The sequence below is a fragment of the Salvia miltiorrhiza genome, chromosome 2 (assembly GCF_028751815.1).
Source record: "Salvia miltiorrhiza cultivar Shanhuang (shh) chromosome 2, IMPLAD_Smil_shh, whole genome shotgun sequence".
NCBI lineage: Eukaryota > Viridiplantae > Streptophyta > Magnoliopsida > Lamiales > Lamiaceae > Salvia > Salvia miltiorrhiza.
Window position 1 is genome coordinate 51,237,330 of NC_080388.1, and position 144,179 is coordinate 51,381,508.

The following is a 144,179-nucleotide window of genomic DNA, read 5'->3' on the forward strand; positions in this document are numbered from 1 at the left end:
AATACCGATCGGTCGGCGGTCGAGAGCAGCGCCACGGCTTGTTGGTTGATGGGCCCCGCCGTGTTCGAGAACCTCATGTCGCGCCCTATGAATCCCTCTCCTTGGACAGCTACTCACAAACATTATTTATTAATTTGTGTTAGACTTGCACGATATTCCAATATGAATACAATTTGTAATTAAAATAAAATATCAGAATCGAATTGAATTGTCCGAGATGCTCGAACTGAATTACCTAAATGTTTGAATCAGAGTTCAAATGAGGCCGCAATTTTGAAAAATCGAAATCGGATTGTTTTCCTACTTACTATTTATAATTTTATTTTATCTAAAAGATGTAATTTTTCATTTCGTTTTTCAACAGCCTGAAATGATAAATATTCAATGTGTTAGGAGTAGAATTAGAATTAAATTACTTACATAAAATTAATACTAGTTTAAATAAAAAAATTATATATCATGAGAATCGTGATTGAATTCTTGCATTGAACATATAAAATAATCGGACCAAATTTTGTTCAATTTTGAAAATATCAAATCGAAGCGATCGAATAGAAACAAATCCAAACCCAATCTAGTTCATTATTTCGTTTCGATTATTGATTTTTGGATATTTTGCTCACCATCCCCTAATCAGAATCAGGAAGTTTGGCTTATCTATTGATCCATAAATATGGATCGAGTTTGTACTAGTTTTATGGTGCAATTTTATTTAAAAAAATCACGTTCAAAACAAGCATGCAAAAAGAATGAGAAACAAGTTACCAAAGGTGGCGCTTTCCCAAGTGGACTGTCCGCCACCATTGCTCAAATTGCTGTAGACGATGGTCTTATCCATCCCATCCCCAATCATCATCACATTCCACTTATCAGCTCCAACCTTGACATTTTCATGATACATTCCGCTCTTCACATAAATCACAAACCTCTTCTTACTCCATCTCGGCGCTGCCTGGATGGCGTCCCAGATTCTGCTGTACTTCCCCGATCCATCTTTCGCCACCACCGCATCGGCGCTGCTCTTCGCACCCCGCAGGAGCAGTTCCCTGTCGCTGTCGGAAAGCCAGCGTGGATATCCGTCGGCGGAATCTTGCCCTAAGAGATTATCAGTTTCACTGTTTATTACTGCCATGACTTTGTTCACCTCTGCGTTACGATAAATGGCCTCCTTGAGCTTCTGGAAGACGAGATCTCTGAGCCCGCCGTTGAATTCGTCCACGCAGGTGTGGAGAGTGACGCCGGTAGCGCATAGCCGGGATTTGACGCTGCCCCGGCCCTCGACTGTGTCCACGGGAGTCGAGAGCGACTTGTTGAGGTTGTCCATTGCGAGGGAGAGAAGCTCCCTGCAACTTCTCAATGCGGACAAGGCCAATGCATTATTATTGTTACTACTGTTGTTGATGAGCTTCTCTATTACTCCGTTTTCGGCGAAATCTGAGGCTACTTTTGAAATTTGTTGCATTGTTAATATGGTCGAGTTGTTGAGGGTTTCTTGAGGGTGAATAACAGTTGAATTATTTGAAGCGATTTCATCATCTGCATGAGCTATGCTGATCATAGCTATGCAGATTATGAGACCTATGCGGCTGTATAGCGACGCCATGGACATGGATACAAGAATATATTTTTGTTTCTTCAAAAGGAGACAAACATCTTCTGCTTAAATACATGCTTCTTGGCTAGTGAATTTTCGAGGGATTAATTGCATCTGTTTTCGCATTGCTTATTACGTCAACTTACCTGATTTTGCTGATAATTAGATGAATAATTCTGTGCAGATTGAAGGAGATGTAGAATAAAGCAGGATCTCGTGTGACGTCGAATTAGTTACGAATTCAGATTACCAGCTCATAGATTTCTTTAACAGGATATATGAGATTAATGAATGAATCGTGATTTGCTTCATTATTCATACAATGTGATTTGTTAGATTATTAATTTAATTTACACCACTTTCTTTAGATTAGATTATTATAGTTATCGGTGTAATAACATTTTTCCCATCTAAAATGTAGGGAAAATGTGGATAAACTTTTTTCCATGCCCCAGAGGCCAGAGAACTCTTCAACCTTTTTGTTTTGCTTAGATTCTTAGATTGTAAAGTGACAATTAGCATAATAGCTTACATTCATTATCAACATAGAATTAATACATAAATTAATTCAATTTCATCAAATATAGAAAAATATATATATATGATTTTTGCTTTCTGGGGAGGAAATTTTGAAATATACGAAAGTTTATGTTTACACACAAATTTTATAGATTCACAAATCACAATACTAGAGGGCGGATTACAACTAAACTAATGATAGAAAAAAATGGTCGTTAAAAATAGACGGTGTTAACGACCGTTTTGCGAATGCAACTCGGGCGTTGAACTTGTTTTTATTTTTCTTCAAGTTTTGAATTAACGACCGAAAAATCGGTTATTTAATTTTGTTTTTAAACTCATTTTTACAATCTAATCTATGGCCGTTATTTTTTTTAATACACGATTGTATAATATCGGTCGTTAAATTTATTTTATTTTTAATTATTATTTATTAGTGACCATATATATATTTGTTAGGGTTGAAATCCAATGAGAATACTTTAAATAAATAAAAATTGTATATATATATATATATATATAGGGTGTGGTTTATATATAAACCACACCCTATATATATATATATACAATTTTTATTTATTTAAATTATTCATTTACTTTTGTTGTCATCCTCTTCAAAGAAATCTTCAATTCCACATAGATTCTTCATTTATCAAATGAAAATTTATTGAAGGTTATATTCTCCAAGTCTCAACCACAAATTAATTCTCTTTCAACTGACAGGGTGATTGAGAGTAGTATTGTTTAATGTAATTTGACCAAATAAATAATTTTGATTAAATAAATTATTTTTTCAGTTTATACACTACAAGAAAAAGGAGCTTTAGTGACAAAAAAATTAGTTATGAGATTTTTACCCTCACTAATTGTGTAATTTAACATATTATTAGTGAGAGTAATAATAGTTCTCTAATTAAAGGTCAGAATTACTTCTAAGGAACAATTCCACCGTCATTAAAACTGGAAACTAATATTTCTTTTTATTTTTGGGGGAGAAAAATCATATTTCTAATTAATAGATATGAATTGATTAATTAATAACAAAAATTCTCTCAAAACTCACTCATGCGTCACTCACTCACTCACTCACTCTCTCTCTCTCTCTAGCTAGTGAATTCTCCAATTTTCGATAATTCTTCATCCCCAATTCAATTCTCCACATACTCAAGCAATTGAATTTCAATCCAACAAGGAGATTAGCTCCATTTTCAATTTCACCTATTTCATACAAGGATTTGGCTTGAGGTTCAATTTCATTTGAGCATAAGGCGACCTAATGGTAAAAATAGGACCGTAACTTTCAGGATTTTTAGAAAAATGACTATAAGTTACGGATTTTGAAAATAAGGACTATAATTTTTTTTTAACATTTACACTCCTGTTTCGGGCCCAAAATTAATTGTTCGGGCTTTTGATGCCACCTAGAGCCCGTTGCTGACGTGGACTGCCATGTCAACTTTTTTGCAAAAAAAAATTTGTTTCTTTTTTGTATTCTCGTTTTAACAATTAACAATTATATTTGTTTTATCTTAATTAATTTAATATCCTAAAAGAAAGCTACATACGTTCATTATAATGTTAAAAGACATGTATTATTTTTTTTTACATTTAATTAGAAGAATAAATTATAAAAAAATATGCCATCAATTTTTGACTCAATAAGAATATAAAGTACATCAAATTCACTATTAGGCTTCGCATGAAAGTAAAATGGATTATAGTGTGCTATTCAAATAAGGCTTACAGTAGCATGACACAAAAAATGGCCAAAAGTGTCATTCAAATAAGGCTTCGCAGAATCATGACAGCAAAATGGCTTATAGTGCCATTCCAAAAAATGCCAAAATATTTCAGGTTTTCTTCACAAAAAAAATGTCTTTAAATATCTTTAGATATCTTCACAAAAAAGAAACAAATTTTTTTTTTTTTGCAAAAAAGTTGACATGGCAGTCCATGTCAGTATGGGGCTCTACGTGGCATCAAAAGTCCGAATAATTAATTTTGGGCCCGAAACAGGAGTGTAAATGTTAAAAAAAAATTATAGTCCTTATTTTCAAAATCCGTAACTTATAATCTTTTTTCTAAAAATCCTGAAAGTTACGGTCCTATTTTTACCATTAGGTCGCATAAGGCCACTCAGGTACTCCTTTCTAGACGAGATCTGCTTATCCGTCCATCTGTGTCTGCCGTTTTACTCATCCCGTTTCGTTTCATCGGAAATCTTAGGGTTTCGGCTCACATCCGATAACTACTTTCATTTCATTTCATATGTGGGTGATACACATCTTAGATTCTTAATTGAAGAGCTTATATGTTGTTTTGCGCCATATCTGAACTCTTATGCGGGCGAACTTTTTGTTTTTTCACTAGTTTCCGATAAGCTGATATTTGCACTGCTGCTTTTAATTGATGACCTGCTTTGTTTACTTCCGGTTTATTGATTTAGATTTAATTAATTACGTTTTAAAGATATATATTCTGTGTTAGGTATTTTGATTTTGCAATTTTTTCTTCCAAATTGGGTCTGGTGCGTATTAGGATATGTCAATTAGGTATATGGCTCCCCCAATTTGATTGCCTAGATCAGGTTTATGTGAATTTTCTTCTGACTGATTGATTAGACTTAGATGTCAGGTCTCTGCTCAAAGATAAAAGATATTTCGTACTATAGGCTGTGTGATGTTGTGATGAGGTTTTAATTTCAGCGTGCGTATGTATGTTTGATAACAAATACAGAGTGGCCAACAACACGAAGCTGCCTGCAGCATACCACTCTAGTAATTAATTTACCAGATGCTGCTGCTGCTAATTATATTCTTGTTTTAATTTCTGTTTTATTATATAAAAAAATGATGAGTTGGGAAGAAAACAGAGTGGCATAATCTCATAATTGGATAGTTTAGTAGTTCACAAGATTTTGTAATATTTTTATCTAGATTTTGCGTACATACCAGCACGATGGATTGCTACTAAAACTCTTAGTATATTTGCATAAATAAATGCACAATTGCTCTGTACGTATATGGAACCTCCACCTACTCTGTTGCTATTTTCCTTAAAACTCTGTTTTTTTTTTCTCCTTTATATTTGTAGCTTAAGGATTCAAAGATACCAAAGGTAGAAGCATTTAAAGTTTCGGGAAAAAGCTGCAATAATTTCCTCTTGAGACAGGTATGCTTCTCCATCATTGCTCGTACTTTATGTGAATATATATTTGCTCGTACTTTATGTGATTGGTAATCTTCCATTTGGTTGGTGATGTTGGTAGTTCTATCTCTATTATTAGGATGCATAGAAATTGACATCTAGCAAGAAATTCTAATCGATTGCCTTATTTTAATAATCATTTAGATGGAACCTAGCAAGAAATTGATGAATTTTGTGAATGATCGATTGAATGAAAAATATAAAGCTGGCGTGGTTGAATTTTTGGACTATGCTTCTTAATATATTCTTGTGAAAGTCAATAGTTCTCTCAGTTCATTGCTTTTGTCTAGTTAATTATTAACTTAAATTCTCTTTTCGCAGAATAAATTTCTTCATTTGCCATCCAAGTGTAACAGAGTAACTCTTAGACAGGTTTCTTTCTTTCTTTCTATTGCATTTTCTCTTTAATTAGATCATATTTGTTTTCAATTTTGGTTAACTTCTTTTTATATGATATTAGAAAACCGAGAAGCAATTGTCCTCTAACTAGAGAGGCAGTAACGAGAGGCAGTAACGAGAGGCCATGACGGGCAAATGACGGGATGATATCCCTTCATTATTGACCTCTAACTAGAGAGGCAGTGACGGGATGATATCCCTTCATTATTGACCTCTAATTAGAGAGGCAGTAACGAGAGGCCATGACGGGCAAATTCCCGTCACTAATAGTTATTAGTGAGAGTATTTGCACTTTTAACAACGGTTTTTACCGTCACTAAAACTACTTTTTCTTGTAGTGTTAAATTTGATCAAATTAATAGTTTCTTAATATATTTTTAATAGAATATATGTGATTGAATGAATCGTGATTTGGTCCATGCCGTGTGAATTGTTAGTTTTTTTTAGGGGTGTGATTTGTTAGTATATTAATTTACACTACTTTCTTTGGATTAGATCAGCATATTAAGCGATACGAACTTTTATTTGTGAACAGTAAGGTCTAAGATTTAAATTCCACCGCTCCTCCTTACCCAAGTTACCAAAAAACAAAAATGATAAAATACACATCGATTGTCTGTATACAATTTTCATTGAAAGAATATATATGAAGAATTATTTACAAGGATACGACCTAATGGAAATGACATATTTTTCTTCCTTTTTTTTTCTTCCTTTTTTTTTTCAGTTTTACACAAGGTAAAGGAGGAGTTATTCCGACCTTTTGTTTTGCTTAGATGAGATTGTAAAGTAACAATTGAATAGCATAATGGTTAGGAATGTCAATTGAGCCTTAAACTTGTGAATTAAATAGATAGATAATCTAATAGAATTATGATTGAAATCAGTTCGAATAGTTTGAATAATTCGACAATTTAATAGGATTGGTTCGAAAGTAGTCTTGAGTCCTATAAAGTTGATCTAAAATAATGTATTTGCCTAATTACGTAAAAACTTTCGTGTTATTTAATTTTTCAATTTCATTACTTTACTTCTAAAAGTTAATATAATAAAAAAAAAAATTCTAAATATATAATTCATTAAATAGTATATTTTAATTTAATATTCAAAAGTTATACTCATCATTTCACTTATCTTTATTTTTAATCTAATACTTAACATAAATATTTAGATGTAAAAATTAGAAAATGGTAATCATTTTATAATTTAATACTTAACATAAATATTTAGATGTAAAAATTAGAAAATGATAATGATTTAAGAAAAATGTATGCATCTCCATTCCTCTAAGATGGGCATTTTTTTAAAATAAATTAACAGTTGAATAAAAAAATTTAAAAATCGCGCCACAGTAAACTTGAACCCAAGACCTTGGATATTAATCACTCTACTGCTTGGCCAACACATGCACACTAAAAATTGCATATTACACCCTCCGTCCACGAAAAAGATGTCATAATTTTCTATTTTGGTCCGTCCACAAAAAGATGTCCTAATTTATTTTTAGTAATAAATTGTGGGCCCTTTCTCCACCCACTAACTTAATTAATTTTTTTCACTTTTCTTAATATGTGCCCCTTTCTATACTCACTAAATAAACAATACTTCATCCGCCCCACTTCAAATGTCTCAATTTCTATTTTGGTTGTCCCATTTCAAATGACCCAACCCAAAAATAAAAATAAATTAAGCCCTAATTAAACAGCCACATCGGCCCATTAACAGTAAAATAAAACAAACCCTCATTTAGGGTTTGTTTTGCAGCCGCCTCATATTCCATCTCGAACTTTCTCTCTCTTGACCGATTCTCTCTGCAACTCTTCACCCCCCCACCTCCAACCCTCATACGCGTCGTCATGATGAAATCAGAGCCCTTTTTCGAGGCGATGAATAATCCCTCCTTCTATTTGAGATTTGTGATGCACATCTCCAATGAAAGCAGAGAATCCAGACAACCTTTCTCAAGCAAAGTTTGAGATCATCGATAAAACCATCGTCGAGGCTAAAATTGTCTGCGCACATATGCATGAATGCATAAAACGCATGAAAACAGCGCTGGAGACACCGAAAATCCATGAAAGCGGCTCCACTTTGTCTGACGACGGTGGTGAGACGGATCTAACGAAATCCATGCATGAGATGTGTTGGGAACTTAATGGAATATCCTAATCATTGTTTTGATGATACCAAAATCCATAGGCTTTAATTGTAATAGACTAGAACTGTTCGAACTCAAGTGTTAGAGTTCTTTTCTAGTTTAGTTGATGTTCTGAAGGCTGAAGAACGGAGAACTGAAGACTGAAGACTGAAGTTGCCAACTGAAGTATCAGTTGAAGAATCAGTCTTGAACTGATTACTTAATGCATGCCACGTGGAATCAGCGGACTGATACTAAAGTCAAGTATCAGTTAGACATTCTTCCTCAGACTGAATCTCCAACGTTCAAAGGAAGCCACGTACTCCAAAAGTACAGCCGCATTAAATGCAGAGATCTCACGATCATCCTTTCTCTGCAGAGGTCATTCCTATTTGGTGACTACTTTACCAGAGACGTCGCATCTCCTGCTCTTCAACATAGCCGTTCTCACCAAATAAGGAACCTCGAAGATTGAAGCCTCAGCCCAAATTCAAAATGCTCTCCAACGGAAGAAATCTTGAAGACATTCTCCGCCAACGGATCTATTCAAGACCTCTCCAATAAATAGCGCTCGAGGATCACTTCAAATCTTCACCGATTCAACAACACAAGCTGAAGCTCTGCCAAAATTGCGTCTCAGCCCAAAGCTCAAATTTCCAAAGCTTGAATCGAAGAAGAGAATTCCAAAGCCAAAAATCAGTCACTGCTGATTACATATATTCTCTTAGACCTTAGGCAAACCTCTGTTTAACCAGAGCCTAGGTCAAAACTAGCTCCAAAGAACTTGTTCTTTGAAGTTTAGTTGGCAAGATTTCAAACCTCCCTTCGACCGATAGAATCGAGTGTTTGAGTTGAAAAGGAGTTCAGGAAGGTACTCTGACTCCGTGAGATCCTAGTGCCAGTTCATGCTAGGAGTGAGAAATCCAACAAGGTGTGTTGGTACTGAAGATTGTATCTTCAGTTGATTCGGTTGTGTGCACCCGGCAAGCACAGGATTCGGTTTGCTGTGCACCCGTAAGCACAAGCATCGGTTTGCAGTGCACCCGTAAGCACTTGCAGAGTGAAGTTGTTGGTCTGATCAACCGACCGTGCATGTAGGAAGTGTTTTCCGAACCACATAAAAATCTCTGTATTATTTACAGCTTTCAATTTTACTTTCCTACTTGTGTTCTTACTTTGATAAACTGAATACTGATTAATTGCAAAGAGAAACTTAAGACTAACAACGTGCTCAACAAAGGCTATTGCGAAACAAAAGTATTTACGCTGCGTATGTTATCAGTCTGACTGATCTATCCTCTGATAGTCAGGGAGATTTATAACATCTCTGTTTATATCAAACCCGACTGAAGCCTTACGTGCATCAGTTAAGTTCTTGTGACTTAACTGATAACTCCTTACTGAAGAGTCTTTCAGTATCAGTCGTCAACCCTGTTTTGATCAAATCTCTTTTCAATAAACAGGTGTGTGTTTTGAGTTTAAAGTTTCGTTTTGATCTCTATCTTGAGATCCATCTGATTTCGAAAAATAGCCTATAGGTGTATTCTCCCCCCCATACACCTAATCGAGACCCTCCGGACCTAACAAGATGGCGGATCTTACGGAATCCATGTCTGAGATGGCGGACGAGACAGGAGGGATGAGTGAGATGGCAGAGGAGACCGAAGAGGAAAGACCACCGTGGGAAAATTCACCGGCGTTGGAGAGCATGCTCTGAATCCTACTTACTTAGTACTTCACCCTGGTTAGATCTTTCCCTTTGGGCTTCATTTTGATTCTTGATTTTTGGCACCAAAAATTTCGGCAAAAATAAAGTTGGCTCCCCTTGATTGTTCTTTCTCTTTCCTACTTGCTTTTATTAATAAGGATTACTAAATCCATTAAATAAGTGGGTACCACCACTTCACGCATTTTTTAATCTCCGTGCCCTTTTTTTGAGACATTTGAAGCGAAATGGAGGGAGTACACGTTTTCTTAAAACCCGTGCCACTTCTTTTGGAAATCTTTTCGTGGACGAATGAAGTAGTTATTATATAAATTGATGTTGAAATATCAATTATGTATGTGTGCATGATTTTTTATAAAATTTTTCGAATTCGATGAATTAGCTCGAAACCCAAGCGAAAAAAAAATTCAATTCGAATAACCTGCAATTTAACAGGACTAGTCTGAAATTTGATGGATTTGCCTAGCCCCATTGACATCACTAATAATAGCTTGCGTTCATTCTTGACTTAAAATTAATACATGCTCCATATATCTCGAACATACTAATTTCAAATTGGGGATGTCGACATGAAGATTTATTTTAGGAGTTATTGTTCAAATTTTACATATGAATATAGGAAAGAAGATAATGTAATTTAATCAAATATAAACAAATTTTAGAAATGATTTTTGTTTTTGTGTTATTTTTTATTGTAAAATTATCATGAAAAAAGGAGGGATAACAAAAAGTTTATATATTTAAATTTCTTTTTTCTTTTTCTTTATTTTCTATATAAAAAAAGAAATTCGCCTCTTATCATTCTTTATTTTGACAATAATATTATTGTACTAAAAATGATGGAAAAAAATGAACGAGAAGAAGTTAAAATTTCTTTTATAGAAAATGATGAAATAAAAAGGAAGGATTTAAAAGTAAAAAGTTTTGTTACCCTTTCTTTTTTATTGATAAATTTATAATAAAAAAATAACATAACCAATTTAAAATACACGAAATCTAAGTATATATTTTTACTCACAAATAATTCACAAATTTTAATTTTACTGTTATCATATAGATCGCGAATTTACAACCAATTAATTCTAAAAGTAAGAGTAAATGTTTTCCTTGACACATTATAAAATTAAAAAATGATCGATTATACAATTGAGATAAAAGAGTTCATTTCTCGGAATGCCCCTAAAATCAAACCTATTGTTTGATTGAAAACAAGTGGTAATTTTATTCTCTCTCTATGGGTTAGGTGAGAGTTGACGAAGTGAGGAAACGTGAGGGAATTGTGCGCCTCTTCAGCCACTGTCGATCGGTGGCAGGAACTGCGGCGCGCCTCCCAGCCCCGTCTCCTTCGATCGACAGCAGCAGTGCGCGACTTCCCCGTCGCCCCGCCTATGTCAGGCAACCTCCGCAGAAGCAGCAGCTTTCTTCCCCGTTTACTGTAGCAATTGCTGCAGCAGATCTCCGACGCAGCAGGTGTCTCAGCCGCGGGCCGCGCCGCTCTCCAGCCTTCACGGCAGTCGCCGCTGCCCAGGCGCATCACAGTTGCGGCCCAGCCCAGGCGCGAGTCGTCACAGCCGCTGCCCAGGCGCCTCTTTGGTGGATCTTTTTTTCAGATCTAGATCTACCCACCTCTTCCAGTCGCTCCCACGTCAATCGCCGCCGGCTGTCATTCAAGTCCGCCGGTGATGGACTTGAGTTCGCCGACTTTCTATCGTGAAAAGGGGGGCCTCAACCTTCCCCTGGTATCATCTAACTTTGACGGGTTTCGATCGAAATCCCCTGTTCTGTATCGGCAACTGTCCGACGCAGTGGCTGCTGGGCAGCAGTCGACGCCGCATGCTCATACAGAAAAGCCTTCTGGAGGATTAAACGACTCGGAACAGGTAATCCCGTCGTCCAGCGAACCTATCTCTTATGCCGCGAAAGTTCGGCCTACCATGATCAAGAAGCCGGATTTTCCTGCTTATGGTCTTCGTACTCTTCATTCGAAACGTGAGGGGGAGGTCGTTACTTTATCGATCCCGAAATCAGAGTATCAACAGCGTCTTGATGAATTCCAGTTTGCTTTGATCGGGAGGATGATCCTTCGCAAAGGCGACAAGCCGCGTACGTTCGTGGATATTACACTAGAGTTGCAGCGTATCTGGCAGTGTTCGGATTGCCAATTCATTCCTATGGCTAAGGGTTTCTTTACTATCAAATTCAAGACGCTGGAAGCAAAAAAGAAGGCAAAAGGAAATGCGGTCCTCCAGCTTTCAACAGGTCACATACGTCTTCGAGAATGGTGCCGATACTTTGATCCTTATAAAGAAACCTCATCTCTTGCGCAAGTGTGGGTAAGGGTGTATTATCTCCCGGTGGAATTATGGACTCCAGTTATCATTGCTAATATTGGTCGAGCCCTAGGACATCCATTGCGTATTGACAACGTCTCTGCTAATGGCCAAGTGGGGCACTTCGCTAGGGTCCTTGTGGAAATCAATATGGCGTTGCCCCTTCTCAATTCAATGTACATTGATGATGGTAATAATTCTTTCTACATTGAATTTGGTTTCGAATCTTTGCCGTTGTTCTGTTCTCGTTGTAAAATCACTGGTCATTCCACGGACAAATGTTGGAGAGCTGCGAAAGAAAAAGGCAAGCAGAATAATGAGGAAGCGGCAGATCAAGTTGAGGAGAATCATAAAGGAGATGCTAAGGTGGATCCCAAGTCTGCTTGGCAGCCTAAGGAACAGGTTTATTACCCTAATGTCAAGGATAGTGATCTTCCGCCGATTGGATTGGAAAACCGTTACGGCGTGTTTCATAAAGATGATGAGAAGGTGGCCGAAACAGATAGTGACAGGGTGGACGAAAACTTTGTTGTTGAGTCTCCCGATTTGTCTCTAAATGAAATTGGGGAGGTTAGTGCGGAGCGTCTGAATGCGGATGGGGCTGATGATTTTCAGGAGAATCATTGCATCACTAAGCGACATGATTTGTCGGCTGGTAAGGGAGCTACGCCTTTCATAGGAGATGAAGACTCCGGGAGCAGCAAAGGTCAGCATGGGGAAGAGGTTGTTACTTCTCCAAATATGCAGTCGGAGGATATTGATGAGGTTCAGAAAGCAGCTGCCATGAATACACAACGGGAGAAGGACCCTACTCCTGATTTGAAGGATAGGGCGGAGTCTCAGGGGATCATTCCGGATCAAGAGGATATTGCTAATCGTATTAGCAGGCTCGAGGCGCAGGTTAGTCAAGGGATGGAATTGCTCGTTGAGCAAGTTCCACCTAAGCGTGGACCGGGTCGTCCTAAAAAGGGTATGGAACGTTCGCGCGTGCCACTGAATCCGAATCCGGTAGATTACATAAAAGGTCGTCTTAGAAATGCGGAGGAACAGGGATATAAGCCGACGGACTTTGTGGTTGATCATAGCAAAAATAGTGCTATGCGTGCTATGAACAATATCGCGCACGGCCGTTGGTCGGATGAAATGGAGTTGGACGACTTTCATTCCAACAAGGATTTTCCTTATTGATTTTGTTCCAAGTGTTGTCTTTTGACTTAAGATGTCCTTTGCGTTGATGTTTTTGTTTTACGAGCTCTTCTCGAGTCTCGGGCCCTAAGTTTGCTTTCTTGTGCCTTCAAGGGTTTTTTCTTTTTCCTTTTTATATAAAACTCTATTAAATAAATAAATACAATTGAGATAAAAAAAATATATATATGGAAATAAAGTTTTGACAAATGTAACATACTAACATTAATGTCTCACCCCAGCAGACAGATAATGGTCTACTGGAAAACAGGGCAAATATATTCAATTAAAAAATAAAACAGAGCAAAGATGACGGTGTGAATTCACTTCTACACTATTGCTTGCTCTTTGCGACGATACTCATAGGCCGCGCCGCTGCCGCCGCCGTGCTCCTCCGTCTAATTCAACCCATCCGCCACCTCTCGCTTTTATCGAGTAAGAGATGGAAGAGTGAATCAGGTGAGATCGACTTGTCTTGTTCTATTCATTTTGCCTTTTTTTGTTTGTGTTATCTCGATATTGGGCAGCTCAGATACATGTTTTTCTGCATTTCTATTTATAACATTTCCTGGTTTCTAGTTTCTATTTGCTTATCTATGTTATAGTTGTGGAGAAAAAGAGTAATTGTCGCTGAAACTTAGCTTTGTTTGAAAAATCTGTGCCCTAAGCTCAACATAATCAAATAAAGCAAAAACTCGTGTGCACCTCAATTAGGGTTCACCAATCCCGAATTAGGGTTTAGTAATTCCTAGATTTATTAATCTTCAATTACGATTTTGTTGAAGATTTAGGGTTTAAGATTTAATTGAAGATTGAGTAAATTGAAAGATGCAATTTTTGTTTTTCCAGTTGAATAAATTTATTTGTGATAGATTATTATGCAAAAAGTTAATACCTGTTTTTCTTTGATCAGGGAGTTGAAGAATCAATTAGTAAAAGAACTGAACAATATTATCAATTGATATCCCAAGATGGAGCGAGATTTCTTTAGATATCTGCCACAAGAAATCATAATCGACATCCTCTCAAGACTCCCCATCATAACCATTTTGAGCTGCAAATGTGTTTGTAAGTCGTGGAACGATCTTGTCAAGTCTTCTGAGTTTGCCGAGTCACATCTTTCTAGATCAGTCCCCGGCCTCGCCCTCTTTCTAGGCAGGGGTTGCCGAAAGCCACACAAGATTCTTGAATTTGTAGACATGCCTGGTTTGGTAAACTCTGAACATCATCGTAACAGAGTCTTCAACGTCAACTTCAAGTTCAACTTCCCTTCCTATGCATACATATATAGCTCAGTTAACGGTTTGCTCTTTATGTGTACACAAGACATGAGTAATCCGCGTGATCTTTTCATCTGCAACCCTGTGACCCATGACTACATCAGCCTTCCTCATCCTCCAGATTGTCTGTTTCTCCATCACAGTTTTGGGTTTGGGATGAGCAAAACGACGGGCCAGTATAAGCTGGTTCGGATCTTTCATGTTTGCAGAGAATTTGTTCCTCCTGAATGCGAGGTTTACACTCTTGGGACGGGATTGTGGAGAAGCATTAAAGCTGGTGGCCCTGGCCCACTTATGTACGAAGCACGTACAGGTGCATTTATGAACGGAAATCTTCACTGGTTGGTAGCCGATTCCAAGGGCTGTCAACGGATTTCTTGCTTTGATCTAGAAACCGAGCTTTTTAGCAGCTTTGCTTCTCCTCCTGATCGTCCAAAGGAAAATAATTTCTTTCGCTGTTGCCTCTCTGTTCTGGGGGATCGCCTGTGTTTGTGCGATAATTTTAATGGTGTGATTGTTATCTGGATGATGAAGGAATATGGAGACGAGAAATCTTGGACAAAGGAATTTGTCATTAGAAAACAACCTCATAGAAGTTTTTGGGGCAAATTTTGTGGATTCCATTTCCCTATCAAAGTGTTCAAAGATGGCGACATCTTGGTCGCAGAGCAAGACGGCCCTGATCTATTTTGCTACTCGAGCGAGGGTGGAACTATTCAAGAAATTGATCCTTTTAAGGTATGTTGCTATAGTCTTACCAATACAGTCATTTATACCCCAAGCTTTCTTTCGGTCAAAATGTTTGGGACGGAGAAGGTATGCTCGTTCTGATGTTCAATCGTTTTAGTCTCACGATATGTTGTTCGGTTGGGTGTACTCGGTATGGTACTTAGTTTCGGGACAATGCTATGTAGGATTTGTCTTACCTTATACAAAATTAAAACACTCCCTTTAAGAGTATTTTTATGCAATCAAATCTGTTAGTGTTATTAATCGTTTTAGGGTACAGATTTGAATTTCACTCAGCTTCTTTCTTTCTTTTTTCTTTTCGTTTTGTCTTTTATTACTGAGCTTGACTGTGAGTTTGGAGAAAACGAGTAGTATGTTGTGTGCTGTAATGTATTGTACCGTTTGGCATCACAGAATAAATAATTTTTCGTAACTCGTTTTCTTATTTCACTAAGCTTTTTCCCCTTGGATGAAGAAAAATTGCATCCCATATGATAATTCTTGTAATAGTTTATTAGTATTCCACAAGAACTAGTAAGATAGATCGACTCTTTGACTAATTCAACGAAACGAACTAATATCAAACAAGGAATCTAAAAATAAGAATGTTATTGTGAAAATATATACTATAGTTTTAAGTTTTAGGGTTAATTAATTTCTTATAAAGTACTGAATTTTCATTAAATTTTGATCTTTTGTATATAAATTTTAAAAGTAGTGTGGTAATTATTGAACTTTAAAAGGTAGCCTAGTATTATTGAGTTTTCATTAAATTTTAATTTCGCATACAAATTTTAAAATATAGGTTATAATTATCGAACTATTGATTTAATCTGACTTTGTTACCAATTAGAATTTCGGTCAAATTTACTACTCGTATAGCTAATTGAATCATTGACGTGACATGATTAGAGGGGAAATTAAACGACATATGTGATAGCACGTCACAACCACTGTTGAAAAGTATACAAAATTAGATTATTCGACTAGTCATATTAATAGTAAATTTGGTTGAAATTTTAATCGGTAGAAAAATTAGATTACATTAATAGTTAAGTACTTATGCTACTTTTTAAAGTTTGTATGTAAAATCCGAACTAATGAATATTTTGTTATTATCATGCTACCTTTTAAAAATTGTATGCGAAATCAGAATTTAATGAAAATTGAGTAATTTACAATGTTGTTTTTAAAATTTGTTTCCAAAATCAGAATTTAATAAAAGTTCAATAATTTACAGATAATAAATCCTAAATTTTATTGGATTATGATAACTCTATCTCAACAAGGAAACAGTACGTTTAGATCTTCACAAAATCTCCTGTACACCCGGGTTGTATCTGATCTGGATTCTGATCGGACCTGACCCAACTGGACTATTCTACCCGAATGTCAAGTGTGAGTGTTGACACGCACCCGTCGTGCGGTACGATCAAAATACTTGTGTATGCCCTAGACGGACAGTACACGCTCCTATTGCTCGCAACCAAAGAATAGTCTTAGCAGCAAGTATAGGGTCGATCCCACGGAGAGTGAGGAACTACTTTACTCTTCGGGTGCACAAATTGAGTTGTCACGGTCTCAACCTGTTTATCTGCACAAGTAAACTTAAACAAAGATCAAATATAACAAGGGGTAAGGTTTACGGTTAGGTCATAACTGTTGTCAATATTTATTTCGGTCATAGGCATACTGATGATCCGTCCATGATCCGTATAGACTCAAGGCGTGGCCCAAAGACATTGGGGCGTTTCAAGAGGCTATACTTCACATTTAGGATGGTTGAGTCCATTGCGATCACTTGGTCCGAAGGTCACACATTCCCCGGTCACAAGGCAGTGCTTCACTCCTCCTTAGATAGTAGTCATACCCGTTACTCACCAAGTATGACCCTCACCAACCTTCTCTCCCGAGGTCCCCAACTCTGCGCTTTTAGTGACACATGCCTCCTGGACTCAACTATTTCCGGCTTTGTCAGCCGACCAGTCATAGACATGCTACGGCGCCGAGATTGCTTTCCTCGTTTGATAACCATGGCTTTATACCTCGTCACAGTTGATGGATAGTCTCTAGAGAAGCCCAAGACTGAGGAAGGACAGTGTATCCCATCAATCCTTTCCCTACCTTCCGGATCTACAACGCCTTTTGTTGACGCTGCTCAGCTACTCGGCCGTGGGTTTACCGGTTGTCACGCCCTAGTATACCTTGGCCTTTGATTGACACGAACAGCGTTTTACCGAACGGAGATCACCCGTTAGGCCCCTACTGTCCATGGTTTGGCATAGATCCGTCTGGAACCACGAGACTCAACCGAAAGAACAAATGCCTCACGAATGTTTACATATTGACAACAATTATTTCCACCCCTTAAACCTCACCAAGGGAACTACTCACACATAATGGAAAACATAAATGCAAAATAAAATGAACACATGAATGAAAGAAAATTTGAAATACTTGATATAAAAATACCTAAGGCAACAACCTTGGCTTTGTTCGTCACAATGAAATTGAAATACGAAAAACAAATAAAGTGTTTGGTGCGAAAAATGTAAAATGACAAAGTAAATTATTTTCTTGGTGAACTAACAAAAGTCTAAGTCTAGAAGAGCACTAAAAACTGATGTGTAAGTGTAAAAATTCGTTCATCCCCCTAAAACTGCCCTACAACTCGCAAGACTGCCCTCAAACTGCCCTCTGCCAGCCACACATGCTGAAGTTTATATAGCAATTCGGTAAACCCTAGCCGGCAGACCAAATCTGGCAGATTATTTCCTTCCATATTTAGCTTGATCTTTGATTTGATTTGATAGATAATGGATCTCCAGCGGATTTGGGGTTGATTCCACATTATTCCAGATCCTTCCATTGCTAGAATTCGCCAGAATCTTCCATGCAATCTCCTCCACACGTCTTTCCATATATAGCTCCAGCTGCTGACTGCTGTTGACGGGAATGGTCATACTAGCTTCTTTCTTCGGTTGGCCTTATACCAGGTGGTACACTTCGAACGTTCCCGCGCCTCGAATGGTTCTGAGGGGTACTTCGTCGAGCTCTCTTCCTGGTTTATGTATAGCTCATCTGTGCTGACTGCGACTGCAGTTATGGCCTTACCAACTACTTCCTTCGGTTAGCCTTTCACCAGGTGGTACACTTCGGAGATTCCCGCGCCTCGAATGGTTCTGAGGGGTACTTCGCCGAGCTCTCTTCCTGGTTCATATATAGCTCATCTGTGTTGACTGCGACTGCTGTTATGGCCTTACCAACTGCTTCCTTCGGTTAGCCTCACACCAGGTGGTACACTTCGGAGATTCCCGCGCCTCGAATGGTTCTGAGGGGTACTTCGCCGAGCTCTCTTCCTGGTAAGTTTCACTTCTGGAAGTTTGGATAGTTTTGTTCCGGTAATGCCCATTCTGACCACATTTCGTGCATATGCCCTTGACTGAGCCTTCTTCCTCCTGAATACCTGTTTTCTCCCCTAGACGACTCAAACAAAACAAAAGAAAGAGAAAAATAGGGCCAAATGGCCCAAAAGTCGAAGACGCATCACACCTACACACTTAAACCATACTTGCCCTCAAGTATGCAAATGGATTCACAAAAGACACCGACGAAAAGAGAAGAAAGAAAAGAAATAAAGACTCAAGACACGAAACTGCACAGTTATCAGTTCAGATCAAACATGCATGCATCATCCGTAATGTCATACCGCAAACCATTGAGCAGAAAAATCACATGTAGAGATAGCAGTTTCTCTCACACACTCAAGTGTATGGCTAAGTGTATACTCTCATACTATGCTGCATTAGCTCACCTATAGGCTTGATCACGGATTCATAGCAAGTGTTCAAATTGGTATAACTCATCAAAGGGTCTTTTACAGGTTGTAGTGGGGCATACAGAGTGGAGGTAAGGAATTCTGGATAAGTAGCTTAAAACTTGGTTCCAGTCATACCAACCTAACTTCTTCAGTAATGGCACACCCACTTCATTTTCTCCCTTTATTTTCAGTAGGGATTAATTTAACTTCTTCAATTCAAGCAAATTTATTGTTTCATTTTTGGGCCCAGACCTTCCTTTCTCAAGTTATGCTTTTTCACTTAGAGTAATAAACTTCCCTTTATCTTTTGCATGGTGTGGAAGGCACACCTTTTAATCCATTTCAATTCAAGGGCTTACAAAAGAATTTCATTCGGCTCAAAGTGGTTTAGCACAGGTTTATCATTTAAAGCTCAAGGAAATAATTCTGGGGCTCTAATTTGAAGAAAATTGCCCTAATCATGTAAATTATACCAACTAGCTAAAATCCATAAACAAGTTCTAGGGTTACCAAGCAGCATAGTCACACAAAAAATAAATGCAATTTTGGCTCAGATCTCACAGGTGAGAATATTCAGTATGCTCTCTACTGCTATCATGTGATCATGCTCATCATACCAACAAACCAGTCAAACCAAATAGCATGCATGAATCACCAATACCAACAACATGTGCAGACAGACTCTAACTCAAGACTCAAAAGAAAAAACAAAGACTACTAGGGAGAGAAAACTTATTCATGGAGTGTGAGGACTCGGTGGAATGCATCCCGAATGTCCAACAAAATTTCCTTGACATCAGTATGGAGAAGAGATCATGTGTAGCAGCTATGGAGTGGTGGAGAGTGGGCGAATGAATTTCCCAATCCTTCAAAATGCAAAGGTCTTGCTAGTCGGGCAGACCCTGACCAATCATAGTGCTGATGCGGTAATCCCTTGACCACCTACTGTATCTCCACCGGCCCCACCTACACACTTTGCTTCGCAAAGTGGGTTTTGATCTTCAATGCATAGGGTCCATCTCAACTCTTCTGCATGGTTAGTCCTCCAAGAAATACAAAACACAAAGAAAACAAAAGAAACATGAAACTAAAGCAGTAATGGTCATACCAACGACCTTATTCTGGGTTGCCTCCCAGTCAGCGCTCTTGTTTATTGTCTTGAGCTCGACGTTGCCCATCCCTACATGAGTTGGATCAGGTTGGGCTTCAAGTTCAGGTCAGTCGGGTATGCCAGCTGACGTATGGTCTGCGGGGCGGTAGGTGCCATCCCGCGTCTCGCCGTACCGCGTCACACAGTAAGCGGAAGATGAAAAGTGAAGAGTAAAATTGTTGCGCGTCACTCCCCGGCAACGGCGCCAATTTTGACACGCACCCGTCGTGCGGTACGATCAAAATACTTGTGTATGCCCTAGACGGACAGTACACGCTCCTATTGCTCGCAACCAAAGAATAGTCTTAGCAGCAAGTATAGGGTCGATCCCACGGAGAGTGAGGAACTACTTTACTCTTCGGGTGCACAAATTGAGTTGTCACGGTCTCAACCTGTTTATCTGCACAAGTAAACTTCAACAAAGATCAAATATAACAAGGGGTAAGGTTTACGGTTAGGTCATAACTGTTGTCAATATTTATTTCGGTCATAGGCATACTGATGATCCGTCCATGATCCGTATAGACTCAAGGCGTGGCCCAAAGACATTGGGGCGTTTCAAGAGGCTATACTTCACATTTAGGATGGTTGAGTCCATTGCGATCACTTGGTCCGAAGGTCACACATTCCCCGGTCACAAGGCAGTGCTTCACTCCTCCTTAGATAGTAGTCATACCCGTTACTCACCAAGTATGACCCTCACCAACCTTCTCTCCCGAGGTCCCCAACTCTGCGCTTTTAGTGACACATGCCTCCTGGACTCAACTATTTCCGGCTTTGTCAGCCGACCAGTCATAGACATGCTACGGCGCCGAGATTGCTTTCCTCGTTTGATAACCATGGCTTTATACCTCGTCACAGTTGATGGATAGTCTCTAGAGAAGCCCAAGACTGAGGAAGGACAGTGTATCCCATCAATCCTTTCCCCACCTTCCGGATCTACAACGCCTTTTGTTGACGCTGCTCAGCTACTCGGCCGTGGGTTTACCGGTTGTCACGCCCTGGTATACCCTGGCCTTTGCTTGACACGAACAGCGTTTTACCGAACGGAGATCACCCGTTAGGCCCCTACTGTCCATGGTTTGGCACAGATCCGTCTGGAACCACGAGACTCAACCGAAAGAACAAATGCCTCACGAATGTTTACATATTGACAACAATTATTTCCACCCCTTAAACCTCACCAAGGGAACTACTCACACATAATGGAAAACATAAATGCAAAATAAAATGAACACATGAATGAAAGAAAATTTGAAATACTTGATATAAAAATACCTAAGGCAACAACCTTGGCTTTGTTCGTCACAACGAAATTGAAATACGAAAAATAAATAAAGTGTTTGGTGCGAAAAATGTAAAATGACAAAGTAAATTATTTTCTTGGTGAACTAACAAAAGTCTAAGTCTAGAAGAGCACTAAAAACTGATGTGTAAGTGTAAAAATTCGTTCATCCCCCTAAAACTGCCCTACAACTCGCAAGACTGCCCTCAAACTGCCCTCTGCCAGCCACACATGCTGAAGTTTATATAGCAATTCGGTAAACCCTAGCCGGCAGACCAAATCTGGCAGATTATTTCCTTCCATATTTAGCTTGATCTTTGATTTGATTTGATAGATAATGGATCTCCAGCGGATTTGGGGTTGATTCCACATTATTCCAGATCCTTCCATTGCTAGAATTCGCCAGAATCTTCCATGCAATCTCCTCCACACGTCTTTCCATATATAGCTCCAGCTGCTGACTGCTGTTGACGGGAATGGTCATACTAGCTTCTTTCTTCGGTTGGCCTTATACCAGGTGGTACACTTCGAACGTTCCCGCGCCTCGAATGGTTCTGAGGGGTACTTCGTCGAGCTCTCTTCCTGGTTTATGTATAGCTCATCTGTGCTGACTGCGACTGCAGTTATGGCCTTACCAACTACTTCCTTCGGTTAGCCTTTCACCAGGTGGTACACTTCGGAGATTCCCGCGCCTCGAATGGTTCTGAGGGGTACTTCGCCGAGCTCTCTTCCTGGTTCATATATAGCTCATCTGTGTTGACTGCGACTGCTGTTATGGCCTTACCAACTGCTTCCTTCGGTTAGCCTCACACCAGGTGGTACACTTCGGAGATTCCCGCGCCTCGAATGGTTCTGAGGGGTACTTCGCCGAGCTCTCTTCCTGGTAAGTTTCACTTCTGGAAGTTTGGATAGTTTTGTTCCGGTAATGCCCATTCTGACCACATTTCGTGCATATGCCCTTGACTGAGCCTTCTTCCTCCTGAATACCTGTTTTCTCCCCTAGACGACTCAAACAAAACAAAAGAAAGAGAAAAATAGGGCCAAATAGCCCAAAAGTCGAAGACGCATCAAGTGTCATTTCGATATAATGTTAGTGTCATTTTACACGTAGTGTTAGTGTCATTTCAATATAGTGTTATTGTCATTTATAAAATAAAATAGTGTTAGTGTTATTTTCGAAATAGTGTCATTTGTAAAACAAAATAGTGTTAGTGTCATTCGAAGATCGTGTTAGTGTTAGTGTCATTTCAAGAAAAAATGGGTCAAAATAGTCCAATTGGATCATGATCCGAGTCGAATACAACTCGGGCGTACGGTACACCCGATTATACAGTAGACCACCTCTTAGATCTTTTGTATCTATCTAAAAGAAGTTTAATTAATTCGTACATGGAAATAACTGAATATAATAATTGGAAGATTGAGTCTAGAGATATTTATTTAACCAATATAAATATATATATCAAGATTAATATCGTCTCCTAGTTATAATAGGATTAATCAATTATACATTTGTGGTAGAACTAGGAAATTTTTGTTAACACCAATTCGTACAAGGAAACCTAACAAATTATCTTGATTAATATTGTCCACTAGTTCTAGGATTAATCAATTATATATAGTTGTAGAACTAGGCAATTGTTATCACAAAATTTCATCACAAAGCATCTTCTTCTCTTCACCCTCATCTCGTTCTTCTCTTCTCTCCCCAAACTCTCCTCAATTATTCCCTCAAATTATTTCTTGCAAATTCTCCAAAATATGCGGACCAATCAGGATCTCAATTATTCCCTCAAATTATGTCTTGCAAATTCTCCAAAATATACAGACCAATCAGGATCGAGATCGCTTCAATAATCTGCCCCAAGAAATGATCATCAACATCATCTCAAAACTCCCCATCCGATTGTGAGGTGCAAACCAAGTGTGTTTGCATGTCATGGCGCGATCTGGCCGAGAGCTCTGAGTTTGTGAGGTTGCATCTTTCTCAACCGAGGCCCGCCATTCAAGGCTTCAAGTTCACAAAGCCCTACTCCCGCTTACGATGATTAAGTGATACAAAGCTCACCTAGTGGTTTGCCTTCTTTCCCACAATTGGCCAAAGCTTATAAACTTGTTGGGTATAGATCCTCGACGTCGTTGGCATATGATCTCCACTTGAGGCAGCAACGCAGCACCAATGGCGGAACAACAACAACGCAGCAACACGCCAATAATTCATTAACTTGCGCACCTACAGTTGCAGCGGTACCTTAAAAAGCCCCAAAGAAAAGCTGTAAAAGGAAGGTTGCAGAGAAGGAAAGAAGTGCAACGGCACAAAACGAGTACAGAGGGAAGAATGGGGGCTTCCAAAATACAAGGTAGGGGTTGGGCCTATTGAGCTACTGGGCCAACAAACAACATCTTCACATTTGGCCCAATCGTGGTGTTGTGTGCATCAAAGAGGAAACTGAACAAATAATCATCATCGTCGATGCCCCTTGTAAGATCACAAAGATAAAATAGGGAAACATAAGACCACAAAGATCAAATGGTAAACTAACCATGTTAACTCTTGCAAAACACACACAAGAGAAAAACAACACCAAGCACGAAGCAAACTAACACAAGGATAGTCGAACACAAAAGACCACGAAAAATAACCACAAATAGAGCTAGCACAAATCACAAAGCACACAGGATCACGAAGATAACAAGCGATACAAAGATCATTGATGGGTGTGTTTTAGTTATCTATTTTCGTGTCGTTTTGCCGTTGATTTTTCCTTGATATTATCCAAGTTGTTGACATTTGGCGCAGGAATTAGATGGATTGAAGATGGATCTCGTGGATGCAAAGAGATGGTGAAAGTCGAGATTTTTGAGAAAGAATTGCATGAATTTTGGAGGAGATTAGAGATTGGGCTTGAAATTAATTGTTTAGAATTTATTTAACCCAAAACTCTTGTTTTTAGTTAATATTTTGCCTTAATATTATTTAAGGGGCCGAAGCCCATGAACTAAGAGTCGGCCACTTAGGGATTTTAATTCCTTAGTTTGTTTTGATTAGGAGAGCCGCTAGTTTAGTATTATATATGTTAAGTTTTATTATTCTTAGACACACGTTTCCATACTAATGGTTTTAGTGTTAGATTTTTAATCTCTCTCTTGTTTTAGTTTGGAGTTTTGCAATTTAAATTCTTTTTTTTGCTTTTTACATTGGAGAAGATTGGCGGTTAGTTTGATAGATTAGTTTGTTTAGTTCTGCACATTTACTTTAATTTTTGCTTAGATTAGGAATTGGAGTTTGACTTTTGTTTTGAAGATTTGGCAGAAGACGTCACTCTCGACTTCAGTTTGAAGATTGGTTGCTTTTAAATTTAGTTTATTTCGTTGGTTTCGTATTTGCTTAGTTTCATGTTTACTTTAATTTATTTGCTTGTTCTTAGTTTAATTATGAGTAGCTAATTTCTTTAATTCGGCGAGAATAATGAAACACTAATTTATTGATCTGTGAGACCTAATTGAGCATAAAATTGGTTCCTATTGATTTCGATTGATTCCTAGGGTTTAAAGATAATTCTGATTTTATTTAAGCCTGATCAACTTAGATTAAATTGGATTACAGTCAATTAGCACCTCCAATCCGTAATTGTTGGAATAGGGCTGATTAGTGATAAAGCTACCATGTTCGTAGTAGGAATAAATTGGTGGATTAATTATTACTAGCGTATCTAGGATAATTGGTCTAAATTGGGTTCCTTCCTCTTAATGCTATTAGAATATTAAATCTAGGTCTGGCGTCTCCAGCTAGGTTATATTTTAATAAGGGAAATAAGCAGGTCTGGCGTCTCCAGCTGTTTATCGACACAGTAAGTAGGAATTGGGGTACGTCCGTTGCGTTTCACGGTATCTTATAACTGGTTGGTTGATACGGATTAATTAATCTTTGCGTCGATGATCAGAGTTTGAATTAGAGTGGATTTATTTGAGCCGAATTACCTTTTTATTGATTTATTTCAAGAGTTATTTATTTGATTTAATTTGCTTTATCAGTTAATTAATATTTTCTCCAAAATTAAGGCGTGGTGGCATCACCAATTTTATAGATTTTAGGGAATTGAATGATTTTTATCTGCTCTCTGTGGGATCGACCCTACTTACCATTATACTAATTTATTTTGGTAATTCCGTAGGAATTATTTGGTGGTATACGACGTCCACCAAATTGGCGCCGTTGCCGGGGAGCGGTGTTAATTTAATTCTTTTCCCTTTTGATCTATTTTTCTTTTTATTTTCTTTTTGTTTATGAGCAGATCTTCTAAGCCGAACCTCCTCTACGATTTTGAGATCGAGAAAACCGCGAAGAGATTGAGGAAGGAGGCCACGGCGAGGAAGCTGCAAGAGGATCCATTTTCCCAAACAGACCCCGATTCAGAGGCAGACACAAACTGTGAAGAGGAAACCGACTCGATTTCTGTCGCAAGTACTGAGAGCGACATGGCGGCTGACGATCCCAGACTTTGTGACCTCTCCAGCCACGAGGCCGATGACCCACCCACCCCAATCCGGATGCCGGCAGCTGCTTCCGGAATTGAGATTAAGCTTGGTCTGCTTCATGTTCTCCCGAAGTACTATGACAAGAAGGGAGAAGATCCGTACAATTTCTTGAGCGAATTCATCAAAATTTGCAAGGTCCAGAAACGCCCAACTGGAGTTACAGAGGAGCACTTTAGATTGGCGGCTTTCCCCTTCACTATGACAGCAGAGGCGAACTCTTGGTTCGCGAGTCTTCCACCCAATTCTATCACTTCATGGGCAGAGATGAAAAAGCTATTCCTTGAACATTTTTTCCCTCCCACCAAGACGAATGCACTGAAAAAGGAAATTAGTGGAGTGAAACAGGAGTACGATGAGTCACTAAGCACATACTGGACTCGATTCAGGAGGTTGGTGGATAGCTGTCCAAACCATAAGTTTTCGGAGGGGGATTTGCTGCAGTATTTCTATCAAGGGATGACGGTAGATACCAAAAATTTGGTGAATTCATCAAGTGGAGGAGCATTTTCTCAAAATACTGTGAGCGAAGCTAAGAAGTTGATTCAACACTTGGTGGAAGCAACGAGAGAGTATGAGGAGCCACGCATTCAATTGCTCAAGAAAGTTGCACAGGCAAGTTCCTCTAACTTTGAGGACAAGTTCGAAGAAAGAATGGGGAGGATGGAAAGAATGTTAAGTACTGTGGTGGAGAAGGTGGCAAATGCTGGACAACTGACAGAAAAATCATGTGGAGCGTGTGGTAACTTTGGCCATACAAGTTTGCAATGCACCGGGGGCGACGAAGATCTTCAAGCCCAAGTGAATTCTCCTCACAACTTTTACAGTTGTTCTGATCCACTGCCCCGTTTGCCCAAACAGGACCCCTACTCGAGCAACTACAATGCGCCGTGGATAGATCATCCTAATTTTCGTTGGAGAGACCAAAGCAATCAAGTGCAGCAGCAGCAGAGCTATAGACCGCCTCATCAAAGAGGATTCCAACAAGCACCACCACCTTCACAAGAAAATCAAGGAAAAGCTCTTGAAGAGATGATGAGAGAGTTGATTGGCTCACAACAATTGTTGCAAAATAATTTGCAAACAACCAATGAAGCGGTGCTAAAACTCCAACAGTCTCAAGCAGAGCAAAGGGTTCAGATCGAAGGGTTGGCTCGTCAAGTGTCTCAGCTTGCAACGTCCGTGAATCAACTCAAGGGCCATCAAGGTAAGTTACCATCTCAAGTCCAATTGAATCCGAGGGAGAACGTTAGTATGATCACTTTGAGGAGTAGCAAGGAGTTGAGTGAGCCCACAAGCCAGAATTCAAGTGGATGTTCGAGCAAGGCCTCTGGAGTTGAATCTCAATTGCAAAAATTTAAAAATTCTGGAGGCAAGGTGGATTCTGCAATCCAGAATGCAGATCAGTCCGGTTTGGCCAAACAGAACGGTGACCTGGCAGCTATGCAGAAAGGAAAAGAGGGAGAACACAAATTGGTTGAGGGTGAGCAGTCTAAGGTTCATAAACCTTTGAGTCTACATGATCCCGAGATCGAGATACCTGTTCCCTTTCCTAGGAGGTTAGCAAAGAAGAAGCCGAAGGAAGAGCTAATGGATTTCATGAAGATATTTGGAAAGTTGGAGATTAATCTTCCTTTCCTCCAAGCACTCAAACTCCCTCATCTGAGCAAGTTTTTGAAGGACTTCATCGATGGAAAGTCTAAGAAATCTGGAAAGATTGTGATGGGCGAGAACGTGTCAGCAGTGATACGAAAAGAGTTGCCGCCCAAATGCAAGGATCCAGGTATGTTTTCTCTGCCATGTTACATCGGTGATGCTAAGATTGAGCATGCTATGTGTGATCTAGGAGCTTCTATTAATGTCATGCCTTTAGCTGTTTATAATAGTTTAAATGGTGTGAAGTTGGTAGATACTAAAGTTGTGATTCAGTTAGCCGATGGATCATGTGTGCACCCTAAAGGTTTGCTTGAAAATGTCCTTGTGAAAAGTGAATAATTTTATTTATCCTGCTGATTTCTATGTGGTGAAAATGAGTGGTATGCAGTCGAAGGAGTCAGCTGGTGTTCTGTTAGGTCGTCCTTTCTTAAGGACCACTAGGGCAGTCATTGATGTTTACAGTGGTACTATTTGTTTGGATTATCATGGAGAAAAGTTTACTTTCAACATTGATGATACCATGAAAAGTCCCCATGCTGTTAATACTGTTTGTGCCACTAATGTTACTGACCCTTTTGTCCAAGAACATCTTGAGACTAAATCTGTGCAGGACAAATTTCTTCATGTTGACCCGAAACTCGTAGGTTCTGGACATACGGACTGTTTGCCCAAACGGAAGCCACGCGACAGAAGTCTGCATTTTGATGTGGAACAACCCGACTTAAAAGATAAGTGTGTGGAGGAGCTTCGTCTTGAAGCTTATGACGCCGCGATGTGGTATAAGGATCGCACCAAGATGTGGCACGACAAGAACTTGCAAGGAAAGACATTTACAGTCGGCCAAAAGGTACTTTTGTTCCAGTCAAAGCTGCGGTTGATGACCAGAAAATTAAAGACGAAGTGGATTGGCCCCTTCGTGATACAGTCTGTTTGCCCAGACGGGGCGTTTGAGATTCGCAGTTTAGACACGGCTAAGATATTCACCGTGAATGGACAACGTTTGAAGCCGTACTACGATGCCTCTTCTTTAGTTCCAGCGGATTCTGTTTCGCTGTTTGTTCTGGACATCTTTTGAGCACTTGAGCAGTCGAGCCAACGACGTTAAATAATGGCGCTTCTCGGGAGGCAACCCGACTTTCTTTCCTTTTAATTTTTCGTTTTGTTCTTCTTTTATTTAATTCTCGTTTTTCGTTTAATTTTTTTTAAGTTTCTTAGTTTTCCTTCCTTAGTTTTAATTTTTGTTATGTTTCAGTTAAAAAAAAAAAAAAAGATCGACGGGAACGTGGCTGCACTACAGGAAAGCCTCATGAATTTGAGCACCACGATTCGGCAGGAGCTGCGGCGGTAGCGCACACGGTGACTTCCTTCCTTATCTTGTTTTGTTTCGCTTGTTTCGTTTATGTCTTTGTCTTTCTCTTTTCGTTGTGTGTCTTGTTGCTCTTTTGCTTATGCTTGTTTTGTTTGCTTGAGGGCAAGCAAAATCTAAGTGTGAGGGAGGCGTCTTTGAGTTTGTTTTCTGTTGAGTCTGTTTTGTGTCGTTTTGTGTGTGGTGAGCCTTGTGATTGTTGAAGTATTAGTGATAAGCATGCTACCCGGTTGAGTTGTGTGATGAACTTGAGGTTTTATACTTGAGATTTGGGATTTTGAGATTGAGAAATTTGTGTTTTTATTGGATGACATTTGTGATGACAAATAAGAGCAACAATGAGTAAAAAACCACATATATGTGAGAATTGAGCTTATTAGAGTAGAGCACTCTCTACTATTTTTCTTTTTGAGTGGTTTGTTATTCATGAAGTTGTGATATGTTGTGAGTCATTGGTGATGCATGATAGAAGGCATTAGGGTAGCCATTTGGCCTGCGTTTCATTGCCTACCCATACATTAACCCCTAGTGAGCCATTTTTGAAGCCTTGACCATTTTTGTTCTTATTAGTCACTAAATAATTAGCCAAGGCCTGTTTTGGACTCTCTCTTTGGCCCAGTGATGCATGTCTAATTTTGAACTTCATTCCATTAATTACTAGAGAAAGTTAAGCTGTGTTTACATGTGCCGTTTGCCCAAACTGCTGTCTTGTGTAAAATGATAAGGATCTGTGATCCGTTTGGCCAAACAGTGGCATTGATCAGTTCAATTTTTTGGGATGGGAGCAGTTTTGGGAGATGATTTGTGGGGATATTTTGTAGATGATTGCATGTTGATTAAAAAAGAAGGGTGCTGCAAAAAAAAAGGAAAAAAAGAAGAAAAGAAAAATTGAAAACAAAAAAGAAAAAAAAAAGAAAAGAGAAAAAAGATGTTGCACCAGTTTGAGTTGAGCATGTAGTATCATTGTTATTATTGGAATTTTTCCCCTAAGTTTAGTAGCTTTCTTTTTTTCTCTATGAACTTGAAATTGTGGATGATGGTTTGGGTTAGATGTGCACACTTTGAGTTTCAATGTTTGAGCTTAGGACCCCTAGGATCTTTCCAAAAATCACAAATGGCCCTTAGCCCCATTACAACCAAATGAGAAAAGACCTTTTTGAGTTACTATGTGACCATGACATATCACGATTAAGTGGATTTTTCTTCTTACGTGTGAATTTCCAAATGAATTTTTGAGAGAAGAGTGAATCTTGAGAGGAATTTGTTGTTGCTTGATTTGGACTGAATTGACAATGAAAGCACATGTTTGATATCCCTTTTTCTTGATCTGAGAGTTGAGAGTTGATTGTGAGTTGCATGGTTCGACTTGGCAGTATGTTCTGTTACTAGTGTTTTGATGATTACTTGGCCGTTGTTTTTAGTTGAGTTTGTCGTTGTTTAGTGTCCTTGTTCTTTTCTGTTTCTTTACGTATGGTCGTTGCGTCTGTTGCTTTATTCCTTTCTTTTGGAGTCTTTAGTGTCGTGTCGAGGGGGGAGGTCTTGACTAGATAGCTATTTCCACTTTTGAGTCTTTTCTTCACTTCATACTTGAGGGCAAGTATGATTCAAGTGTGAGGGGATTTGATGGGTGTGTTTTAGTTATCTATTTTCGTGTCGTTTTGCCGTTGATTTTTCCTTGATATTATCCAAGTTGTTGACATTTGGCGCAGGAATTAGATGGATCTCGTGGATGCAAAGAGATGGTGAAAGTCGAGATTTTTGAGAAAGAATTGCATGAATTTTGGAGGAGATTAGAGATTGGGCTTGAAATTAATTGTTTAGAATTTATTTAACCCAAAACTCTTGTTTTTAATTAATATTTTGCCTTAATATTATTTAAGGGGCCGAAGCCCATGAACTAAGAGTCGGCCACTTAGGGATTTTAATTCCTTAGTTTGTTTTGATTAGGAGAGCCGCTAGTTTAGTATTATATATGTTAAGTTTTATTATTCTTAGACACACGTTTCCATACTAATGGTTTTAGTGTTAGATTTTTAATCTCTCTCTTGTTTTAGTTTGGAGTTTTGCAATTTAAATTCTTTTTTTTGCTTTTTACATTGGAGAAGATTGGCGGTTAGTTTGATAGATTAGTTTGTTTAGTTCTGCACATTTACTTTAATTTTTGCTTAGATTAGGAATTGGAGTTTGACTTTTGTTTTGAAGATTTGGCAGAAGACGTCACTCTCGACTTCAGTTTGAAGATTGGTTGCTTTTAAATTTAGTTTATTTCGTTGGTTTCGTATTTGCTTAGTTTCATGTTTACTTTAATTTATTTGCTTGTTCTTAGTTTAATTATGAGTAGCTAATTTCTTTAATTCGGCGAGAATAATGAAACACTAATTTATTGATCTGTGAGACCTAATTGAGCATAAAATTGGTTCCTATTGATTTCGATTGATTCCTAGGGTTTAAAGATAATTCTGATTTTATTTAAGCCTGATCAACTTAGATTAAATTGGATTACAGTCAATTAGCACCTCCAATCCGTAATTGTTGGAATAGGGCTGATTAGTGATAAAGCTACCATGTTCGTAGTAGGAATAAATTGGTGGATTAATTATTACTAGCGTATCTAGGATAATTGGTCTAAATTGGGTTCCTTCCTCTTAATGCTATTAGAATATTAAATCTAGGTCTGGCGTCTCCAGCTAGGTTATATTTTAATAAGGGAAATAAGCAGGTCTGGCGTCTCCAGCTGTTTATCGACACAGTAAGTAGGAATTGGGGTACGTCCGTTGCGTTTCACGGTATCCTATAACTGGTTGGTTGATACGGATTAATTAATCTTTGCGTCGATGATCAGAGTTTGAATTAGAGTGGATTTATTTGAGCCGAATTACCTTTTTATTGATTTATTTCAAGAGTTATTTATTTGATTTAATTTGCTTTATCAGTTAATTAATATTTTCTCCAAAATTAAGGCGTGGTGGCATCACCAATTTTATAGATTTTAGGGAATTGAATGATTTTTATCTGCTCTCTGTGGGATCGACCCTGCTTACCATTATACTAATTTATTTTGGTAATTCCACAGGAATTATTTGGTGGTATATGACGTCCACCAATCATCAAAAAAGAAAGCCACAAAGTCACTAAGCCACAGAGACAAAACAATCACAAAGAACAACACTAAGAGCGTTAAGCAAAGAAAAAAAAAAGCTACACCTCAGTGAGCAACAACAGTGCCTCATAGAAAACAAATTTCTAAACTCATGCACCCTAAACTTAATGCCAAACACAAGCTCCACATAAGAACAAAACACTAATAGAACCGACGAAGATGGTCTAATAAGACTATAAAAATAAATTATATCATACCTAATACAATTTTTATATTAGTACAAATATAGATTATGGTTAAATTGGTCAATTCACCAAAAACTTGGTATTTTGAATTCTTTTAGCTATTTTAGGAACCTATGGGATTTGGGTAGTAAAGTGGCGCGAATCCCGACTTCTTTTGAGTTTCATGATGAGATTTATGTATTACTGTATCTGAAAATTTTCATTTCACCTTCGCATTTGTCCACCCAGTTTGAGCTCTGCTGCTCCAAAGACACAAAACGGCTACTTCCATCTCCACCGATCGGCCGATGTCTCCACCGTTTTCCTTAGAAGGTGAATCATTACAACGAGCTAGCATTCTTTCTTTTCTTTTTTTTTCTTTTTTTTGTCGATTTTGTATCTATGTTTCTGCTTGTTTTTTAGTCATATGCCTTTGTTTTTCGGAATTTCTTTGTAAATTGGTGCTTGTAGTCTTTACTTGTCTGTTGGAGTTGTTGTAAGAATACAACATCTATGTATTTTGCTTCAGATCCTGAACTTGCTAAAATAGTTTTTGTGGAATGCGTTAGGGTTTTAGGCCTAAATTTCAACTTTTAACTCGCCACTCACACATGGGGGTATTATTATTTATTAGGGTTTGGAATCCTACAGTTTGATGTTGTAATATTAAGATTTTGTTGCTTGCAAGTGTGTTTTCTTTGATGTTTTCCCGAAAGTTCGTAAGCAATTTTAGGCTTTTGGGTGTGGCGCAAATTGTGACTTTTTATGAATTTCTTCAAAACAAAATGAAATTTATTTATTCATTATCTGACGTTCTCATTTCACCCATCATTCTTTAGCCCATTTTGAGCTTTGGTGCTCCTGAGCACACAAACGACAGCTACCATCTCCGCTGCTGCAGAGGCGCCATGCTCTAGATCCGCCGTCTCCACCGCATTCTCTATAAGGTTAATCATTTCCATGAGCTTTTTTTCTTCTTCATTTCTAATAATCAAGGAGATAGGAAAACTGTCATAATTCTAAGATGGTCCAAGATTTCTTCAAAAATCTACCATCGGAAATCATACCCTCATGTATTTTATTTTGGTTGTCCCACTATAAGTAGTTTGTTTCTATAAATGACAAAATTTAATCTTTAAAAATGTCTAGGACCTATCACTTTTAACCAATTTACATTTATTTTTTTAATTTGCATGTCCAAAAGTTTTGTGCCACTCATAATGGAACGTAGAAAGTAGTAGTATTAAAGATCTATCTTCACGGACTCCCCACTCAAGCCGCCATGATCTGCTAGTATGTTTGTAAGCCATGGGTTGATTACTATATTCGAAAACTTATCCTTTCAATTATTTACTGCTTGATTTCGATGTCAAGTTGTGGAGAGTATTTGTGGTTTAATAAGGTCTAAAAAAAGTGTGCGCTCATTAGCCATATTGAACAGCAGCACCGAACATTGATAGCGCCCCCAAAAGAATTGCATTTCTTCCCCAATTGTGTCTGATTTTATAAAGGATAAATTTCTACCTGTTTTTCTTTGAGCTGGGAGTTTATGGGAGGAAGCAACATGGAAACGAAGCAATTAAGAATCGGAAAATTAAATCAAGATTTCTTCACAAATCTGCCGGAAGAAATCATCAAAGATATACTCTCTAAACTACCCATTCCGACCATTGTGTGCTGCAAGTGTGTTTGCAAGCTGTGGCTCCGCCTGATCGAGTCTTTGATCGAGTCTCGTGAGTTTATCAAGGCCCATTTCTCTAAATCAGTCCCCTGCCTCGCTCTTTTTCAAGGCAAGAAGGGCTCAAAGCGATACAAAATTCTCGAATTCGTGGACACTCCAAACTATTGTAAACAACTCTTCAGCTTCAGCTTCCCTCGTGCAGAATTGCACGTACACAGCTCGGCTAATGGGTTGCTATTGTTGTTGAATCAAGGGATGAATCGTAATACCTACATATGCAATCCAATCACTCGTGAATACATCAAGATTCCTCCAATATGGTCCGCATTCTCTGAGTACGAGAGCTTTGGACTTGGAGTGAGCAAACTAACTGGTCAATACAAGGTGGTTAGGTGGTTCGAGGATTATGCAGTCAATTCCTCAACTAAGGCATATGCTCCATGGAAGTGTGGGGTATACACTCTCGAAACAGGATTGTGGAGAACTATTGTAGCTGTATCCGCACACGCGTATTGGTTATGTGGAAAAGTAAGTGTTTTCTTGAATGGAAATCTTCACTTGTTGGTTTCTGAGGAAAAGCTAGGTGTACCTCGAGAGATTGCATGCTTTGATCTTGAAACCGAATCTTTCAGCACCTTTTTCGTTCCTGATCATCCTACTGATTGTCGTAGAACCCTCTGTGCGTTGGGGGATTGCTTATGCATGTGCGATACTTCTCGTGGGTGTGTTGATATATGGTTGATGAGCAAATACGGAGATGATAAATCTTGGACAAAGGAATTTGCTATCAGGACAAAACTGGCACATGGTAAAGATCTTGTGCCCATCAAAATATTATCCGAACAGGGCAGCCGCCGACTGCATTGCTACTCGAGCAAGTGCAAGACTACAACTATTCGACATATTGATCTTACTGGATCGTTTGACAGGTCTCGTATGGAGCCCGCTGTTTATGCCCCAAGCTTTCTACCTCTCAAGAATTTCGCTCATTCTGAGACAAATATGAGCATCGCCTCCTGACTAGCTGTTTGCTTTTCTTGTCTGAGACTCTACATATTTGAAGTCTAACACCAAACTTCTTTTGGTCAGTTAACTGTTAGAATTATTGTAATTTTTCACTCGAATGTTTTTCGTCTTGCCGTATATCTTTGGTGAAAAATTTACGTGCAGATTTATCAAATATATATAGAACCATGTGCTGCAAGTGTGTTGCTCCATCTGCTTGCTGCTCTGCTCCTGATCGAGTTGTCAACTTGCATCTTTCCGAAATCAGCCCCTCGCCTAGCTATACATAAGCAGAAATCAAATTCAAAGCCATCCAAAATCGTTGAATTTGTAGATGAGCTTGATCTTAACTTTGATGAGCATCGCTGGAATAGAGCTTTAACTTCGACTTCTCTTTTCATGCGCCACTGCACATTTCATCTAAGGGGACACGATTATACTTATTACTGGGAATTCTTTGATCACATTCTTTCAATGGAATATAAATAAAGTAAAATTAGTTTAAAACAAATCTTGAGGTGGGTACGAGTTTTAGAAAAAGTTAATTATGTGTTTAGTGAGTGAGCAGAGAAAGATTCCCGCAAAAAAGGGTAAAGGCTAATGAGATTATTTCTGAAAAAGAGTGAGACATATTTTTTCGTAGATGAATGAAAATGACAAATTATGATATATTTTGTATTGATAAATTAAATTCAAATGATAAATTAATAAATTATAATTAAATTTTACTCTCTCTGTCCCACGAATCTTGACACGTTTAGATTCGGCACAGAAATTAAGGAATTGTAGATTAGTGTTTTAAGTGTATAGTTAATAAAATATAAAAGTGATAAAATAGGAGAGAGAAGGTAATAAAAGTGATAAAATAGGAGGGAGAAAGTAATAAAAGTGATAAAGTAAGAGAGAGAATGTAATAATTATTACCTAAAATGGAAACGTGTCAAGATTCGTGGGACGGAGGGAGTAATTATTATTATTATTTAAGTTGTTAGAATTTCATTTACTAGAGAGCTGATCATTGTAGATGATTGAACATGACTTCAAATTTGATGATGTTGTTTAAAGTTTGAGACGAAATGATGCTCATAACTCAATTTTGATCTTTCAAGTTTTCGAGATGATGCTCATGAGTAAGGGGCGAGATTACGAGGACTCAATTATAATATTTCAAACTCCAGACAAGATGTTGCTCACAAGTCAGTTATGGTCTTTCAAATTTCAGACAAGATGATGCTCAAAACTCAGTTATGGTGTTTCAAGTTTCAGACAAGGTGATGCTCAAAACTCAGTTATCGTTTTTCAAGTTCCACAATAAATGGTGCTCAAAAGTCAGAGATTGCATGTTAAGCTCCAAACGAGATGATTCTCATAACTTTATTATAGTTTTGCAAATTCTAGACAAAATGATACTCATAAGTAAGTTATAATCTTCAAACTCTAGACAAAATGATGCTCAAAATTCAGATGTGGTATTTCAAACTCCAAACGATATGGTTTTCAAAATTCTAACGTTCAAAAATCGTATGTAGTCTTTAGAGCTCCAGATGATTATCTGGTCTTATTCTGTCCATATGAGAATGAGATGATATTCAAGTGACATATGTTGTCTTAATTAAATTATTTCTTATCCGTCAATTTTAAGAATTTATACAAACTTAATAAATATCATCTATATACAATTAGCAGCAAATGCGACTCATCAATCATACATCATATCATACTTCAAATTACATATTCTTTTTCTTCTAAAATTTTCAATCCCACATCAACTTTTTATAAATTTCATCAAATGAAAATTTATACAAAAAAAGTATTTTTATTATCACAACCTACAATTAACATTTAGGGAGAAATCTTTTTAAATACCTCATATTAAAAAGTAGAAGTTTTTAACACTCATTCATAAGATTATACGTTTTTTATACCAAAATATGTTAAATTATTATATTACTCTTACTATATATTAATAAGTTAAAAAAAATAAAAAAGTATAAGTTACGGCTTGCACACGATGGCAAGACACGATCGTGTAGCCACCATGTATAGCCATCGTGTGCATAAGACACGGTCGTGTAGCCACCGTGTACAGCCATTGTATACAATGGCTGTACACGGTGGCTACACGACCGTGTCTTAGCCTTCGTGTGCACAATTAGTGGTATATATACGTGCACACGATGGTTGCACACGGTAACGATACGGCCGTGTCTTGCCATCATGTGTAAGTCGTAACTTATACTCTTTTTATTTAGGAGTGTTTTAGTCCTTTTATTGATTTTGGTATGAAAAACTTATACTCTTATGGATGGGTGTAAAAAATTTCTATGTTTTATGCTTTGGTATAAAAAGATATATTCTCTCTAACATTTATTAACAAAAGTGATTGAGATTAATATTATTTCAAATATTATACTACTAATTTAATTTGATCAATCAAATTAATTAAAAAATAATTTATATAAACTATTTCATACTTTATAATAATATAAAATAGTTATAAATAACGACATAAAATAATTCCCATCAAATTTCGACGGGTTAGACACTAATTTTTAAATTAAGAGTTTACAAGCTCAATCAAAACACTCCTTATCTATCGATAAATTAATTTATTTGCCTCTTTTGCTTATGGCAATACAAGTCAAATATCCTTTAATTTTTTGTATAAATTAGTACGTCTTTCCGTGCATTGCACGAGACACAACATATTTATTTAATTTAAAATCTTAAATTATGTTAAAATATTATTATTTATGAATTAGATTAATTGAATGCCAAAAAAATTACTATGTTAATTTAAATATTAATTTTTGATGTGAAATAGTGTATAATAACAATACTATCAACTTAATTCTTAATGAGTATAATATTAGGTTGGAGTTTTGGCAAATAAAATCATGAGCTATTTCAAAATTGCAATTTTAACGTGACTTTTGAAGTGCAGCGAATTAAATCACCCCACCCCCCCTCCAAATTATTTCTGATTACTGAATTATTGAGTTGGAGCTTACATCAATTAGTTTGCCACGTAATATTCATGCATGTTACAATAAAATTGTTGATTATTGAAAATTAGGATACATGTATAGACATGCATCATACAGTCCCTTTATAATTTGGAGAAATTTTTAATTGAAAATTGTATGAAACGACGTCCTTTAGGCCTAACAAAAACGGCATCCCCTTTACTAATCCACGTGAGCTCCAATTCAATACTCCAGCGAATGAAAAAAAATTGGGAGTGCGAAATTGAAAAAATTAAAAAGGTGGTGATTTAATTCGTCACACTTCAAAAGTCGCATTAAAATTGCAATTTCCAAATAGTTTGCGATTTTATTTGCCAAAAACCTCTATTTAATAATAATAATAATAATAATAATAATAATAATAATAATAATAATAATAATAATAATAATAATAATAATAATAATAAATTTATTGATTGTAAAGAAAATAATTAAGTCAATCTCATTTTGAGCAGATAATACTAAACCATCAATATAGCAAAGTTAATAGCCATAATTTAATATGACAGATTTGGGCTTTTAAAAGTCCAAGCTGTATTATTATTAAAAGTTCATATTTAAATAACCTAAAACTAATTAAAAATAGGGAAAATTGCATGTAAATACACAAACTTTGCTCAAAATCCATATTTGACGTGAAGTTAGGATTTTACAATTAAATACACCAGCTTTGTAAATTGTTCAATTTTGACGCTGATTTTATTTTCCCCAAATTTTAAAATGACGTAGCTCCTACCTGGCTCGCTGGCACACGCCTTTTAGTTCGTCGGACAAATAACAAAATGAAATGAAATCCTAACTTCCCGTAATTTTTTCTGATCATCGAAAATAAAATCGGCGTCAAAATTGAACAACTTACAAAGTTGATGTATTTAATTGTAAAATTCCAACTTCACGTCAAATATGAATTTTGAGCAAAGTTTGTGTATTTACATGCAATTTTCCCTTAAAAATATAAATATAATAAAAAGAAAAATATAACAGTGATATGTTTATATAAATAATGCATACACATAATTAAATAAATCTATATAATATTTTAAATTCTAATTTTAAGATATACTGTAACTAACTTTTTATTTACAAATTCATATTAAAATTAATACTACATCCGTCCCTCAAACATCTTCCCTAGAGAGGGTGAGACAGATTTAATAAAAGTTAGTTATGTATTTGATGAGTAAAAAATGAGTTCCACAAAAAGCAAAGATTAAAAGGGTAATAGTTAGTGAAAAATTGTTTCCAAAAATGGGTTAGAAAGATGTTCAGGACGAACCAAAATAGAAAGAAATGATGATGTTTGAGGGAGGGAGTGGGTATAATTTTTTTCTTCTAAATTTCATTAAAAATTATTATAATTTAATAATATTATAATTAAACAATCATGCAATTTTTTTTGAAAGGAAACAAAAATGATATCTACTTATTTTTTTCACCAATAAACGAAAACGAAGTGAACAAAGAGTACAAGGTTTAACATTAGAGATAAATGAGAGCAAACAAAAATTAATTTTGACACTTTAAAAAATCATAACTTATTCATTTTAAATTTATTTTTTATGATTTTTACATCGAATTGAAGTTCTTCTCATAGTCTTTAATTCAACATTCATATTGAATACTCCCTCCGTCCACCAAAAATATGCCACAATTTCCTTTTTCGTCCGTCCACAAAAAATATGCCACATCCATTTTTAGTAGTAGGGTCCACACCATTCCACTCACATTTAAAGTGGGACCCTTACTCCACTATCAACTTCACTCACAATTTATTAAAACTCGTGCCGAAAGTAAAGTGGCATATTTTTGGTGGACGGAGGGAGTAGTATTTTTTTTCTTCTTCAGTAATCGAAGTTAACGATTTTTTGAAAAGAATTAAAATTAAAAAGAGAGAAAAATTGGTGAGAAAAATTGAGAGGAGAGAAAAAATTTGGAGATAAAAATCATCTTTTATACTCCCTCAATCCCAGAAATAATGGCCCGTTTCTTTTGGGCACGGAGATTAAGGAGAATTATATTAGTAGATAAGTTGTATGCCCCACATATTTAATTAAGGGAAAATTGCACCTAAATACACAAACTTTGCTAAAAATCCATATTTGACGCGAAGTTAGGATTTTACATTTTAATACACCAACTTTCGTTGTTGTCCAAATTTGACACGACTTAATTCTTAAAAATTCAAAAAACAACCCCTTTTTGTAAATAATTATACAAATACCCACTTATGTTATAATTTGGGACATTTAAACCAAAACAAGATATTTCCTTATGATGTTTTCTTTTAAACCATTTTAGGCGCGGATCAAAGATTAAAAGAAAACATCATAAGGAAATATCTTGTTTTGGTTTAAATGTCCCAAATAATAACATAAGTGGGTCTTTGTATAATTATTTACAAAAAGAGGTTATTTTTTGAATTGTTAAGAATTAAGTCGTGTCAAATTTGGACAACAACGAAAGTTGGTGTATTAAAATGTAAAATCCTAATTTCGCGTCAAATATGGATTTTTGGCAAAGTTTGCGTATTTTCACGCAATTATCCCTTTAATTAATGGTTAATTAGTTTTAAATAATGTTAATAAAAGAACATTTCTTCCTCCAAAATTAGTTGCTGCTGCTGCTGCCGGCACTTTCATCACCGGCGAGGCCGGCGCCTTCCCTTCACTCTCCACCCCCAAATCCATCTACAGACATTTCAAACAACAATATATGGATCCATTCACAGATCCGAACTCCAAGTACTCACAGAACCAAAATGCAGAGAAACATCCATAGGTCCGAAAACACAAATAAAAATTAACAACAAAAGATGTTACATTTCCAACTCCAAGATGTTACACGAAAATTACATCCAAAATTTGAAGGAAAAAAAAAGTCTTTTAAACTAACACGAAGAAAGGAATGGTCGAGCATCGCCTACCATATGACGGCCTGGATCTGGTCGAGGCAGTGTAAGAGGACGTTGGCGGCGTGGATCTCGACGCAAAGTGCAGTGTTGGCTTAGCTGGCGGAGGAGATTTTCAGTGAAGGCGACGCAAGAGAAGACAGTGGAGACAAGCGAGGGTTGAGGATGGCGGAGGTGGTGGAGCAGCGCTAGAGTTTCTGAACGGTGAAGGCGGCGACGCTACAGTTTGTGGGTTTGAGGGATCTAGGGTTTGGCGGTTGAAGAAGAGGTTGAGTGTTGTTGGTGGAAGAAGGCGGCGAATGAGAGAATTCCGGCGACCAGCGAAGGGAAGGCTAATGGAGGAGAAGGCGGCTCAGGTGGAGAAGGTGAGGGTGGAGGCGGGTAGAGAGAAAGAGGCGCTGCCGCCTTCGCCTTTGCTGCTGCTACTGCTATAAGTCCGGCGAGTAGTCGTGTCTGGCTTTCGTCGCGCCTTCGGCGGAGGGTTGAGGCGAGCAAACTAATGAAGGGCAGCAGCGGTGGATGGAACCGGCAAGATGGGAGATGGTGGAATTGGAAAGATGGAGGCGGTAGATTGAGATGGGAGATGGGAGGCGGTGGAATTGGAATGGAGGGGTGAAATAATTAGGGATTTAGGGTTTTGTTGGCATAATTAAAATTTTAATTAAGTGTTAATTATAACCTAAAAAGGAAACAAACCATTATTTGTGAGACAACCCAAAAAGGGAAACATACCATTATTTATGGGACGAAGGGAGTATTATTTATAGATTCATAAATAAAATAAAATCTGTTGCGATTAATATCACACATAATCATAAAATCAAATTGAAAAAGTTCACCTTTTCTCTGTCAAATCTAGGCATAAGACCCATCTCCAGCAGTTTGTTCTTGTGATGCCCCGCTCTTTTAAATACATATTAGATTAAATATGTGCATTAGTTATAAAATTCTTTTAATTATTTATGGTGATTATTTTGTTCAGATAATATTATTTCAGCAAAAGTCTGTATAAGAGATACAGAGCTGCGATTTAATATTCAGTCATGAATGAAACCAATAATTAAATTTATTGGTTTAACTATACGTTTGAGACTTTGTTTTACCAGTTTATTGATTTAATCAATATTATTAGAAAATTTAGATTTATAACCGATTTTATAAATCGTGTTATTTAAATCAAATTGCTAGAATTATAATTTGAGATCATATGCATAATAATTTTATTATTTCGCATTATATGAGTTAAGGTATTAAGTCGCGAATTAATTCCGACTTTCACGTATTAAATCTCAAGATTGAGGATTTAATTTATATAAATACGACGAGTATTTATTAAACGAGAATTGGAGAATTATTACAGGAACTAGGAGAAACTAGATCACGGCACTACACGTATGTCTCGATTTTTCATCCAACACATCAATTCCTACACTATTTCCTACACTATTCCCTACACTATTCCCTATACTATTCACCTTCCCCTCCAATACACCATTACTGCAGAAGGAGATTGTAAAGATTGCAGATTTCTTCCTGTAGTATATCTGAACTCCATCACACCCCAAAGTCTCCTGTAGGAGAAGAAAATCACGCCAATATCCACAATTTTCAAAAGCTTCAGCACGCCGAGAAAGAAATTTCACGGTAAGATCACAATTGTCAAAGGATGTAAATTTCAACGATCAAATCTTCAAAAGTTGCAACTCCAGGTACCAAAATTTCCACCATTTTGATTCTGTTGTCTGCAGAAACTCCTCTACAAATTGAGGAGAGTTCTGCAGAAGGAAGAAGTGCAGCGAGCAAGAGTGAGTTTAGGAGATTTGTTTTTTTACTTGCAAGAGCTCAAGTGAGCTCCCTTCGCCGGGCCATTTCTTCGTCGACCGGCCACTAGGCTCTGAACCGAGAACGTGTACTCGTTCCTCCATCTTTAGGCTACCAAACCCAACAATCGAAAGGCCGAAACCTTCTCTATATTTTCCCGACCAAAGGCCACAATATCCTTCGGAGGCCAACGTCGAATTCCCGACTTAGCCACCGGCCAACTTACGGCCTTCGTTTCTCACTATCCTTACGACGAAAAAGGATCGAGAAACCACCGTTGTGTAGCCTGATCTATCTCGCACGAGGAAAACTAAGTCGTAGACCTTCGCGGCTAAACCCCATCGCGGAACGACGACCAGAAAAAAACCCCGGCGAACAACTTCCATTAGTGCTCACTTGGACAAGGGTAAGTTGACGCCCTTATTTCGATGCATTCCCGTTTCTATTATATTATGAGAAATTTCTGGGGTATAGATGGGAGTGTGGTAAATATTCGTACAAAGTTTCATATCATTTGAACTTCGTTTACTACCCTTTTAAAATTCGAGAAGTCTACTGCCCGTATCTGCTAAAACTGTCGTGAGGCAGATGATTAAGTTAATTATTTCAGTAACCATATGTTGATATTTAGCTCTCAAATTTTTATTCTATGAAGATATATGTGTTAGCTATCTACATATAAAATTTGAGCTCATTCAGGTAACGTTTGCTATTTTTCAAAAATCTGGACTTTCAGTTGGCAGAAACTGCCGAATCTGGTAGGCGATGGGAAAATCGCTATATCTCTTAAACTACTTGGAGTTTTTCAACATACTTTTTTTTCAATTAAACTAGACTCAAAGAGGTTTCTATTGATATAAAATTCGACTCCATACGAGTTCGGAGTAAAAGCAGTTTATTAGTTGAAGTTGAATCTATACAGTTTTGTTGAGATTGAAATGTTTCTAAATAATTCTTATTAAGGATTTTAAAGTTTTATTGTTGATAAAATATCACTTTTAGTTTATAAATGAGCTATTGAGATATATAAATATTCTGAGAAAGATTTCATGAGAACTTGTTGGTAAAATTATATTAGATGGAATAGTTGATAAATGAAATATTAAAGATTTATTAATTAAATGGTTAAAATATTAAAATTATTAGATCTTCTCGAAAATTTCTTTTATAGTTAACTCCTTTTATTATTTTAAAATATTTTTACAAATGTTCCTAAAATCTCACAATGAAATTTTCATCAGGAATTAATATTTAGAATTTATTAATGACTTATTAGTTCTTTTAATAGTAGCAATATATATATATTGATTGGCATTATTAAATGGGGAAAAGGAAAATATTTTATAAATTATTCTTTATTTATAATGGATAAATAAAGGAATAATATAAAATGGGCTTTCCTACATCCTCAAAGGTACATGAAGTATTTCGATAAAAGAAGAACGATTGTATATGAGTTAGATACAGTCGTTTAAGGAAATATGGGTAGTTAGAGAAATGAGTGAATAGTGATTCACTGCATTTGTTGTTATCTTTTCTATTATTCACTCGAACACATGTTTCGTGTTATCAAAGGTTCAAATAAACAAAAGCGCCTGAGTAACCTATCGCGCTAAGGAAAGAGAATCATTGTCTTAAGTAGCAAAACACTGCAATCAGGTAGGCATTACTTTCATATATATCAAATGAATTTAACTGTTACGTTCAAGCAAGTTATTTCATGACAAAATCTTTGAATTGAAGTTAATTCAAGTATTGTCTTGCCATAAAATGTTTTAATTTCAGTATGATATCTATCTGATATGGCTTTGCCAGTTATCATGTAATCGAATTCGGGTCTTGAGCAGTTGATAGCTATCCTGCCTTGGCTAGTGTACACCAGTGACCGTGAGTCATCTAGCGGGTTGGCCGGTCAAGTGACCGTGAGAGGTGGCCACCTCTCCGGTACACAGATTCAGATATGATAGATTACAAAAGAACTTAGTCTGATCAGACGAACTTTAGAATCACAAATGAATTTAGTATGCTTAGGGCCTTTTTAAGTAAAAACCCTTGGTTATACTATTGAAATGGCATGACAATTTACATTTATTATGTATGTATATGATTTTCGGCATATGTCTACTGAGTACTTTGTACTCAGCCCTGCATGTATTTCTAAATGTGCAGGTTGAGCAGTGATGAGTGATGATGGGGTGTCGTGCGGAGCTTTGTCATATTTACTAAATAAACTCTTGGCGATACATGTCTTCATACATGTATCACGTTCTATTTCCGCTGCGAACACTCAGTTATGATGCATATTATCCTATTATGTTGGATTGTCAAATCAAGTTATTGTATAAACACTTAAATCGGATACTCTTGACCGATTACTCGCTCTTATCTATTTATGTGTGTTTTTTTCTCATATGATGTCTCAATCTTAGTTCAATTCCTTTATTATTATTTATCACCCCTTTTCTGTCCCCTCTCCTAATTTCCCTTCCCTAGTCACGGTTTCCCGGCTTACCTATCCTTAGTTAAGACCGGTCGTGACAGAATGGTATCAGAGCAGTTCGGTTGCTCTGAACCCAAGAGTTATCCCAAAATTTATTCTTTACTGAATACTAGTGTTAGAAAGGTCAGTTGACAAAAGCTCAGCACCTCATCACAACATCCTGCTCAACAGAGAAACAGAGGTAAATATTTATTAAATGTTGAGAAAGTTGTATTTTCAAATGTTTGTACAAGTGCTTAAATCTCATGCTATATGATTGAGTAGATTCCTTGATGAACTTAGATGCGTTAGAAATGTTTGATCACTCTTACAAAGAACATAGAAGCAAAACATATACATGAGTTTAGTTATCATTCATTACAGTTGAAATGAAAAACACAATAGAAGAAAGAAAATCAGGCGTCACTCGAGGATGTATAAAGATAGAGACATGACGGAGCGTGTCACTCATGATGATACGGGCATAGTTCGAATTGTTCAAACATATCAACTATTGCCTTACCCAATAAAATTATTTATTATATAGCTCGTAGTGACAAAAGTGCATTGAATGATTTACTATTTGTGCAATGAGTTGAATCTCTTTCAACCCTTAAAATTTCAATACATATGTAAGTATTGGGATTATGACTGCACGATCTAGGACTTGTGAATTATTAATTATGCATAAGTCAGAGATTAAGACCAATATTACTTATGATATGATCACGACTTGTGTTGTTAATACATGAGAGTAATTAGAAACCTACTGCTATAATAACTTATTATGAGTTTAATTATAGAACGTCATTCTTTCAAAGATGGCAAGAACACGACGCACCGCTAGAAAGCAAATGACGAGGCGACCAAGTCCTGAAAGTATCCTCAGGGAATACCGAACCTACACACGTTGTTGGAGAGATGACCTAGGAGAGTTCCTCGCCCATTATTATCGACTGTGGAAAGCTGCACATCCCCATGGAGCCACTGGTTATGACGGGATCATGCGTTTGATCTTATTACTTCCACCAGACTGGCAGGGATGGGCTACAGAGCTCGCAGGTGACTACGTACACACTGCAGAAGAGTCGTTTGATCCAGAAGGTAATTTTCCACGGTTCATCGCAGCAATTCACTACACCTATGATGCCTTTGGCAGAGCATTCAGGGGACCATATATGAGGCCAGGAGACCTTGCTCCTGTTGGAGTTCGTCCGGAAGAAAGGACCCCACTTATGCCTACTCAGGCTCCTATAACAGCAGATCCACCCATCCCAGTGCAGAGTGTTTCCCCACAACTGTCTGTTCTCGGTCGTCGATGCCGAAACGACTTCGAGGCCGGGACATCACGTCCAAAAACCCAAAGGAAAGAGACGCCACCACCCCAATCACCAGTCGGTACACCCCCGATACAGCCACCTCCACCAGGGGAAGAGGACCCCATTTACAGTGCGGCCATGAAACAATTAGAAGAAGTCTTGCGTCAAGCACGCGAACTTATTGATAAGGGCAAAGCCCTGGCAGGCACTGACAACGATGAAGGTGAGATCTTACGCCAGGCACTCAAGACTGCTGAAAAAGGGAAAACTCCAGCCCATGATGACACTGGGGGAAGTAGGAAGAAAACTCCAGGCAAGACGAGTTGGAAGCCACTACCTGCTCAGCCTCTTTCCCTTAAGAAGGGTACTACGACCTCCGATGCAGGAACGCCCTGCAAGGATGTGGTGAAAATCCGACTTCTCGGTGGTCGTGTTCAGCTCGGGGCAGAGGGTGAGGAAACAGAGGACTACTACCTGGATATCGACTCCGAAGAGGATCCGGAGGAAGACCCAGAAGAGGATCCGGAGGAAGACCCAGAAGAGGATCCGGAGAAGAGCAAGTCTGCTAGCTCCCATGGATCGATAGTCTAGGGCAGTTGTATTTGCTTGTATGATGTATCTCGAACTCGTGGGTTGTAATATTCATCTATCTAGGAAGTTGTTACTACAGGAACGGTAACTACCTATGGACCGTTCTATAACTCCATATTATTCGAAGAGGCCTCTAGGAGGCAGAATCTTTAAGTACTTATATATAAATTCACGCCTTCAGTAAATTCGTGTGTTAAGTACTTATTATATTTCGTTGATTTAAAAGTTTTGCATACGATATAGCTAGTACAAGGAATTGAAGAAGCAATGAACGAGTGTTAGAATACATCTACCATGTACTAATAAACATATTATATTGACTTATCAGAATGCCACCAAAGAGAGGACGTCCAAGAGGTGGGAGAAGAATCCCACAAAATGATGAAAGAGGTCCAGAACCAGGGCCAGAACCAGAAATAGCTCCACAACCAATACGGCCAGAACGTAGAATAGAGGAATTGTTTTTACGTCAAAACCCACCTGTATTCAGCGGTACAGGAGATCCAGCTGAGGCTGAAACTTGGGTGCGTGCAATCGAACGCATCTTCAACTTTCTGCGCTGCACCGACCAGGAACGTTTAACCTGTGTATCTTTCCAACTGACGGGATCGGCTGACTTCTGGTGGGAAGCCAGAATGAAGACAATGACAGCTGATCAACTAGAAAACCTCACCTGGGAGCAGTTCAAGATTGGGATATATGATAAATATATACCCAAAAGTTACCGAAAGAAGAAAGAGATGGAATTCTATAACCTGAAACAGGGGAGGATGACGGTTACACAGTATGATAGGATGTTTTGCGACATGTCCAGATATGCCCCAGAACTAGTTGATACAGACGAGAAAATGGCTGAAAAATTTTGTGCCGGTCTGAGGCATGAAATCAGGATGGCTTTGGCTAGTCATGGAGGGTTGTCGTATACTGAATCCCTTAGTAGAGCTCTAGACATTGAGGCAGCAATGCCATGGGAAATACCAGTGGCAACACCTATGCCACCACCCCCACAAGCCCAATCCCAGAACTACAAAGGGAAACGAAAATGGGTAGGCAATTACAATGGCCAAACTGAGAAGAAACCATGGCAGGGACAACCACCCCAGCAACAGGGCTTTGGAAGGCAAGTTGCTCCTAATCAGGCGGGGAACAACCAACAGAAAACTTCACCCTGCCCAAAGTGCAACAAAAACCATGGTGGAATCTGCAAGGCTGGCAGTGATAGTTGTTACATCTGTAACCAGAAGGGGCATTATGCAAATCGTTGCCCAAATAAGCAACACGGGATGAGCTTAAGGCCAAACCCACCATTCCAAGCCCCACATCTGAGAGCTATCCAAGCGCTACCCCAGCCACGTCATCTGCAATTGCCGCAGCCTCAACAATCACATCAACCACAGCTGCCACAACCACAGCCACGTCAGCAGCAACAAAAGATGCAACCGTATCACGCAAGAGCCTATGCTATCAAACAGAACCAGCCCGAGAAAAACCAGGGAAACCTGGCAGGTATGGGCATGCTACTCAACACACCTGTTGTACTTCTGTTTGATACGGGTGCTTCACATTCTTTCATTGCAAGTGCATGTGTGGACACCCTAGGACTCAAAATAGAAAGATCTAATCAGGACATGAGTATCTCTTCACCAATAGGAGGAACAATGACAGTAACGCATGTTTGCTCGAACTTAGAATTGAACATAGGATCACTAGAGGTCATAGCAAACAACGTATATGTTATACCGATGTCGGACGTTGATATAATCCTAGGAATGGATTGGCTAGCTGAAAACTACGCTACAATCTTATGCAAGGAGCGGAAGATCTCTTTCAAATTTCCAGAGAAAAATGCTTGGGAATTTCACGGGATAAGAATGGGTAGGAGAATACCAATTATATCCACCCTACAAGCAAGAAAGATGATGAATAAGAAGGACTCTCAGGCATTCCTCGTGTACCTAAACGGGAAAGCTGAGACAAAAAGAGCAATTGAAGATGTGGATATCGTACGAGAATTCCGTGATGTGTTTCCAGAAGACTTGCCAGGATTGCCACCTAATAGGCAAGTGGAATTTACCATAGACTTAGAACCGGGAGCGGCGCCAGTATCAAAGGCACCGTATAGGATGGCTCCAAAAGAATTGGAGGAACTAAAAATTCAATTGCAGGAACTACTGGACCTAGGTTTCATCAGACCTAGTGTATCCCCATGGGGAGCACCAGTTTTGTTTGTCAAAAAGAAAGATGGCACCTTGAGAATGTGCATTGACTATAGAGAGCTGAACAAGCTAACACTCAAGAACAAATATCCTTTGCCAAGGATAGAGGATTTGTTTGACCAACTTAGGGGTGCGAGTGTATTTTCAAAAATCGACTTGAGATCTGGCTATCATCAACTGAAGGTCAGACAAGAAGATATACCCAAAACAGCTTTTCGAACAAGGTATGGCCACTACGAGTTCGTAGTTATGCCATTCGGGCTAACAAATGCACCAGCTGTATTCATGGATCTCATGAATAGGGTTTTTCACCCCTACTTGGACAAGTTCGTCTTAGTGTTCATGTAGTGACCCGCTCTTTTATAAATATTAAATCCAGTAATGAGTGTTTATTTATGTTCATCAGTGAATGAAAACGGTTATTATTCTGATATGAATTCAGCTTATGATCCTGAATTTATATTGTTTAAGCAGTCAATGATATTATTTCAGAGTTATAACTGACTTAGCAAAGTCACGTTATTTATTTAAGCGAGATGGAATTAGAATTTATTTTTACTCAAGTCGTGGATTATTTCCGACTCGTGAGTTAATTAAATCTGCGGATTTAATTTATATATCAAGACAACGAACAAATTAAATCTACGGATTTAATTTAGATTCATTTTACAACTTATCGATTTTAGCGAGTTATCACATGTCGAAATCGAGATTTATGTAAATATACAATATTCCAATCACATTGATACATTGATGTCCACAACTCATAATAACATACAAAGTCATCAGTATCATTACACAAATTTTCTTTTTGCTCCACCATGCTTTTCTCCCCATTCATACAACACCACCACTCAACACTCAAGTGCACTCCATCGCCCCTTTGCCTTCCTAGCCTACAAGTTCAGCCAAAACACTCCCTTAATCACTAGCAAACCAAGGGAAGTAATTAGTCTAAGATGCTGCCAGAAACTCCAAGGTGAGATTTGGCTTTCATTCATCCGGTGCTCTGCCACTTCTAGGTAAACTTTGGCTACATTTTTTTTTTTCCATCTTCTTCCATGATTTTACCTGTATTCATTAAACAACAACCAGTACTACCATTTTCAGATTCAATCATTTGATACCAGTTAACACTTGAAAGAGTGAGAGATAGAGCAGTTCAAATTTTGCCAAACTTCAACAAGATCCAATCAACTTATTTAACTCAGCAACAACGGCAAACCTCTAATCATTTTCTAGGTATATACTACTGTTTCAGTTCATTTTCTCAACTCATTCAAGCCACATATATTGTCATCATATCATAGCATAATCGATCATCTATGAAGTGCTTAAGGAGATGGAACGAATTGTAGGCATACTTCACTATACTTTATAAACACAATGAGATTTCTTAACTTCATAAGCAAATGAATCAAGATACAATAGTAGAATGAAATAGACTTAACTTTAGAAGAGAAGAACGTTGGGCTGCACTGCGGGCCGCTGGACCTCAAGAACAGCGGCAACGGTGCGACGAATCAAGCAGACGCCGGCAGCGACGCCCCTAGTCGTCAACGACAGCGCTACTCGCCGACTGCACAGTGCCGGTGGTGGATCGAAACGATAGCAGCGGCTTCCCCAAAACGGCAACACACGAACCACGTCGGTCCAGTGGCGACGACAGTGGCGGAAGTCTCGAGCGCAGCAGCAGCGGACGCTCGGCAACGGCGTTCTGCCTTTTCTAAAACTTAGGGCTCGACGACGGAGGGAGATTCTGAGGACGAGGGAGATGAACGGCGCCGCTCCCAGGCGGCGATATCTCGCCGAAATTTCAGGGCAGCGGAGGCGCGACTGATTTTATGGGAGCAAGAGGCGGCGAATCTCCCGGCCTTCCAGTTACAGCGGCGGAGGGATCGACGGTGGTCCAGAGATGGTGAGATCGACGATTGTGGTGGCCGATGGCTGCTACTGTTCGTCTGTCAAGGAGTCGGATTCACTGGTCGGCGGCGGCTTTTGTCGTTGCTGTCGCCGGAAACGGACGGAGAAGGGAGAGCAGTGGGTGACGACGGCTTATCGCAGCTGCTCCCCGGCGAGCTTCCGCAGCGGCGAAGCTTTGAGAGAGAGAGAGAGATGGAGGGAGACGGCGGCGATACCTATCATCGTTGCCAAGGAAGGAGGCCGGTCGACGGCTGTCTCGCCGGAGGAAGCCGCGGCGGCGGGACTGATGGCTGAGTGAGAGAGGTGAAGAGAGAGCCGAGAGGCAGAGAGGGAGAGTGAGGGCTGAAGCTATGTGTGTGTGCGTGAGAGGCGCAGATTTGAGGGAGGAAAGGAAGAAAAGGGCTAGGGATTGGGGAGTGGATTTGAGTTTGGGCCAAGTGATGGGCCGATTTTTTTATTTAGTTGGGCCGAAAAATTTGGGCCTCCTATTTATTTTTGGGCTTTGTTATTTATTTTCAGTGGGCTTGAGTTGGGCTGAGTTATTTATTAATTTTGGGCCGATTTTAAATTAGGAATTGGGCTTCAGAATTTATTTATATGGACCGATTTTAATTACTGATTGGGCCTCTGATTTTATTGGGCTTTGATTTAATTGTTGTTTTGATTTGTATGGGCTTTATTTAATTGAGTTGGACTCTATTTATTTAATTGTTTTGGGCCTCATCTTTTAATTGTTTTGGGCTCCCCTTATAATTCATAAATTGGGCCTTTATCTATATTATTTGGGCCGAATTATTTGAGCTTGGGTTTGTTTTATTCTAAAGGAAATGAGCTTCCAATTTAATTGATTGGGCTTTCACTTAAATTCGAATTGGGCCAGTCTTTTATTTAAATGGCCATTCCCATTATTTCTATTGGGCTTGAATTATTTTAAAGATTGGGCTGATGCTTATTTTACGATGGGCTATTATTCTAATCTCATTTATATTTCAGCTGGGCTGAGTTTTATTTAATTTTAAGCTCAGAATAATTCATTCTATTCTTGGGCTAATTTTAAATTATGGACTGAAATTTTATTTAGTTGGACCTTACATGATTTATTTATTTGAGCCCAACTATTTATTATTTAATCATTTGGGCCAAGAATGATTTAATTACTAAGCCCAATGAATTATTTTTAATTGGACCTTTCATTTTAGCTATCCAGGCCCATTTCTACTTAATTAATTATTGGGCTACCTTATGTTGAGCCTTTTAATTATTCGAACTCATAACATTTCAAATTCTCATTATTAAGCCCGGTTGATAATGAGTTTATAAAGCGAATAAGCTGAAGTATTTAATTATTTTCTATCGACTACGAGGAGCGGGATTTATTTAATCGACGGATTAGAACATCCTGAAGAGAATAGATTAATTTTAATTAATTATCCGGTTTCATGAGACGAAACTTAGCTTTTGTTAAATCCGATAGCCAGGATTAACAATAGAAATTCCCTGATTATTATCTCAGAATAATAGTTCATGCATACGAGATTCATGCATAGTTTAATTACGCATTCTCATTTAATTGAGAATTTTCCCTCGATTTAAAGTCTTACGTTATATTCTCGTGATTAAGGTCAAGCGCAAGAGTAAGAACTACACAAGGAGTTAGAGTACCTTAGCAAAACTTTGCTATCAGGTGGGCATTACTTTCATATATATATCAAATGAGTTTAAATGTTACCTTCAAGCAAGTTATTTCATGACTAAATTAATTGAAGTTATTTCAAATATTGTCTTGCCATAAAATATTTAAATTTCAGTATGATATCTATCTGATGTGGCTTTTATCATGTAATCGAATTCGGGTCTTGAGCAGTTGATAGCTATCCTGCCAGGGCTAGTGTACACCAGTGACCGTGAGTCATCTAGCGGGTTGGCCGGTCAAGTGACCGTGAGAGGTGGCCACCTCTCCGGCACACAGTTCCAGATATGATAGATTACAGAACTTAGACTGCAGTCGAACTTTAAGAATCACAAATGAATTTAGTAAGCTTGGGCCTTTTAGCGAAAAACTCCCTTGCTGTACTGTTTATGATGGCATGACAATTTACAGTTTTGAAGCATGTATTTTTATACTTAGGCATACGTGCCCACTGAGTACTTTTGTACTCAAGCCCTGCATATATTTCTAAATGTGTAGGTTGAGCAGCTGCAGATGGTGATGAAGTGACGAGCGGGATTCTTTTGTCTTATTATGTATTAATGAACTCTAGGGTTACATGTCTTCATACATGTAATCAGAATCATATTCCGCTGCGTACTCAGAAGTTTTATGTTTATTTGGCTAAGTCAGAGATATCTGAACTTACTAGTTATTTGAGTCTATACGACTAAACTTCTGTTATATTATAAATATTCCTTTTGTTAAATTATGAAATGTGATTCTTCTTTGTTTAATTATTCCCTTTCTACCCCGTTTCTAATCTCCCTCCATTAGTCACGGTTTCCCCGGCTTAATTATCCTTAATTAGGACCGGTCGTGACAGAGTGGTATCAGAGCAGTTCATTTGCTCTGAACCCTAGAGTTAATAAATTTTTCTAGTATGATCACTAGTATGAAAGAGTCAGTCGGCAAAAGCTCAGCACTTCATCACATCGCTATGCTCAACAGAAAGGAATGCAACAGAAAGTTTTGAATGTTGAAGTTTATATTTCGCCTTGATGCAAATGTTGATTTTACTTATGCCTTTTTATGGAGATGTTACTCAATGAACTTAGATGCGCTAAGGATGCATGATCACTGTTATGAACACAACAATAGAAGGAATTTAGCAAGAACATTTTTGCTTTTCTCTGTAAATTGAGGCGATGAGTAAGTTACAAAGTTAGTGAACCAGACGAGAAATCAACAAACAAAATACAATGGGGAGTAAAGAAAAGTGTCACACACGAGATAGTGACACGGGCATAGATCTTCGTTCGGATTATTCACGCGAGGCGGATACCGAATCAACTATTGCCTTAATCAGAGTATAGTGGGAACACTTTTCATAGTAATAAGAATACCCTACATAGTTTGGAAATTGCAACATAGCGGAGTTATCTCTTTTCAAAAACCTAGTTAGTACTAGTTGCAGCATATTTAAGACTTCACGAATTATATTCGAGTCTAGTGTTAGGCTATTATGATTATAATACCGTGGTTTGAATTTCGAGACCTCAAGTAGAATTATTACCTTACTGTTTTGCCACCTATTTTGATATTCGTGAGTTTGATTATGCGACCTTCATGTATAGATGGCGAGGATGCGCTTTACCAGACGACGGCCGTTGCGTCGAGATGCTAGTCCGGATACTATCAGGAACTCATATTTTACTTATCGCCGATGCCACGGTGATGACTTAGGCCAATTCTTGGCCGGCTTCCATCGACACTGGGTCGCTGCAAGAGACCATGGGATATCGGACTATGACGGAATGGAGCGGCTAATGGATTTGCTGCCATCAGAATGGCAGGGATGGGCGAGGATGATTTCCGCTCACTACATCACTCGTTCTGGCAGGTCCTATGACTTGCATTATGACTTCTCTGGATTTACTGCTGAGATCCAGGCACAATTCACTCGTTGGGGAAATGCTCCTCGAGGGCCGTATATACGTCCGGGAGACCTTGCTCGAGTCGGAGTACCTTCGCCCGACGAACTACTGGACCCACTTCCGGAGCCGACTCCACCAGCAGCCCCTATCTTAAGGCAACCCAGGAGGCACGACGCTGAGGCAGGCCCCTCTAGGCCTCAAGCCTACAGAGATTTTCCACCTGGCACGGGTTCAGTGCCATTAGTCTGTGAGCCACCATTGTCATCGAGGCAGTTGAGCAAGGCAGAGATAGCAGCCGCTATGGCCGACGTGGACAGAGTCTTAGCCGATACCATGGATTTCCTCAAAAAGGGCAAAGCCCCGGCCATGGACGACCGCCCAACTCTTCGAGTCACCTTGAAGATGATTCGCTCAGCCATCATTGGCCAGGCAGCAGGTGAAGGAAGGGGTGAGTCGCACCCATCTGGCGGAGAAACAGATGAGGACCCAGAGGAAGATCCGGAAGAGGATCCAGAGGAAGACAGCCATGCCCCGACCCAGGGATCTTGTACCCGATCTTCTTAGACCGGTTTATATATATATATCTAATAGGATGATATTTAAATATCCCAGAAACATAGATTGATCTGATGCTTTTGTATGCCATGTGTCGGCATAGACTTTTGACTAATATTAGGACGGAGACGCGAAACCTTGGGACGTTCTGTGATTGAGTACTTTTTGTAATGGCTTCGCTGGATAGCCAGTTCATCATGTGTGGTACTTACATAGATCTTTGAACCTAGATTTTTTTTATGATGATGTAAAGTCCTCATTGAGGCAATTTTCCCTATGTTATATATGGTGACCTTATTGGTCTTTCGTGGCAAGTCATTCCGCTATGTTTTATTATATGTTCGCTTAAGTTTTAACAGGAGCAGAACTCGATGAGTTAAAGAGTAACTATAGAAATGATAGTATGTCCTTATTGCATTTTAATGCGCTGACAACTTATGTTTTGACCTAATAGAATGCCGCCAAAACGAGGACGACCAAGAGGAGGGGGCAGGATTCCCCGAAATGAAAGAAGAGACCCAGAAACAGTGCCAGAACCAGAACCCGAAATAGTTCAACCACCTGTTCAGCCAGAACGACGGATTGAAGAATTATTCTTGCGACAGAACCCACCTACCTTCAACGGGACAGGAGACCCGGCAGAAGCTGAAACTTGGGTTCGCGCTATTGAACGCATTTTCAACTTTCTGCGTTGCACCGACCAAGAACGTCTGACTTGTATGTCCTTTCAGTTGACTGGGTCAGCTGATTTCTGGTGGGAAGCACGGATGAAAACGATGACAGCAGAGCAGTTAGAAAACCTGACCTGGGAACAATTCAAAGCTGGTATATATGACAAGTATATACCCAAGAGCTACCGCAAGAAGAAGGAAGCTGAATTTTACAATCTAAAGCAAGGGAAGATGTCGGTAACTCAATATGACAGGATGTTCTGCGATATGTCTAGATATGCGCCGGAACAAGTGGACACAGATGAGAAGATGGCTGAAAAGTTTTGTGCCGGTCTGAGGCACGAAATTAGGATGGCTTTGGCAAGCCACGGAGGATTGTCTTACACTGAGTCGCTCAGCCGAGCATTAGACATTGAAGCAGCCATGCCAGGAGAAAGACCTGCAACTGTACCTACGCCAGCACCTTCACATGATCAGAATCATAATCAAAATTTTAGAGGAAAGAGGAGATGGGACAACAGTAACCCGAACCAAGGTGAGAAGAGGCCATGGCAGGGACGGGTTTTCCAGTCACAGGGCTATGGAGGCCAGAGTGCACCGAAACAGATGGGAAATGACCAACAGAGGGCCCCACATTGTCCCAAATGTAACAAAAATCATGTGGGAATCTGTAAGGCCGGCAGTGATAGTTGCTATATCTGTAACCAGAAGGGGCACTATGCAAACCGGTGCCCGAATAAGCAACATGGAACGGGTTCAAGGCCAAACCCACCTATCCAGGCTCCACCTCTGCGAGCAATTCAAGCTTTGCCCCAACCATACCCTAGGCAGCAACCACAGTATCAGCAGCCACAGCAGCACCAACAGCTACAGTACCAACCACAACCTCAACAACCATATCAGCAACAGGCCCGCCAACAACAGCAGCGACAACAGAAACAACATGAAAAACCTCGTCATGCTAGAGCCTATGCTATGAGGCAGAAGCAGCCCGAGAACAACCAGGGAAACCTGGCAGGTATGGGCATGCTATTCAATACTCCTGTTGTACTTCTATTTGATACGGGCGCATCGCATACTTTCGTTTCAAGTACATGTGTTGACACATTAAAACTTAAAATGGAAAGAGCTGACCAGGAGTTGAGTATATCATCACCTATAGGAGGGATGACGATAGTAGATCATGTGTGCTTGAACCTAGAACTGAACATAGGGTCACACAAGATTGTAGTGAACAACTCCTATGTTATACCGATGGGAGATGTGGACGTAATCCTAGGAATGGACTGGCTAGCCGAGAACTATGCCACCATCCTTTGTAACGAAAGACGGATATCGTTTCGACCCCCAGGAAGGGAGCCGTCACATTTCCACGGAATTAGTATGGGAAGAAGAAAGATGATCATCTCCGCCCTACAAGCAACGAAAATGATGAAGAAGGGATACCCAGCTTACCTCGTATATTTGCACGGAGAACTGGGTACTGAAAAGAGTATAGAAGATGTAGCAATTGTACGGGACTTTTCAGATGTATTTCCAGAGATTCTGCCAGGGCCACCACCGGACAGACCAATTGAGTTTACCATTGATTTGGAGCCCGGGGCAGCTCCCATTTCGAAGGCACCATACCGGATGGCTCCTAAAGAGTTGGAAGAACTCAAAATACAACTGCAAGAACTTTTGGAACTTGGATTCATTAGGCCAAGTGTATCACCTTGGGGTGCACCTGTACTTTTTGTGAAGAAAAAGGATGGCACATTGAGAATGTGCATAGACTATAGGGAACTGAATAAAGTGACACTGAAGAACAAATATCCTCTACCAAGGATAGATGACCTCTTCGACCAGCTCAAGGGAGCAAGCGTGTTCTCGAAGATTGATTTGCGGTCTGGTTATCACCAGCTGAAGATTCGACCAGAAGACGTACCTAAGACGGCATTTCGAACTAGGTATGGCCACTACGAATTTGTAGTTGTGCCATTCGGGCTAACTAATGCGCCAGCCGTGTTCATGGACCTCATGAATCGAGTGTTCCATCCGTATTTAGACAAATTTGTCTTGGTATTCATAGATGACATCCTAATCTACTCGAAGAACGATAAAGACCATGAGGAACATCTGAGAATTGTTCTAGAAACGTTGAGGACAGAGCGCCTTTATGCCAAATTCAGCAAGTGTGAGTTTTGGCTCAGCGAAGTCACGTTTTTAGGACATATTGTATCATCAGAAGGGATTAAAGTGGACCCCGAAAAAGTGCAAGCAGTGCGCGAATGGAAATCGCCTACTAACCCTAATGAGATAAGAAGTTTCTTAGGATTGGCAGGTTACTATAGGAGGTTTATGGAAGGATTTTCCAAAATTGCAAGGCCAATGACGCAACTACTCAGGAAGGGAATAAAATTTTCTTGGACAGAGGAGTGCGAGAAGAGCTTCCAAGAACTTAAGGAGAAGTTGACTACGGCACCAGTATTAGCCGTCCCAACAGCTGATAAGGAATACATGATCTACACAGACGCGTCCAAAAATGGACTTGGTTGCGTGCTGATGCAAGAAGGAAGAGTGATAGCATATGCGTCACGACAGCTTAGGCCACATGAACTGAATTACCCGACTCATGATCTGGAGTTAGCTGCAGTGGTGCATGCGCTGAAGATTTGGAGGCACCACCTATATGGAGTTAGGTGTGAAATATTCACAGATCATAAAAGCCTGAAATACTTTTTCGAGCAAAAGGACCTCAACATGAGACAAAGGAGATGGCTCGAACTAGTGAAAGACTATGACTGCGGTATTAACTACCACCCAGGCAAGGCCAACGTAGTGGCTGATGCATTGAGTCGTAAGACCCAATCTAAATTGGGAGCTCTCATCACTCGAGAGACGGTGCTCATAAGGGAATTTAGCAAAATGAGCATAGAAGTGGTTAAACCACCAGGGACGATAGCAAGCGTTGTGGCAACAGTACCTAACTTGAGGAAGATGATCGTAGAAGCACAAAGAAAAGACGGGAAGATGGAAAAACTACGGGAAGCAGTAAGAAAAGGAGGCGTCAAGAATTATCAAGAAGCATCAGATAATGTTATCCTCTTTGAAGGAAGAATATGCATCCCCCACGATGATGAGCTTAAGGATAAAATCATGAGTGAGGCTCACGATACCCCTTATACTGCCCACCCAGGCAGTACTAAGATGTATCAGGACCTAAAGAAACACTTTTGGTGGGAAGGAATGAAGAGAGACATAGCGTCATTTGTGGAGAAATGCCTAGCATGCCAACAGGTGAAGGCCTTACACCAAAGGCCATATGGAAAACTACAACCGTTGGAAATCCCAGAATGGAAGTGGGAGCACATAGCAATGGATTTTGTGACCAGTTTGCCCAAAACAAAGAAAGGAAACACTGCCATTTGGGTAATAGTAGATCGACTCACAAAATGTGCTCATTTTATACCAATACCGATCACACATGGATCAGACAAGCTAGCTCAGTTGTATGTTCGAGAGATTGTACGCTTACACGGTGTACCAGTGTCGATCACTTCAGACCGAGACTCAAAATTTACTTCTAGATTTTGGATGAGCTTACAGAAGGAGTTAGGCACGAGGTTAAATTTCAGCACCGCCTTCCACCCGCAGACAGATGGGCAGTCTGAAAGGACAATTCAGACCCTCGAAGATATGTTGAGAACAGTGGTGTTAGATAGAGGTGGAAGTTGGGAAGTAGTGCTGCCGTTGATTGAATTTGCCTATAATAACAGTTACCAGGCAACTATCGATATGGCACCATATGAGGCATTATATGGAAGAAAATGTAGATCACCGCTTTATTGGGATGAAGTGGGTGAGAGAAAAGTTTTAGGACCAGACTTGGTCAATGAGATGGTTGAGATAGTCCGCCAAATCAGAGGGCGAATAAAGGAGGCGCAAGATAGACAGAAATCTTACGCTGATGCACGCCGAACCGAATTACAGTTTGAAATAGGAGACAAGGTCTTCCTAAAGGTATCTCCTACCAAGGGAATAACTAGGTTTGGTGTCAAGGGAAAACTTAGGCCCCGATTCGTAGGACCTTATGAGATTTTGGAAAGAATAGGCCCAGTAGCCTATAGGTTGGCATTACCGCCAAGTTTTGGAAACGTTCACAATGTTTTCCACGTATCACAACTCAGAAAATACGTTTTCGATCCAAAGCACATAATCCACCAAGAAGAGATGATCCTTTGCCCAGACTTGAGTTATGAAGAGAGACCAGAGGCCATTCTAGATCGAAAAGTACAACAACTCAGGAATAAGGCAATCACATCAGTGAAAGTCTTATGGAAACACCACGGACAAGAGGAAGCCACGTGGGAGCTTGAAGACAAAATGAAGGATAAATACCCCGAACTGTTTTAGAAGAAATATGCAAATTTCGGGACGAAATTTTTGTTAAGAGGGGTAGTATGTAGTGACCCGCTCTTTTATAAATATTAAATCCAGTAATGAGTGTTTATTTATGTTCATCAGTGAATGAAAACGGTTATTATTCTGATATGAATTCAGCTTATGATCCTGAATTTATATTGTTTAAGCAGTCAATGATATTATTTCAGAGTTATAACTGACTTAGCAAAGTCACGTTATTTATTTAAGCGAGATGGAATTAGAATTTATTTTTACTCAAGTCGTGGATTATTTCCGACTCGTGAGTTAATTAAATCTGCGGATTTAATTTATATATCAAGACAACGAACAAATTAAATCTACGGATTTAATTTAGATTCATTTTACAACTTATCGATTTTAGCGAGTTATCACATGTCGAAATCGAGATTTATGTAAATATACAATATTCCAATCACATTGATACATTGATGTCCACAACTCATAATAACATACAAAGTCATCAGTATCATTACACAAATTTTCTTTTTGCTCCACCATGCTTTTCTCCCCATTCATACAACACCACCACTCAACACTCAAGTGCACTCCATCGCCCCTTTGCCTTCCTAGCCTACAAGTTCAGCCAAAACACTCCCTTAATCACTAGCAAACCAAGGGAAGTAATTAGTCTAAGATGCTGCCAGAAACTCCAAGGTGAGATTTGGCTTTCATTCATCCGGTGCTCTGCCACTTCTAGGTAAACTTTGGCTACATTTTTTTTTTTCCATCTTCTTCCATGATTTTACCTGTATTCATTAAACAACAACCAGTACTACCATTTTCAGATTCAATCATTTGATACCAGTTAACACTTGAAAGAGTGAGAGATAGAGCAGTTCAAATTTTGCCAAACTTCAACAAGATCCAATCAACTTATTTAACTCAGCAACAACGGCAAACCTCTAATCATTTTCTAGGTATATACTACTGTTTCAGTTCATTTTCTCAACTCATTCAAGCCACATATATTGTCATCATATCATAGCATAATCGATCATCTATGAAGTGCTTAAGGAGATGGAACGAATTGTAGGCATACTTCACTATACTTTATAAACACAATGAGATTTCTTAACTTCATAAGCAAATGAATCAAGATACAATAGTAGAATGAAATAGACTTAACTTTAGAAGAGAAGAACGTTGGGCTGCACTGCGGGCCGCTGGACCTCAAGAACAGCGGCAACGGTGCGACGAATCAAGCAGACGCCGGCAGCGACGCCCCTAGTCGTCAACGACAGCGCTACTCGCCGACTGCACAGTGCCGGTGGTGGATCGAAACGATAGCAGCGGCTTCCCCAAAACGGCAACACACGAACCACGTCGGTCCAGTGGCGACGACAGTGGCGGAAGTCTCGAGCGCAGCAGCAGCGGACGCTCGGCAACGGCGTTCTGCCTTTTCTAAAACTTAGGGCTCGACGACGGAGGGAGATTCTGAGGACGAGGGAGATGAACGGCGCCGCTCCCAGGCGGCGATATCTCGCCGAAATTTCAGGGCAGCGGAGGCGCGACTGATTTTATGGGAGCAAGAGGCGGCGAATCTCCCGGCCTTCCAGTTACAGCGGCGGAGGGATCGACGGTGGTCCAGAGATGGTGAGATCGACGATTGTGGTGGCCGATGGCTGCTACTGTTCGTCTGTCAAGGAGTCGGATTCACTGGTCGGCGGCGGCTTTTGTCGTTGCTGTCGCCGGAAACGGACGGAGAAGGGAGAGCAGTGGGTGACGACGGCTTATCGCAGCTGCTCCCCGGCGAGCTTCCGCAGCGGCGAAGCTTTGAGAGAGAGAGAGAGATGGAGGGAGACGGCGGCGATACCTATCATCGTTGCCAAGGAAGGAGGCCGGTCGACGGCTGTCTCGCCGGAGGAAGCCGCGGCGGCGGGACTGATGGCTGAGTGAGAGAGGTGAAGAGAGAGCCGAGAGGCAGAGAGGGAGAGTGAGGGCTGAAGCTATGTGTGTGTGCGTGAGAGGCGCAGATTTGAGGGAGGAAAGGAAGAAAAGGGCTAGGGATTGGGGAGTGGATTTGAGTTTGGGCCAAGTGATGGGCCGATTTTTTTATTTAGTTGGGCCGAAAAATTTGGGCCTCCTATTTATTTTTGGGCTTTGTTATTTATTTTCAGTGGGCTTGAGTTGGGCTGAGTTATTTATTAATTTTGGGCCGATTTTAAATTAGGAATTGGGCTTCAGAATTTATTTATATGGACCGATTTTAATTACTGATTGGGCCTCTGATTTTATTGGGCTTTGATTTAATTGTTGTTTTGATTTGTATGGGCTTTATTTAATTGAGTTGGACTCTATTTATTTAATTGTTTTGGGCCTCATCTTTTAATTGTTTTGGGCTCCCCTTATAATTCATAAATTGGGCCTTTATCTATATTATTTGGGCCGAATTATTTGAGCTTGGGTTTGTTTTATTCTAAAGGAAATGAGCTTCCAATTTAATTGATTGGGCTTTCACTTAAATTCGAATTGGGCCAGTCTTTTATTTAAATGGCCATTCCCATTATTTCTATTGGGCTTGAATTATTTTAAAGATTGGGCTGATGCTTATTTTACGATGGGCTATTATTCTAATCTCATTTATATTTCAGCTGGGCTGAGTTTTATTTAATTTTAAGCTCAGAATAATTCATTCTATTCTTGGGCTAATTTTAAATTATGGACTGAAATTTTATTTAGTTGGACCTTACATGATTTATTTATTTGAGCCCAACTATTTATTATTTAATCATTTGGGCCAAGAATGATTTAATTACTAAGCCCAATGAATTATTTTTAATTGGACCTTTCATTTTAGCTATCCAGGCCCATTTCTACTTAATTAATTATTGGGCTACCTTATGTTGAGCCTTTTAATTATTCGAACTCATAACATTTCAAATTCTCATTATTAAGCCCGGTTGATAATGAGTTTATAAAGCGAATAAGCTGAAGTATTTAATTATTTTCTATCGACTACGAGGAGCGGGATTTATTTAATCGACGGATTAGAACATCCTGAAGAGAATAGATTAATTTTAATTAATTATCCGGTTTCATGAGACGAAACTTAGCTTTTGTTAAATCCGATAGCCAGGATTAACAATAGAAATTCCCTGATTATTATCTCAGAATAATAGTTCATGCATACGAGATTCATGCATAGTTTAATTACGCATTCTCATTTAATTGAGAATTTTCCCTCGATTTAAAGTCTTACGTTATATTCTCGTGATTAAGGTCAAGCGCAAGAGTAAGAACTACACAAGGAGTTAGAGTACCTTAGCAAAACTTTGCTATCAGGTGGGCATTACTTTCATATATATATCAAATGAGTTTAAATGTTACCTTCAAGCAAGTTATTTCATGACTAAATTAATTGAAGTTATTTCAAATATTGTCTTGCCATAAAATATTTAAATTTCAGTATGATATCTATCTGATGTGGCTTTTATCATGTAATCGAATTCGGGTCTTGAGCAGTTGATAGCTATCCTGCCAGGGCTAGTGTACACCAGTGACCGTGAGTCATCTAGCGGGTTGGCCGGTCAAGTGACCGTGAGAGGTGGCCACCTCTCCGGCACACAGTTCCAGATATGATAGATTACAGAACTTAGACTGCAGTCGAACTTTAAGAATCACAAATGAATTTAGTAAGCTTGGGCCTTTTAGCGAAAAACTCCCTTGCTGTACTGTTTATGATGGCATGACAATTTACAGTTTTGAAGCATGTATTTTTATACTTAGGCATACGTGCCCACTGAGTACTTTTGTACTCAAGCCCTGCATATATTTCTAAATGTGTAGGTTGAGCAGCTGCAGATGGTGATGAAGTGACGAGCGGGATTCTTTTGTCTTATTATGTATTAATGAACTCTAGGGTTACATGTCTTCATACATGTAATCAGAATCATATTCCGCTGCGTACTCAGAAGTTTTATGTTTATTTGGCTAAGTCAGAGATATCTGAACTTACTAGTTATTTGAGTCTATACGACTAAACTTCTGTTATATTATAAATATTCCTTTTGTTAAATTATGAAATGTGATTCTTCTTTGTTTAATTATTCCCTTTCTACCCCGTTTCTAATCTCCCTCCATTAGTCACGGTTTCCCCGGCTTAATTATCCTTAATTAGGACCGGTCGTGACAGTTCATAGATGACGTCCTCATCTACTCCAAAAATGAAGAAGAACATAAAGAGCATTTGAGGACCACTCTACAAACGCTAAGGAATGAACGACTCTACGCCAAATTCAGCAAATGCGAGTTTTGGCTGAGAGAAGTCACATTTCTAGGACACATCGTATCATCAGAAGGAATCAAGGTAGATCCTGCTAAAGTGGAAGCAGTACAAGAATGGAAGTCGCCAACAAATCCAAACGAGATCAGGAGTTTCTTAGGATTGGCTGGCTATTATCGAAGGTTTATTGAAGGATTTTCGAAAATAGCAAGGCCAATGACGCAACTGCTCAAGAAGGGGATCAAGTATACTTGGACGGACGAGTGTGAGGAGAGTTTCCAAAAACTCAAGAAGATGCTAACTACTGCGCCGGTTTTAGCAGTCCCCGAATCAGACAAAGAATATGAAATCTACATGGATGCGTCCAAAAATGGACTAGGTTGCGTGTTGATGCAAGATGGCAAGGTAATAGCATATGCATCACGACAACTTAGACCTCATGAGTTGAATTATCCGACTCATGATCTGGAACTAGCTGCAGTAGTACATGCATTAAAAATCTGGAGACATCACCTATATGGAGTTAGGTGTGAGATTTTTACTGATCACAAAAGTCTGAAGTACTTTTTCGAGCAAAAAGATCTAAACATGAGACAAAGGAGATGGCTCGAATTAGTAAAGGACTATGACTGTGGTATTAACTACCACCCAGGCAAGGCTAATGTAGTAGCCGACGCATTAAGCCGAAAAGTCTCGTCAAAATTAGGACATCTTCTCACGAGAGAAGTTGAGCTTATAAAAGAATTTGACAAGATGAAGATAGAAGTGATTAAACCACCTGGAACTATAGCAGGCGTTGTTGAGATAATACCTAGTTTAAGAAAAATGGTGGTAGAAGCACAAAGAAAGGATGAGAAGATGGAAAAATTACGGGAAAAGATAAGATTAGGAGATCTCAAAGATTTCCAAGAAGCACCAGACAATGCCATACTCTTTGAAGGAAGGATATGCATTCCTCAAGATGAAGAACTTAAGAATAAAATCTTGAGCGAAGCCCATGATACCCCTTATACTGCCCACCCGGGAAGTACTAAGATGTATCAAGATCTAAAAGAGAATTTCTGGTGGGAAGGAATGAAACGAGATGTAGCCTCGTTTGTTGAACGATGTCTTGCTTGCCAGCAAGTGAAAGCCTTACACCAAAGGCCTTACGGGGAACTACAACCCTTGGAGATACCAGAATGGAAATGGGATGATATAGCAATGGACTTCGTCACAGGATTGCCAAGATCCAAGCGAGGTAACACGGCTATATGGGTCATTGTGGACAGACTTACGAAGTGTGCGCACTTTATACCAATCCCAATCACCCATGGATCCGACAAGTTAGCTCAACTTTATGTTAGAGAAATTGTGCGTTTGCACGGAGTGCCAAAGTCAATTACATCGGACAGAGATTCCAAGTTCACATCCAGATTCTGGATCAGTTTACAAAAAGAACTGGGCACAAGATTGAATTTTAGTACAGCTTTTCACCCACAGACAGATGGTCAGTCTGAAAGAACGATTCAAACATTGGAGGATATGCTGAGGACAGTAGTGCTAGACCAGGGTGAAAACTGGGAGCACATTTTGCCACTCATCGAGTTTGCATATAATAATAGTCACCAAGCGACTATCGCTATGGCACCCTACGAAGCACTGTATGGGAGAAAGTGTAGATCGCCACTTTATTGGGATGAAGTGGGCGAGAGAAAAATCCTAGGGCCAGACACAATAGGTGAAATGATTGAAATCGTTCGCCAAATCCGACAGAGGATTAAGGAGGCCCAGGATAGACAAAAGTCATATGCTGATAAACGCCGAACTGACTTACAATTTGAGAATGGAGAAAAAGTCTTTCTGAAAGTTTCTCCATCAAAAGGGATCATTAGGTTCGGAGTTAAAGGGAAACTTAGACCCCGATTTATAGGACCCTATGAGATCCTAGAAAGAATAGGCCCAGTGGCTTACAGGCTGGCATTACCGCCAAGTCTAGGAAATGTCCATAATGTTTTCCACGTATAACAACTTAGGAAGTACGTTTTCGATCCAAAGCACGTGATACACCAAAATGAGATGATCCTTAATCCAGACCTGAGCTATGAAGAAAGACCCGAAGCGATTTTAGATAAAAAGGTGCAACAACTCCGAAATAAATCAATCACCTCAGTGAAAGTTCTTTGGAGGCACCATGGACAAGAAGAAGCTACGTGGGAGCTCGAAGACAAGATGAAAGAAAAATATCCAGAGTTGTTTAACGAAGGTATGCAAATTTCGGGACGAAATTTATTTTAAGGGGGGTAGTATGTGATGCCCCGCTCTTTTAAATACATATTAGATTAAATATGTGCATTAGTTATAAAATTCTTTTAATTATTTATGGTGATTATTTTGTTCAGATAATATTATTTCAGCAAAAGTCTGTATAAGAGATACAGAGCTGCGATTTAATATTCAGTCATGAATGAAACCAATAATTAAATTTATTGGTTTAACTATACGTTTGAGACTTTGTTTTACCAGTTTATTGATTTAATCAATATTATTAGAAAATTTAGATTTATAACCGATTTTATAAATCGTGTTATTTAAATCAAATTGCTAGAATTATAATTTGAGATCATATGCATAATAATTTTATTATTTCGCATTATATGAGTTAAGGTATTAAGTCGCGAATTAATTCCGACTTTCACGTATTAAATCTCAAGATTGAGGATTTAATTTATATAAATACGACGAGTATTTATTAAACGAGAATTGGAGAATTATTACAGGAACTAGGAGAAACTAGATCACGGCACTACACGTATGTCTCGATTTTTCATCCAACACATCAATTCCTACACTATTTCCTACACTATTCCCTACACTATTCCCTATACTATTCACCTTCCCCTCCAATACACCATTACTGCAGAAGGAGATTGTAAAGATTGCAGATTTCTTCCTGTAGTATATCTGAACTCCATCACACCCCAAAGTCTCCTGTAGGAGAAGAAAATCACGCCAATATCCACAATTTTCAAAAGCTTCAGCACGCCGAGAAAGAAATTTCACGGTAAGATCACAATTGTCAAAGGATGTAAATTTCAACGATCAAATCTTCAAAAGTTGCAACTCCAGGTACCAAAATTTCCACCATTTTGATTCTGTTGTCTGCAGAAACTCCTCTACAAATTGAGGAGAGTTCTGCAGAAGGAAGAAGTGCAGCGAGCAAGAGTGAGTTTAGGAGATTTGTTTTTTTACTTGCAAGAGCTCAAGTGAGCTCCCTTCGCCGGGCCATTTCTTCGTCGACCGGCCACTAGGCTCTGAACCGAGAACGTGTACTCGTTCCTCCATCTTTAGGCTACCAAACCCAACAATCGAAAGGCCGAAACCTTCTCTATATTTTCCCGACCAAAGGCCACAATATCCTTCGGAGGCCAACGTCGAATTCCCGACTTAGCCACCGGCCAACTTACGGCCTTCGTTTCTCACTATCCTTACGACGAAAAAGGATCGAGAAACCACCGTTGTGTAGCCTGATCTATCTCGCACGAGGAAAACTAAGTCGTAGACCTTCGCGGCTAAACCCCATCGCGGAACGACGACCAGAAAAAAACCCCGGCGAACAACTTCCATTAGTGCTCACTTGGACAAGGGTAAGTTGACGCCCTTATTTCGATGCATTCCCGTTTCTATTATATTATGAGAAATTTCTGGGGTATAGATGGGAGTGTGGTAAATATTCGTACAAAGTTTCATATCATTTGAACTTCGTTTACTACCCTTTTAAAATTCGAGAAGTCTACTGCCCGTATCTGCTAAAACTGTCGTGAGGCAGATGATTAAGTTAATTATTTCAGTAACCATATGTTGATATTTAGCTCTCAAATTTTTATTCTATGAAGATATATGTGTTAGCTATCTACATATAAAATTTGAGCTCATTCAGGTAACATTTGCTATTTTTCAAAAATCTGGACTTTCAGTTGGCAGAAACTGCCGAATCTGGTAGGCGATGGGAAAATCGCTATATCTCTTAAACTACTTGGAGTTTTTCAACATACTTTTTTTTCAATTAAACTAGACTCAAAGAGGTTTCTATTGATATAAAATTCGACTCCATACGAGTTCGGAGTAAAAGCAGTTTATTAGTTGAAGTTGAATCTATACAGTTTTGTTGAGATTGAAATGTTTCTAAATAATTCTTATTAAGGATTTTAAAGTTTTATTGTTGATAAAATATCACTTTTAGTTTATAAATGAGCTATTGAGATATATAAATATTCTGAGAAAGATTTCATGAGAACTTGTTGGTAAAATTATATTAGATGGAATAGTTGATAAATGAAATATTAAAGATTTATTAATTAAATGGTTAAAATATTAAAATTATTAGATCTTCTCGAAAATTTCTTTTATAGTTAACTCCTTTTATTATTTTAAAATATTTTTACAAATGTTCCTAAAATCTCACAATGAAATTTTCATCAGGAATTAATATTTAGAATTTATTAATGACTTATTAGTTCTTTTAATAGTAGCAATATATATATATTGATTGGCATTATTAAATGGGGAAAAGGAAAATATTTTATAAATTATTCTTTATTTATAATGGATAAATAAAGGAATAATATAAAATGGGCTTTCCTACATCCTCAAAGGTACATGAAGTATTTCGATAAAAGAAGAACGATTGTATATGAGTTAGATACAGTCGTTTAAGGAAATATGGGTAGTTAGAGAAATGAGTGAATAGTGATTCACTGCATTTGTTGTTATCTTTTCTATTATTCACTCGAACACATGTTTCGTGTTATCAAAGGTTCAAATAAACAAAAGCGCCTGAGTAACCTATCGCGCTAAGGAAAGAGAATCATTGTCTTAAGTAGCAAAACACTGCAATCAGGTAGGCATTACTTTCATATATATCAAATGAATTTAACTGTTACGTTCAAGCAAGTTATTTCATGACAAAATCTTTGAATTGAAGTTAATTCAAGTATTGTCTTGCCATAAAATGTTTTAATTTCAGTATGATATCTATCTGATATGGCTTTGCCAGTTATCATGTAATCGAATTCGGGTCTTGAGCAGTTGATAGCTATCCTGCCTTGGCTAGTGTACACCAGTGACCGTGAGTCATCTAGCGGGTTGGCCGGTCAAGTGACCGTGAGAGGTGGCCACCTCTCCGGCACACAGATTCAGATATGATAGATTACAAAAGAACTTAGTCTGATCAGACGAACTTTAGAATCACAAATGAATTTAGTATGCTTAGGGCCTTTTTAAGTAAAAACCCTTGGTTATACTATTGAAATGGCATGACAATTTACATTTATTATGTATGTATATGATTTTCGGCATATGTCTACTGAGTACTTTGTACTCAGCCCTGCATGTATTTCTAAATGTGCAGGTTGAGCAGTGATGAGTGATGATGGGGTGTCGTGCGGAGCTTTGTCATATTTACTAAATAAACTCTTGGCGATACATGTCTTCATACATGTATCACGTTCTATTTCCGCTGCGAACACTCAGTTATGATGCATATTATCCTATTATGTTGGATTGTCAAATCAAGTTATTGTATAAACACTTAAATCGGATACTCTTGACCGATTACTCGCTCTTATCTATTTATGTGTGTTTTTTTTCTCATATGATGTCTCAATCTTAGTTCAATTCCTTTATTATTATTTATCACCCCTTTTCTGTCCCCTCTCCTAATTTCCCTTCCCTAGTCACGGTTTCCCGGCTTACCTATCCTTAGTTAAGACCGGTCGTGACAGTTCTACTATATATACTCGTGGTAATATATAGTAGTAGCACATTTGATAAAGTGCATGAATTTAATATTACTCTCCATAAAAATATAAGTTAGTAGCACATTTTGAATGAAAGGACTTCAATACTCTTATGACAAGTCAATAAATTGAATGATGTTGATATCTAATTTATTTTTTATTTAAAAAAACAACTAAAAGTTGACAGATAACACAAACTCACGTAAATATAGATACATTAGTTTATATGCTTTAAAACCCACTTACAACAAATATGAAATTTATGGCTGAAAATGGTTGATACTTCAATTAACTTATGTAATATGCAATATGGGCAATACTTCAATTAACTTCAAACATTAATGGCCGGCTGTTGCATCCTCTAAAAATTGAGACTAAAAATCGAAAAGAACAAGCAAACTACAAAAAGTATTTAGTTCAATAAATACACATTTATTTCATGTAAGAGGTTGTTGTGTAGTTAATAGGTTGTGGGAATAAGCGTATACACCAAACTATTGAGTTCATTCATTGTAAATTCAAAAATGAAAAACAAGAAAATCCTCTAACATAGTGCACGACCACTACACGGTTGCTCAAAAATCAGAATAAATTCATCTCAAGGCCTTATAATACGAAAGGTATGTGAAATATGCTTCTTCTTTTTTCATTTCGAGGGTACACGGTTCCTGTTCTTGTGTACACAATTATACATGGTTGGATTTTATGTGTTTATATTATGTGTAAATTAGTCTGTAGTAGTATTTTAATGTTACGGACTAAAATACTAAGTACAAATGTAAAAATCGATGAATTTCAACAATCGTGTACGAATTCGTGCACGGTTATGTTTATGAATACACGGTTGTCAATTTTTTGATTCTGTATAGTTTTGCTTGTTATTTATGTTATGTATATCACTGATAGAAGTCTTCTTGCCTCGAAGTACTCTGTGAAAAAGGTTCGTCCTCGAAATATCATGATCCGCATTCGGATCAAAACCCTGCGGGGAAGGCCCGAAGTGTAATCCCATCACCAAACAGAACTCGAGGGTCCCAATTCGCATGTCGTGTCCACAAACGTGGAACCACTGTTCCCATGCACCAAACTGCGAGTCGTACAACTTTCGTGCAAGAAGCTGGTACAGTGCGGCATTGGCGCTCTCTTCCCTCCTCAAATCATGTAAGTGGCCAAACAGACTACATTTGAATTCCTCAAAACGACGGTAAAGCTCCAAACATTTCTTCACATCCTTTAATAAAGTTATTCGGATATAGTGATTGATACGTCCGACATAACTCTGGATATGTGGACGTAACCAAGCATAGCGAGGAGGCTGCAATTAATTAAAAATAATTAGAATCAACCAAAATCAAGCAAAAAACAATCAAACAATGCCCGAAAAGCAAACCGTGCACATAACAACCAACCGTGCACACCAGAACACTTTTCAGTTCATAACCGTGCACAGAAGAACCGATCGTGCACTAAGGACCCAACCGTGCACGGTTGAATCGTGCACACCAGAATACTTTTCAGTACATAAAAACATAAAACAAAGTGTAATAATACAACCTTGCAAAACCTAATCGAAATCGTACGCAACTGTGCACGGAAGAACCAACTGTGCACTGAAGAACAAACCGTGCATGATTGAATCGTGCAAAAAATTAATTCCAGACTTTAGAATATATCATGAGAGCATATTAATATTAAACACATCAATAAAATCTAACCGTGTACAAGAAAAATGAAACCTTGTCTAACCGTGCACGGTTAGTTCCAAACATTTTCCAGATTGCAAATATGATGATTCGATACATATTCCAACACATAAACACTCAATAATCAACTACCGTGCACTCATAAACATTACACGACACTCAAATTCAACGTTTAACAAATATAGGGCACGATTACTTACCGGATTCGGCCCCGGGTATTGTTCCTTCTTCTTTGATTTACTCCGGTGAATTGGCTATTCTACCTCTCTCGTGTACTTCGATTCAGTATCACTATCGCTAATTGTGAATTTGATAATTACAAGTCACAAAAATAAAGTCATTATTTTTTTATGGAATGCACGGTTCGTTGAGGAGGAGAGAGGCGTGCACGAATCTCTTCTTAGTTGCGTAGAACACGAAAAAATTGGGGAGAGAGCGTGCAGAGTTTTGATTTGAGAAGGCAAAGAGAGGCACACGATAATTTGAGAATGAGGCGTGTTTGAACTAGGGTTTTCTCGTGTACAGTGGAGTGAAGCAATCGTGTATAAATGAGAGACAAGAAAAATACAAAAAGGAATAGTTTGAAATTGATGGAAGATTCTCGGTTGACCACTTTTGGCATTTAAAGCTAGCGATTTTTTGGGAACTAAAAATCGTGTAGGATTTTTTTGTATTGGGATTATTTGGGTTGAAAGAGACGGTTTTCTTTGGGAATTAATTAATAATAAATTTTTAAATATAAGTTAAAAGTTATGTGGGGATCATTACGGATATATTTGACAATTTACAAGAAATGTGCTATTAAACTTATACTTTTATGAACTTTGATAAAAAAAAAATTTATTTCTTTTATCAAATGTGCTACGTGTGAATTTCAGCCTATATACTATAACTTCATCCTAAAATAGGCAAAAAAAAAAAAGAAAAAGAAAAAAAAGAAGCGAAGAAGAAGAGGAAGAAGAAGGCCAGGAGGCTACATTGCTTGTTCTCTGTTAATCTGCTCTATAAAAATGAAAATTTGAGTATATGATTTTTTATTAATTATTTTCAATATTTTTTGTCTAGTTATTTTATGCTATTTTCTTGATTTTACTTAATTTATGTAATTCTGTTGGATTTTGGCAATTTTATTATTATTTTGGTTTTCTATTTTAGCATTCCATGTTATTGTAGTTTTTTATTAACATAAGTTGAGTTAACTTTCATATTAGTTGATAACATAAACTTAGAAAATAATTAGCACAACTAAACTTTCACTATATATATATATATATGCATATATATATAGTTCACCTAGAAAATAAACAGTGAATGAAGGAAGCAAAAACCCTTCAAATATGAAACACATGAAAGCCAAAACCAGAAAAATAACCAAATCAAGGAAACTTTCCTCGAGCTTATTTAGCTATAAAGAGCATAATCTTCATACTTCAAATAGGTTTTCAGGGCAAGGTCGCCTAGAAAAACAAAAAATTAATTTTTTTTTAATAAAAGGCTGATGTGTATGGGTGTTCTTGCTTACAGTAGTTGGGCAGCTCATCATGTCTCTCTTTCTAAATATGGATATACATTTCTCCACCTTTTTATGAACCCAATTTCAATTTTGAGCCTAGTTATTTTCCCTCGTCTTCCAACTCCAGCTGCATATACATTTCTCAACAACAACCACCATATCCGCACTCTGCTCTGCTTCACCGCATTCTCTACAAGATGAAGAAGATGAAACATGAGGTTTGTATTGTTACTCCAATTTTTTGTGTGTTTATCGTATGCTTATTTCTTATTAAATATGATCTCTTCTCTTGATTCATTAGATCTCCGTTGTTGTAAAAAGATATGTTTGTATCAAAAGTAGATATTCTGCATTTAAGTTCTTGCTCAATTTGTTATTAGCCACACCAAATTCGCCTAATTATTTTATGTCGATGATTTTCCGGATGTATTAGGGTTTAGGTCTAAAATCAGTTTTGATGAAGTTGAGTTTTTACGCTGAGATTGGGGAATCTCTTTGGATTAACTGTAGCTGTATATATTCTTTGATAAGAGAGGTCAAAAATTAAGAAAACAGAGAGAAACTGCTCAAAATCCCAAAATGGGCCAAGATTTATTCATTAGGCCTAAAATCAGTTTGATGTTGTCGAGTTATTACGCTTTCAAATCTGATAAAAATAGCTAATTTTGTGAAATTGGGTATCTCTTTGTAATAACACTACCTATCTGTATTCTTTGATCAGAGATGTAAAAAATCAAAAAAACAGAAAGATGCTGCCCAAAATCCCAAAATTGGCGAAGATTTCTTGACATTTCTACCATCAGAAATCATAATCAATATCCTCTCATCAAGACTCCCTATTCGCACCACGATGAGCTGCACGGCTGTTTGTAAGCCATGGCTTGATCTGCTCAGGACTCCCGAGTTTGTGAAATCCCATATTTCTAAATCAGTCCCAGGCCTCGCTGTCTTTTTAGAGGGAGAGTACGCAAAGCCATACAAAGTCTTTGAATATGTCGATGAGCTTAGTAACCCTAAGCGCCGTGTGCCTCGTTGGAATATGACATTGAACTTCAACCTCCCCATTGATAAGCCCCCATATAGCTCTGTTGATGGCTTGCTCTTCTTGTGTACTCGAGGCATGATGTCTCGTGAGATTTTCAAATCTGGTATCTTCAGGCAGGAATTTATTAGGTGGCCTCGTGATCTCTTTATATGCAATCCAATCACTCGCGAGTACATCAAGCTTCCATGTCCCCTGGAGTTCTCCTCCTCGAAGTCTAAAGTTCATATGGACACTTTTGGATTCGGGGTGAGCAGAACGACCGGTCAGTATAAGCTGGTTCGGGTTTTCCATGAATGGATTCTGAATAAAAGATTGGTGTTGGCAGAGCTTGTTGAGCCGAAGTTCCAAGTATACAATGTTGGAAGTGGATTGTGGAGTGGGATCGCTTGTGTTGGCCCGTTCAAGTATGAAGGAAATGCCAAGGGGGCGTTTCTCAGTGGGAATATCCACTGGTTGGTAAGGGATATGTACGGCTCCTCTGTGTGGATTTCATGCTTTGATCTCGAAACTGAAATTTTCAGCACCTTTTCTCCTCCGCCTTGTCGTCGTGATGATCGTGAGGAATGCTTGAACGTGTCCACTTTGAGGGATTGCCTATGTATGTGCGATAATACAGCTTACGATGAGATTGTTATATGGTTGATGAGGGATTATGGAGATGACAAGTCTTGGACAAAGGAATTCGTCATCCGCAAAAAGGATCTTGATTATAATGAGGGACTTATGTGCCCCATCAAAGCTTTCCAAAATGGTGACATCTTGATGGCGCTGGAATACAGCAAGCCCTTGACATTATACTTCTCCAGCAAGACTAAAACGTTTCGCCACGTTGATCTGTTTGGATTGCAGAGCTGTTTCTGCATCCGCACAGTCAGTTACGCCCCGAGCTTTCTTCCCCTCAAAACTCTCGCCGTCGACAACGTCAGCTCCTTCTGATTCCAGACTGCAAATCTAAGTATGGGGGGCTGTTTGGCCGAGTTTATTAGCTCCTTAAAACATCTTAGATCGATATTTAACTTGCTTTCCTTCATGATTCTCCTCTCTGAGGTCAAGGCTGTTGATTTATATATTTACTAGAATTCTTCAGTTTATCACTAACAAGACTTTTTCTCATATTAGCAAGATCCTACGTTATTAGGAATTTTTTATTTTGTCCAAGATTTCTACTTGCAGGAAACCAGAAAAAGGAGGGCAAGAGATGTCTTTTTCTCAGTCTATTATGTCTCAATTTTTTTTTGAGGAATATTATGTCTCATTATTAATTTCACTATTTTATAATCTTTGTTTCTAAAACAAAAAAAATATTATTATATAAATGAATTCAACAATTATATAAAATTGGGGTATAATAATTTTTTAAAATTTCAATTTTAAGTGATAAATATTAATTAGGGTTCATTATATAATAGAGGAAAAATTCACCTGTTGCATCAAATCTATACATCAAGAAAGGGAAGGGTTTTACAAGTCGTTTGCAACTATGGATGGTCTCAAACTCTTAGCATTATCCGAGAGAAAGAGACACCACAATATTTTATAATTTCTAATTCTTTCAGTTGTATGGATTTAACCATAATTTATTAAAGTTATAACTATAATTTGACCACAATGGTGCTGCCTGCTAGTTCATTAAGGCTAAAGCTGGTTTCAGCTTAGTGGTCGATTATTGGTCAAGTGATAAGGTTGAGCACCAAAATCCCTCCTTAGTAAAAGGTCTTCAGACATAAGGCAACACCTCTCTCTCTCTCTCTCTCTCTCTCTCTCTCGAAGAATGCAATAAATGGAGACGAAAACTAACAACAGAATTGGCTATCAGTCAACTCAACTTAGAACTCATAGCCTCGAGAGCAGAACAGTCGACGGTCACAGTAGAAGCAATAAAAAGAGTAAAAGATCTCTGAATAAACTAAGTCTATGCAACAGTTTACAACTTGACATAACAAATAAAAGCATATGCCCCTACCTCGTGCATACGGCACCTTCGTTCTGTATTAACAGGTCCTCAAACCCGTGCGTTGAGCATCTTCATTCGTCTTACATCCTCGGAGCTTAACTAGACAAGGTGATACGAGAACAAAATCTTCAATCTCCCATGGTACGGCAAATCTAAAGCGTTAGATCTTTAGGATCCTCGATTATCTTGGCCAGGGTTTGCAAGAAGGCCGCTAGGTCAGCACCATATATCACACGATGGTCTGCTGTTACATTTACCTAGAAATATAGCAAGCCAGCATATTAAAGGAGTGTTGAGAAGTTCTTATAAGTTAATGGAAATGGATATAAAGTTTCTGTATAATCATCTATCACGAGTGTATGAGCTCACCTGCATCTGAGTTTTCAGTCCAATCCGGCCATCCTTTGTACCAACAAGAGTCGGTTCAGAAGCTCCCACAGCCATGATCGCACCCTGTAGAAAATGGAAATCCCATATATGGTTTGATATTTCCTAAGATATAACACACTACACGCAACACAAGCATTCCTTCTTAATTTATATACGTGAAATGCTTACAGTTCCCGGTGGCAATATGGCATCAAAGCGATCCACGCCAAACATTCCAAGGTTAGACAGTGTGAAAGTGCCTGTGAAGCAATGAAACAACCATGGTAAGCATGAATCAACTGCAACGAGCGGATTTGGAGCAAGCCGTGTCATCTAAGCAGGCACGAGCAATGAGGTTAACAAGTTACCCGAATTATATTCTTGAGGCTGGAGCTGCTTCGCTCGTGCCTTATCAACCAACTCCTTCCACTTTCTCGACAATGAATAGATATCAATCTAAGACAAAAATAAAGGGGACGACAAATAGGATGAGCAAAGTGAAAGAAGGGCAACCAACGCAAACACACTCTCCCAAAAACTTGATAGACAAGGGCATTATTCAACCTTGTCAGCATCTTGAAGTACTGGTGTGATCAAACCACCATCTATGGCTACTGCTACTGCAACATTGATATGACTGTTATATGTAAAACTCTTGCCGTCTCTGCAGCTGGAATTCACAACGGGATGTTGGACCAGAGCAAGCGCCGTAGCCTTGGCCAGCAATGCTGTCATAGTCACTCCTTTAGACTTGATCTGAAAAGGTATCAGCAAAGATTACAATGATCTAAACAATCTGATCCATAAAACCAAAAAAACAAGCATTCCTTAGAAGCAAAACCTATTGAGACACCACCAATTCGATCAATTCCCAAACCAATCTTGTCTAGGTTGCAAAGAACTAAAAATTATCCCCTCATGTATCGTTTTCCCTAAAACTTGTTTCTTCAATAAAACTGCAGACAAGATCATGTCTTAGATAATCTATATAACTAATAAGGCAGTCTATATACTAACTTCTACAAACTTCAAAGCATTTTGCCAAACATTTTCTCAAGTACCAATCTTCTAAAAACCTCTTCCTCTTATCCAAGTTATATATTGAGTTATGCTTTGACATAGAAATTTCAAAGAACAAAACTAGACAAACCTCCACCAAAATGGAACTTTAAGGGGGTGTTTGTGTTTTAGGATAAGCCTAGATATATACAAATAGTATAGGCTAATCCGTTGTTTACTAAGATGGATTGGAACTCTGGAATATCCAAGGCCCTTGATAATTTCTATCATTTGAGCTAATTTTGCTTGATTAACATCCTATTGAAAGCGTGAAATTGGAAAGATCATAGTAACGAGCATAAAAATACTCAATCATGTATCTTATCAATCATGAAAACAAACGCCCCCACAAGTATTTCGCTAAGAAAACGACAAAACGAAGCAATCAAATGAAGCAAAATTACCTTCTTGTATAAAGCATCAAGAGCATCTGTTGTGAAAGTATACCCCACTCTGAATGTTGGCACGGCCAAGCTCTCAACCATGTTCCTACTCACAGCACTCTGCATCGTCGTGAATGGCACCACGGAGCCCAACTCCACGCTACTCGGCTTAGCAGCCGCCGCTGCAGCCGTGGTGGTGGCAGCGCCCAGATTCACAGCAGCCAAAGCAGCCTCCACATCCTTAGCCACCACCCTCCCATTTGGCCCGCTCCCAACAATTCCCTTCAAATCCACCCCCAAATCCTTCGCCAGCTTCTTCGCGTAAGGCGAAGCCACCACTCTCTTCCCCCCTTCAGACGCCGGGTGCACAGCCGACCCCACTGCGCCCGCATTGCTGCTGGCACTAGCCACAGCAAGCGCAGCAGAAGGAACTGGGCTCGGCATTTCGTCGACCACCTTCGGGGCGTCATTGCTTGCGGCGGATACGGGAGCGGAAGTGGGAGAAGATGATTTCTTCGATTGGGCGAGGGCGATTTCTTCCTCAGTCTCGGCGAGTAAAGCGATGGTGGATCCAACCGCAGCTGAAAGACCCTCGTCGACGATAATGGCGGCCAAGTACCCATCGTAAAACGACTCCACATCCATATCTGCCTTGTCGGACTCGACCACCACGACTGATTCGCCCTTGGCCAGCTTATCCCCCTCCGATTTGACCCAGGAAACGATTTTCCCCTCCGTCATCGTGGAACTGAGTGCCGGCATGAAGATTTCCCGGATCTTGGATTGAATCAGATGGGGCTTTCGGGGGAGATAGGCTGCGCCGCCGAGACGGCGGCGGAGGGAGGGAGGAGCGGTGGGGACGAAAGAAGTGTGGAGGAGGTGGGAATGAGACATGGTTTTAGCGCGAGAGAATTGGGGAGAGAGAGAGGGGGAGGAGGCAGAGAAAATGTTTGATGAAATGGGTGTTAGAGTATTTGTTGTTAAAAAAAAGAGAGTGGTTTTCTTGAACGCATCGAAGGAAGGAGGCGGAGCTTCCTAGGCTCAACCAACTTTACCGGCATTGTCAAGAAATACTGATGAGAACTGGAGTGTGAACTGTATTCAATTTTTTTTTATATATATTTTTTTTTTCGTTCATTTATATTAATATCGAACTAATACAAATTGTACAATATTGAGTGTTATTTAGATTATAGGTTACCCAACTATAGCTTTTGGATCACAAATTAATTAGATAGTTCAATAAGAATGTTAAATTTTTTTCTTTTAATCTACACAAATGGAGGTTTGTTAATTTTGTTGTTAACCTGTTTTCACCATATTTCCTTTGGTATTTCACTATCGAATTTAAATAAGTATAAACAAAAATAGTAAAGTTGAAATTTAATAATAGTATTATTTGTATGAAGAACTCATGAATAGTACCCCTTAAAAAAAGAATTATAGTCAGAATAAGTGGGTAATTATACAATCTTTTTCAGAAGTTGGGGAGACTGCATGATCACTCATCCAAGGGACGTAAAAGAGAACAACCAGAAAATTGAGGGCCTCATTGCAATTATCACAATTAATCTTGTATAGAAACGTGTTACGGTTGATAAAAGCGCTATTAATGTAGCGGGGCCCAGATGAAAACCGAAGAGATAACGCGCGCAGCAAAAATCTTGAACAACACCGGAATTTCTCGGAGCAGCCCATCTCATGTTGACATGTTCTATGGATTGTCATCTGCAAATCCGTAAAACTTCCCAATTAATTTCTTCTTGCGACATTCTAAACCCCTCCAGAATTTATCATCTGCCGTTCTTAATTCCTGTTCCGAATTCTAGAACGAAAAAGGCCGAATCTTGGAAGTTATCATCCACGAATGGCGAGCAATCGGCTGTTCACGATGAAGCCCATTTGCCCCAACTGCGCAAGAATGGTGCTTTGAGTTTAGATGGTGGTAGTAGTGGCTACCATAAGATGGCAAGAAAGAGGAGGGTGTTTTTCTTGGATGTGAATCCGTTGTGTTATAGAGGGAGCACTCCTAGTTTGGACTCTTTTGCTCATTGGATTTCCCTTTTCTTCTCCCAAGTCAGCCTCAATGACCCTGTCGTAGCTGTAAGTATCTTTTCTTTGTGTGTGTGTGTGTGTGGAGAGAGAGAGAGAGAGAGAGAGAGAGCGAATCATCACCTGTATGTAATCTGGTAAACAGGCTGCAACTTGATTAACTGCTTTGGTATATGTATGCATCATGCATTTGTTGATGTGTAGAGAGAGAGAGTAACTGCTTCTTTGTGTGTGAACTGATAAAAAGGCTGTATGTTGTTTATCTGCTTTGGTATATGTATGCATTATGCATTTGTTGATGTGGAGAGAGAGAGAGAGCAAATGCTTCTTGTGTATGTGAACTGGTAAAAGGGCTGCAACTTGATTATCTGCTTTAGTGTATGTATGCATTATGCATTTGTTGATGTGTAGAGAGAGAGAGAGAGAGAGTAAATGCTTCCTTGTATACAAAATGGTAAAAAGGCTGCAACTTGATTATCTGCTTTGGTATATGTATGCGTCATGCATTTGTTGATGCGTAGAGAGAGAGAGAGCAAATGCTTCTTTGTATGTGAACTGGTAAAAAGGCTGCAACTTGATTATCTGCTTTGGTATATGTATGCATTATGCATTTGTTGATGTGTGTATTCTTTTATATTTTGTTGTTCGCTTGTTTATATGTGATGGATGGAAGGATATATGAGGTGGAAATGCTGCTTTTATGATTAGCAATAACATATCATTAATGGTGGTGGCAGTTTAGTTCTTTTAGTTCGATGGAGTTTGAAGGATGTTGAGTTGATTTAGCTTTCTCTTTGGTTATCATCCATTTGCTCTTGTGAAGTTCAATAGGCTTCTGTTTCTCGTATGAGTTGGATTCGTGTGGTTATGCCGAATGTAGTACCCATTGCTGTATAAAACTATACAATATTTGGTGTGTTACTCCACATATGTACGAGCACGGTGAAGTGGTTGTTGCTACTATCATATTCATAACAGAAGAGAGATTATTTACTTCGTGTATAGGTCCTCGATGGTGAAGGTGGCAATGAGCACCGTAGGCAGCTACTACCGTCGTACAAAGCAAACAGGAAGAAGATGTTGCAGCAATTCCCAGCTGCTGAAATGTCAACTTGGGCTTCTGTTGGAAGATCGAAAAAACTAGTTATGGATGTTCTTCAGAAGTGCAATGTCCCGGTGAGCAATCATGCTTTTTATAACGTAGTAGGAACAAAGAATTTGGTATCATATTGAATACTCTCTCTTATATGAAACTTGTAGGTTGTGAAGATTAAAGGGCACGAGGCAGATGATGTTGTCACAACACTTGTGCATCAAGTGCTGCACAAGGGATATCAAGCTGTGATAGCTTCTCCTGACAAGGATTTCAAGCAGCTCATTTCAGAAGACGTTCAGATGGTTATGCCCATCCAAGAATTGGATAGATGGTCCTTTTACACCTTGAAACACTATGTTGCTCAATACAACTGCGACCCACAATCCGATTTGAGCTTAAGTAAGTCTTCATTGCACAAGGCACTAACCTATAAAACAAGTTTTTCGTCTAAGGTTGTATGTTATCGCGTCTCACAGTTGTATCAGTCTTAACTGCCTGCTCACGAACTTGTTGTGTTAACTACTTACAGACCTTTTGAAGACGACTATGCAAACTTTTGAGAAGAATCAGTAGCACTGCGATAATTAGAAAACAGAAGAAGCAAACTGTAATTTTTGTTATTAATTATTTGTGGGCAGGGTGCATTTTGGGCGATGAAATAGATGGTGTTCCCGGCATCCAGCATCACGTTCCTGGTTTTGGCCGTAAAACTGCTTTAAAGCTCTTGAAAAAACACAGGTCTTTGGAGAATTTACTTAGTGCTGCCAGTGTGAGATCAGTAGGAAGACAATATGCACAGGAAGCACTAACAAAATATGCTGATTTTCTGCGAAAGAATTATGAAGTTCTTTCTTTAAAGAGGTAGTAATTCATATTCTCTTTTTCGATAATCATTTTGTTTGCAGATTTTCATGCTCATTATTAAAAAAATATACAGGGATGTGAATATCCAGATTGAGGAGCAGTGGCTGGTCACTAGAGATGCCCAAAATGACTCGATAGTCTTATCCAGCTTTATGGAGTTCCTGAGTAAAACTCGCAATAGCAAATGGCAGTATAAATCTCAGTCCCACGGTAAGAAGCTAGCTTAGCTGAAATTCTGCCTTACCATTTCATACATTAAATGGAACTTATTTCTATTTTCATGCACTTTATATAATATCCTTTCTGCTCTGTGGTTTAGAATGTTTAGGTTTTATTGCTTTCACGTGTGTGACACATGAACTACTGTGCGCTGATTAGCCTTCCTTGAGAATACGACTTGCAACAACCTACTGCCCTACAAGTGACCTCGTACTTTTGCGAGCAAAACTGACTCCTAATAATCCGACACTACTTCTGATATTGTTTGATATATATGGATGGTGAGACCCTGATATCTGAATTCTAATATAATCTTCTAATCGATTAATTGAACTTCCTCTTAGCTAAGTTTTCTTTCTATTGCTGATTTGCTTCATAGGCTTGCACGCAGTGTTATATCGTGTCGTAACCAAATAGATTGCAATCTGCTTGTGATTTACTAGGTATCACTCTTCTAAAGCATATCAAGGTTTTAGCAAAAAACAAAACACAAAATATCTACGATGTCAAAATTAAGTAACGATTTCGGGTGCATAGAAAACATATACAATATTTACATATCATGCCAAGAGGCATTTAGTATGATTTATACAAAACGAACATCGTAAAAACATCATAAAGTTGCTAATTTCTAGGCAGAGTAAAACAGAAGGTGATTGCAATGAGAGAGGTTACTAGTAACACGAAATAGTCACCACCTTCGACTTTTCTTAAGCTCAATGGTGAATAACTCCTGGCTTCCTTTCCAAGAACCTATGTTCACAAATAACCAATTATGTGATTGCACTTGTCAATGTGCTCATGGCTCATGAACTAATAATTGGTTATTTGTGAACATAGGCTCTTGGAAAGGAATCCGGGAGTTCTTCACCATTGAGCTTAAGAAAAGTTGAAGGTGGTGACTATTTCATGTTACTAGTGACCTTATTTCTCCTTGCAATCACCTTCTGTTTTACTGTGTTTTTGTTACTGGGTTTGTTTTGTATATATCATACTAAATATGCCTCTTGGCATGATATGTGTATATTGTATATGTTTTTTATGCAACCAGAATCATTCCTTAATTTTGATATCGTAGATACTTTGTGTTTTGCTAAAAACATTGAGATGTTTTAGAAGAGTGATACCTAGTAAATCACAAGCAGATTGCAGCCTATTTGGTTAAGACATGATATAACAAGTACTAGGTAATTGAAATTGTAGAGGAACCTATCAAAGTCGTTACTCCATTGCAGTCGTAGTTGTATATATATGACGAAGAACCTTCTTTGGTATCTTTAATTGCAGTGCGATAATAAGCTCATTTCTTTTAGTTTTCAGAGTTCTTCCACCTGTTATGCAGACCTTCGGATTTCTGATATTGAGATGTGTACATATGCCATCATTGAGTATATACTGTTATGCACCTAACGATTTGTATCTGATTTCACTATTCTGTTTTCAGAAGTTTCACAGAAAATATGGATTGGAGAAGAGGGTAGAGAAGTAGGACCTTCCTTTCTCGTTCCCACTGTTTTCTGTTCGTCAGTTTCATGGTTGGCACTTGCTCAAGTGGCACGAGCAAGTGAGGAAGTAAGAGCAAATGCAGTATATGAGGTCGGGGAGCTGTTTGAATTGGGAATCCAGCTTTCCTACTTGCTTTTACTTCTAGCTTTACTCGGGGCTGGGACCTTCTTTGTGATTCGTCAAGTCCTAGTACGAAGAGAGCTTGATCTTTCTGCAAAAGAACTACAAGTAAGCTTTTTTGTATAGTCATGTTGTCATTCTTCGAATAGTCTACGTATCCCATACACATGTGAAAATCTGCGATTTAGACTTCGTTTTAAACTGTAGTATGCTTGATAAGTGAGGTTATGAGGTATTAGGCAAAGATTTGAGAAGCTTGGTTCTTGTTTCCTTCACCCGAATTCTTGCTACTCTCTCACCTTTTACAGTACGCAGGAGCAAGTTAGAAGTGGTGATGCTAGTGCAACGGAGTTATTCGAGCTCGGAGCTGTGATGTTGAGAAGAAAGTTTTATCCGGCCGCCACCAAATACCTCCTTCAAGCAATCGATAAATGGGACGGGGATGACCAAGATCTTGCTCAAGTACACGGCTTACCTCAATATCCCTTTCTTTTCTTTTCTTTCTTTCATTGTTGAACAAATAACTTTAAAGATCGTGTGGCGGTGTACTCGAACCTGAAACCTTTGGCCTCAAACATCAACCACTTTAGACACACACCCTCAATCTCCTTTTGCACCATCATCTTTTGTCAGTAGCTCGACACCGTGCTGACCTTTTTCAATCCGTCTCGTGTTTTTCCAGGTCTACAATGCCCTTGGTGTGACCTACATCCGTGATGGGAAAACGGACAAGGGCATCGCTCAGTTTCAGAACGCTGTCAAGCTCCAACCGGGATATGTCACGGCCTGGAATAACCTTGGCGATGCCTACGAGAAGACCAACGACCTGAAATCCGCACTCAAGGCATTTGAGGAAGTCCTGCTCTTCGACCCCAACAACACGGTTGCCCGTCCCCGGAGGGACGACCTCAAGGCGAAAGTCGACATGTACAGAGGCGTTCCGGTGAATGTGAAGACCAAGAAGAAACAATGATCATATTGTAAGCTTGTTTTAGATTCAGCATCTTCTTTTGGTCAATGTTGGTTAATTTGCTAGTTTTTCTGCCTGTTTTTTACATACTGGGATTTCGGCTATGCAAGTGTGCAGGGATCAATATTGGCTGTGACTTTATATTTATTACTCCCTCCGTCCGCCAAAAGTGGACCACTTTTACTATATCGGGCGTCCGCAAAGAGTATACCACTTTCCTTTTATAGAAATGGTCCCACCATTCACTTTAATCTTTTATCCTTACAAACACTCTTTATTTACAAAAAAACCACCCCAAATTCAATCTCAACCATACATCTCATAAAGTGGTGGGACCCTTTCTCCACTACATTAAAATTATCACCAATTTTATTAATTCCCGTGCCTAGTCAAAGTGGTCTACTTTTGGCGGACGGAGGGAGTATTATTTTTTTAAGAGCGTAATGAGATCATTGTTTCGTGCAATGCAGTATTATGATTAATAGATCCCATTGCACTAGTATACTGTGTAACTAATAGGGGTGAGGAATTCTCTTTTCTGAAAATAAAAAATTAAATAGAACCAAACCGAACCGAAAGCCTGAAAACATTTCATTTTGATTCGGTTATATTTTCAAAAAAAAAAAAAAATCGGTTACTATATTTTAGATTAAAACCGAACCAAACAACTGAAAACGTGACCCTATAAACTATTGTGAAAAGTAAGGAAATATTTGAAAAAAAAAAACAAGGGAATAGATACATGCACCATTGTATTTATGCGGTAGACATGATTAACACAAAACAAAATAAGGGAATACTGTATAGGAAATATACATCAAACAACACTTTTTTAAGAAAATTCATTGTTTCATGAAAAAATATATATTTATAAGATTCGCCCCTTCGATTGTGTATTTGTATTGAGCTGATCTCCTCTGCGCGAAATAAAATTTAATTGTTTCATAAAAGTAAAATTTAAAAAGTTTTAATTATCCTTATTTTAAGGAAGAGCTCACACAAAGTTTTTATCGTTTGTATGTGTACTCGAACCTTTAGTTCCGCAAAATTCAAAGGTAGTCAGTATTTTGAGTTTGGTGTGTGTATCTTTTATTTTTTCAATTGCAATTAAAGACCATAACATTATAGATAAAATAGTGTATGTGTTTCTTTTTAGAAAAAGTGCCACCATAGATAAAGTATTGTATTTGTTTTTATTAAAAAAAAATTCTAAATATTATTCCATCCGTCCCATAACAAGTGTCCTAATTTATTTCGAGAATTTAGGTGGATATGATTAAAGAGTAAAAGAAATAAAAAATGATGAAACCTACTTTTATTTTATGAGAAAAATAGAATTATAAGAGGCAACACCTTAATGTAGCCAAAACCTTTTAGTCATAGGAAATTCCAGCCATACAAATAAAAATATAGAGATAATAGCATTTCTGACAAAAATACCTTTTTAGTGTGTAACAGTGTAAAATACACTACTACACATTTTTTCGCTTCGAAAAAGTGTGTAATAGTGTATTTTACACTGTTACACACTTTTTTGCAATTATACACTTTTACGTTGTTACACACTTTTACAAAAAAGTGTGTAACAGTATTAAGGATATAATTGTACATTTACATTAAAAAATGCTAGTTTTTTCATATTTTATTTGGGTGGACACTTTTCCCTTTTCTTATACAAGAAGGACTAATTGAGCACATTAATTCTGGAGGAAATAAGTGGAGATGATTAAAAGGTCAAAAGGTAAAAAATGGTGTAGCCCACTTTCTTATTTTAGAAAGAGGACACTTGTTTTAGGACAACTCAAAAATAAAAGTACGACACTTGTTATGAATCAGATAGAGTGGTACCTAAGAGCATCTGCAGCAAGGCTCATTGGGCGTGCTCGAGCCCCGTTCGCTGCCGCGTCCTCCCGACTCGAAGGGCGGCTCGTGATTTCGAACCCAACTTGAAGAAGAAATGTATGGCGCGTGCAAACGCACGCACCTTTATAAAAAAATAAATTTTTTTAAAATCCAACCATTGCATTTTTCGAATTTATATTTAAATTCAAAATAGGCGTTGAACATCTTTTTAAAAAATATGTATATATATCCAAAAATCTCTCTATAAATTTCAACTCATTTCATTCATTTTTAATATCAAATTCATTATATATATACCTCCTCCGTCCACAAAAAATAGTCCTAGAAGAGGACGGCACGAGTTTTAATGAAAATGATTGAGTTTATTGTGAGTGGAGAAAGGATCCCACTAAAAAGGTAGTATTAATAATGATAATTAAATGTATTGTGAGTGGAGATAAGGGCCCACCATGTGATAGAAAGTTGCCAAAAGTGGAAAGAGACTAATTTTTGTGGACGTCCCAAAATGGCAAAAATGAACTATTTTTCGTGGACGGAGGGAGTATATTTTTTAGGAACATTATATTCTCTTCTTCTACTCCATATTTCTTAAAAATATGTCTTATTTTTCCAACTCTTCTTCTCACGATGCTTCAGAGATTGATACCGAAAATTTATTTTCTTCAAATTTAGAGCACGGTTGAGACGGTGGTGAAACATTTGGTGACGCATAAAAAAAGAATAAAAATTAACGAAGAAGAAAATATACATTCATCGTGATCGTGCGGCTGTTACTGAACAACTTTATAAAGATTGCTTTGCCCCGGAGCCGGTATGAGGCGAAGATATTTTCCCACGATATTTTTGGATAAGGAGATCCTTGTTCTTGCGCATCATCAATGTGCTGGAGTCGAATGCTAACTTCCAACAGCGCGAAGAAGCAACTGGGAGAGCTATCTTCACACCCTTATATAGAAATGTACGGTTGCAATTTAGCAATTCCAAATGACGGCGCCGCTGACCAATACAACGAGTACCTACGTGTTGCCGAATCTACGGCGCTGCAGTATTTGAAGAATTTTCGTTGATGCATCGTTTGCATATTCAGCACCGAATATCTGAGGAAGCCGAGCAGCGCCAACCGACGAAGGTTGTTAGCTATGGACGAGACGAAGCACGTTTTTCCCGAAATGCTAGAAAGCCTTGATTGTGTGCATTTTGATCTTGGAAAAATTGTCTGACGGCGTGGCAAGGAGCTTACACCTGAGGTTATCACGATGAGCCGATGACTATCCTAAAGACAGTTGCATTCCAAGATCTGTGGATTTTACATGCTTATTTTGGAGTCCCCGACTCAAACAAAGATATTAATGTTCTCAACCAATCGACGTTGTTTAATGATGTTCTTGGGGAAAGGGCTCCTCCGATGCAATTCGTCACCAACGAAGCTCATGGTGATTATGTAGTGTGTGTGTGTATAATTAAAGCGCGCGCGTTCTTTTTAATGGAAAAAGGTGGAATACATATATTTTTCCCATTTTTTTAATTCTTTTCACACGTTCTCTTAGTTGGAATTTTTTCCTCCGGCAGGAAGTAAAATTTTCCCTGACGGCCACATTTCCTACCTTTTCAGTCTAATTCATGATAATATTATTTCAAATTATATATGTGATAATATTTTCTCATATTTTATATTTTTATCATATTTAAATTTTACCCTCAAAATATAACTCATCTCTCTTCCTTTTCTCTCTCTCTTTGTAATATTTTTACAAATTTTTTCATTCAAAGAGAAAATGAGATAAAAAGAGTGAGCACTACTCAAAAGTGATAAAAAATTTCTAACTTTTCTTTTTCCTTTTTTTCTAATGATAAACTTCCACAAAAAAATAACAAACCCTTAGAAAAAAAGTAATTGGACTTCATCCCATATCGATTGTGCTGTGTGCTTGAATTACTATTCTAAAAGTAATTGGACTTCATCCCATATCGATTGTGCTGTGTGCTTGAATTACTAGCTTCACGAGTTGAAAATCGATTTTGATAAATTAATTGTCAAATTGTAAATTAATGATATACTCAAAAAATGAAGTTGAAAAAAAAAAGACACAATATTAGTTTTTAACTTAAAAAATGGTCACAGCACAAGAAAATGACTAATTCAAAGCAAATTTAAAAGCCCACCAACCCAACCCAACCCACTAAAAGCACGTTTTAGGTTCAAGCATAGGCCCAGACAGGACCACTGCATAAAAGCTCTATCTCAACTTACAATTCTCAATTCATTATAAAAAAAAAACTTACAGTCCTCAATTTAATTTGTCAAAATCAGCTTCAGATTTATTTATTTTCCAATAGATTTAAATTTTCAGTTTCTCATAATTGTTTGTCTAGCACCAAAAATGTGGCACCACGTAACCCCAATAGAAAATATTGTGATTTTAATAGGGTTTGCTTTGAGATTCAAGAAGTTGCACGTGAAAAAAATAAATAAATAAGCCAATGAAAACTCCAATGTGAGACAATCGATTTTCGTGTTCATTTTGATTTTTATTCCTTTTGGAATGAAAAATAAAATCCGGAAAAAGGGTTTTCAGATATTCTGAGGAAATCTTATCCACCGACTGAATATTTTCTTTTACATTCGAAGAAACAAAATACACTTCTCATGTAATATCTATTCATTCAAAAAGGGGAAAAAATTTAGTTGGTATAGCGTATATGAATTTTTAATGAAATATAAGTTTTCGAAATTTGTCGAATGAAAATTCACAATATAATTTGTCTGGTGAAATTTGGGATGCAGGTCATAATTGAAAAAATCTAAAAAATTAATGTCATTAAAAAATGAAAGATGTGGTCAAAAAAAAAAATATCAAAATTATGCTATAAACTATTTTTAACTCTTTATTAAAAAAATATAACTTTATAAGAAATTTTAATTTAACCCGCCATAAAAAATTGAGTGTTCAAAAGCTGAATCAGCTAATTTAATGGAACACATTTGTCTTTTATCCTGAGTTTTTTGTATGATTTTATTTTATTGCCGTCGATATTATTAGAACAAGATAAAATATAATTCAAAATAAAACAAAACAAAACAAAACACAGATAAATTTCTAAAATGTAAGTATTTAATCTAAACTTAACTTTGTTCCCTCATTTCGATTTCCCAACGAGTTCAATGGTCACAATGAATCGAGGAAAAGTCTTTTAATTAAATATTAAATGCCTACGAAAATATGCCTACTTCACTTCCTAGAAGGAACTCGTTTTCAACTCGGAATTGCCCTTTGCTTCTGCTTTCCCCACTGCCCACTTGCATTATTATTCAAATACATGCTTTTATTGCTTAACTACTGATTAACTAGCTGTGTTGATTCTTGATTGTCATTCTAAAAAAAAGGAAAAAAAGAAAAAAGATAAAAAAGCTGTGTTTGATTGTCTAAGTCAGATTATTCTTTTAATCACACACCGACTGTCTGTGTTTATTTATCCGAGTCAAATTATTTTTTTAATTCGTGTGTCCACAGATGTATTGTGGTTGAGGAAGTTTGAGTGAAGTATTGAGCACACGAACTTTTCTGGTTTTTATGATTATTTAATGTTAATTTGTTATAATTAATATGTGGTCATGCTTAAAATATAATTAATACAATAAGATAAATGATCATGTCACCATGAATAGGATGTGTGGACACACTTCCTTCAAATCTAGAATTAAAGAAACAAAGGAATATATAATTATATCGATTTTGTCTATATCTTGAAAAAAATGGTTAATATTACTTTCTATATCAAAGTTTGTCCGTTCTATTTTTTAAATTAAAATATAGAAAATACTTTTGATATTAACAAAATTCAGAGCACCTAAATGTTGATTTCAATTTTAAATCGAGTTGGTCTCCTGTAAGACCGTTTCTTATCAGGAGATTATAAAGAAAAATTACGCACACTTAAACACAAAAATTGCGGTGGCCCAGTAATTAGATACTTCGCTTATTATTTTAAAGTCACGAGTATCATCACTCACGCTAATCTCCTTCACTTATCATTCATAGCGAGCGAGTTTAATATTCAGGAGCAACACTTTTTTATTTGATGTTCAAAACATTACTTTTCTTCATATCAATGATTACTTTTTTTACGAATATTAGTTTTCTTCTTTATTTGATTCTTGAAACATTACTTTTCTTTTTATTTAATTTTCGGAAACATTACTTTTCTTCATATTAATGATTTTTTTTTTTCACGAACATTACTTTTTTTCTTTATTTGATTTTTGAAACATTATTTTTCTTCATATCAATGGTTACTTTTTTTTATGAACATTACTTTTGTTCATATTAATGATTACTTTTTTTTTACGACAATAATTATTTGACTAAATAAATGAATAGTATAAATTCTTGTGAGTAAAAATAATAATTATCGTGAAGAAAAGTACGTTTGATAAACATTATTTTGAAGTTATGACTTGCGACTCGTGCAAACCCGCCCCGACCCGCCCGATCTGCACCTCGACCCTAGCCCGATCCATTTTATATATACATTTGGTCTCACTCAAGAATTTGCCTTCTAAATTTAAAGAGGATCCATTTTTGGGGTATTGAATAATCACAAAATCTCTTGTACACTCTGGTGTACCGTATACCCGAGTTAACTCGTACCCAAATCCTGACCCGTATGTTAATCCAAACTCACATCCTAACCCAAATCGTGTAAATGACACTATTAAATTATACAGACGACACTGCTTATAATTGACACTATTCAATTATATAAATGACACTGTAACATTTTAAAATGTTATAGTGTCATTTTCAATCTTATATTGTCATTTACGATCTTATAATGTTAATTACAGAAAGTGTCATTTAAATTTGTGAATATTGTCAATTATACACAATGTCATTTACAATGTTATAGTGTCATTTATACGCAGTGTCATTTGTATAACATAATAGTGTCAATTACAGGTAGTGTCATTTGTATAACTAAATAGTGTCATTTATACGATTTGAATCAAAATGTAAATTTAAATCAGGATACGGATCAAAATTTAAGTACGAGTTAACTCAAGTATGCATACACCTGAATGTACCAAAAACCACCTCTTGAATAATTGTCCCCAAAAACGAAACTTCGTATGCAATAAAATTAAATAAAGCCGTTCGTAATAATAAAAATCCCACATCATCCTTTTAGTCTATAATATTAATTGCACGTAGATCATCGGTCGGTAATTCAACCATCACGTATTGAAAATATAGATCCAAATATGAAATAATAATAAAATAAATAAGTACTATTATGCCAATGTTAAAAGTGTGACTTATTTATAAGAATTGGTCATTGTGTCTAAATGTATAAATTTTTATCAAATTCTTGTTTTGTATATGAATTAAATTTTTTATTTAATGTATAAATTATTATGATTTTTCGCATAATTATTATTTTTTAATAAATTAATATTCTCATTACTAGTTAAGATTTAATAAAAATTCATATATTTAAATTTAATTACTCTTATGAAAATAAGCAAACTTCAGTTTAGAAAATACGCCCGCTGACTCATTAAAAATAGCTTGTATTTTATTTTAGGCTGTCCTAATATAAGTGACTTTGTTTTTATAAATGACAAAATTTAATCCTTAAAAATAATATGTATGTTCTACTATTTTTAATTAATTTATATATACTCCTATTTTTTCTTAATTTGTGTATCCAAAAATTTCATGTTACCTGTAAGTTGTAAGAGCATCCGCAATGGGGTTCCTTGATAGCCTACTTGATAGTCTACTTGATAGTGGTTGTGTTATTGAGTAGGTAGTGCTGCATTGGGGTTCCTTGATAGTCTACTTGATAACATTAGTTTTGATTTTATGTTTTTCATTTAAATTTTATTGCATAATTTAAATAACATATTTTTGTAATAACATTAGTTAAATACGCCATTAAACATAAAAAAAAATTACATAAAAATTTAAAAACACCTAAAACATAAAAAAAAATTACATAAAAATTTAAAACACCTAAAACATCATATTACCCCATCGTTAAAATCACATAATTAAAATCCTAGTCTAGACCACGACGCCTGAGCACGTCGGTGACCATGGACGCGTGCAATGCCTTTTGTGCGTCCGTCATGTGCATCGTATCCGCGTTCAGGAGCTGCATATCGAGCTCCCTCTCCCTGATATCGTTCCTCCGCTGGTACTGGGCGGTGAATGCCCTCATCTGTTGGTCGGACCTGTCCAACCTCTCCACTATTTCCAGTGGAGGCTCCGAGCTCGTATGCGACGCTGCTGCCTTCCCTTTTCCCCTTTGCAGCCTTCGCCGCTGCCTTCGCCGCCTTGTTGCCAATGGGCCGGGCAGAAGAGATCTCCTCGCCCGACGCCGAGGTGGTGAAGCCGCCCTCTTCCGTAGTCTTTGTCCTCTTGGAGGCATGCACGTCTCCAACGAGGTACATCGACTTGAACTTGGGATTGTTCCGGAGAACTTTCCACGCGTTCCAGAAATTGAAGGAGGCCCTATGTGGGCTTCGAGACTTGAAGAGTTTTTGGGCCTTGTCACGAAGCATATCATCCGAATGACTGGAGGGCCAATTGTTGCGCGTCTCCACCCAAATAGCTTCCCAGAGACGCACATCCGCGCTCACCCGCGACCAGTGGCCTTGAAGTTGCTTGATCTTAAGGTCGACGCCGAGGATGGGGTTCACACGTGCGCGGATCCGGCCCCAATACGCCTCTCCCTTCTGATCCGTCCCACGGATGGCGTCGTTGGTCTCCTCCGCCCAAATTTGGACGATGAGATCCGTATGCTCGGGAAAGTAAGTATGACGGATCCTTCCTTTCTTGTCGTGCTTGATTTTGGTGGCCATTTCCTTCCTCCGGCCGCCCTTCTTTGGTGGGGAGGCACTCTGCTGTGCACTGACCGGTTCCTCCTCAGGTAGGATCTCCTCCAAGTTGATTCCTCCCATATCGGGATGATAATCGGAGGAGAGATCGGGGCACCAATTTGGATCGTAGAAAGGGTTGTGTGGATCCATGACGGAGAAAATTCTTGAAGAGAAATGGAGGAGAAGAAAATTGGAGAAGAAGAGGTGTGAAGAAAAATGGAGAAGTTGGGGTTTTTTAAAGAGGAGAAGAAGAAAAAAAGAAAAAAATTGAAAACGGTCGGTCAAAGTGCGTAAATCGAGGCATTGTAGTCAAAATTCGAATTTATCTATTTTTTTTTTTTAATTAGGGCGCGTGCATTGCACGCGCCTTCCCTCTCCCCCCTTCGAGCATACTCGAAGACTCGAGTATTGCTCGAGTACCTCCCCCCGCAACGCACCTACTCGAAGGCAACGCCTTCCTCGAGGAGCCACTCGAGGAAGGCGTTGCGGGTGCTCTAATTACACGAAGGGAGTAAAAGCTACTCGAAAAATATTCATCAAATGTATCAGAAACTACCTGTACCCAAATATAAACTCAGATTTTCAAATTAAAATTGAGGTTAGAGAAGCATCCAGGTTGGTGGGAAGCACCCATTCCCCAATCCCAAAGTCAAGAACGCAATAATTGCACTTTTTAATACTACAAAATTACACGAATAACACAAGCAGAGTATGAACAGATTAATGTAATTACAGAAAACAAAGAATAAAAGAGTAAGAATTCATGATTTGGATTTACAGTGGCCCCAAAAGTATCAAATTTTCGGTGATTGGGATTTGAGAACAAGTGGTGGCAGTGCGACAGAGGAGGAGAGACAGGACTCGACTTCTTCGAAGCGCACACACATAAAGAAAAAGAGTAAATAAAATAAATAAATAATTTTATTATTGAGCCCTTTAAGCTAAAATATAAAAATTTGTGCAAGAAATTAAAGTTTAGAATAGACATCCATGGTGAGAGATGGTGATATATATGGATTGACTTCCAACTTGAAAACCCCTTTTTTTATCAATTTGCATCTAGGGCTCTCTTTAATCTGGTGAGTTTCTATATATTTATGTATTTATTTATCTTGATTCTATTTGATCAATGCTTTTACCGCTACTCTTTTTGAGGGTTCTTGATTATATGCTTTGATTGATTTGTTCTTGATTTGTAATTTTGATTCTCGAACTTCTTTGCTCTGAGTTGAATCCCTTGATTTGATCGAAAAAGGGAGTAGGATGTGACTCTGTGAGTTCTCTGAAAATGTGGGGTGATTTATAAGAACTAAAAATGAGTTAGTATCCTTTTTCTCTCAGTTTTGTCTGGTGATTTGGGATTTCTTGTAGCTGGGAAAGGGAAAAAAAATAAAAACTAAAAAAAGAGATTTTTAATTTCCTCTTGGTGATGTAGGAATAGTTGGAAATATGCAATTAATTTTCAGCAAAATTACTTATGGTCTTTACCTTGTAGATTGGCAGGAGAAATCAATGGCAGAATTAGTTCTAGAGGTTCCTAATTACCATTTAATAAGAAATATATTTAGATTCTGCAGAATTATTCACTTTCCCTTTATTTGGTTTTGGTTTTGGTTTTAATTTGAGAATAATTTGGCAAAATTTTGCAGATATGCAACTCTGTAGAGTATGGCTCGTAGATAACATAACATCCCTTCACCATATAGAAAATAGGAAAGAGATCATTAGCTTTTGTTGAAGTTTTTCTTGCTCGTCTCGTCATTCTTGTTCCTCATCTCCACTGAAATCAAAAATCACCTGATTCCGACCACTGGTTGGTTTGATGAATAGATGACTGAGGCTCTCTGTCCATGAAACGCTTGAAATTCATGCTGTTTTTGGTTGAGGAAATTTTGAGTCACTTGTCGAGGCTTGCTTGTCATTGATCCGGTGCATTTAAAACTCGATTGTACACTGGCATGAGAATAAATATGCTCAATTTATATATATATTCTAGGTTGGTATATTGTATTCATCTTCCTTAATTTACATGTGTTCATTTTGGTTTGTTTATGACGTGACTTCTGCTAAAACGTTTACATCTTTCCTACCCTATGATTGCAGTTTTAATATCTACCAATTTGGTACTTGCAAATTCTAAACTTAAAATGGACCCCGACGAGAGGCTATGTGCAACTACATGGGCAAAGTCCTCATCGGGCCATGAATCACTCAACACGCATTCAAATAACCGATCTTTAACAGATTTTGATAGACAGCAGCAGAAGTGGGAAGAATCCTCGTTCCATGGCTACGGAGTAAGGACCTCTGACCAACAATTTTCTGGTTTCAAACGACCATTTGCATCCAACGTTGATAGCCAGAGGCAAATGAACAATCTTCATGGTAAGCAGATACCCGAGGCTCATGAGTTGGATAATATGCAAAACTGGGATCCTAGGGCTATGCTGAACAATCTCTCGTTTTTGGAGAACAAGATTCATCAGCTGCAGGATTTGGTGCATTTAGTTGTCGGGCGCAGAGGCCAAGCTATGAGCCAAGCTGACGAGATCTTGGTTCAGCAACAGCAGCTTATCACGGCTGATCTCACCTCGATTATAGTTCAACTGATATCTACTGCAGGGAGCCTTCTACCGTCTGTGAAGAACTCCGAGAATTTGACTAGCCAGCTCGGGCAATTCAGTGGAACAGCGAGTCAATCAGCAGGAGTCTTGGATAATGTTGTTCATAACAATGCGAACAAGATGGAAGATCAACACGATCCAACGGGCGTTTTTGAGGATCATGATATGAAAAGCGATGATGATGCTGAAGAAGGAGAGAATCTCCCTCCCGGCTCGTATGAAATTCTGCAGCTCGAGAAGGAGGAGATTCTCGCACCTCACACCCATTTCTGCACTATCTGCGGAAAGGGATTCAAGAGGGACGCCAATCTACGGATGCACATGAGAGGCCATGGCGATGAGTACAAGACTCCAGCTGCTCTCGCTAAGCCCCACAAGGAATCGAGCACCGAACCAATCCTGATCAAGAGGTATTCCTGCCCTTACGTTGGCTGCAAGCGTAACAAGGATCATAAGAAGTTTCAGCCTCTAAAGACGATCTTGTGTGTGAAGAACCACTACAAGAGGACCCACTGCGACAAGAACTACACCTGCAGCCGCTGCAACACGAAGAAATTCTCGGTCATTGCGGATCTGAAAACGCACGAGAAGCATTGTGGGAGAGACAAGTGGCTTTGCTCTTGTGGCACGACCTTCTCTAGGAAGGATAAGCTTTTCGGCCACATTGCTCTCTTTCAAGGCCACACCCCAGCTATCCCTCTCGAAGGGGCTGGGCCATCTGATCAAGGACAAAGCAGCGTTGAAGCAGCAAACAAAGTCGAACAACTGGGCTTCAACTACAAGTTAGACGATCCTAGAAGAAGTGTGTTGCAAAGTATAATGGAGGTTGAAGGACCTGGAGAGGAGGATCCAGCAAGCTATTTCTCGCCTTTAGGTTTTGATACGAGTAACATGGCCGGATTTCAAGAATTCCCTCGACCTCTATTTGAGGATGCAGAGAGCCCCTTCTCGTTCCTTCTTTCTGCTTCCTGTGACTACCCTCCGAAGAACGAAAGGTACGCCGCTCCAAATGATCTGGAATAAGGCATTGTCGTTCGTTGTTAACGTAGCTTTGAGTACTGTGTATCCCATGTATTAGTTCTTGACATCAAATAAATATTTCTGTAGAATCTTTTCCAATTTCCATGGTGATCTACCATTGTTGCTGTCTCTTTTCATCAATGAAATAGCATTATATTCATCATTTTGCAGATTCTTGTCATTTTATGCATTTATAATTGCTTTGTGGCAACAGATCAAAGTAAAGCAAGACTTCCATTTGATTATATCCACTGCCAAAATATAGTAACATAACATACAACGAGAAATTGAGAAGCGCTCAAATTTGGGTCATAAATTTTGCAACTGCCTAAGCTCTCATCGGTCTGAAATTGGAGTTGTGCAGCAGTATCAGCTTCAAACCCTTAGCTCCGTCTCCCAATCTCGTGGCTTTCTTCATGGGGCTCGGGTAGTATTTCTCTTTAAGGACAGTATCATCCACACAAGTCCAAGTAGGCCCTCTTGGAGAGCTGTCGGAATACAAGAACCTCGCTGAGAAAGGGTTGACAAGACTGGCACGAAATTCCTTTGCTGTCTCGCAGATGACACCCTGCACCGAAACATAATCACTGAGACGCGTTGCAAGTTCAAACAACTGTATAAAGGAACTGTATATGGATAGAGATGAACTTACTTCAGCCATGGCTTTGATTTTTAGAGTGACATCATCACTGAGAAGGACAAGATGTCCATTCATGGCTTGCTTGAAGAAAAGGGCAGATTCGAGAATGTGGTCTGCAGCGGTTGGAGTGACGATTTCTTGCAAACTATAGGGAGAGAAAGGGATAGAGCCAACAGAGAATGCTCCCTTCTCCTCACCGAACCAGTGAGCAGAGGCAGCAGCAGGCGGAGTTGGTGGGACGAGCCTGCTTTCCTCTGCTGAGCTCTGCACATGAATCCACCACGTTGATGAAGCCATACATTCTTCGATCCACTGCAGTGCAGCAGAGGCCTCTGTCATTCTTGACAGGAAACTAGCGCGTCTCACCATGCAGTCGAGCTCCCTCAAGACTGAGATTCAGAAGAGAAGGGCATCATCATTCATCTAAATCAAAGAAAAGTTTACAATAGAGAAGAATGTTAGATCCATCATACCGATTCTTGGAATGACCAAAGAAGTCCCTCGAAGACCTCTCAATAGCTGCAGCTCCCTCCTCGACTTCTTGTTTAGCAGACAAGCAGTGTCTACTACAATAATCCACCTGTTCCCACTCACCTTTGAGTAATCGATACATCTGCTTTTTCTCATCGTGCCTTCATGAGCTGAAGGTATCGGTGTGGGCTTATCATCACCGGTGGAAATCACAGGCAGCAGAAGAAAAGGTTCCCTTTCTGCTGCCTTCATAACACAAGGAGGCTGTTTCTTCAAGCTGCAATGGCTTTTGGAAGCAGAACTTGCTGGTTTACGTTCCTGAAGGATGCCTCGACTAACTGTCTTCAAGGGCGAAGGTTTGTGAAAGTTCAGATGCCTAACTTCTTGAGAACTCCCAACGTTCTTGATGGACCTAAGCAGATGACTGTTTGGAGTCATGTTCTCTTTGTCTGAGGTGAAAACTTCTTCGTCCTCGTCTGACATTGATTCACTCTTCAAAGTTTCGTTGAATTTGCCCCGCAAGGATCTGACCAGACAGGAATCAGGAGAGGCATTCTCCTTGTCCGGCGTGAAGATCTCTTCATCCTTATCAGGACTAGCATCACATTGATCTTTCAGCATTGATTTGCTTACACAATTTTCAATCCCGCAGGTTGCCTTGCTTCTGCTGGTTCTGATCTTGACACCTTCGGATTTACCCCTCCTTGACCAAATGTTCATCCCTAACCTTTTCTCCGAGTTCCTCTCAAAAGCTTCCACAGTTTCTGCTAATGGAATGCTGCGCAAGAAATCGTTTTTGTTTATGCATATTTCTGGCATGCTCTCAACTTCATCTTCAAGCTGTGGTGAGTTTTCCTTTTCAACTTGACATAGCTGACTGCTGTAGAATTCATTTTCTTCTTCACGTATTTGAGGCGAACTGGCCTCATCTTCGGGCAGTGGAGGCGTAGTTGCCTCATCACAGAACGGCCGATCTTCCATAACTTCACCTAGATCATGAAGCAAACTATCCCCATCCTGAAAATTCAAATCACAGAATACATACAAAATCATTAAATTTTGACATTTCATGAAACCACATCTCTAACAAGACTTCTTCCTTTACATTTTTACCTGCTCCGTCGCCCCTTCTGTTTCTTCATCAGCTGATAACGATACATCCAGCGATAACAGCTGGCTACCAGTGATTTCATTTTCGTTGCTCAACATTTTTACCTGCTCTGTCGCCCCTTCTGTTTCTTCATCAGCTGATAACGATACATCCAGCAATAACAGCTGGCTACCGGTGATTTCATTTTCGTTGCTCAACATTTCAGGCAAACGAGTGTTCTCTACTTCTGCAGTTGTTTCTTGCCACCCTAGAGCTTCTATTTCATCACTCAGATCCCAGCCCCATTCATTTTCACGAGAGAGACGATTCTCATCCTGAAAAATCAGATGCCAAATTAGTATAATCAGACATCCCAATAGAACATCCATGATGATGTATAATTATTTCAATCTACCTGATCTGCTCCTTCTGTTTCTTCATCGACTGTATCCAATGTATCCGGCTGAGGTACAAACGGGTCGTTTATATCATAAGCAAAGCTGATCGGAACCCAGTCAAGTCGGTACAATCTACTCGATTCCCCCAGCTTCAACGTGTCACCCGGAACTAGTTCCATTGTGACCCCGGGCTCGATTCTTTTCCCAGAAATACAAGTCCCATGTACTGATACAAGAGAGGCAACAATTCAATAAATTCAGTGCAGCAAGCATCACACCAATACACAAACTGAAGTGTTAAGGTGCTTCTAACTCTACAATCAAGGCTATGGTGATTAGGAACTGGCTGCCAATATGGAACAATGCCTACCCAATTTGAATCTCTTAAATTGTCAAGAAAAAAATAGGGCTTTCATTTCAAGAATTTATTGACAAAAACCCAGAGATTGCCCCATCCAATTGGAATCTCTAAAATTATCAAGAAAAATTTAGGGGCTTTCATTTCAAGATACATACTGAACATCGGAATCTCTAAAATTAGTAACACACACAGCAAAGAAGTTTGACCGAATTAAGATAAATTAGTTCGTTGCAGAGAGTAATCCAATTCAAAAAACTGAATGCAGGCACACAAAATCAACATATACACCTGAAATTTTGTATCAAATCGAAATACCTAATTTGCAAAAAGTTACAATTCAGGAAAGGGTTTCTAGATAAGTGAAAGAGACCAGAAGAAAAACTTAGGCACATCAAAATACGCAAACAGATATCATCAATTTCACACACACACACACACACACACATAAACGCTGTGGAGGATTACCCGATGATAAATCGGTGACGAAAAGAGATCGAGAAGAGGGCATAGAGTGAATGCGGAGATGAAATCTGCTGATACTCGGGTGCTCCAGCTTTATATTACAATCGGGGTGCCTCCCCACCAGCAATATCTCTTCCCTTTCCGATTCCTGACCAGAAATTTCGGCCGAGGAAGACGAAGAAATCGGAGGAGGGTTGTCTAGAACAAAGATGTTCTTCAATATACAATTATTCTTCAAGACTGTGAAAACTGGGATTTCTCTCTCCTTTGGCCTCACTTGTTCTTGATTCTCCGCCATTGTAGTGAGAGGATGAAGCTTATCGTGAAGAAAATGGGTTCCTTGATTTTGGGGTTTCTTGGAGTGGAAAGGGAAGGAGAAATATAGTTGGGAGTTTGAATTGAATCTTTTTGAAAATGGTTACCGTTGGAAATTATGATGGCTTTTGCTCGATGTGAAACGGCTCATTTAGTCATTTGCTCAAACCAACCATGGAAATAAATTGACTACGATTTGACCTAATTAATACTACGACTTTATTCTATTATTATACCCTCCGTCTTATAAAAACATGTATAGCATGAAACAATACGAATTTTAAAAAATTCTGTAAAGTGTAGTGTGAGTGGAGAAATGGTCCACATGATTGTGAATCTGTGATGTTTAGTGGGATAATTATAACAATAAATGACTATACATATTTTATGGGACGGACGAAAAAAGAAAATTATGCATGTTTTTATGGAACGAAGGGAGTATAAAATTACAATTTGACCTAATTAATCCGATTTTTATAAAATTAAAATTTTATAATTATTATATAATACAATTATACAATTAGAGATTGTTGATTCCTCCTCAATTCACTCCCCTCCATGGCTTAACAATAGATTTTTATTTTATATTTTTGCCGTCCTACATTTTTTTAAATAATAATTTATTATTTTATTTATATATTTTCAATTATAATTCTCTTTTTCAACATGGAAATTTTCTATTAATAGTAAAATTTTCTTTATTTTTCGTTTCTCTTTTCTTTTTTATTCTCATTTTTGCTAAAATATATGTATTTTAGTTAATGATAAAATATTCAATATACATATTAAATTAAAGATCAGGGCGAGAACTTTAATTTGATATATAATATATGAATAATAGGTTTTAAATAATAAAGTTATACAAGTCAGAAGTTTTAAAATAAAATACTCTTATCCCTCGTCTCTTTTATTATATACAATATAGTTTTGTGTTAATAGGCAAAAATGCCCTTTTCTTATAAACACTTGTAAAAATGCCCTTTTTCACTATAGTTTTCATTGTATTTGAAAATATTAAATATACATGTATTATTTGATTTATCAAATGAGTGTATTTTGAAAATAGTCACTTTGGAATAGTAAATTTAAAAATTGCCCACTAAGATAAAAAAATTAGCCACACTTACCATTTTACCCTTGCATATAAAAATTTTGAAATTACCTGCGCATTCACACCCAGTCGAATTCACAATCAGTATTCATTTAGGTTGTGAATTCAAGTAATCGTGAATTTGAGTTTTTAAAGTTTGAATTTATAACTACAAATAGTGTTAGTCGTGAATTCAAGTTTTAAAGCGTGAATTCACAGCTATAAAATATTGTTAGTCATGAATTCATAACTAGGAATATTGTTAGTCGTGAATTCAAGCTTTAAAACTCAAATTCACGACTAACAATAGAGTTGGTTGTGAATTCGAGATTTAAAACTCGAATTCACAACAAACACTAGCAATTCAATTGTGAATTCATCAAACTGGTTGTAAATTCTAATTTTAAAACTCGAATTCACAATCAAAACAACTAGTTGTGAATTCGAGCTTTAAAACTCGAATTCACAACAAAAACAACTAGTTGTGAATTCGATCTTTAAAACTCGAATTCACAACCAATACTAATGATTCAGTTGTGAATTTATCGAGCTGATTGTGAATTCTAGTTAGGAGGGCGGATCCAGGATTTGTTGATGGGGGGGGCTGAACTCGAAGGTATTGTACAGGGTTCGGGGGCGGTAGCCCCCGAGTCAATTTTCTTTGGACAGTTTGTACAGTTCATTTTTATGTCTAAGTAGAATTTAATGGATTTAAGATTAAAAATCAGTCACATAATATAATACATAGTTGTACTCTTTCTATTGATTCAATAATAAGTACATATAAAGCATATAAAGAACTACATTTATGCATTTTTAAAAGAAAAAATTATATTCTATAAAAATAAACTATTTTTTATTATTATATTAAAGATTTTTTTTTTTTTTAATGTTTTTTGAAGGTTGGACTGGGCTATGAGCTGAATAATGTAGATACTAAGCTAAATATATGCAATATATAGAAGATATGCCCCTGATTCTAGTTTTAGTTGTGAATTAATAGATCTAGTTGTGAATTCAAAAACATTAATTTATGAATTTATAGATCTGGTTGTGAATTCACAAATCTGGTTGATAGTACACAACTTCAAATATTTAATTAAATCTACAACAATTTTCTCCATCATTTTTTTTAATTGTTGTAAAAACTATTTTTTTTTGTTAATATTTAATTGTTACCGTAGCTTCGTAGCCTCCCTTGCTGCTTCTCATCCCTATATATCCATCAATCACAAAAACACGCCTCTGGAATCTTCTTCAACGAAGAAAAGACGACATCACAACTAATTTTCTTCTCGACAAAATAGTTTTCTTACGACGAACTTCACCGCGCTCAGCCATCTCTGGACCCTTGTCTCCAGAGTCGTCCATTCCATTTTCTTCAGTTGAGCATTGTTTAGGAGAAAGAGAGAAAGATGAGAGAGAGAGAGAGAGAGAGAGAGAGAGAGAGAGAGGAGAGAGAGAGGTGCAAAGAATTCTTACTTGAAATTTAAGAGATGTTCAAATCCAATTCATCGATCACAAATCAATAAGCTGGAGTAAAATCAATCAATCAATCGCCATGAGAGTATAGAACCATCCACGAGTTTGATCCAAACCCTTGATGCGTCTTCGACTTTTGGGCCATTTGAGAAGAGAACAGGATTTACAGGAGGGGAAGTCCAGTAAGAGGCAGACGAGAGAAAAATGGTCAGAATGGGCATTACCAGCCCAGATTGCATATGTCATGTTTACCAGGAACGAGCTGAGGTGTAGTACTCCTCAGTATCTTATCTGAGATGTGGGAATCCCGAAGTGTACCACCTGGTATGAGCTAAACCCGAAGAATCAATCCGTTCGATCACAAACGTAAGAAGCAGCTAGCCGAAGCCAGAAAATGAAAGTTCAATCAAGAAGATTTGATGGAAGATTGTCGGAGGAAGAAGAAGGGACTGGAAGAATCGAGAAAGTGAGGGAGTTGACTCAAGAATGCAGTTGGAAGAATATCTTCAATCAGATCAATCAATGATTGAACTAAAGAATGAAAGAATATCATGATGAAGATATGAAAGCCAGAGCAGCTAGGATTTGCCCTCCACCAGTCGTCAGTATTTAAGGAAGAGGAGATGCAGGAGGAGAAGAACTTTTGGTCGGATTTTTGCACTTCTGCTCCCACTTATTGTTTATCACTTTGCATCCAGAAACAATTTTCAATTACGTTTTGCTTTAGTTCTTAAACACTTTATCGTTTTAAGTAGTTGTAATCGCAAGGACGACATTCTCGGGCATCTTTGTTCCCGGTATTTTATTATCTATTACCTATCTACGCTTTGCTTATATCATGAATTCATTTCAGTTTGTGTTTGTGTATTTCATTATGTGTGAGTAGTTCTCTTGGTGAGATTTGAGGGAAGGAAATTATTATTGTTGATACGTAAACATTCGGGAGACTATTGTGCCTTTGGTTGAGTCTAGTGGTTCCGAAAGGATCTGAGCCGAATCATGGACAGTAGGGGCCTAACGGGTGATCTCCGTTCGGTAAAAGGCTGTTTATGTTAAGCAAATGCCAGGGTATACCAGGGCGTGACAACCGGTATGCCCACGACCGAGAGCAGCGTTAACAAAAAGCGTTGTAGATCCGGAAGAGCGGGAAAGGATTAATGGAATACACTGTCCTTCCTTGGTCTTGGGCTTCTCTAGCAATTACGCATCAACTGTGACGAGGCATAAAGCTATGGGTATCAAACAAGGAAAGTGTCGAACGCATCCGTAGGTGTATCGATGACTGGTTGGACGCAATTTCAGAAATCAATAGCCCAGGAGGTATACCTTCCGAATGTGCAAAGTCAGGGACCTTGGGAGAGAAGGTTGGTGAGGGTCATACTTGGTGGATAATGGGTATGACTATTACCTAAAGAGAAGTAAAGCAATGCCTTGTGATTGGGGAATGTGTGACCTTCGGATCAAGTGACTACAAGGGACTCAACCATCCCAAATGTGAAGTGTAATCTCTTGAAACGCTCCAATGTTTTGGGCCACGCCTTGAGATTACACAGAGCATGGACGGATCTGTGGTATGCCCATGACCGAACCCAATATCGATAATAGTCCGGACCTAGCTCAAATCTTACCCCCTTGTTATATTTGATCTTTGTTAGTTTATTTGCGCAGGTTTACACAGGTTGAGAATTGTGACACCTCAATTTGTACGCTGAGAACAAAGTGGTTCCTCACTTCTTGTGGGATTCGACCCTACACTTACCACTAAGACTAACTTATCCAGTTGTGGGTATATGAGCGTGTACTGTCCGTCTAGGGGATACACGTGTATTTTAATCTTACCATACGACGGGTGCTTGTCAACCCTCGGCCACAAAATGTCTTGGGAAATTATTCTCAAATAGTTCCACATTCTCAAATGGATAGTGGATATAAGCATAAGGCATGCAGAAGAAGTCAGAGAAGTGGAAGAATAGAGAGAGAAAGATGAGAGAGAGAGAGAGGAGAGTGAGCGCGCCTACCGAGAAAGAGAGAGTTACGTACAGAATAAAAGAGAGATGAGAGAGAGAGAGTTGTGATATGTTTTTTGAAAATGTGTAGTGTATTTGTGATGAAATACCATTTTAATCTTAGGGGCAGTTGTAACACACAACATTTTTACCTAATTTCTCATAGTATTGAGACACTATTAAGAGTACTGAGATATTACCATTAACTTATAATGGATAAGACGAAGTTTCTCAGTAGATTAAGATACGAGTATTTAGAAGTCCAACGATAGAGTTATTGAGTGAGTCGTATTGGTATATAATGAGTTTAGATAGAGATGTCGATTGAATTGAGAATAGATTATAGTTTTTCTTTTCGGATGATGAAGTAGAGTCATTTCTGTGATAGTTATTTTATTAAGAGTTAAGTTGATAACCGGATAAGAAATAGAGACGATGTATGCGAGTGAGAATCACTAGAGAGAAATGTCAGATTTTTTAGACGATTGATTTGACGTTAGATTTTGACTAATTGAGATGTCATGTTTGAGTGAGAATATTTGAAATGTCTTTTATGTGACCTACGTGGTGATATATTTGAGAATTGAACGAGATTAATTTTAATTGGTAAGTAGTAATGTTACTATTTATATTATAATTTTTCCTAACGGAATTTCTCGGAACTTATTTTTCTAAGATAGATGCGAAGTGAATTTTTGTGTACCCTAAGTGTTATAATTATTTTGACAACACAATTAGATGATTTTGATTCATGATTTATTTCTAACTAGTGCATGATTTTCCCTAAGTTAACTTTTCCTACACTTTACTTCATAATTGAGTAACAACAATATTTTAATATTAAGCATGAGATATTTTTGCATCAAGTGGCCAAATGGGCATTAATTGAGAATTTAATGAGTTAATGACTTAGTGAGCAAGACTTTGCATTAAACAAAACAACTCTCTCTCTCTCTCTCTCTCTCTCTCTCTCTCCCCTCCCTCATTCTCGCCCCCTCTCTCATCTCTCTCCCTCGATCTCACTCTTTTTCTCTCACTACCACCATTGAAGATCATTTCCAAGCTCCAAGAATCATTCCATACTTAGATCTTTCCTAAAAACAAGCTCTAAACCTCAATTCCTTTGAATCAAGAGCAAGGATTGAAGGAGTTTCAAGATTTGAGTCAAGAAAGTCTCTACTTTTTATTGAAGTCATTGAGTAAGTGATGAACCTACTTAGATCTAGACCTATTGGCGTTGTATATGTGTCTATATTGATGAATCAAACAAGAAAAACACCCCATCTTTTATTTTTTAAATTTTCGAAAAATTAGGGTTCATACCCTTAAAAAAATTCATTTCATTTTCTTAAATTGAGGTGATATTTATGCAATTGAAGACCTATGATATTGATTTCCATGTGTAAAGAATATATTTAAAATGGATTATGAGATTTGAAATAGTTTAGTTTGTCTAATTTGGGAAGTTTTGATTTTGGGGCTTAAGTGATGAATTGATTGGTGATGCTATTGAGAGTATTGATATGGTGTTTCAGGACATATGGGGAATGCTTACTTATGCCCATAAAGGGTGAAATTATACTAATCGCGCAGGTATATAAACCAATCTCAAAGACTAGTATTTGAAGTGGCGGGTCTACGTAGTCAGGAGCATTAGCGCAGTCACATTAAAGGACAGCTAGAAAGGTGAGCGAAGTCTACGCAGCCAGGATCACCAGCGCAGTCACATTGAGGGATAGCTAGATAAGCGAATTACACTTTAAAGACTACCAGAGCCGGTTGGAGGGAACTAGAGAAGGAGATTCCTGCACGAACACCCGAAGTTTCGACCAGCACAACATTGATCTGCAATACTTCAATCATAAAGCTTCTAGTTAGTTAAAAATGAGTGATTTTTAGATAGTGACCGCTATTAGTATTAGTACATGCAGAGTACGTGAGAAATATAAGAAGACCATTGTACCCTTTGCCCTTGTAATTCCTATATATACTCCATGTAATCCTTCTCGAAGGCTCTGTGGATTCCGAATAAAAATATCTAATATTGTCTAAGTGTTCAGGAGTCCAAGTTTTATCGGAAGTTCTCAAGCACTCAGGTCGATTCTTTACTTCGTTCTCGTATGTTTAGATTAGGTTCGTATGTTTAGATTAGGTGTTGGTTTCATGTTTCACCATGATGTGAGTTAGTTTGATGAGATTTGGAAAAAAATTGATTCTATGGTTTAATCTACTAATTGATGATTTATATATGTGATTAAGTGAGTTAATTTGATAGATTTAAGGTTTGATTGATGAATTATGCATGTTTTGAAATTTTCAAAAAGTTTAGTTTGTTAAAAATTGGGACCTTTTTTATTTATGTGTTAAATGATTAAATTGGCTAAGGTTAATTGAGTATAAGCATGATAGGATCATTTATTAATGATCAATTTGGTTAATTGTTGAATACTTATAAAATTGCTTGAGTTTAGTTTACTAAGAATCTGGGATTTTTGATTAATGATGTTTATGTGCTAACTAGACTATATAGAAGATGGAAGCATGATTAAATAGAGTAATAATGTTGAATTGTGAAAATTCTCCAAGTTTAGTTTGTGTATATGAAAGAGACCTCCCATATGTGATGAGTTATGAGTTCAATATGTCTATGTGTGGCTACTTTATGATTAATTGAGCCTATATATGCGATATGAGACGAAACGAACCCTCCCCTAAAAATCTATGTGATGACCGAAAATGTATTAAGAAAGGAGAAGAAGATTTTGAAATTTCTTGAGTTATATGATCACTTATTTGTGCTATTGTGTAGTATGTGAGTTTAACTTGATTTTTTTTAGTATTTTCTGACAAAGAAATCTAGAGGTTAGTTTGCTAAAAATGTTATAAAGTGGAATTACCTTCTTATTCGAATTATTTTTGGATAATTGATTTAAGAATGTTTTATAATATGTCCTTAGCTTTCTAAATTAATTTTTTGGGAATTTTTCCCCAACTAAAAATATTTTTTCATTTTTACAAAAAGTTTTGAATATGTTTGATAAGATGCTATCGAACTTGTTTAGTTATTCTGTGTGCTTATCTATGTGTTTATTTCTTGATGAAGTCTAGTCCTAAATTAGGTGATAAGTCAAGAATAGAAATGATGATTACTTAGGAAGTTTAATTGATAGGAGATCGAGATAGTTGGAGTGAAGTGATGAGACTTGATAGACTAGTACTAATATAAGAGTAGTGCTATCAGTAAGAAGGTTACTAACTGATTGATGTTTTGTTATATAAACTACCTACACCGTGTACGCTACCTGAAGGCACAAGCGACGTAAGGAAGTGAGGTGAAACAAGAGGTTAATAAAGAAAGAGTAAGCATGAGTCCAGGTGGTCGGGCATTACTTTTTACTACGAATGAATGCATGATATGATTTAACTGTTAATTTCAGTTTTATAAAATGTTCAAATGATGAATAGTTCTTATGAAATGAAATGATTTGTGAAATAATTGTCTGCCAAAAATATTTATGTTTTATGTATGAATCCTATCTGTGTTAGTTCGCCAACTTTAAAAGAAATTGAATTCGGACCCTATGCTAAGGTTTGCTAGTAAGGGTTAACGTGTACACTCATGGAGACCGTGAGTCGCTTGCGATCGGTCTTGGCGTTTGTAGAAGGAGACCTCATTCCCGGCGCGTGACATAAGCACAGATATGGATCATATGAAGGAAAATGATCGGCCGGTCAATTTTATGAAAATGAAAGAAATGTTTTAGTAAGCACAGGTCTTTCAAGAAAATCCCTATGTGTTACTGTTTGGCAGTACAATTTATATGTGTATGCATGTTTGCATTTTCGGCATGTGCCTACCGAGTATCTTTATACTCAGCTTGCATGTATTTCTAAATGTGCAGGTTGAGCAGTCGATGGAATGGAATGGTGTTGAGCGGATTCTCCTTTTGATGTTAAGAAATGAAACCTTGAGTATGCATCTTCATATGTATAACTCACACGTTTTCCGCTGCAAAACACTTTGATTATGATAACTCTATGTTATGAAGTTGATACACTTGTTATTAGGTAACCTATCTCGATCAGGTCTCCCTTGCGTGTATATTTTGTAAGTATCCAAATGATCATATATGATCCTAGTATCTTATCAATAAATGACATTTTTATATACTTTAATGTTAAGTAATTGTCCTTTTCCTTCCCTGCTCCTAAATTCCCATCCCAAGTCATAATCTTGGCTAAGCCGTGATTAGGGATATCGGGCTGTGACAGCAGTTTAGTCATTTAACACAAAAAGTGGATAACTTTTAAAGTTTTTATTTGAGTCGGTAAATTTTTAATTCACTATAAGAAATAGGCTAGTTTGATATATTGACTCTTATGAAATTCTATTATTTTAGAATGAAAAACACAGTTCCATGTGTGTGTGTGTGTTGGCCAAGCAGTAAGGGGTTAATGCCTAAGGCCGAAGGTCTTGGGTTCGAGTCTATGATATTTTTATTTTTCAGCAATTCTATATTTATTTTATTTAATACTCCCTCCGTCCTGCCAAGCCTGAGGTGTTTCTTTTCGGCACGAGATTTAAGAAGTTTGTGTTTAGTTGTTTAAGTATGTTTGTAGGTTTGAGGTTAAGTCATTATCTATATAATTAATATCTTTAAATTATTTTTAACTAAAAATTTTAAATTTCATAATTTGATTTTTATTTTCATTTTTGATTTAATATTTTTTTTAACTTTAAATCATAAATTACAATAATCATAAAATTTGATTCCTGCTCACATTTTGTCACAATTAAAGTTTGATTCCTGCTCATATTTTGTCACAGTAATTTGAAACTCAAAATTAAAGTTAAAGCAAACAAGCACAATTTGAAAAAATTTGAAAACACAATTCATTTCAATAATGGTCTCGGAGATCATCTCATCACTGACCAATACGAACAACAATCATTATCAACAATCATCTCATCGGAGTAGGTTGCCTCCGCGGTGGCGATGAGAAGCTTTGGCTGCCACCCACAACATGAGTGCGGAATCAGGAGACAAAGAATGGACCCCTGATTTTACAGAAGGGTTTCGGGCCCGCCGTCGCCTCCCCCACCGCTCAAACACATCATAGCAGCGGGGGATGGCCGGGAAATAGATCATAGGCGGAACTATCGACGAACTTGACTGAAATCGCCAGAAGAAACCAAAGAAGACGACTCAGATCCCACCAAATACTAGCAATCCCGCCGAATTTCCTCCCATCACCGCCCCAAATCCCCAACAACCATGTCGTCCTTCCAAACCCTAGCCACTACCACCACCGTAGAACACTTAGTCTTAGATCTCTGGGAACGAAGAAAATCATAAAGCGAAGCCATAAATCTGCTCGTGTGCACATAGCGAGGGCTGGGCACTGGGCTGGGCAAGCGACATCCTCTACGCCGTCGAGGCAGCAGAGGCAGGGGAGCCGAGAGGGAGAAAGGTGCGACTGTAGAGGCCGTTGGCCTCCATCGATGGCAACACCGTCGAGGCGGCGACGGTAAAGGAGCCAAAAGAGAGATAGGTGCCGTTGTGCTTGAGAGAGAGAATAACGTGTTCGAGAGAGGGAGAGTGAAAATGGGTTGAAAAAATAAAGGTGTAATTAGTAGCTTTAATTAAGATATTATTTTTTTTTAATTTTTGCCAAAAAGAGAAATGACTCAATCTAGTTGGGACGGTCCGAAAAGGAATATGACTTAAGCTCAGCGGGATGAAGGAAGTAAATTTACGACTCAAGCTTGGCGAGATGGAGACCTGGGGCTTCCTAGGCTTCCGTTGAACGGAGATATTTATGAGAATTAAGAGATCAGATACAGTATTCGCCATATAGCCCATATTAATATTGGTGGATGTTTCTTGAAAGCAAAGCTTGAGAAGAAAAATCATAGCCTCATGGGAAGGGGAACGATCCTAAAAAATAATAGTATTACGGTGATGCCATAAGCCCCAAAGCAAAGAGACAATACCCACCAGCCAAATATTCACAACTTGATTACTGGCATTGAAATTCATAGCATACACAATAAGGCTACCGATATCATGTACAAAAGGTACCTCCATTTTGAACCAAGAAAAGAAAACGCGCCAAACCAAAGAAGAGAAAGAACAAGTCCAGAAAAAATGGTCAATAGTCTCATCTTAGCAGCGACATAAGAGGCAAATGTTAGGGCCAAAGATACCCCGACGACAAATGGCATCGCAAGTAGGGAGGCAACCCATGATGATGCACCAAGTAGTGATGGAGCAGCCCATGGGGATATAATTGAGCCAAATCCAATCGCCCCAGTCCACCACGGGAAAAGAACGACGAAGGTAATCGGAAGCTAACACAGCAATGACGTCCCCAAAAGATGAATGAATCCACAGGTGATCATCGACGTCATCGGAGATGAGGAGAGATATAATGTCAAAGGCCACGTCGGGAAAAGAAATCAGAAAATAATAATTCGAAACCTTCTGAGAAAGATAAGGTTGCATGAAGGCAGGAATCTGAAGCTTATCCATAAGACGATATCCAAGCCAATTATCCCGCGAGAAGCAGATCGTGTCACCTTTGCAAATAAAGCAGAAAGAATCATGAGCTAAGGTCTGGACAGTATTACGAATCCCCACCCAAATGGAAGACGATGCCCATTTGGAGACAAATCAAAAGAAGAAGTAAGATATTTCTTCTGGAAGAGCGTGAAACCCAAAGAGTTAGATTTCATGATCTGCTAACCCAGACGGAGCATAAAACTGGCATTAAATCAGTAAAGGAATGAACCCCAAGAACCCCTTGCTATTTTGGAGCACAAACCTTAGGCTAGGAGATCAAGCGAATGGTTTGCGCAGGGTGCTACCCGTCCAAATGGAAGTGCGGCAAGCGCGATCCAAATCATAAAGGAGCTTGATATGCCATTCATAAATCAGCATGCTATGAATAGCTGCACTATGGATTACAGAGGACAAAACACAAAAATGGTCGGCCATCGAAAGTTGAGAACCTTGCCAACGAGGAAAATTGGCCAAAATCTTATCACGGATGACAAGCAGCTTATTAGCTGTCAAGTGACCTGAGAAAATAGGTATATGAAAGGGACGAAACCAGTGGAAAAGCTGAGATAGCGCTGACACCGGTGCTTAAGATGAGTAGGAACACCTCGGCCAAAGTAGATGGTAAATTTGTCTTTGTTGCAATATTGACCGGAGACCATGGCATTAATACTAAGAGTAGAGTCGATCATGATGCAATTCCTCTTAATAGCTTGATAGAACAGTAGAATGTCATCTGCATAGAGAAGATGGGTGGGGAAACGAATAACCGAGATAACTTCATATTAGTGATGAAACCCATATTAGCCACGTCAAGAAAAAGTCTACAAAGCACCTCCTCAGCCAAGCCAAAGAGAATAGGGGAGAGAGGATCTCCCTGGCGAACCCTTTTACTACACTGAAAATAACCGTGAAGGGAACCGTTGAAATGAATAGAGATCCTGGCAGAAGCAAAGATAACTTGAATCCAATTGCAGAAAACCAACGGGAATCCGAAAGCCTTAAGGACCGAATCAATGAAATCCCAGTGTATGGTGTCAAAGGCTTTCTTGATGTCAACCTTAAGAGCAAGGTTGTTACCACGAAGGGAACGGTCCATGCAATTGACACACTCAGAGGCGAGAAGAATGCATTCATGGATGGACCTACCCACGATGAAGCCGAACTGATTGGGAGACACCACGGAGGATGCAATAAAATTGAGACGAACCGCGAGCAACATAGCAATGGCTTTAAAAAGAAAATTACCCAACACAATCAGGCGAAAATCAGTGATGTGATCGCATCCGCCTTTTTGGGAAGTAAGCTGAAGAAGTTAACATTGAGACCGTTAGGCAAATAACCATGAGTGAAGAATCGCTGAATAGTTTTAATTACGTCCGTAGCTATAATGTCCCAAGCTGTATAAAAGAACGTCCCATTAAAGCCATTCGGGCCAGGCGCACTATTGCGGTCCATGGAAAAAAACGTAGCTGTAATCTCATTCGGAGAAGGACAAAGCGTGAGCAAAGAAGATTGAACAGAAGTGACCAATGATGGAATGTAATTAGAGATTCAAGGGGACGGATCAGAACCAACCAAAAAAGCATATGGTAAAAATCCACAATATGATCTGCCATACGAGCTTGATCGCTAACAAGCTCCCCGTCAATGGAGAGATGTTGGATGTTGTGAATCATAGAATCATACATTTTAGCTAGTTTGTATTTTATATGTTAAGAAGTGTTTATACCCTAGCCTTCCCATATATATATATATGTGTGTGTGTGTGTGTATATGTATATATATATATATATATATATATATATATATATATATATATACACATGAGAACATGAGAACCATTATATTGTGTGTGTGTGTGTGTGTGTGTATACGATTCTAGTTAGAATTACATTTTTTGTGAGAACATGAGAACCATTATATTAATGCATTTGCTGCAAAAATTAATATATTGGTTGCTAAAATTAATGCATTCGAAAAAGAAAAAAAATTGCTCCCTATAAAATTCGAACCTAAGTGGTGTATTTATTTAACAAGATGATTCATTTATCGTAGATCTTGATAATCGAATGACCGATCCATTTTTATTTTATTTAGTTGTTTTACTTAAAACCCTTTATATATGTGTGTATAGGAAATGATTGTAATGAGAATTATGCATATCTGTTTCAATTCGATCCTCCGAGAAAATAGTTGTTTGACGAAGACCCAAATATCACTTTTGCATTAATTACCTAAATATGATAAAGAAGGACATTGGAGTTCAATGAATTTTGTGTAGGTGAATAGGATAACTATGAATTGAATAATATTCCCTCCGTCCCACTTCAAATTATCCAATTTCTATTTTGGGTTGTCCCACTTCAAATGACACAACCCAAATTTAAAAATAAAATTAGACATTTAACACTACTTTTTGGATTGTCCCACCACCACTTTACACCTTTATCATACATTTCTTAATCTCTGTGCTCAATTTTTTTGGGTGATTTAAAGCGGGACGAAGGGAGTACTAAATGTGAATCCCCCACACATGAAATTGATTAAGGCCCTAATTTGATATTTCAAAAAAGATGCCATGCAATCAAATATGTTCCTCATATATTTAAATTCAATCGTACGGAGAAATAATCGTTGACAAGACTCAAGCATCACTTGTGCATTAATTATGTTCCATGTTAAGTGAATACGGTTATTCATAAATTATATTAATTTATTTGTAATTTTATTGACTTATTTGCTAATCTACATGATTAATTTGAAATGATTAATTTGAATGAATATGAGACATATGATTTTCATATCCAACGTTACCAAATAATTCTCATTTCTCATCTCAAATAGCATTCTTATTGATCATTTATATATAGAAATGATTCAATAAGAATGTTATCTATAGTGAAAAATGAGAATGAATCTGAAACGTCAGATATGCAGATCCTATGACATATATTCATTCAAAATTAATCGTGTGAAATGAGATTAACAAACAAGTTAATGAAATCTATGAATAAAGTAACGAACGAACAACATATATTCTCAGTTGGATTCGAAATGAGAATAACGAATAAGCCAAGCCAATACATATGATTGAATAAGCAGTTCCTAATGCATGAATAATCGTAATTTAGTCAATTGGTGAAATTTTCGCCCCATTTAGGATTTGAACTCAAATTTAAATGGTTATTCGTGCATTACAAATAATTTATGCAATCATATATACTGACTTATTCATATTAATTTTTATTTTCGTGAATGATATAATTTTCAATGGATTATTTATTATATGTATATATACTTAAAATATTGTTCAATTTCGATAATTGGTGAATCAAGGACCAACACCTAAGCTAAAACGATAATCATAAATTATACCTAGTTTGATTAGCTGAAGAAGACGAAGAAAACAATTGAAATGCTAGAACACAAGAGAGAATTTGCTGATGTATTCAAAAAGGAGAGGTAACGTCGTGTACAAGAGAGCACGTATGTCCTATTTATAGATTACAAATGAAGGGTAAAACGGTAAATTCGTCTGTGGTGCATGCGCCTTGCGTGTTTGAGGGTAGAATGGTAACTTTGCCTTCACGCGGGAGACTTCCCCGCGCTTTCCAGTGACTCCGCTGTTGAAGAGCATTCCTCTGGCGAGAACAGCTTCTCTGTCGGCTTGTAGTTCCTCTAGTGGAGATGACTTCTCTAGCGAGGGTGACTCCTCTGGCGAACATGATTCCTCTGGCAAGAGCCATTCCTCTGGTGGGTGAGATGTCTCTAGTGAATAGGATCCCTCTGGTGAGAATGATTCCTCTGGTGAGGATGATTCCTCTGACGAGTGCGCTTCTTCTGCCATACTCGTTCCGCTGGTGGGGCCGATTCCTCTGATTTATATCATTTCCCTACTCTGCACATATCACTCCTCATTAATAATAATCGTAGTACATCGCACAAAAGAGCATGAGCATATTATTAAAAGGGTTAATTGCCTATAAATACACGAATTATACTCAAATTTTGGTTTTTGACCAAATCTATTTTTTTGGTCAAAAAATACATGAACTTTTATATTTTTGGAATTTGACTGGAGCCGAAAGTTCGTCGGCTAATAAATTGATTGTCTGAATTCTGATGGGCAATCCGAAGATACCGTTATAAAGCTCTTAATGTTATTTTTCTAATGATACTTATATTGTTGGGTTTTGATAACCGGAAGTGGTAAAAAAAATGGCATGAAAGTCAAGGTCACGAAACTCTATATTTTTTCTTTTTTTCGACCACTTCCGGTTACCAAAACCCAACAATATAAGTATCATTAGAAAGACAACGTCAATAACTTTCCAACTGTACCTTCAAATTAGCCATCAGAATTCAGTCAATCAAGTTATTGGCCAACGATCTTTTGGGGTCATGTCAAATTCCAAAAAAATAAAAATTTATATAATTTTTGACCAAAAAAATAGATTTGATTTAAAATCAAAATTTGAGTATAATTTGTGTATTTATAGGCAATTAACCCTTATTAAAAATAGAAATTTGACAACTTAGGTTGACGACGACCCGCATCATTAATTTGCCCCGTTGATCACGTAATTTAGGATATATATTGTGGAATTTTTTTTCATTTGTTTTTGTCCAATACAAAGTTTTGTAACATTCCAAAGTAACGTGATGTAGCTACAGACTGTGACATAGAAGTATTCTTTGTTATAATTCTTAATTTCTTATTAGTAGAAAACATGTAATGGTAAGCAAAAATTTGATTGAATATCTTGTTATTTAGTTTATTGAACAATCGTCTAACTAGAGCTGTTTTTCAATCAACAATGACATGATTTTTTTTTTGAGAATATACAATTATACGATTTTGCGTTCGATATATATAAAATGACAATAGATATAAATAAGTCAGTAAAATCTATGAATATAATGCACGAATAACCATTCAAACCTAGGTTCGAATTCTGCAGACTGCGAAAATTTCACTATATTATCTGAATACGTTATTTATGCATTATAAGCAGTTTATTTATGAATTTATACTGATTTATTTGGTATTATCATTTCTCACGAAAAATAGTATCACTATAACTTAACCTTATATATATATATATATATATATATATATATATATATATATATATAGGGAGAAGATCTATGGAGAATGCTAAATATTTTGAGAATAGAGAATGTGTTCGAATAAATCTATAATTTCGATGAATAAATCAATTTATCGTATTAATAAGATTTTTGGTCTGGGTTCGAATCCTGATAGGAGCAAGATTTTCACTATTTTTACCGTATTTACTGAATACATCTGTTCATTAGTTATGTTGATCTGTTAATAAAATTTATAGATTTATTCGTTATTCTTCATTCTCTCGAAAAATATAATTCTCCATAGATCTCTCCTCTATATATATATATATAGGGTAAGCTAGAATAAAAACACTCTTAAGTGTATAAAATATAAATGATTTTCAGTCCTTAGATCATCAAGATCTACGGTTGATTTGTAACCCTGTTGGATGAATTCATGGTCCTGAGTTCGAATCCCAAAGGTAACAAAAATTTATTTTTCGCAATTCGTAACTCTGAGCATGGAGGACCCGGGGGGTGCAACCAACTTTCGCGGCTTACGATTAAATAGTAACCCTCTGCGCGGAGCATGGAGGACCCGGGGGGTGCAACCAACTTTCGCGGCTTACGATTAAATAGTAACCCTCTGCGCGGAGCATGGAGGGCCCGGATGGCACAACCAACTTTCGCGGCTTACGATTAAATAGTAACCCTCTGCGCGGAGCATGGAGGACCCGGGGGGTGCAACCAACTTTCGCGGCTTACGATTAAACAGTAACCCTCTGCGCGGAGCATGGAGGGCCCGGATGGCACAACCAACTTTCGCGGCTTACGATAGCTTTCCTCTGCTCTGACGGCAGCGTGATTCCTCTGCTTTTCCCTTGACTTGCTGAGGAGCAATTTTTGGATTTTTGAATTTGAAAATTGGGGACTACGGGTGGACACCCTACTCACCCCTTGGTGACATGTGCAATACCTGTTATGAACATGTTGGCCCAATTACTCCTTATTCCATCTCCGGCCCATAAACTCGCGTGAGCCCGTTACCTCTTAGCCCTTTTCTTAAGCCCAAAACCATCTCTATATATACCCCCTACCCTTCATGACCTAGCTTAGAATCCCTTATCTTCTTTCCGCCGCCCCAATCTGATCTCATCTCAAACCCTAGATCTCCCGACCCTTTGTCTCTCGTATCACGTATCCCTTCCTATCTTGGTTGTAAAGCACTCAGTCGGGGGAGTGAGTCCTGTTAAGAAAGTGCACAATGTTGGAGACTGAAAAGACAGGACTCTCCCCCGCCTGAGAGTTTTATCTCCAGGGTTCCTGAAGAAAACTTCTTCGTTACCCCCTTCTGACTTTAGTGTCCTACCCTCCTGCCCAATGGCCTCCCTGATTCATCCCTAGCTTGGTTACAAAGCACCCAATTGCGGGAAGTCCTGTTTAGGGCACCCACATCTTTGAAGGCTCCGCCCTTCCCTTTGTGTTTCCGGGGTAGATCTCCGGTATTGTGGTTGCAAGGAGCAGGCTTCCGGCAATCGGGAGCATTATCATCGGCTTCCTGAGATCTGGATGTTGGTTGGTCTGTTACTCTTCTCTTCTGTACTCTTTCTTTTTGGCACTTTGACTTGTTTATTTTTTCTTGGTGTTCTGCAGGCGTGGGGTAGATCCGGAGTAGATCTGAGAAGTGGGCATGTCTCAGCGGAGAAGAAGAGCTTGAAGTGTTGGCGCATGGAAGAGAGGTCGTCAATCCCTGATGTTTGCTTTCCCTTTGATCTGCTAAGAAACAGCTTTTGTGTTTGTTTCTCCCTTGTCCTGCTAAGAAGCAGTTTGTATTTTGAATTTGTAAATTGTGGGTTAGGGGTATACACCCTACTCCCCCCTCTGGTGACATGTGCAATGCTCTGCATGAACATGTTAAGTAGCATATGTGATGTAAAAAAGCGATAATTTAAAGTAAATGAAACAACACCATGGAATTCCCTAGAACCACATATCTGTTTTATTGATATTATGGTCCCGGACCTCGTTAAAACCCCTGTGGGGAAAAAGAGTATCCGGTCTACATTTGCATCAGTCCTGCTAAGAAGCAGTTATACATAGAACTTTTTGAGAGTGTTAATATTCCACGGTCTGGGGAGAGCTCTGCCGTCTGAATCCGACAACATATACGCGCCGCCACCCAAGACCTCTGTGATGATGTACGGGCCCTCCCAGTTGGATTCGAACTTGCCCACTGCCTTTAATGCATCAGCTCGCTTGAGAACCAGATCTCCCTTTGACAATTTCCGCGCTCTGACCCGCTTGTCATACCCTGCCTTGATAATGCCTTTGTATTTTGCTGCTCTGACCCGGGCTTCATCCCTCTGTGCTTCCACCAAATCTAGCTCTGCTCGGCGAAGTTCAGCATTGTGCTCAGTGTCGTAGGTTGTTATCCGATATGATTCCAATCTTGCCTCCGCTGGTATTACCGCATTAGATCCATACACCAGAGTAAATGGTGCTTCACCCGTGGCTGTCTTTGGGCTAGTGCGGTAGGCCCAAAGTATAGTATCCAGCTCCTCAACCCATTTGCCTTTGCTCTGAGTCAGCCTCTTATTGATCCCTTCGCATATTGTTTTGTTGGTCAACTCCACTTGGCCATTTGCTTGCGGATGAGCTACCGAGACGAATCTTTGAGTGATGTCCATCCGATCACAGAAATCCACGATCCTCTGCCCTGTAAACTAGGTTCCGTTGTCAGAAACGATGATCCTTGGGACCCCAAATCTGCAACATATATTCCGCCAAATGAAGCGCTCCACAGTCACCTCATCGATTTTCCCCACAGCCTCAGCCTCGACCCACTTAGAGAAGTAGTCCACCGCTACAAGCAGAAAGCATTTGCCTCCTGGTGCCGTGGGCAGCTTCCCGACTATGTCGATACCCCACTTGTCGAATGGACATGCAGCGTACATAACGCCCATAGGTTCCCCTGGAATGTTGATTCTCCCGGCGTGTCTCTGGTAAGTCTCACACTTGCGGACGAACTCTCTGGCGTCCTTGTTGATGTTAGGCCAGTAGAACCCTGCCCGAATGATTTTGCGTACAAGGTCCCGGAATCCCGTGTGACCACCACATCAACCTGCATGAACTTCGTTTAAAGCAAAGTTAGCTTCCTCTGGCGATAAGCATTTTAGTAAAGGTTGAGTAAATGATCGTTTGTAGAGTTGGTCATTAAGCAAGCAATAATTTTCGTATCGGGCCCTCTGATTAGATTCCTTGTTCAACCGCTCCCCTGTCTTGAAAAAATGTATAATAGGAGCCCGCCAATCATCTCTGATTTCTACTGAAAAGACTTGCAAAGTCCCCATTTCTCTGGTGTCACAGAGTAAAATAATTTCATCACTCCAGGTTTGTTCCACTGCACTTAGGGGTGTGCAAACCCAACCCGGACCCGCCGAACCCGCCCGGACCGACGGGTTCGGTCCGGACCGAACCGGCCCACTATAGGTGTTTGGTCCGGGTTGGGTCTTAATTTGAGGACCGAAAGTTTACCGGGTCGGTCCGGGTCGAACCCGGTCGAAACCCGGCGAACCCGGAACCGACCCGTGCTATTAAAAATTTAATATTTAATATTTATATTTAATAATTAATATTTATAATAATAATATAATATTAATCTAAGTCTAACTTATCTAACCCTAACTCCTAAGAATACTAACTGGCGTCTGACTCCTCAGCAGCCCTCATTCCTCAATTTGAATTTTGATACCCAAGTTCTAACCTAAGCCTAACCCCCCCGCCGGGCCGCCGCACACCCATCCACTCCACTCAAACACGCCGCCCCGCCTACCGGACCGACCACGCCCAGCACTGCTGCGAGCCTGCGCCTGACGCGCAGACACGGTGACGCGGCTGACGCCCGACTCCCGGTCTCCCCCCTGCGCGCCCAGAGTTCAGACGCCCAGCCCCAGACTCGCGCGCCCAGATCCAGACCGCGCGCGACGCTCGCCCACTGCCACCGCCCCTCAACCCTCGCCGGCGCCGCCTCGCCATGGCCTCTTCCTTTAAGTTTTCATAACTGTTGTGCAAAAACAGGTGTTGAATCGGGGAAAAAAACAGGCAAAAAGAATAGGTTAAAAGCGGGTCTGACCCGGACCGGACCGGACCCGTTGCTCGGGTTCGGTCCGGTCCCGGGTCGGCCCGAACAAATGTTTCGGTCCGGGTCGGTCCTTTTTTTTGAAATTTTCGGGTCTGCAAACCCGGCGGGTCGGTCCGGGTCCGACCCGCTGCACACCCCTAACTGCACTAGCCATTCGCGCCAGTAGGTCTGCTTTCGTATTCTCTCCCCGGGAAATCTGCTCGATTTTGAACTCCATAAACTTGTCCTTCATCTCGCTGATCTTGCGGTGGTACGCCCTCATGCGTTCTTCTTTGACACTATAACCCCCTGAATATTGTTGGGCCACTAACTGGGAGTCTGTCTTGATGATGACACATTCGCCCTTGAGTTCTGACAGAATATGCGCCCCTCTGACCACAGCTTCATACTCAGCCTCATTGTTGGACAGTCGGCAAGTGAATTTGATTGCAAACTGATATGTACCATACCCCGGTGATGTGATATATACCCCAATTCCGCATCCCTCTTTTGTCACTGATCCGTCCCCAAAGGCAACCCAAAACTCTGGTACGGGACGGCGAGTTATTTCTTGGATGAAATCTGCCAACGCTTGTGCTTTGATCGCTGTTCTTGGCTCATACTCCACATCATATTCCCCCAACTCCACAGCCCACTTCACCATTCTTCCCGACAAATCCGGGCGCCCCAACACTTGTTTAAAAGGCAGGGCAGTGCGCACCACTACCCGATGTGATAAAAAATACGGCCTCAACTTTCTTGCCGTGATCATGACCGCCAGAGCAGCCTTCTCAATCTCTGTGTAATTTAGCTCGGGACCTTGGATGATCCTGCTGACAAAATAAATTGGTCTCTGATGACTTCCCTCTTCTCTGATGAGCACAGAGCTGACTGATTCTTCCCCCACGGCTATATACAGATACAATGTTTCTCCCGGGACCGGCTTGGTCAGAGTCGGGAGCTTCGCTAAATATACTTTAAGATCCTCAAATGCCGCCCGGCATTCTGCTATCCACAAGAATTTGGTTCCCTTCCTTAAGATTTTGAAAAACAGCATACTACGCTTTGCCGACCGTGAGATAAACCTGCTCAGAGCAGTGATGCGCCCGTTCAATGTCTGCACTTCCTTGATCCCTCTGGGTGGTGTCATTTCCATAATGGCTTTGACCTTTTCTGTGTTGACCTCAATTCCTGCGGGCGTAACTTTGTAGCCCAAGAATTTCCCTGTTGTAACCCCAAAGGTGCATTTTGCTGGGTTCAGCATGAGCCGATGCTTTCTAACCACCGTGAAGATCTCCTCAAGATCAGAGACATGGTCCTCTGCCCTTATACTCCGCACAAGCATGTCATCCACATACACCGAGATATTCTTGGAGTGCTGTTCTTTGAAGATTTTTTCCATCATCCGCTGATACGTGGCCCCCGCGTTTTTCAAACCGAATGGCATACTCTTCCAGCCATAAACCCCGCAACAAACGGCAAAAGCCGTTTTAGCAATGTCCCCCTTGTTCATTTTGACTTGATGATACCCCTGATATGCATCCATCATGGATAATAAAGCACATCCCGAAGTGGAATCTACCAACTGATCAATCCTCGGCAGATGATAGTGGTCTTTTGGGAAAGCAGCGTTCAGATCTCTGAAATCGACACACATCCTCCAAGTATTTGTTTTCTTTGGTACCATTACCGCGTTTGAAATCCACTCTGGGTATTGCACTTCCACAATGTGCCCTGCTTCCAACAACCCATAGACCTGCTCTCTTATTGCAGCGTCCTTCTCGGCCCCAAAATTCCTTGTTCGTTGCTTTACTGGCTTAATTTTAGGATCCACATTAAGGCAATGCTCTGCCAACCCTCTGTCAATTCCCTTTAAATCGGCGGTGCTGAACGCGAACACATCCGCATTTCTGCGCAAGCAATTAATGAGCTCGTCCCTGACTTGATCACTCATGGAAGACTCAATTTTGGTCTGAAAACCCTCTTTCCCTGGGAACAATTCGATCATGTTGCAAACATCACTAGTAGACACCAGCGCGGTTTTTTCTGTACTGTCCCTGTCTTTCAATATGTCTGCCAATTCCTGGCGCTCCTCTGCCGAGGCATTCACTTCGCCCACCTTTCCCTTCTTCCGTGTATCCGATCCCTCTGTCACTCTTTCCCTTTTCTGCCCCGCTGAATGTGTAAGCATTTGTACATGGCAAGCTTTCGATGCTGTTTGATCACCACAAACTTCTCCCACTCTCCCCCCCTCGATGGGGAATTTCATTTTTAAGTGAAACATAGAGATCACCGCCCTGAATGCCATCAGGGCAGGCCGACCGAGTATTACATTGTAGGAGGGCTTTGGCATATCAACCACCAAGAACCGCACCATCCTAGTTTTGCTATTAACAGCTGTAGTGTCGAGATTTAACGGTAACTCCACATAACCCAAAGGCATGACCATTTCTCCTCCGAACCCAAACAAAGGGGCATTCGTTGGCTCAATATGAACGTCGATTCCCATGTTTTGAAGGCACTCCCAATATAAGATATTCACCGCGCTGCCCGAGTCTACGAAGACACGGTGAATGATACAGCCGGCAATGTCTGCCATAATAACCAGTGCATCATCGTGCGGGTACATTAGTGTACGTAGATCCTCTGCCCCAAAGGTGATCGTCGGCTCTTCTGCCGCGCTTGTAATCTCCATAACCTGCTTATGGTAGTATCCTGACTTTACTGCTCTGACCACTTGTTTCTTAGCCCTATTTGATGTGGGCGTTCCATTCTCTCCACAAATCATATGAACTTCCCTCCGATACGGGGGAGGAGGTGCTTGTCTTTCTGGCCCTTCCCTACGATTATCCCGATTGTCATTTCTTTGATCCCTATTATTCCCCTGTTCTTGTCGCTGATCCCGGTTATTTCTCTGATCCCTCTGATCTCTATGATCCCACTGGTCCCTATGATCCCTCTGATCATTCCACCTCTGGCCCTCGGTTCCTCTGTCAATGAACTGGTCAAGGTTTCCCTGGCGCACCAGTTGCTCTAACTGATGCTTAAGATGCCCACAATATTTTGTGTAATGTCCAAAAGAGTTGTGATATTCACACAGCTTATTATTAGGCCCCTCTTGTGGCGGCCCATCCCGGTAGGTTCTCGGTGCCCGAAAGAATGGTTGATCCTTTACCAAATGAAAGATTTCCTCCTGTGGTTTATTTAAAGGCGTGTACTCAGTAAACCGCGTGACTTCGTTCACGGTACGTTGCTACCGGGGCGACATTTCTCCTTGGGGTGGCAGTACCCTCAGAGGTAACCCTCTGAATGGTGCTCTATCCTGGTGTCTCTGTCTCTCTGGTGCTTCCTCAGCTCTTTTAGCTTTATGTTTATCGTTTTCCGCTTTTCTCGCCATCTTGGCGTCTTCCAACTGTAGATAGCCTGGCAACCTTGGCATAATATCGTCGAAATCCCTTGCTGGTCGGATCTGTAGCTCGTCAAAGAAGAGCCCTGGCTTGAGCCCTCTGACGTAGGCACAATTCTTAATTTGAGATTCCGCCTCTGGCACCTCCAGAGCGGCTAAGTTAAATCTGGCAGTGTACTCTCTCAATGTTTCATTCTGATCTTGCTTGATATCCATCAGTGAAAGGGCTGACTTTCCCACCCTTCGCGAACTTGCGAACTGTCGTAAGAAACGAGTCTGCAAATCTTCAAATGAGTGAATAGAATTTGGGGCCAGCGTCCCAAACCACAACTGAGCTGGTCCGGTTAGAGTAGTGGAGAAGATACGACACTTGATGCCCTCAGTGTACATGTGCAGCGTGACCAATCCCTCGAACCGATTGAGGTGGACCTCTGGATCAGTGGTGCCATCATAATCCAGAGAAATGGGCTTGTAACTTCGGGGTAAAGTATCTGCCAGAATATCATCAGAGAAAGGACTACGGCTGCTGATGGGATGAAACCTTGAAGTCTTGGCCCTTTTGTCCTCCTTGTATCTTCCCTGCTCCCTTCTGTCCCTTGGCGCGTCATGGCCGTGACGCTTGTGAGCCCTATGCCCTGTCTTGCCAGAGGAATACTCCAGCTCCCTTTCCTCTGATCTTTCGGTGTACCGTGATTTCTCTGGACGATGGGACTTCTCTGCTCTATACTACCGCTCTGACCTCTGTCCTCTGTCGTTCCTCCGGGATTTCTCCCTCAACGATTCTTCCAGATTCTGGAGTTGGTGTTTCAGCTGCGACACTTGGTTTTTCAACCGTGCCTTCTCCTTCGGTCTTTCTTCCTCAAACACAAGGGAGACAGATTGACTATCAGACTCGTCAACCCTCTCCTTCCTGACAACACTGTTGAGCCTAACACGGCTCCCCTCTGGTCTTCTTTCCACTTCCCTGTCAGCAGGGTCCCCTTGCATTTCCCCAGGTATCACAGCCTGTTTGTTGATTGCTAAAATGTTTGCCTCCTGAGCAGCGGGAGGTGGGGCCTCAGTGCCCTGCGGGTTGGCCGCTCCAACCGGCGGAGCTACAATGGGGATGATAGACAGCATCGGAGTTCCCAGCGCCTGACGCATATTAGCATAGTTGAGTAAAGCCATCATTTGCTCTGCCAGCCCGAAGTTGAGCGGTCCCCCTCCAGACGCGGGGGCCGAGTTTGGCAGATCAGAGCCCGGTGTTACCAGGGCAAACCTCTGGGTGTTAACATTCAATCCTGTTGGCGGAGTGGCTGAGATAGCCTGAAAACCCGGTGGCACAGTGAAAGTGGGGTTACCCTGCAGGCCGTTGAACAATGAGGTAGGCACCTCAGTAGTGACAGCAGCGGAATCAAACTCCTTCTCCAAGTTGCGGTGAGCATCAGAGGATCCCATAGTACCTGCATATAAACAAAGTGAGAAAGAATCCATACGGCCAATGAATAGATCCTCCCTTACTGATTGCAAACCCGATATGAGAAATTCCAAGCACCGGCGCAGAGGCCGTTAAAAAATTCCCCACAAGGTAACTCTATACACTGGGAAATAAACCCAGGGCATAGATTAAAGTAACAGAGCCCGAACAACAGAAATTTCCTCTGTAGACTCTTATCAAGATCCGGCAGAGGAAACAGAGTGTCCAGAGAACCAAAGTAAGAGATCCGAAGATAGACATAAGCAGAACAACCATCAGCTTGTTAACACAAAACGTTAAACATGATATATAGTAAGGAATTTGCAAGAAAACGAACATCATAACCCGAAATTACCACGATCGTATGCTATATTCACCGCAAAAACCCCAAAACAACAGAATTATCATGGCAATCAGCCAGATTAGTGGCATAACGCGTTAAACAGGGCATAGAGCGAAGATTAGTCGAAGAAAACATGGAGCACACCGATAATTATCATCCTCAGACGAAACACAACCGCAAATTAACAGTGCAAACCCAATCATAACAGAAACAAAGCATTACCCCATGATCCACCGATAGAAAATGAAGATTAGCCACAAAAACACGAAAAATATCGATAATTATCACCCTTAAAGGAAAAACATCCACAAATCAACAACACAAGCTCAATCGCAGCAAACATGGAGTGTTAACCAACATTCTACCGATGCGAAATCCGTAAATCATCAGCAAAAACCCAATTCAAGCAGAAACAGAGCGATACTCCACAATTCACCGGTATAAACATCAGATCTATAAGTAAAGTCCCGATTCTATGAAGAAACCTTGCATTCACCCATAATTAAATCGATCAATCGGTAAATAAACACATAATCCCCCAATTCATGATTTACGACTTTCACCACCTTTCCCCATGCACCAAAAACGTAATTAAACACAGATCATAAAAGATTAAAAGCACATCAGCCCGAAAAACGTAATTAGCAGCTCAAAATCATTTGGGTGTCCGAATTATCGGCTCAAACGGTACCGACATACGCAAACCCGATTGGAATTTCAGATCTGCATGCGCCGGCGTCCACAAACTCACATCCTAACTCAGTAGCCTTCCCACAGACGACGCCAGTTGGTGAATCAAGGACCAACACCTAAGCTAAAACGATAATCATAAATTATACCTAGTTTGATTAGCTGAAGAAGACGAAGAAAACAATTGAAATGCTAGAACACAAGAGAGAATTTGCTGCTGTATTAAAAAATTAGAGGTAACGTCGTGTACAAGAGAGCACGTATGTCCTATTTATAGATTACAAATGAAGGGTAAAACGGTAAATTCGTCTGTGGTGCATGCACCTTGCGTGTTTGAGGGTAGAATGGTAACTTTGCCTTCACGCGGGAGGCTTCCCCGCGCTTTCCAGTGACTCCGCTGTTGAAGAGCATTCCTCTAGCGAGAACAGCTTCTCTGCCGGCTTGTAGTTCCTCTGGTGGAGATGACTTCTCTAGCGAGGGTGACTCCTCTGGCGAACATGATTCATCTGGCAAGAGCCATTCCTCTGGTGGGTGAGATGTCTCTAGTGAATAGGATCCCTCTGGTGAGAATGATTCCTCTGGTGAGGATGATTCCTCTGACGAGTGCGTTTCTTCTGCCATACTCGTTCCGCTGGTGGGGCCGATTCCTCTGATTTATATCATTTCCCTACTCTGCACATATCACTCCTCATCAATAATAATCGTAGTATATCGCACAAAAGAGCATGAGCATATTATTAAAAGGGTTAATTGCCTATAAATACACGAATTATACTCAAATTTTGGTTTTTGACCAAATCTATTTTTTTGGTAAAAAAATACATGAACTTTTATATTTTTGGAATTTGACTGGAGCCGAAAGTTCGTCGGCTAATAAATTGATTGTCTGAATTCTGATGGGCAATCCGAAGATACCGTTATAAAGCTCTTAATGTTATTTTTCTAATGATACTTATATTGTTGGGTTTTGATAACCAGAAGTGGTAAAAAAAATGGCATGAAAGTCAAGGTCACGAAACTCTATATTTTTTCTTTTTTTCGACCACTTCCGGTTACCAAAACCCAACAATATAAGTATCATTAGAAAGACAACGTCAATAGCTTTCCAACTGTACCTTCAAATTAGCCATCAGAATTCAGTGTCACGACCGGACCTAATTAAGGATAATTAAGTCGGGGAAACCATGACTAAGGGAGGGAGATTAGAAGCGAGAATAGAAAGGGGTGAATAAATAATGAAGGCTCGAAATCAAATCATTGTTAAGGAGGGACAATCATAAGATAACTGTTGTTTAGTCGCAAGGACTCGATTAACTCGTAAGTTCGGATGAACCCGACTTAGCTTAAAGACATATTACTTGAGAGTATGCAGCGGAATAACATAATCTGATTACATGTATGAAGACATGTATCCAAGAGTCCATTTATTAAACTTATGACAAAAGCTCCGCTCATCACTTCATCTTCATCAGCCATTGCTCAACCTGCACATTTAGAAATATATGCAGGGCTGAGTACAAAAGTACTCAGTGGGCACGTATGCCTAAGTATAAAAATACATGCTTCAAAACTGTAAATTGTCATGCCATCATAAACAGTACAGCAAGGGAGTTTTTCGCTAAAAGGCCCAAGCTTACTAAATTCATTTGTGATTCTTAAAGTTGGTCTGCAGACTAAGTTCTCTTGTAATCTATCATATCTGGAACTGTGTGCCGGAGAGGTGGCCACCTCTCACGGTCACTTGACCGGCCAACCCGCTAGATGACTCACGGTCATTGGTGTACACTAGCCCTGGCAGGATAGCTATCAACTGCTCAGGACCCGAATTCGATTGCATCATTGGCAAAGCCAAAGCAGATAGATATCATACTAAAATTTAAACATTTTATGGCAAGACAATACTTGAAATAACTTTAACTCAAATATTTTGTAACGAAATAACTTGCTCAAATGTAACATTAAACTCATTTGATAGATATATGTAAAACTGAAATTAACAGTTAAATCATCTCATGCATTCATTCGTATAAGAGGCCTACGACACGCAGGGGATCTCTATATACGTATAGTAAAAGTAATGCCCACCTGGTATGCTTAATGAAGTAGAGATCCTTGCTTGTTTACTTTATAAAGCCACTTGAACCTTCATTATAATGAGGTTCCCACGTAAGATTGGATAATAAGTAAGTAAATAGAAAGTAAATCTTGAATGAACCTTCTATCACTTGAAAGTTGCATTCTCTAATCTGAGTATTCTACTTATATGGACTTAACTAAAAGCAAAATAGTAACATCACATCTCTTGGGATATCTCAAATTGAGAAAAGCTTAAGAGTAACCTAATCCATTCTATATAGATTAGCTTACAATTAATAACTAAACATCAATCACTTAGCATAGTTCTATTAATAACTTGCTCAAGTAAGAAATCTCAAATATGTAATCATATATGAATCTCAACTTTGAAATATCATATAAAATCAACCTCTTTAAAGAAAAAAATACAAACTTTACATTTTTAGAAATCTCTCAGAGTCTATTTTTATTAGAAAGTTACAAAAATACAATATCTCAAGTGTATATGAAATTATCTCACAAAAGGCAAAATCTGCCACTGAACTTCGCTGCTTCGCGCAGTACATTTCAGAAACTCGTTTGACACATCTATTGGTCTCGGATTTAGCTGAAATTTTGCAGAAACGTACTACTCCTGATAAAGTTATTGCAGTAAAAATTTCAACTCATTTGGACTATGGGAACATCATTAAAATCATCCCCCAAGACACTGCTCTGCCAAGTTAAAAACTGACATCAATGTATTCTTTGTTTCAATTCAACATATAACTCATACTTTGGCCAAATAAAATGTGTAGACTCAAATACACGATCATAATACATACTAGAATGCTTTAACTTCAAACTTAACTCATGTTTAACACAACAAAGCCAACAAGTTACAACATAACAATTCTTATAACAATTTTCCACACATTAGGGCTGTTCTAATTTCCATATATTTGATAAAATCACATCATAATATATCTACATCCATCAATAAATAGCATATAAACCTTCTTATCTCAAAAGCCCCAATTTTCATTAAACTAACAAACTCAATCTCACATCCTATATGGTGTAAACTCGTAATTTACTCATATATGACATAATTCCAACTCAAGAACACATATATGAGTCCAATTATTCAAGAACATAATCAAAACTCTCAACCTCAAACCTAGGGTTCATACTAACTTGAGTAAACTCGAAATCAAGTAAGAATTAATACAATTAACCACCATAATCATGCTTAGGAACATCAAAAACATAATATATCTCAATATTACAATCATATTTTAACTCTAGCATAAAATCTCCAAATTCTCGAAGAAACCCTAGATTTCAAAATAGAAATTTTCTTCAAGTTAAAATCATAGAGAGATAGAGAATCGAAGAATTCACCTTTTCTTTTAAGGTATTGCAGCTACTACTTGAATTTCTCTTACGGAATTAAATTTGAAAGAAGAAAAAGATGGTTCTGTTCTTGGGGAAGAGAAGTCGACAGCTTAGGAAAAATAAGGGAAATGAGTTTTTCTTAATTCTAATACACATATTTAGTCATCCTTTCTTTATTGAAACTTGTGCACTAATAAAAAAAACATTTGGTACCATGTAATTGAGAATTCAAATTGATGCCTGCTCGGCCCACTTAGAAATGAAATATATATATACTTTAACCTTAATTTAATAAAAACTATATATATATATATAATACACTAATTCTATCAACAATTAAATTGGAAAAATATTTGGATAAATATTCTCCAATTATAAAAATTTGATAGGGCTACTCACATAATACTCTATCAAAGCTATTCACATTCATGAAGATAAAAAAATAAATATTCACATATCATTCACACTATTGATTTAGTAATTAATCTTGATTACTAAATCAATAAACTCAATAATAAGTAATACTCAAATAATTAAATAACATCAGTCACTTCAATTAGTCGAGCAATAAATCGACTAATAATATTTCGTATTTATCACCAATCTCATCTCTGAAAATAATAAAATAATCCCTTTAACTAGGAATTATAAACTTGCTTCCAAGAATGAAAATAATAAAGAATGCAAGAATACTTAATTATTCAAATTATGCAATCACTGAATTAAAAGCTCAGGACATTATAATAATATCTCATCTCATCTCATCTCAGTGATTCTACTTCTCTTTCTTCTTTTAGATAATAGAAAATAGAAAATAATAATAATAATAATATAAACTGTAGTGAAAATGCCGGGTGTTACATCCTCTCCCCCTTAAAGAAATTTCGTCCTCGAAATTTGACTACGTTAGAAAATAATTCTAGATACTTGTTTTTCACATCGATCTTGTGCACTCTTGGAATGCGGAACATTGAGAAAAACTTCATCCTCTACAAAAAGTTTATGTTGCTCTTGAGGTTCCTTGAGCAGTTGTCGATTTTGTCGGATAAGCGTAATCATTTATTCAACCGCATCAGGTCCTGTCACTTTTCTTTCACTTACCTCATGTCAATAGAGTGGAGATCAATATTTCTTTCCACAATAAGCTCCACATGGTGTCATATCAATTGTTGCCCAAAAATTATTATTGTAGGCAAATTCAATGAGTAGCAAAAGCTTTTTCCCAATTCATCCTTCGTTCTAGTGCATAATGCGGCTTCTGAGTACGCATGATGCACCTTGAGATGGTCGTCTCCTGCCCTCTGTAGGCGGGGAATTCACTCCTACCGTGCTAGGGAAAAGACAAATCATTTTTGAAAAGAGAGTTTTGGAACCCGGATTCACCCACGATTGCCAGCGTCCCTTCTGCTAAAGCCGCCGCTTCTTCGCTCTAGTACAATAATCTATATCACATCTTCCAAGGTTTAAAGATTTCTCTCAAATTGCTCATCTATTGTTGGATGAAAGGCTATTTTAAAATATGGCCGAATTCTCAAAGTTGAAAGACCATATAAAATCGGTCCTCTGTATCAAAGATGGACTTGGTTATGCATTGTTGCAAAGTGAAAGAGTTATTGTTAATGGGTCATGAAAATTTAGACCGCAAGAACTGAATTGCTCAACATAACTTGGAGCTAGCAACAATAGTATTATGAAACGAGATGTGGAATTGATACACCTCATAAAAGTTTAAAATACTTATTCGAGCATTAAGATCTAAGTATAAGGCAAAGAATACAGCTCGAATTAATAAGGGACTATGATTGTAGAATAATTTGTCACCCACGCAAAGCGAATATAGTAGTGGATGCCTTGAGTAGAAAAACTCAAGTTAACTAAGGATTTCTCCTTACCCATGAAGAAAATTGATCAAGGAATTCGAAAGGTTGAATTTAGATGTGGTTTTACCACCACAAACCATAGAAGCTGTAATTGCAATTTCAACAGTAACTCCTGATTTGAGAATCAGAATTGTTACAATACAAAGGAAATATGAAAAGTTAGAAAAACTCTGATACCATTCTGTCACGACCGGACCTAATTAAGGATAATTAAGTCGGGGAAACCATGACTAAGGGAGGGAGATTAGAAGCGAGAATAGAAAGGGGTGAATAAATAATGAAGGCTCGAAATCAAATCATTGTTAAGGAGGGACAATCATAAGATAACTGTTGTTTAGTCGCAAGGACTCGATTAACTCGTAAGTTCGGATGAACCCGACTTAGCTTAAAGACATATTACTTGAGAGTATGCAGCGGAATAACATAATCTGATTACATGTATGAAGACATGTATCCAAGAGTCCATTTATTAAACTTATGACAAAAGCTCCGCTCATCACTTCATCTTCATCAGCCATTGCTCAACCTGCACATTTAGAAATATATGCAGGGCTGAGTACAAAAGTACTCAGTGGGCACGTATGCCTAAGTATAAAAATACATGCTTCAAAACTGTAAATTGTCATGCCATCATAAACAGTACAGCAAGGGAGTTTTTCGCTAAAAGGCCCAAGCTTACTAAATTCATTTGTGATTCTTAAAGTTGGTCTGCAGACTAAGTTCTCTTGTAATCTATCATATCTGGAACTGTGTGCCGGAGAGGTGGCCACCTCTCACGGTCACTTGACCGGCCAACCCGCTAGATGACTCACGGTCATTGGTGTACACTAGCCCTGGCAGGATAGCTATCAACTGCTCAGGACCCGAATTCGATTGCATCATTGGCAAAGCCAAAGCAGATAGATATCATACTAAAATTTAAACATTTTATGGCAAGACAATACTTGAAATAACTTTAACTCAAATATTTTGTAACGAAATAACTTGCTCAAATGTAACATTAAACTCATTTGATAGATATATGTAAAACTGAAATTAACAGTTAAATCATCTCATGCATTCATTCGTATAAGAGGCCTACGACACGCAGGGGATCTCTATATACGTATAGTAAAAGTAATGCCCACCTGGTATGCTTAATGAAGTAGAGATCCTTGCTTGTTTACTTTATAAAGCCACTTGAACCTTCATTATAATGAGGTTCCCACGTAAGATTGGATAATAAGTAAGTAAATAGAAAGTAAATCTTGAATGAACCTTCTATCACTTGAAAGTTGCATTCTCTAATCTGAGTATTCTACTTATATGGACTTAACTAAAAGCAAAATAGTAACATCACATCTCTTGGGATATCTCAAATTGAGAAAAGCTTAAGAGTAACCTAATCCATTCTATATAGATTAGCTTACAATTAATAACTAAACATCAATCACTTAGCATAGTTCTATTAATAACTTGCTCAAGTAAGAAATCTCAAATATGTAATCATATATGAATCTCAACTTTGAAATATCATATAAAATCAACCTCTTTAAAGAAAAAAATACAAACTTTACATTTTTAGAAATCTCTCAGAGTCTATTTTTATTAGAAAGTTACAAAAATACAATATCTCAAGTGTATATGAAATTATCTCACAAAAGGCAAAATCTGCCACTGAACTTCGCTGCTTCGCGCAGTACATTTCAGAAACTCGTTTGACACATCTATTGGTCTCGGATTTAGCTGAAATTTTGCAGAAACGTACTACTCATGATAAAGTTATTACAGTAAAAATTTCAACTCATTTGGACTATGGGAACATCATTAAAATCATCCCCCAAGACACTGCTCTGCCAAGTTAAAAACTGACATCAATGTATTCTTTGTTTCAATTCAACATATAACTCATACTTTGGCCAAATAAAATGTGTAGACTCAAATACACGATCATAATACATACTAGAATGCTTTAACTTCAAACTTAACTCATGTTTAACACAACAAAGCCAACAAGTTACAACATAACAATTCTTATAACAATTTTCCACACATTAGGGCTGTTCTAATTTCCATATATTTGATAAAATCACATCATAATATATCTACATCCATCAATAAATAGCATATAAACCTTCTTATCTCAAAAGCCCCAATTTTCATTAAACTAACAAACTCAATCTCACATCCTATATGGTGTAAACTCGTAATTTACTCATATATGACATAATTCCAACTCAAGAACACATATATGAGTCCAATTATTCAAGAACATAATCAAAACTCTCAACCTCAAACCTAGGGTTCATACTAACTTGAGTAAACTCGAAATCAAGTAAGAATTAATACAATTAACCACCATAATCATGCTTAGGAACATCAAAAACATAATATATCTCAATATTACAATCATATTTTAACTCTAGCATAAAATCTCCAAATTCTCGAAGAAACCCTAGATTTCAAAACAGAAATTTTCTTCAAGTTAAAATCATAGAGAGATAGAGAATCGAAGAATTCACCTTTTCTTTTAAGGTATTGCAGCTACTACTTGAATTTCTCTTACGGAATTAAATTTGAAAGAAGAAAAAGATGGTTCTGTTCTTGGGGAAGAGAAGTCGACAGCTTAGGAAAAATAAGGGAAATGAGTTTTTCTTAATTCTAATACACATATTTAGTCATCCTTTCTTTATTGAAACTTGTGCACTAATAAAAAAAACATTTGGTACCATGTAATTGAGAATTCAAATTGATGCCTGCTCGGCCCACTTAGAAATGAAATATATATATACTTTAACCTTAATTTAATAAAAACTATATATATATATATATAATACACTAATTCTATCAACAATTAAATTGGAAAAATATTTGGATAAATATTCTCCAATTATAAAAATTTGATAGGGCTACTCACATAATACTCTATCAAAGCTATTCACATTCATGAAGATAAAAAAATAAATATTCACATATCATTCACACTATTGATTTAGTAATTAATCTTGATTACTAAATCAATAAACTCAATAATAAGTAATACTCAAATAATTAAATAACATCAGTCACTTCAATTAGTCGAGCAATAAATCGACTAATAATATTTCGTATTTATCACCAATCTCATCTCTGAAAATAATAAAATAATCCCTTTAACTAGGAATTATAAACTTGCTTCCAAGAATGAAAATAATAAAGAATGCAAGAATACTTAATTATTCAAATTATGCAATCACTGAATTAAAAGCTCAGGACATTATAATAATATCTCATCTCATCTCATCTCAGTGATTCTACTTCTCTTTCTTCTTTTAGATAATAGAAAATAGAAAATAATAATAATAATAATATAAACTGTAGTGAAAATGCCGGGTGTTACATTCAGTCAATCAAGTTATTGGCCAACGATCTTTTGGAGTCATGTCAAATTCCAAAAAAATAAAAATTTATATATTTTTTGACCAAAAAAATAGATTTGGTTTAAAATCAAAATTTGGGTATAATTTGTGTATTTATAGGCAATTAACCCTTATTAAAAATAGAAATTTGACAACTTAGGTTGACGACGACCCGCATCATTAATTTGCCCCGTTGATCACGTAATTTAGGATATATATTGTGGAATTTTTTTTCATTTGTTTTTGTCCAATACAAAGTTTTGTAACATTCCAAAGTAACGTGATGTAGCTACAGACTGTGACATAGAAGTATTCTTTGTTATAATTCTTAATTTCTTATTAGTAGAAAACATGTAATGGTAAGCAAAAATTTGATTGAATATCTTGTTATTTAGTTTATTGAACAATCGTCTAACTAGAGCTGTTTTTCAATCAACAATGACATGATTTTTTTTTTTGAGAATATACAATTATACGATTTTGCGTTCAATATATATAAAATGACAATAGATATAAATAAGTCAGTAAAATCTATGAATATAATGCACGAATAACCATTCAAACCTAGGTTCGAATTCTGCAGACTGCGAAAATTTCACTATATTATCTCAATACGTTATTTATGCATTATAAGCAGTTTATTTATGAATTTATACTGATTTATTTGGTATTATCATTTCTCACGAAAAATAGTATCACTATAACTTAACCTTATATATATATAGGGAGAAGATTTATGGAGAATGCTAAATATTTTGAGAATAGAGAATGTGTTCGAATAAATCTATAATTTCGATGAATAAATCAATTTATCGTATGAATAAGATTTTTGGTCTGGGTTCGAATCCTGATAGGAGCGAGATTTTCACTATTTTTACCGTATTTACTGAATACATCTGTTCATTAGTTATGTTGATCTGTTAATAAAATTTATAGATTTATTCGTTATTCTTCATTCTCTCGAAAAATATAATTCTCCATAGATCTCTCCCCTATATATATATATATATATATATATAGGGTGGGCTAGAATAAAAACACTCTTAAGTGTATAAAATATAAATGATTTTCAGTCCTTAGATCATCAAGATCTACGGTTGATTTGTAACCCTGTTGGATGAATTCATGGTCCTGAGTTCGAATCCCAAAGGTAACAAAAATTTATTTTTCGCAATTCGTAACTCTGTTGGATAAATTCATACGTGTTCTACATAAAATTCGTACATTAAGAAATGCTTATATTTTATACACTTAAGAGTGTTTTTATTCTAGCCCGCCCATATATATCCTTATAAAAACTTGTAAAATTGCCCACTTTCATAAACAAAAGTGGGCAATTTTACAAGTTTTTATAAGAAGGGGGCATTTTTCCCTATTAACACTATATATATATATATATATATATATATATATATAGAGAGAGAGAGAGAGAGAGAGAGAGTGAGTTAGCTTCTATTGTAATTTTAAATATTTTGAGATAACTGAACATATCAATAAATTCTTAGAACGTAACTAATATAACTGATGAACATATGAATCTATTTAATTTATTAAAAAAACACACCACTTGCAGGGATTGAACCCCTGACCAACGCGCGTTCATAAAAATTAATTGACAAGTTCATCAAAATGTACTTATATGTTCATTTATCTCAAAATCTCAATATATATATATATATATAATCTCAATTGAACCAATTCCTATATATATGCTTCCTATGAAAATGGTCATACTCGTATATTATGAGAATGAAAATTGATATGAATAAATCAGTATATATGATTGAATAAGTTGTTGGTAATGCATAAATAAACATTCAATATAAAATTGTTTGAATTTTTGAATTTTTGAATAAGCTTATGATTTGATATGAATAAACCAATATATATGGTTCCAATGAAAATAACCATATATTTGATTGAGAATTGTAAAAATATTTAACATAAAACATATCGAATAAGCATAAAAATATTACGAACAACTAAATAAAATATTCGAAATTTTTCTTGCTAACATCCGTCTAATATTGCAAGATATGATAAGTGGTGGAGCTTGTCGTTGACTGCACGCAAATAAATTTATAGTTGTCTATGTCCATAACTAGGTTTCGTTAGCAGTAAATACATGGTCGGTCCCAAAAGAAGTTGATGTATTCTTCTCTCTTGTCACGGTCACAATCAATCACTTTGGGCAGAGTGCTGGAAACTAAATATTTTGCCTAAAAACAAGAAACTGAAATAAAACAAAGAAAAACCTCACAAATAAAGAAAACCTGGTCTGGGCACAATCTCGTTAAGTTTAGGCAAAGTCATCGCTCATAGGTTCAAGGATATTCGATGTGCCCGCATATAATTGGTTATGAGCCATTTGATCAGTGAGATGTGCCTCCATTGTTACGGTGTCACGAACACAATAAGCTCACCCAACCCTCATCTACGTCCTTCGTATTGGGTGAAAGTGGTCTACTTTCTTCCCTCTGTCTTGATAGATTCCCCGCAGCAAAACTTGTGTTGTGTGGGTATACCCATAATGCATTACCGAATAGCATACCCAAATAGTCATAGGTATGCCAGAGACATACTACAACCGCTCGCATCAATCACACTATATGAACTGGGAGATCTCCACACTTTTCCGCGCATACTGTTTTAAACTTAACTTTGCCCAGAGCACCATCTGCCTAATAATATTCCGAGTTTAGTTAAGTTATTTGGATTAGGCCTAATGCTTCGGGACTATATATTTGCACAGCAAATTCATACGTGTTTGGTCGTATTGACGGAAGCATCTTATATCAATTAATTAACTAGTATGACCTTTTCGGTCAAAAAAAAAAGGGAAACAAAATAGAAATTATCTTATCCGTTAGATTTAGAATTTTTATTGCTCAGGATTCATTCTCTTATATAGCATTAACATTTATGACGACGATCCATGCATTTTCAATTTTAGGCATTGAAAATTTTGTTTCATAGGCCTATATATTTATAAAGAGATTATCTAAAAAAATATTATTTTATTAAAATTGATCATTTTTAAAACTGCTTTAAGTCGGGACAAAAAAAAAATTACAAGCTAGCTTATATAGAGTTTATTGATTTAATATTTGAGTATTATCTTAGAGATGTTTTACTATAGTATCAAATAGTCAAAATTACTAATTAAAAATTTTAATATAATAAATATTATATTTATATTTATTGCTTTTATCAATTAAAATATTATTGATTATGCGTACAATCGTACGTTCTTTATGCTAATACATATGAAAAGATTTACAGTACTACGTACTACGATAAGATCAGAGATCTAGAATCGACCCTCAAAGCTTACATCGCTCATTTCATGTCGAAAATCTCCTTTGTTTGTTATTTTCATCGATAATAAAATATCTTTGTCTTCTAATACGACCATGGGTTGTAGGCCTACAGTTTGGTGCAGTTATGCCGGTTTTGTCCCTTAAAAACGTGAAAAGTACTCTAAGTTTCCAATTCCTTCAAATATAAATTTGGGTTAATTCTCAAATCACATTTCTGCAAATTAAGCTAAGGGATTGAAAGAAGCAAGAAATGAAGGTATAATTTTTTCAAGACATCATGCGACTAGCTAGTTCCCGTATTATTTTTCATGATACATTGCAAATTTATGTATACATTATTCTAATCTTTATATTTTTTAGTTTTTTTTTAGAATTATTCTAATCTTTATATTAATAGCGAAAGATTGTGATCAAATTGCCAATGCATAATGATAAGGCTAAGTCAAAGGCCTTGAAGATTGTTGTGGCCGAAGAAGGTATATATATAATTTGAAAACTAAAAACATAGAATTAATTCTTTCGAGGAAGTAAATCCATATATATTTGTGATTGACCATTTATGCAGGAGTGATCTCAGTGAATATCGGAAAAGAAATTGATATGCTTGAAGTGATGGGAGAAGGAGTTGATTCTGTGTGTTTGGTCAAAGCTCTTAGGAAGAAATTTTGTTTTGCTGATATTTTAAGCATTGAAGAAGTGAAGGCTGAGAAGCCGCCACAGACGCCGCCGCTGCCGCCCTGCGTGCTGCAGTGGCCGCCGCCGCCACTCCCTATATGCGAGTGCAATTATGATTATTGCTCCATTTTGTAACAAAGTTACGTCTTATTCGAAAAAAATGCATGATATGAAATAGGGTTAAATAGTATCCACGAAGATTGTAATCTCATTGCTATTTCCGTCCATTCACAAAATTATACTACTAGAGTGTGTTTGCTTTTTATTCCTTTAAATGAACGGATAATATAATGAGGTATAAGGACTAAATGACTTTTGAGAGCGCACGCCTCTCTCTCTCTCTCTGAAAGTCTAAAGTTGTACAGTGGAGGTCGAAGAAAAGCGCACGCCTCTCCCTCTATCTTCTACCGTCGCCGTCGCTTGAGGCCGGCGAGGGTCCGGCACGAGACGCCTAAAGCCGACGAGCTAGTTGCCACTGCTGCTGCTGCTCGCTCAAGGTTGCTGCTGCTGCTCACTCGCTCGGAGTTGCTGCTGCTGCTCGCTCGCTCGGAATCGCTGCTGCTCGCTGCTGCTGCTGCTGGCTGACGAGCTAGTTGGCTTGCTGCTGCTGCTCGCTAGCTCGCTCGGAGTCGTCTGGCGCAAGGTTTGACTGGAGAGAGAGACGTGCTCTGTGAGCATTCTCCCTTTCTCTGGTTCCTTCAGCAGCGCCACCCGCCGCTTGCCGTCGCGCCTCCCTGCGCCAGCCCGCCGCTCGCCGTCGCGCCTCCATGCGCCAGCCCGCCGTCGCCGTCGCGCTGCACTGCGCCCCGCAGATGTAAAGGTACTCAAACCAGTGCGGCTATTGGTTCTTGATCTGCTGAAAGGCCCTGTCGGTGATGGATTCGAGTTCGCCGGAAATCCATCGTGACAAGGGGGGCCTCAATCTTCCTCCGGTCTCTTCTAATTTTGACAGGTCTCGATCTAAGTCCCCTGCCAATGTTCCGTCTCAGCACCCGCCTCTCGTAAAGCAGGGTTATTCATCCGGCGCAGTGGCTGTTGGGCAGCGCTCGTCGGGTTTTTCACCGGCGCAGAGTTTGATCGGTGATCCTAACCAGGCCATCCCTGGTTTGATACAGCCGCTGCCGTCTGTTGTTACTTCAGTAGCGCAGGTGCCGGGTTCTGCTCCGGCTGTTTCTTTCGCTGCCAAAGTAGCTGATAAAGTCCAACACAAATCCCTTAAGAAGCCGGATGTTGCAGCGTATGGCCTCCGAGGCCTTCAAATACAGCGAGAAGGAGAGGTTGTCACCCTCTCAGTGCCCAAATCGGAATATCAAACAAAGTTGGAAGAGTTTCAATTTGCACTAATCGGTAGACTTATCCAACGTAAAGGGGACAAGCCACGCACGTTCGCCGACCTCTCTCATGAACTTCGAACCATATGGCAGTGCGCCGATTGTCAACTGGTGCCCATGGCGAAGGGATTCTTCGTTGTTAAATTTTTGACGATGGAAGCGAAAAAGAAAGCTAAGGGGAGTTCTTTTCTCCAACTGTCAATCGGCCACATACGCTTCCGTGAATGGACTAGGTATTTCGATCCGTATAAGGAAGTGTCGTCTCTGGCTCAGGTATGGGTTCGGATATATTATCTCCCTGTGGAGTTATGGACTCCGGTGATTATTGCTGGTATAGGTCGTGTGCTTGGTCATCCTATGCGAATTGATAATGCCTCCGCAACTGGTCATGTGGGACACTTTGCGCGGGTTTTGGTGGAACTTGACATGGCTTTGCCTATTCTCAACTCGATGTACATTGATGACGGCGATAGATCGTTCTACATTGAGTTTGGTTTTGAATCTATGCCCCTTTTTTGCTCGCGTTGTAAACTTACAGGTCATTCAACGGATAAATGCCGGAGAGCTGATAGGGTCACGAGCAAGCAAAAGATCACTGAGCCTCCTGCTGTGGTTGTGAAGAATCTTGATAAGGGAGAGGGTCCGACTCCTGCATGGCAGCCCAAAGTTGATATTCTTAAACCTCTATCAGGTCCTGATCTTCTAGACGCGGCTACAGTACCTTTTAAGAAAAATGATCTCCCTCTGGCGGGGGATGCTAACCGATATCAAGCGCTAGATGAGGATGAGGAAGAGGAAGTGGAGGAGACTATCATTGCGGATTCCAATTATGAAGCAGAGCCTTTACATGAGGAAGAAAATGATGGGTCGCCTCACACGGACAAGGCTAGTGATAAGGAGGGCTCGAATGTAGAGGGAACTTTGGAGTTGGATTCTGGAACGAATAGTGGAGCTGTGGTAGAGCAACAACTGGTAGTTGGGGCAGAAGATTCAGCGAGCCAGCGGGTTAATTCGCCGATTAAGGAAGTTGATTTTGATAATAAATCCATTTCTTCTACGGATGACATGGCGAGTCGTATTATTAGGTTAGAGGAGCAAGTTAATCAGGGGATGCAGTTGCTCTCGGAGCAGAAGCGCGGACGTGGTCGTCCAAAGGGCTCGGTAAAGGGACGAGAGCCTATACATGCAATTCCGGAAGGTTGTATTAAAAGTCGTCTCAGGAATGCGGAAGAAATGGGTAACAAGCCGACGGAGTTTGTGGTTGACGTCACCAATAGGCCTAGTATGATTGCAATGAATAATGTCGTCCATAGGCGTTGGTCGGATGATTTGGATAATGATCCTGACTTTCCTTTTTGAGTTGTTCTCCTTCGCTTTTTAGTTTTGTGCCCTTAGTCTGCATCTTGTGCTTTCAAGGGATGTTTTTTCTTTTTCACTTTATAATAAACCTCAATTTAATAAAAAAATATAATGAGGTATAAACTTATCACTTAAAGTGAAGACTACATTTGTTATATCTTATTTGGTTTGAAGGATAATATATTTATCCACTCCTTATAAGGTGATATAAAATTATATCACCCTCTCTTAGGTATAAAATTATCAATTTCCCAAGGAATAAGGGGCTACCCGAAAAATTACACAACCTGCCCGAATTTTTTTTATATCAAAGCAAACGAAGTATAAGGTGGTAAATGTAGCTTATCTCTCCTTAAAGCAAACACACCCCTAATATTTTACTTTTCAAAAATTATCCTTTATATTTTAAACCTTATTCCAAATAATTTAATACATCCAAACCATACTAGTACAATTTTTGTGAAGGGAGAGAGTATTTTACCATCTGAAATTTCAGTAAATTTCTCTTAATTTATAGCCTTAACTTCAACTTATTTTTTTTATATCTTGAATTTTAAAAATTGTTTAATTATAATAATACATTTAAAAATTTTTGATATCAAAAGTAAATTTTTCGATAAAAAATGACTTGTTGTTTTGCGATTTAGGGAAAATGCAAGCCATAAAATAGCAACCACCAATGTTTCCCTTCAGCCGATTGTCCAAAACAACAAGCCACTTGACCAGAAAATTCACTTTCAATATGTAGGTTAAAGATATTGATATTGTTGATACAAAATGTCATTTTTGGCAATTTAATGTTTCTACTTATATATTATATGAAAACCTTTTTCTTCTTCTTCCCTGAATAGGGAAACTAATTGCATTTTATATTAAAAGTAGATAGGTCTTGTACGTGGATACAAATTTTATTAGGCTTACAAGTCTTTTGGACAAGTAGCTGTTGGCCCAAAATTGGCCCAATCATTTTGGGTCAATGTAATATGACATTATAAGGGTGATTCTATTCATAGCCCCCATTTTACTCTTTACAGCCCATCTTGTAAAATATTAATAATAATTAATTAAAAAATTACTATTTTACCTTATATTTTATTACTTCAAATTAAATTAAATTATAATAAATACGTT

General features: G+C 38.3%; 9 protein-coding genes and 6 long non-coding RNA genes across 20 annotated transcripts in view; 8 read left to right on the forward strand and 7 right to left on the reverse strand.

Moving 5' to 3' along the window:
- The window catches only part of LOC131009692 (probable pectinesterase/pectinesterase inhibitor 46), a 2,775-nt gene extending 1,172 nt beyond the window's left edge, over positions 1 to 1,603 (reverse strand). Inside the window, exons 1-2 of the mRNA XM_057937104.1 lie at positions 766 to 1,603; positions 1 to 109 (exon numbers count right to left, since the gene is read on the reverse strand). The exon at positions 1 to 109 is cut by the window's left edge and continues 1,172 nt beyond it. Of these exons, the coding sequence (XP_057793087.1) occupies positions 1 to 109; positions 766 to 1,603 (947 nt within the window). The remainder of the gene's footprint in view (positions 110 to 765) is intronic.
- Positions 1,604 to 13,390: 11,787 nt separating this feature from the next.
- On the forward strand, positions 13,391 to 15,539 carry LOC131010063 (F-box protein At3g07870-like). Its single transcript, XM_057937457.1, has 2 exons — positions 13,391 to 13,556; positions 14,011 to 15,539. The coding sequence occupies exon 2, from the start codon at positions 14,069 to 14,071 to the stop codon at positions 15,206 to 15,208; it is 1,140 nt and encodes a 379-aa protein (XP_057793440.1). The 5' UTR covers positions 13,391 to 13,556; positions 14,011 to 14,068; the 3' UTR covers positions 15,209 to 15,539.
- Positions 15,540 to 30,669: 15,130 nt separating this feature from the next.
- LOC131010064 (F-box protein At3g07870-like) lies at positions 30,670 to 34,984 on the forward strand. 2 transcript variants are annotated; one of them, XM_057937459.1, is made up of 3 exons: positions 30,673 to 32,576; positions 33,083 to 33,190; positions 34,034 to 34,979. In XM_057937459.1, the coding sequence occupies exon 3, from the start codon at positions 34,180 to 34,182 to the stop codon at positions 34,942 to 34,944; it is 765 nt and encodes a 254-aa protein (XP_057793442.1). In that variant the 5' UTR covers positions 30,673 to 32,576; positions 33,083 to 33,190; positions 34,034 to 34,179; the 3' UTR covers positions 34,945 to 34,979. The 2 variants fall into 2 exon arrangements, with proteins under 2 accessions (XP_057793441.1, XP_057793442.1); XM_057937458.1 differs by having other exon boundaries at positions 30,670 to 32,576; positions 33,083 to 34,984.
- Positions 34,985 to 49,987: 15,003 nt separating this feature from the next.
- Positions 49,988 to 51,583, reverse strand: LOC131010065 (uncharacterized). The gene is made up of 2 exons (XR_009096466.1): positions 50,741 to 51,583; positions 49,988 to 50,360 (listed from the first exon to the last, which is right to left on the reverse strand). It is a non-coding gene; the product is annotated as an uncharacterized LOC131010065 (long non-coding RNA).
- LOC131010066 (uncharacterized) lies at positions 50,111 to 51,827 on the forward strand. Its single transcript, XR_009096467.1, has 2 exons — positions 50,111 to 50,311; positions 50,400 to 51,827. It is a non-coding gene; the product is annotated as an uncharacterized LOC131010066 (long non-coding RNA).
- An 8,994-nt stretch (positions 51,828 to 60,821) lies between these two features.
- On the reverse strand, positions 60,822 to 62,417 carry LOC131010067 (uncharacterized). Its single transcript, XR_009096468.1, has 2 exons — positions 61,575 to 62,417; positions 60,822 to 61,194 (listed from the first exon to the last, which is right to left on the reverse strand). It is a non-coding gene; the product is annotated as an uncharacterized LOC131010067 (long non-coding RNA).
- On the forward strand, positions 60,945 to 62,661 carry LOC131010068 (uncharacterized). The gene is made up of 2 exons (XR_009096469.1): positions 60,945 to 61,145; positions 61,234 to 62,661. It is a non-coding gene; the product is annotated as an uncharacterized LOC131010068 (long non-coding RNA).
- A 10,836-nt stretch (positions 62,662 to 73,497) lies between these two features.
- Positions 73,498 to 75,826, forward strand: LOC131010069 (F-box protein CPR1-like). The gene is made up of 2 exons (XM_057937460.1): positions 73,498 to 73,881; positions 74,385 to 75,826. Exons 1-2 carry the CDS (start codon positions 73,861 to 73,863, stop codon positions 75,642 to 75,644), a joined length of 1,281 nt encoding a protein of 426 aa, XP_057793443.1. The 5' UTR covers positions 73,498 to 73,860; the 3' UTR covers positions 75,645 to 75,826.
- Positions 75,827 to 76,502: 676 nt separating this feature from the next.
- LOC131010070 (dihydrolipoyllysine-residue acetyltransferase component 5 of pyruvate dehydrogenase complex, chloroplastic-like) lies at positions 76,503 to 79,629 on the reverse strand. The gene is made up of 6 exons (XM_057937461.1): positions 78,495 to 79,629; positions 77,596 to 77,787; positions 77,400 to 77,487; positions 77,221 to 77,291; positions 77,032 to 77,115; positions 76,503 to 76,919 (listed from the first exon to the last, which is right to left on the reverse strand). The coding sequence occupies exons 1-6, from the start codon at positions 79,365 to 79,367 to the stop codon at positions 76,815 to 76,817; spliced, it is 1,413 nt and encodes a 470-aa protein (XP_057793444.1). The 5' UTR covers positions 79,368 to 79,629; the 3' UTR covers positions 76,503 to 76,814.
- A 468-nt stretch (positions 79,630 to 80,097) lies between these two features.
- LOC131010071 (uncharacterized) lies at positions 80,098 to 85,424 on the forward strand. The gene is made up of 8 exons (XM_057937462.1): positions 80,098 to 80,576; positions 81,531 to 81,701; positions 81,786 to 82,020; positions 82,260 to 82,482; positions 82,559 to 82,695; positions 84,149 to 84,438; positions 84,646 to 84,792; positions 85,013 to 85,424. Exons 1-8 carry the CDS (start codon positions 80,175 to 80,177, stop codon positions 85,301 to 85,303), a joined length of 1,896 nt encoding a protein of 631 aa, XP_057793445.1. The 5' UTR covers positions 80,098 to 80,174; the 3' UTR covers positions 85,304 to 85,424.
- Positions 85,425 to 94,798: 9,374 nt separating this feature from the next.
- On the forward strand, positions 94,799 to 97,853 carry LOC131010074 (protein SENSITIVE TO PROTON RHIZOTOXICITY 1-like). 5 transcript variants are annotated; one of them, XM_057937464.1, is made up of 2 exons: positions 94,799 to 95,125; positions 95,696 to 97,853. In XM_057937464.1, the coding sequence occupies exon 2, from the start codon at positions 96,140 to 96,142 to the stop codon at positions 97,691 to 97,693; it is 1,554 nt and encodes a 517-aa protein (XP_057793447.1). In that variant the 5' UTR covers positions 94,799 to 95,125; positions 95,696 to 96,139; the 3' UTR covers positions 97,694 to 97,853. The 5 variants fall into 5 exon arrangements, with proteins under 5 accessions (XP_057793447.1, XP_057793448.1, XP_057793449.1 ...); XM_057937465.1 differs by having other exon boundaries at positions 95,877 to 97,853; XM_057937466.1 differs by having other exon boundaries at positions 96,150 to 97,853.
- A 58-nt stretch (positions 97,854 to 97,911) lies between these two features.
- On the reverse strand, positions 97,912 to 101,621 carry LOC131010073 (FHA domain-containing protein PS1-like). The gene is made up of 6 exons (XM_057937463.1): positions 101,116 to 101,621; positions 100,307 to 100,515; positions 99,915 to 100,226; positions 98,804 to 99,818; positions 98,343 to 98,719; positions 97,912 to 98,258 (listed from the first exon to the last, which is right to left on the reverse strand). Exons 1-6 carry the CDS (start codon positions 101,408 to 101,410, stop codon positions 98,019 to 98,021), a joined length of 2,448 nt encoding a protein of 815 aa, XP_057793446.1. The 5' UTR covers positions 101,411 to 101,621; the 3' UTR covers positions 97,912 to 98,018.
- Positions 101,622 to 128,910: 27,289 nt separating this feature from the next.
- On the reverse strand, positions 128,911 to 131,350 carry LOC131010075 (uncharacterized). Its single transcript, XR_009096470.1, has 3 exons — positions 131,113 to 131,350; positions 129,739 to 129,796; positions 128,911 to 129,137 (listed from the first exon to the last, which is right to left on the reverse strand). It is a non-coding gene; the product is annotated as an uncharacterized LOC131010075 (long non-coding RNA).
- A 1,930-nt stretch (positions 131,351 to 133,280) lies between these two features.
- LOC131010076 (uncharacterized) lies at positions 133,281 to 135,714 on the reverse strand. Its single transcript, XR_009096471.1, has 3 exons — positions 135,488 to 135,714; positions 134,114 to 134,171; positions 133,281 to 133,512 (listed from the first exon to the last, which is right to left on the reverse strand). It is a non-coding gene; the product is annotated as an uncharacterized LOC131010076 (long non-coding RNA).
- A 4,086-nt stretch (positions 135,715 to 139,800) lies between these two features.
- LOC131010077 (heavy metal-associated isoprenylated plant protein 47-like) lies at positions 139,801 to 140,623 on the forward strand. Its single transcript, XM_057937470.1, has 3 exons — positions 139,801 to 139,939; positions 140,081 to 140,159; positions 140,249 to 140,623. Exons 1-3 carry the CDS (start codon positions 139,934 to 139,936, stop codon positions 140,491 to 140,493), a joined length of 330 nt encoding a protein of 109 aa, XP_057793453.1. The 5' UTR covers positions 139,801 to 139,933; the 3' UTR covers positions 140,494 to 140,623.
- The last annotated feature ends 3,556 nt before the right edge of the window (positions 140,624 to 144,179 follow it).

Coding starts and splice junctions, on each gene's coding strand:
- LOC131010063 (XM_057937457.1), top strand. CDS start 14,069: ATGGAGCGAGATTTCTTTAGATATCTGCCACAAGAAATCATAATCGAC.
- LOC131010069 (XM_057937460.1), top strand. CDS start 73,861: ATGAAGAAGATGAAACATGAG. Junction 73,882..74,384: donor TGAAGAAGATGAAACATGAG/GTTTGTATTGTT, acceptor TTCTTTGATCAG/AGATGTAAAAAATCAAAAAA.
- LOC131010071 (XM_057937462.1), top strand. CDS start 80,175: ATGTTGACATGTTCTATGGATTGTCATCTGCAAATCCGTAAAACTTCC. Junction 81,702..81,785: donor TTCAGAAGTGCAATGTCCCG/GTGAGCAATCAT, acceptor TGAAACTTGTAG/GTTGTGAAGATTAAAGGGCA. Junction 82,696..84,148: donor GTATAAATCTCAGTCCCACG/GTAAGAAGCTAG, acceptor TTCTGTTTTCAG/AAGTTTCACAGAAAATATGG.
- LOC131010070 (XM_057937461.1), bottom strand. CDS start 79,367: ATGTCTCATTCCCACCTCCTCCACACTTCTTTCGTCCCCACCGCTCCT. Junction 77,116..77,220: donor CCATATTGCCACCGGGAACT/GTAAGCATTTCA, acceptor CATTTTCTACAG/GGTGCGATCATGGCTGTGGG. Junction 76,920..77,031: donor GACTGAAAACTCAGATGCAG/GTGAGCTCATAC, acceptor CTATATTTCTAG/GTAAATGTAACAGCAGACCA.
- LOC131010073 (XM_057937463.1), bottom strand. CDS start 101,410: ATGGCGGAGAATCAAGAACAAGTGAGGCCAAAGGAGAGAGAAATCCCA. Junction 100,516..101,115: donor CGTCACCGATTTATCATCGG/GTAATCCTCCAC, acceptor CTCTTGTATCAG/TACATGGGACTTGTATTTCT. Junction 98,259..98,342: donor AAATCAAAGCCATGGCTGAA/GTAAGTTCATCT, acceptor GTTTCGGTGCAG/GGTGTCATCTGCGAGACAGC.
- LOC131010077 (XM_057937470.1), top strand. Junction 140,160..140,248: donor GATTGTTGTGGCCGAAGAAG/GTATATATATAA, acceptor CCATTTATGCAG/GAGTGATCTCAGTGAATATC.
- LOC131010074 (XM_057937464.1), top strand. CDS start 96,140: ATGATTGCAGTTTTAATATCTACCAATTTGGTACTTGCAAATTCTAAA.
- LOC131010064 (XM_057937458.1), top strand. CDS start 33,793: ATGGGAGGAAGCAACATGGAAACGAAGCAATTAAGAATCGGAAAATTA.